The sequence below is a fragment of the Dermacentor variabilis genome, chromosome 3 (genome assembly GCF_050947875.1).
Source record: "Dermacentor variabilis isolate Ectoservices chromosome 3, ASM5094787v1, whole genome shotgun sequence".
Classification (NCBI taxonomy): Eukaryota; Metazoa; Arthropoda; class Arachnida; order Ixodida; family Ixodidae; genus Dermacentor; species Dermacentor variabilis.
The window spans coordinates 244,731,150-244,875,328 of NC_134570.1; positions in this window are offsets into that span (position 1 = coordinate 244,731,150).

A 144,179-nucleotide genomic window follows, 5' to 3' on the forward strand; every position below is an offset into this window, starting at 1 on the left:
ACGTCGTTTGGCAAAAATCTACGTGCGAGCTCTGCCAAAAGCAGCATGTGCATGCATAACTTGTGGTTTTGCAGAAAACAACGTCCGCGTCTACCAGAAGATGCATGTGCATGCTCAACAAGTGGTTTGGCACATATCCATGCGCGGATGCTAAAAAGAGCAGCATGGGCATGCTTTGCACGTCGTTTGGCAGAAATCCACGTGCGCGGTCTGCGAAAAGCACCATGTGCATGCATAACTTGTGGTTTTGCAGAAAACAACGTCGGCGTCTACCAAAAGATGCATGTGCATGCTTAACAAGTGGTTTGGCACAAATCCATGCGCAGGTGTTAAAAACAGCAGCATAGGCGGGCTTAGCACGTCGTTTGGCAGAAATCCACGTGCGCGCTCTGCCAAAAGCACCATGTGCATGCATAACTTGTAGTTTCGCAGAACACAACGTCCGCGTCTACCAAAAGATGCATGTGCATGCTCAACAAATGGTTTGACACAAATCCATGCTGGGGTGCTAAAAAAAGCAGCGTGGGCGTGCTTAGCACGTCGTTTGGCAGAAATCCACGAGCGCGCTCTGCCAGAAAGCTGCATGTGCATACATAACTTGTGGTTTTGCAGAAAACAACATCCGCGTCTACCAAAAGATGCATGTGCATGCTCAACAAGTGGTTTGGCACAAATCCGTGTGCGGGTGCTAAAAAGAACAGCATGGGCGTGCTTAGCACTTCGTTTGGTAGAAATCTACGTGCGCGCTCTCCCAAAAGCAGCACGTGCGTGCATAACTAGTGGTTTTGCATAAAACAACGTCCGCGTCTGCCAAAACATGCATATGCAACCTTAAGAAGTGATTTGGCACGAATCCATGCGCGGGTGCTAAAAAGAGCAGCATGGGCATGCTTAGCATGTCGTTTGGCAGAAATCCACGTGCGCGCTCTTCCAAAAGCAGCATGTGCATACATAACTCGTGGTTTTGCAGAAAACAATGTCCGCGTCTACCAAACGATTCATGTGCATGCTTAACAAGTGGTTTGGCACAAATCCATGCGCGGGTGCTAAAAAGAGCAATATAGGCGTGCTTAGCACGTCGTTTGGCAGAAATCCACGTGCGCGCTCTGCCAAAAGCCGCATGTGCATGGGTAACTTGTGGTTTGGCAGAAAAAAACGTCCGCCTCTGCCAAAACATGCATATGCATCCTTAACAAGTGGTTTGGCACGAATCCATGCGCGGGTGCTAAAAAGAGCAGCATGGGCATGCTTAGCGTGTCGTTTGGCAGAAATCCACGTGCGCGCTCTGCCAAAAGCAGCATGTGCATGCATAACTTGTGGTTTTGCAGAAAACAACGTCCGCGTCTACCAAAAGATGCATGTGCATGCTCAACAAGTGGTTTGGCACAAATCCATGCGCGGATGCTAAAAAGAGCAGCATGGGCGTGCTGAGCACGTCGTTTGGCAGAAATCCACGTGCGCGGTCTGCGAAAAGCACCATGTGCATGCATAACTTGTGGTTTTGCTGAAAACAACGTCCGCGTCTACAAAAAGATGCATGTGCATGCTTAACAAGTAGTTTGGCACAAATCCATGCGCGGGTGGTAAAAACAGCAGCATAGGCGTGCTTAGCACGTCGTTTGGCAGAAATCCACGTGCTCGCTCTGCCAAAAGCAGCATGTGCATGCATAACTTGTGGTTTCGCATAAAACAACGTCCGCGCCTACCAAAAGATGCATGTGCATGCTCAACAAGTGGTTTGGCACAAATCCATGTGCGGGTGCTAAAAAGAGCAGCATGGGCGTGCTTAGCACGTCGTTTGGCAGAAATCTACGCGCGCGCTCTCCCAAAAGGAGCACGTGCGTGCATAACTTGTGGTTTTATGGAAAACAACGTCCGCGTCTACTAAAATATACATGTGCATGCTTAACAAATGGTTAGACACAAATCCAGGCTGGGGTGCTAAAAAAAGCAGCGTGGGCGTGCTCAGCATGTCGTTTGGCAGAAATACAAGTGCGCGCTCTGCCAAAAGCAGCATGTGCATGCATAACTTGTTGTTTGGAAGAAAACAACGTCCGCGTCTGCCAAAACATGCATATGCATCCTTAAGAAGTGGTTTGGCACGAATCCATGCGCGGGGGCTAAAAAGAGTAGCATGGGCATGCTTAGCATGTCGTTTGGCAGAAATCCACGTGCGCGCTCTGCCAAAAGCAGCATGTGCATACATAACTCGTGGTTTTGCAGAAAACAACGTCCGCATCTACCAAACGATTCATGTGCATGCTTAACAAGTGGTTTGGCACAAATGCATGCGCGGGTGCTAAAAAGAGCAATATGGACGTGCTTAGCACGTCGTTTGGCAGAAATCCACGTGCGCGCACTGCCAAAAGCAGCATGTGCATGCATAACTTGTTGTTTGGAAGAAAACAACGTCCGCGTCTACCAAAAGATGCATGTGCATGCTCAACAAGTGGTTTGGCACAAATCCATGCGCGGATGCTGAAAAGAGCAGCATGGGCGTGCTGAGCACGTCGTTTGGCAGAAATCCACGTGCGCGGTCTGCGAAAAGCACCATGTGCATGCATAACTTGTGGTTTTGCAGAAAACAACGTCCGCGTCTACAAAAAGATGCATGTGCATGCTTAACAAGTAGTTTGGCACAAATCCATGCGCGGGTGGTAAAAACAGCAGCATAAGCGTGCTTAGCACGTCGTTTGGCAGAAATCCACGTGCTCGCTCTGCCAAAAGCAGCATGTGCATGCAAACTTGTGGTTTCGCATAAAACAACGTCCGCGCCTACCAAAAGATGCATGTGCATGCTCAACAAGTGGTTTGGCACAAATCCATGTGCGGGTGCTAAAAAGAGCAGCATGGGCGTGCTTAGCACGTCGTTTGGCAGAAATCTACGCGCGCGCTCTCCCAAAAGCAGCACGTGCGTGCATAACTTGTGGTTTTACGGAAAACAACGTCCGCGTCTACTAAAATATACATGTGCATGCTTAACAAATGGTTTGACATAAATCCAGGCTGGGGTGCTAAAAAAAGCAGCGTGGGCGTGCTCAGCATGTCGTTTGGCAGAAATCCACGTGCGCGCTCTGCCAAAAGCAGCATGTGCATGGGTAACTTGTGGTTTGGCAGAAAAAAACGTCCGCCTCTGCCAAAACATGCATATGCATCCTTAACAAGTGGTTTGGCACAAATCCATGTGCGGGTGCTAAAAAGAGCAGCATGGGCGTGCTTAGCACGTCGTTTGGCAGAAATCTACGTGCGCGCTCTGCCAAAAGCAGCATGTGCATGCATAACTTGTGGTTTTGCAGAAAACAACGTCCGCGTCTACCAAACGATTCATGTGCATGCTTAACAAGTGGTTTGGCACAAATCCATGCGCGGGTGCTAAAAAGAGCAATATAGGCGTGCTTAGCACGTCGTTTGGCAGAAATCCACGTGCGCGCTCTGCCAAAAGCCGCATGTGCATGGGTAACTTGTGGTTTGGCAGAAAAAACGTCCGCCTCTGCCAAAACATGCATATGCATCCTTAACAAGTGGTTTGGCACGAATCCATGCGCGGGTGCTAAAAAGAGCAGCATGGGCATGCTTAGCATGTCGTTTGGCAGAAATCCACGTGCGCGCTCTGCCAAAAGCAGCATGTGCATGCATAACTTGTGGTTTTGCAGAAAACAACGTCCGCGTCTACCAAAAGATGCATGTGCATGCTCAACAAGTGGTTTGGCACAAATCCATGCGCGGATGCTAAAAAGAGCAGCATGGGCGTGCTGAGCACGTCGTTTGGCAGAAATCCACGTGCGCGGTCTGCGAAAAGCACCATGTGCATGCATAACTTGTGGTTTTGCAGAAAACAACGTCCGCGTCTACAAAAAGATGCATGTGCATGCTTAACAAGTAGTTTGGCACAAATCCATGCGCGGGTGGTAAAAACAGCAGCATAGGCGTGCTTAGCACGTCGTTTGGCAGAAATCCACGTGCTCGCTCTGCCAAAAGCAGCATGTGCATGCATAGCTTGTGGTTTCGCATAAAACAACGTCCGCGCCTACCAAAAGATGCATGTGCATGCTCAACAAGTGGTTTGGCACAAATCCATGTGCGGGTGCTAAAAAGAGCAGCATGGGCGTGCTTAGCACGTCGTTTGGCAGAAATCTACGCGCGCGCTCTCCCAAAAGCAGCACGTGCGTGCATAACTTGTGGTTTTACGGAAAACAACGTCCGCGTCTACTAAAATATACATGTGCATGCTTAACAAATGGTTAGACACAAATCCAGGCTGGGGTGCTAAAAAAAGCAGCGTGGGCGTGCTCAGCATGTCGTTTGGGAGAAATCCAAGTGCGCGCTCTGCCAAAAGCAGCATGAGCATGCATAACTTGTTGTTTGGAAGAAAACAACGTCCGCGTCTGCCAAAACATGCATATGCATCCTTAAGAAGTGGTTTGGCACGAATCCATGCGCGGGGGCTAAAAAGAGTAGCATGGGCATGCTTAGCATGTCGTTTGGCAGAAATCCACGTGCGCGCTCTGCCAAAAGCAGCATGTGCATACATAACTCGTGGTTTTGCAGAAAACAACGTCCGTATCTACCAAACGATTCATGTGCATGCTTAACAAGTGGTTTGGCACAAATGCATGCGCGGGTGCTAAAAAGAGCAATATGGACGTGCTTAGCACGTCGTTTGGCAGAAATCCACGTGCGCGCACTGCCAAAAGCAGCATGTGCATGCATAACTTGTTGTTTGGAAGAAAACAACGTCCGCGTCTACCAAAAGATGCATGTGCATGCTCAACAAGTGGTTTGGCACAAATCCATGCGCGGATGCTGAAAAGAGCAGCATGGGCGTGCTGAGCGCGTCGTTTGGCAGAAATCCACGTGCGCGGTCTGCGAAAAGCACCATGTGCATGCATAACTTGTGGTTTTGCAGAAAACAACGTCCGCGTCTACAAAAAGATGCATGTGCATGCTTAACAAGTAGTTTGGCACAAATCCATGCGCGGGTGGTAAAAACAGCAGCATAGGCGTGCTTAGCACGTCGTTTGGCAGAAATCCACGTGCTCGCTCTGCCAAAAGCAGCATGTGCATGCATAACTTGTGGTTTCGCATAAAACAACGTCCGCGCCTACCAAAAGATGCATGTGCATGCTCAACAAGTGGTTTGGCACAAATCCATGTGCGGGTGCTAAAAAGAGCAGCATGGGCGTGCTTAGCACGTCGTTTGGCAGAAATCTACGCGCGCGCTCTCCCAAAAGCAGCACGTGCGTGCATAACTTGTGGTTTTACGGAAAACAACGTCCGCGTCTACTAAAATATACATGTGCATGCTTAACAAATGGTTTGACATAAATCCAGGCTGGGGTGCTAAAAAAAGCAGCGTGGGCGTGCTCAGCATGTCGTTTCGCAGAAATCCACGTGCGCGCTCTGCCAAAAGCAGCATGTGCATGGGTAACTTGTGGTTTGGCAGAAAAAAACGTCCGCCTCTGCCAAAACATGCATATGCATCCTTAACAAGTGGTTTGGCACAAATCCATGTGCGGGTGCTAAAAAGAGCAGCATGGGCGTGCTTAGCACGTCGTTTGGCAGAAATCTACGTGCGCGCTCTCCCAAAAGCAGCACGTGCGTGCATAACTTGTGGTTTTACAGAAAACAACGTCCGCGTCTACTAAAATAAGCATGTGCATGCTTAACAAATGGTTTGACACAAATCCATGCCGGGGTGCTAAAAAACGCAGCGTGGGCGTGCTTAGCACGTCGTTTGGCAGAAATCCACGTGCGCGCTCTGCCAAAAGCACCATGTGCATGCATAACTTGTAGTTTCGCAGAACACAACGTCCGCGTCTACCAAAAGATGCATGTGCATGCTCAACAAATGGTTTGACACAAATCCATGCTGGGGTGCTAAAAAAAGCAGCGTGGGCGTGCTTAGCACGTCGTTTGGCAAAAATCAAAGTGCGCGCTCTGCCAAAAGCAGCATATACATGCATAACTTGTCGTTTCGCAGAACACAACGTCCGCGTCTGCCAAAACATGCATCTGAATGATTAAGGAGTGGTTTGGCACAAATCCATGCGCGGGTGCTAAAAAGAGAAGCATGGGCGTGCTTAGCACGTCGTTTGGCAGAAATCCACGAGCGCGCTCTGCCAGAAAGCTGCATGTGCATACATAACTTGTGGTTTTGCAGAAAACAACATCCGCGTCTACCAAAAGATGCATGTGCATGCTCAACAAGTGGTTTGGCACAAATCCGTGTGCGGGTGCTAAAAAGAACAGCATGGGCGTGCTTAGCACTTCGTTTGGCAGAAATCTACGTGCGCGCTCTCCCAAAAGCAGCACGTGCGTGCATAACTAGTGGTTTTGCATAAAACATCGTCCGCGTCTACCAAAAGATGCATATGCATGCTTAACAAGTGGTTTATCGCAAATCCATGCGCGGGTGCTAAAAAGAGCAGTATGGGCGTGCTTAGCACGTCGTTTGGGAGAAATCCACGTGCGCGCTCTGCCAAAAGCAGCATGTGCATGCGTAACTTGTGGTTTGGCAGAAAAAAACGTCCGCGTCTGCCAAAACATGCATATGCATCCTTAAGAAGTGGTTTGGCACGAATCCATGCGCGGGTGCTAAAAAGAGCAGCATGGGCATGCTTAGCATGTCGTTTGGCAGAAATCCACGTGCGCGCTCTTCCAAAAGCAGCATGTGCATACATAACTCGTGGTTTTGCAGAAAACAACGTCCGCGTCTACCAAACGATTCATGTGCATACTTAACAAGTGGTTTGGCACAAATGCATGCGCGGGTGCTAAAAAGAGCAATATGGGCGTGCTTAGCACGTCGTTTGGCAGAAATCCACGTGCGCGCTCTGCCAAAAGCCGCATGTGCATGGGTAACTTGTGGTTTGGCAGAAAAAAACGTCCGCCTCTGCCAAAACATGCATATGCATCCTTAACAAGTGGTTTGGCACAAATCCATGTGCGGGTGCTAAAAAGAGCAGCATGGGCGTGCTTAGCACGTCGTTTGGCAGAAATCTACGTGCGCGCTCTCCCAAAAGCAGCACGTGCGTGCATAACTTGTGGTTTTACAGAAAACAACGTCCGCGTCTACTAAAATAAGCATGTGCATGCTTAACAAATGGTTTGACACAAATCCATGCCGGGGTGCTAAAAAAAGCAGCGTGGGCGTGCTTAGCACGTCGTTTGGCAGAAATCCAAGTGCGCGCTCTGCCAAAAGCAGCATGTGCATGCATAACTTGTTGTTTAGAAGAAAACAACGTCCGCGTCTGCCAAAACATGCATATGCATCCTTAAGAAGTGGTTTGGCACGAATCCATGCGCGGGTGCTAAAAAGAGCAGCATGGGCATGCTTAGCATGTCGTTTGCCAGAAATCCACGTGCGCGCTCTGCCAAAAGCAGCATGTGCATGCATAACTTGTGGTTTTGCAGAAAACAACGTCCGCGTCTACCAAAAGATGCATGTGCATGCTCAACAAGTGGTTTGGCACAAATCCATGCGCGGATGCTAAAAAGAGCAGCATGGGCGTGCTGAGCACGTCGTTTGGCAGAAATCCACGTGCGCGGTCTGCGAAAAGCACCATGTGCAGGCATAACTTGTGGTTTTGCAGAAAACAACGTCCACGTCTACTAAAAGATGCATGTGCATGCTTAACAAGTAGTTTGGCACAAATCCATGCGCGGGTGGTAAAAACAGCAGCATAGGCGAGCTTAGCACGTCGTTTGGCAGAAATCCACGTGCTCGCTCTGCCAAAAGCAGCATGTGCATACATAACTCGTGGTTTTGCAGAAAACAACGTCCGCATCTACCAAACGATTCATGTGCATGCTTAACAAGTGGTTTGGCACAAATGCATGCGCGGGTGCTAAAAAGAGCAATATGGACGTGCTTAGCACGTCGTTTGGCAGAAATCCACGTGCGCGCACTGCCAAAAGCAGCATGTGCATGCATAACTTGTTGTTTGGAAGAAAACAACGTCCGCGTCTACCAAAAGATGCATGTGCATGCTCAACAAGTGGTTTGGCACAAATCCATGCGCGGATGCTGAAAAGAGCAGCATGGGCGTGCTGAGCACGTCGTTTGGCAGAAATCCACGTGCGCGGTCTGCGAAAAGCACCATGTGCATGCATAACTTGTGGTTTTGCAGAAAACAACGTCCGCGTCTACAAAAAGATGCATGTGCATGCTTAACAAGTAGTTTGGCACAAATCCATGCGCGGGTGGTAAAAACAGCAGCATAGGCGTGCTTAGCACGTCGTTTGGCAGAAATCCACGTGCTCGCTCTGCCAAAAGCAGCATGTGCATGCATAACTTGTGGTTTCGCATAAAACAACGTCCGCGCCTACCAAAAGATGCATGTGCATGCTCAACAAGTGGTTTGGCACAAATCCATGTGCGGGTGCTAAAAAGAGCAGCATGGGCGTGCTTAGCACGTCGTTTGGCAGAAATCTACGCGCGCGCTCTCCCAAAAGCAGCACGTGCGTGCATAACTTGTGGTTTTACGGAAAACAACGTCCGCGTCTACTAAAATATACATGTGCATGCTTAACAAATGGTTTGACATAAATCCAGGCTGGGGTGCTAAAAAAAGCAGCGTGGGCGTGCTCAGCATGTCGTTTGGCAGAAATCCACGTGCGCGCTCTGCCAAAAGCAGCATGTGCATGGGTAACTTGTGGTTTGGCAGAAAAAAACGTCCGCCAATGCCAAAACATGCATATGCATCCTTAACAAGTGGTTTGGCACAAATCCATGTGCGGGTGCTAAAAAGAGCAGCATGGGCGTGCTTAGCACGTCGTTTGGCAGAAATCTACGTGCGCGCTCTCCCAAAAGCAGCACGTGCGTGCATAACTTGTGGTTTCACAGAAAACAACGTCCGCTTCTACTAAAATAAGCATGTGCATGCTTAACAAATGGTTTGACACAAATCCATGCCGGGGTGCTAAAAAAAGCAGCGTGGGCGTGCTTAGCACGTCGTTTGGCAGAAATCCAAGTGCGCGCTCTGCCAAAAGCAGCATGTGCATGCATAACTTGTTGTTTGGAAGAAAACAACGTCCGCGTCTGCCAAAACATGCATATGCATCCTTAAGAAGTGGTTTGGCACGAATCCATGCGCGGATGCTAAAAAGAGCAGCATGGGCATGCTTAGCACGTCGTTTGGCAGAAATCCACGTGCGCGCTCTGCCAAAAGCAGCATGTGCATGCATAACTTGTGGTTTTGCAGAAAACAACGTCCGCGTCTACCAAAAGATGCATGCGCATGCTCAACAAGTGGTTTGGCACAAATCCATGCGCGGATGCTAAAAAGAGCAGCATGGGCGTGCTGAGTGCGTCGTTTGGCAGAAATCCACGTGCGCGGTCTGCGAAAAGCACCATGTGCATGCATAACTTATGGATTTGCAGAAAACAACGTCCGCGTCTGCAAAAAGATGCATGTGCATGCTTAACAAGTAGTTTGGCACAAATCCATGCGCGGGTGGTAAAAACAGCAGCATAGGCGTGCTTAGCACGTCGTTTGGCAGAAATCCACGTGCGCGCTCTGCCAAAAGCAGCATGTGCATGCATAACTTGTGGTTTCGCAGAACACAACGTCCGCGTCTACCAAAAGATGCATGTGCATGCTCAACAAATGGTTTGACACAAATCCATGCTGGGGTGCTAAAGAGAGCAGCATGGGCGTGCTTAGGACGTCGTTTGGCAGAAATCCACGTGCGCGCTCTGCCAAAAGCAGCATGTGCATGCCCAACTTGTTGTTTGGCAGAAAACAACGTCCGCGTCTGCCAAAACATGCATTTGCATGCTTAACAAGTGGTTTGGCACAAATCCATGTGCGGGTGCTAAAAAGAACAGCATGGGCGTGCTTAGCACGTCGTTTGGCAGAAATCCACGTGCGCGCTCTGCCAAAAGCAGCATGTGCATGCATAACTTGTGGTTTTGCAGAAAACAACGTCCGCGTCTACCAAAAGATGCATGTGCATGCTGAACAAGTGGTTTGGCACAAATCCATGCGCGGATGCTAAAAAGAGCAGCATGGGCGTGCTGAGCACGTCGTTTGGCAGAAATCCACGTGCGCGGTCTGCGAAAAGCACCATGTGCATGCATAACTTGTAGTTTCGCAGAACACAACGTCCGCGTCTACCAAAAGATGCATGTGCATGCTCAACAAGTGGTTTGTCACAAATCCATGCGCGGATGCTAAAAAGAGCAGCATGGGCATGCTTAGCACGTCGTTTGGCAGAAATCCACGTGCCCGGTCTGCGAAAAGCACCATGTGCATGCATAACTTGTGGTTTTGCAGAAAACAACGTCGGCGTCTACCAAAAGATGCATGTGCATGCTTAACAAGTGGTTTGGCACAAATCCATGCGCGGCTGTTAAAAACAGCAGCATAGGCGTGCTTAGCACGTCGTTTGGCAGAAATCCACGTGCGCGCTCTGCCAAAAGCACCATGTGCATGCATAACTTGTAGTTTCGCAGAACACAACGTCCGCGTCTACCAAAAGATGCATGTGCATGCTCAACAAATGGTTTGACACAAATCCATGCTGGGGTGCTAAAAAAAGCAGCGTGGGCGTGCTTAGCACGTCGTTTGGCGAAAATCAAAGTGCGCGCTCTGCCAAAAGCAGCATATACATGCATAACTTGTGGTTTCGCAGAACACAACGTCCGCGTCTGCCAAAACATGCATCTGCATGATTATGAAGTGGTTTGGCACAAATCCATGCGCGGGTGCTAAAAAAAAGCAGCATGGGCGTGCTTAGGACGTCGTTAGGCAGAAATCCACGAGCGCGCTCCGACAGAAAGCTGCATGTGCATACATAACTTGTGGTTTTGCAGAAAACAACATCCGCGTCTACCAAAAGATGCATGTGCATGCTCAACAAGTGGTTTGGCACAAATCCGTGTGCGGGTGCTAAAAAGAACAGCATGGGCGTGCTTAGCACTTCGTTTGGCAGAAATCTACGTGCGCGCTCTCCCAAAAGCAGCACGTGCGTGCATAACTAGTGGTTTTGCATAAAACATCGTCCGCGTCTACCAAAAGATGCATGTGCATGCTCAACAAATGGTTTGACACAAATCCATGCTGGGGTGCTAAAGAGAGCAGCATGGGCGTGCTTAGGACGTCGTTTGGCAGAAATCCACGTGCGCGCTCTGCCAAAAGCAGCATGTGCATGCCCAACTTGTTGTTTGGCAGAAAACAACGTCCGCGTCTGCCAAAACATGCATTTGCATGCTTAACAAGTGGTTTGGCACAAATCCATGTGCGGGTGCTAAAAAGAACAGCATGGGCGTGCTTAGCACGTCGTTTGGCAGAAATCCACGTGCGCGCTCTGCCAAAAGCAGCATGTGCATGCATAACTTGTGGTTTTGCAGAAAACAACGTCCGCGTCTACCAAAAGATGCATGTGCATGCTGAACAAGTGGTTTGGCACAAATCCATGCGCGGATGCTAAAAAGAGCAGCATGGGCGTGCTGAGCACGTCGTTTGGCAGAAATCCACGTGCGCGGTCTGCGAAAAGCACCATGTGCATGCATAACTTGTAGTTTCGCAGAACACAACGTCCGCGTCTACCAAAAGATGCATGTGCATGCTCAACAAATGGTTTGACACAAATCCATGCTGGGGTGCTAAAAAAAGCAGCGTGGGCGTGCTTAGCACGTCGTTTGGCAAAAATCAAAGTGCGCGCTCTGCCAAAAGCAGCATATACATGCATAACTTGTGGTTTCGCAGAACACAACGTCCGCGTCTGCCAAAACATGCATCTGCATGATTAAGAAGTTGTTTGGCACAAATCCATGCGCCGGTGCTGAAAAAAGCAGCATGGGCGTGCTTAGCACGTCGTTTGGCAGAAATCCACGAGCGCGCTCTGCCAGAAAGCTGCATGTGCATACATAACTTGTGGTTTTGCAGAAAACAACATCCGCGTCTACCAAAAGATGCATGTGCATGCTCAACAAGTGGTTTGGCACAAATCCGTGTGCGGGTGCTAAAAAGAACACCATGGGCGTGCTTAGCACTTCGTTTGGCAGAAATCTACGTGCGCGCTCTCCCAAAAGCAGCACGTGCGTGCATAACTAGTGGTTTTGCATAAAACATCGTCCGCGTCTACCAAAAGATGCATATGCATGCTTAACAAGTGGTTTGGCACAAATCCATGCGCGGGTGTTAAAAACAGCAGCATAGGCGTGCTAAGCACGTCGTTTGGCAGAAATCCACGTGCGCGCTCTGCCAAAAGCACCATGTGCATGCATAACTTGTAGTTTCGCAGAACACAACGTCCGCGTCTACCAAAAGATGCATGTGCATGCTCAACAAATGGTTTGACACAAATCCATGCTGGGGTGCTAAAAAAAGCAGCGTGGGCGTGCTTAGCACGTCGTTTGGCAAAAATCAAAGTGCGCGCTCTGCCAAAAGCAGCATATACATGCATAACTTGTGGTTTCGCAGAACACAACGTCCGCGCCTGCCAAAACATGCATCTGCATGATTAGGAAGTGGTTTGGCACAAATCCTTGCGCGGGTGCTAAAAAAAGCAGGATGGGCGTGCTTAGCACGTCGTTTGGCAGAAATCCACGAGCGCGCTCTGCCAGAAAGCTGGATGTGCATACATAACTTGTGGTTTTGCAGAAAACAACATCCGCGTCTACCAAAAGATGCATGTGCATGCTCAACAAGTGGTTTGGCACAAATCAGTGTGCGGGTGCTAAAAAGAACAGCATGGGCGTGCTTAGCACTTCGTTTGGCAGAAATCTACGTGCGCGCTCTCCCAAAAGCAGCACGTGCGTGCATAACTAGTGGTTTTGCATAAAACATCGTCCGCGTCTACCAAAAGATGCATATGCATGCTTAACAAGTGGTTTGGCGCAAATCCATGCGCGGGTGCTAAAAAGAGCAGTATGGGCGTGCTTAGCACGTCGTTTGGGAGAAATCCACGTGCGCGCTCTGCCAAAAGCAGCATGTGCATGCGTAACTTGTGGTTTGGCAGAAAAAACGTCCGCGTCTGCCAAAACATGCATATGCATCCTTAAGAAGTGGTTTGGCACGAATCCATGCGCGGGTGCTAAAAAGAGCAGCATCGGCATGCTTAGCATGTCGTTTGGCAGAAATCCACGTGCGCGCTCTGCCAAAAGCAGCATGTGCATACATAACTCGTGGTTTTGCAGAAAACAACGTCCGCGTCTACTAAAATATGCATGTGCATGCTTAACAAATGGTTTGACACAAATCCAGGCTGGGGTGCTAAAAAAAGCAGCGTGGGCGTGCTTAGCATGTCGTTTGGCAGAAATCCAAGTGCGCGCTCTGCCAAAAGCAGCATGCGCATGCATAACTTGTTGTTTGGAAGAAAACAACGTCCGCGTCTGCCAAAACATGCATATGCATCCTTAAGAAGTGGTTTGGCACGAATCCATGCGCGGGGGCTAAAAAGAGCAGCATGGGCATGCTTAGCATGTCGTTTGGCAGAAATCCACGTGCGCGCTCTGCCAAAAGCAGCATGTGCATACATAACTCGTGGTTTTGCAGAAAACAACGTCCGCGTCTACCAAAAGATGGATGTGCATGCTCAACAAGTGGTTTGGCACAAATCCATGCGCGGATGCTAAAAAGAGCAGCATTGGCGTGCTTAGGACGTCCTTTGGCAGAAATGCACGTGCGCGCTCTGCGAAAAGCAGCATGTGCATGCACAACTTGTGGTTTGGCAGAAAACAACGTCCGCGTCTGCCAAAACATGAATATGCATGCTTAACAAGTGGTTTGGCGCAAATCCATGCGCGGGTGCTAAAAAGAGCAGTATGGGCGTGCTTAGCACGTCGTTTGGCAGAAATCCACGTGCGCGCTCTGCCAAAAGCAGGACGTGCATGCATAACTTGTGGTTTGGCAGAAAACAACGTCCACGTCTGCCGAAAGATGGATGTGCATGCTCAACAAGTGGTTTGGCACAAATCCATGCGCGGGTGCTAAAGAGAGCAGCATGGGCGTGCTTAGGACGTCGTTTGGCAGAAATCCACGTGCGCGCTCTGCCAAAAGCAGCATGTGCATGCCCAACTTGTGGTTTGGCAGAAAACAACGTCCGCGTCTGCCAAAACATGCATTTGCATGCTTAACAAGTGGTTTGGCACAAATCCATGTGCGGGTGCTAAAAAGAACAGCATGGGCGTGCTTAGCACGTCGTTTGGCAGAAATCTACGTGCGAGCTCTGCCAAAAGCAGCATGTGCATGCATAACTTGTGGTTTTGCAGAAAACAACGTCCGCGTCTACCAAAAGATGCATGTGCATGCTCAACAAGTGGTTTGGCACAAATCCATGCGCGGATGCTAAAAAGAGCAGCATGGGCATGCTTAGCACGTCGTTTGGCAGAAATCCACGTGCGCGCTCTGCCAAAAGCACCATGTGCATGCATAACTTGTAGTTTCGCAGAACACAACGTCCGCGTCTACCAAAAGATGCATGTGCATGCTCAACAAATGGTTTGACACAAATCCATGCTGGGGTGCTAAAAAAAGCAGCGTGGGCGTGCTTAGCACGTCGTTTGGCAAAAATCAAAGTGCGCGCTCTGCCAAAAGCAGCATATACATGCATAACTTGTGGTTTCGCAGAACACAACGTCCGCGTCTGCCAAAACATGCATCTGCATGATTAAGAAGTGGTTTGGCACAAATCCATGCGCCGGTGCTAAAAAAAGCAGCATGGGCGTGCTTAGCACGTCGTTTGGCAGAAATCCACGAGCGCGCTCTGCCAGAAAGCTGCATGTGCATACATAACTTGTGGTTTTGCAGAAAACAACATCCGCGTCTACCAAAAGATGCATGTGCATGCTCAACAAGTGGTTTGGCACAAATCCGTGTGCGGGTGCTAAAAAGAACACCATGGGCGTGCTTAGCACTTCGTTTGGCAGAAATCTACGTGCGCGCTCTCCCAAAAGCAGCACGTGCGTGCATAACTAGTGGTTTTGCATAAAACATCGTCCGCGTCTACCAAAAGATGCATATGCATGCTTAACAAGTGGTTTGGCGCAAATCCATGTGCGGGTGCTAAAAAGAGCAGTATGGGCGTGCTTAGCACGTCGTTTGGAGAAATCCACGTGCGCGCTCTGCCAAAAGCAGCATGTGCATGCGTAACTTGTGGTTTGGCAGAAAAAACGTCCGCGTCTGCCAAAACATGCATATGCATCCTTAAGAAGTGGTTTGGCACGAATCCATGCGCGGCTGCTAAAAAGAGCAGCATGGGCATGCTTAGCATGTCGTTTGGCAGAAATCCACGTGCGCGCTCTGCCAAAAGCAGCATGTGCATACATAACTCGTGGTTTTGCAGAAAACAACGTCCGCGTCTACTAAAATATGCATGTGCATGCTTAACAAATGGTTTGACACAAATCCAGGCTGGGTGCTAAAGAAAGCAGCGTGGGCGTGCTTAGCATGTCGTTTGGCAGAAATCCAAGTGCGCGCTCTGCCAAAAGCAGCATGTGCATGCATAACTTGTTGTTTGGAAGAAAACAACGTCCGCGTCTGCCAAAACATGCCTATGCATCCTTAAGAAGTGGTTTGGCACGAATCCATGCGCGGGGGCTAAAAAGAGCAGCATGGGCATGCTTAGCATGTCGTTTGGCAGAAATCCACGTGCGCGCTCTGCCAAAAGCAGCATGTGCATACATAACTCGTGGTTTTGCAGAAAACAACGTCCGCGTCTACCAAACGATTCATCTGCATGCTTAACAAGTGGTTTGGCACAAATGCATGCGCGGGTGCTAAAAAGAGCAATATGGACGTGCTTAGCACGTCGTTTGGCAGAAATCCACGTGCGCGCTCTGCCAAAAGCAGCATGTGCATGGGTAACTTGTGGTTTTGCAGAAAACAACGTCCGCGTCTACCAAAAGATGCATGTGCATGCTCAACAAGTGGTTTGGCACAAATCCATGCGCGGATGCTAAAAACAGCAGCATAGGCGTGCTTAGCACGTCGTTTGGCAGAAATCCACGTGCGCGCTCTGCCAAAAGCAGCATGTGCATGCATAACTTGTGGTTTCGCAGAAGACAACGTCCGCGTCTACCAAAAGATGCATGTGCATGCTCAACAAATGGTTTGACACAAATCCATGCTGGGGTGCTAAAGAGAGCAGCATGGGCGTGCTTAGGACGTCGTTTGGCAGAAATCCACGTGCGCGCTCTGCCAAAAGCAGCATGTGCATGCCCAACTTGTGGTTTGGCAGAAAACAACGTCCGCGTCTGCCAAAACATGCATTTGCATGCTTAACAAGTGGTTTGGCACAAATCCATGTGCGGGTGCTAAAAAGAACAGCATGGGCGTGCTTAGCACGTCGTTTGGCAGAAATCCACGTGCGCGGTCTGCGAAAAGCACCATGTGCATGCATAACTTATGGTTTTGCAGAAAACAACGTCCGCGTCTACAAAAAGATGCATGTGCATGCTTAACAAGTAGTTTGGCACAAATCCATGCGCGGATGCTAAAAAGAACAGCATGGGCATGCTTAGCACTTCGTTTGGCAGAAATCCAAGTGCGCGCTCTGCCAAAAGCAGCATGTGCATGCATAACTTGTTGTTTGGAAGAAAACAACGTCCGCGTCTACCAAAAGATGCATGTGCATGCTCAACAAATGGTTTGACACAAATCCATGCTGGGGTGCTAAAAAGAGCAGCGTGGGCGTGCTTAGCCCGTCGTTTGGCAAAAATCCAAGTGCGCGCTCTGCCAAAAGCAGCATGTGCATGCATAACTTGTGGTTTTGCATAAAACAACGTCCGCGCCTACCAAAAGATGCATGTGCATGCTCAACAAGTGGTTTGGCACAAATCCATGTGCGGGTGCTAAAAAGAGCAGCATGGGCGTGCTTAGCACGTCATTTGGCAGAAATCCAAGTGCGCGCTCTGCCAAAAGCAGCATGTGCATTCATAACTTGTGGTTTGGAAGAAAACAACGTCCGCGTCTGCCAAAACATGCATATGCATCCTTAAGAAGTGGTTTGGCACGAATCCATGCGCGGGTGCTAAAAAGAGTAGCATGGGCATGCTTAGCACGTCGTTTGGCAGAAATCCACGTGAGCGCTCTGCCAAAAGCAGCATGTGCATGCATAAATTGTGGTTTCGCAGAACACAACGTCCCCGTCTACCAAAAGATGCATGTGCATGCTCAACAAATGGTTTGACACACATCCAAGCTGGGGTGCTAAAAAGAGCAGCGTGGGCGTGCTTAGCACGTCGTTTGGCAAAAATCCAAGTGCGCGCTCTGCCAAAAGCAGCATGTGCATGCATAACTTGTGGTTTTGCAGAAAACAACATCCGCGTCTACCAAAAGATGCATGTGCATGCTCAACAAGTGCTTTGGCACAAATCCATGCGCGGGTGCTAAAAAGAGCAGCATGGGCGTGCTTAGGACGTCGCTTGGCAGAAATCCACGTGCGCGTTCTGCCAAAAGCAGCATGTGCATGCACAACTTGTGGTTTGGCACAAAACAACGTCCGCGTCTGCCAAAACATGCATATGCATGATTAACAAGTGGTTTGGCACAAATCCGTGTGCGGGTGCTAAAAAGAACAGCATGGGCGTGCTTAGCTCGTCGTTTGGCAGAAATCCACGTGCGCGCTCTCCCAAAGCAGCACGTGCGTGCATAACTTGTGGTTTTGCAGAAAACAATGTCCGCGTCTACCAAAAGATGCATGTGCATGCTTAACAAATGTTTTGACACAAATCCATGCTGGGATGCTAAAAAAAGCAGCGTGGGCGTGCTTAGCACGTCGTTTGGCAGAAATCCAAGTGCGCGCTCTGCCAAAAGCAGCATGTGCATGCATATCTTGTGGTTTTGCAGAAAACAACGTCCGCGTCTACCAAAAGATGCATCTGCATGCTTTACTAGTGGTTTGGCACAAATCCATGCGCGGGTGGTAAGAACAGCAGCATTGGCGTACTTAGCACGTCGTTTGGCAGAAATCCACGTTCGCGCTCTGGCAAAAGCAGCATGTGCATGCATAACTTGTGGTTTCGCAGAAAACAACGTCCGCGTCTACTAAAATATGCATGTGCATGCTTAACAAATGGTTTGACACAAATCCAGGCTGGGGTGCTAAAAAAAGCAGCGTGGGCGTGCTTAGCATGTCGTTTGGCAGAAATCCAAGTGCGCGCTCGGCCAAAAGCAGCATGTGCATGCATAACTTGTTGTTTGGAAGAAAACAACGTCCGCGTCTGCCAAAACATGCATATGCATGCTCAACAAATGGTTTGACACAAATCCATGCTGGGGTGCTAAAAAGAGCAGCGTGGGCGTGCTTAGCCCGTCGTTTGGCAAAAATCCAAGTGCGCGCTCTGCCAAAAGCAGCATGTGCATGCATAACTTGTTGTTTGGAAGAAAACAACGTCCGCGTCTACCAAAAGATGCATGTGCATGCTCAACAAATGGTTTGACACAAATCCATGCTGGGGTGCTAAAAAGAGCAGCGTGGGCGTGCTTAGCCCGTCGTTTGGCAAAAATCCAAGTGCGCGCTCTGCCAAAAGCAGCATGTGCATGCATAACTTGTGGTTTTGCATAAAACAACGTCCGCGCCTACCAAAAGATGCATGTGCATGCTCAACAAGTGGTTTGGCACAAATCCATGTGCGGGTGCTAAAAAGAGCAGCATGGGCGTGCTTAGCACGTCATTTGGCAGAAATCCAAGTGCGCGCTCTGCCAAAAGCAGCATGTGCATTCATAACTTGTGGTTTGGAAGAAAACAACGTCCGCGTCTGCCAAAACATGCATATGCATCCTTAAGAAGTGGTTTGGCACGAATCCATGCGCGGGTGCTAAAAAGAGTAGCATGGGCATGCTTAGCACGTCGTTTGGCAGAAATCCAAGTGCGCGCTCTGCCAAAAGCAGCATGTGCATGCATAACTTGTTGTTTGGAAGAAAACAACGTCCGCGTCTGCCAAAACATGCATATGCATCCTTAAGAAGTGGTTTGGCACGAATGCATGCGCGGGTGCTAAAAAGAGCAGCATGGGCATGCTTAGCATGTCGTTTGGCAGAAATCCACGTGCGCGCTCTGCCAAAAGCAGCATGTGCATGCATAACTTGTGGTTTTGCAGAAAACAACGTCCGCGTCTACCAAAAGATGCATGTGCATGCTCAACAAGTGGTTTGGCACAAATCCATGCGCGCATGCTAAAAAGAGCAGCATGGGCGTGCTGAGCACGTCGTTTGGAAGAAATCCACGTGCGCGGACTGCGAAAAGCACCATGTGCATGCATAACTTGTGGTTTTGCAGAAAACAACGTCCGCGTCTACAAAAACATGCATGTGCATGCTCAACAAGTGGTTTGGCACAAATCCATGCGCGGGTGCTAAAAAGAGCAGCATGGGCGTGCTTAGGACGTCGTTTGGCAGAAATCTACGTGCGCGCTCTGCCAAAAGCAGTATGTGCATGCACAACTTGTGGTTTGGAAGAAAACAACGTCCGCGTCTGCGAAAACATGCATATGCATGCTTAACAAGTGGTTTGGCACTAATCCATGTGCGGGTGCTAAAAAGAGCAGCATGGGCGTGCTTAGCACGTCGTTTGGCAGAAATCCATGTGCGTTCTCTGCCAAAAGCAGCATGTGCATGCATATCTTGTGGTTTTGCAGAAAACAACGTCCGCGTCTACCAAAAGATGCATCTGCATGCTTAACAAGTGGTTTCGCACAAATCCTTGCGCGGGTGGTAAGAACAGCAGCATAGGCGTACTTAGCACGTCGTTTGGCAGAAATCCACGTTCGCGCTCTGCCAAAAGCAGCATGTGCATGCATAACTTGTGGTTTCGCAGAAAACAACGTCCGCGTCTGCGAAAACATGCATATTCATGTTTAAGAAGTGGTATGGCACAAATCCATGTGCGGGTGCTAAAAAGAGCAGCATGGGCGTGCTTAGAACGTTGTTTCAAAGAAATCCACGTGCGCGCTCTGCCAAAAGCAGAATGTGCATGCATAACCTGTGGTTTTGCATAAAACAACGTCCGCGTCTACCAAAAGATGCATGTGCCTGCTCAACAAGTGGTTTGGCACAAATCCATGCGCGGGTGCTAAAAAGAGCAGCATGGGCGTGCTTAGGACGTCCTTTGGCAGAAATCCACGTGCGCGCTCTGCGAAAAGCAGCATGTGCATGCACAACTTGTGGTTTGGCAGAAAACAACGTCCACGTGTGCCAAAAGATGGATGTGCATGCTCAACAAGTGGTTTGGCACAAATCCATGCGCGGGTGCTAAAGAGAGCAGCATGGGCGTGCTTAGGACGTCGTTTGGCAGAAATCCACGTGCGCGCTCTGCCAAAAGCAGCATGTGCATGCCCAACTTGTGGTTTGGCAGAAAACAACGTCCGCGTCTGCCAAAACATGCATTTGCATGCTTAACAAGTGGTTTGGCACAAATCCATGTGCGGGTGCTAAAAAGAACACCATGGGCGTGCTTAGCACGTCGTTTGGCAGAAATCTACGTGCGAGCTCTGCCAAAAGCAGCATGTGCGTGCATAACTTGTGGTTTTGCAGAAAACAACGTCCGCGTCTACCAAAAGATGCATGTGCATGCTCAACAAGTGGTTTGGCACAAATCTATGCGCGGATGCTAAAAAGAGCAGCATGGGCATGCTTAGCACGTCGTTTGGCAGAAATCCACGTGCCCGGTCTGCGAAAAGCACCATGTGCATGCATAACTTGTGGTTTTGCGAGAAAACAACGTCGGCGTCTACCAAAAGATGCATGTGCATGCTTAACAAGTGGTTTGGCACAAATCCATGCGCGGCTGTTAAAAACAGCAGCATAGGCGTGCTTAGCACGTCGTTTGGCAGAAATCCACGTGCGCGCTCTGCCAAAAGCACCATGTGCATGCATAACTTGTAGTTTCGCAGAACACAACGTCCGCGTCTACCAAAAGATGCATGTGCATGCTCAACAAATGGTTTGACACAAATCCATGCTGGGGTGCTAAAAAAAGCAGCGTGGGTGTGCTTAGCACGTCGTTTGGCAAAAATCAAAGTGCGCGCTCTGCCAAAAGCAGCATATACATGCATAACTTGTGGTTTCGCAGAACACAACGTCCGCGTCTGCCAAAACATGCATCTGCATGATTAAGAAGTGGTTTGGCACAAATCCATGCGCGGGTGCTAAAAAAAGCAGCATGGGCGTGCTTAGCACGTCGTTTGGCAGAAACCCACGAGCGCGCTCTGACAGAAAGCTGCATGTGCATACATAACTTGTGGTTTTGCAGAAAACAACATCCGCGTCTACCAAAAGATGCATGTGCATGCTCAAGAAGTGGTTTGGCACAAATCCGTGTGCGGGTGCTAAAAAGAACAGCATGGGCGTGCTTAGCACTTCGTTTGGCAGAAATCTACGTGCGCGCTCTCCCAAAAGCAGCACGTGCGTGCATAACTAGTGGTTTTGCATAAAACATCGTCCGCGTCTACCAAAAGATGCATATGCACGCTTAACAAGTGGTTTGGCGCAAATCCATGCGCGGGTGCTCAAAAGAGCAGTATGGGCGTGCTTAGCACGTCGTTTGGGAGAAATCCACGTGCGCGCTCGGCCAAAAGCAGCATGTGCATGCGTAAGTTGTGGTTTGGCAGAAAAAAACGTCCGCGTCTGCCAAAACATGCATATGCATCCTTAAGAAGTGGTTTGGCACGAATCCATGTGCGGCTGCTAAAAAGAGCAGCATGGGCGTGCTTAGCACGTCGTTTGGCAGAAATCTACGTGCGCGCTCTCCCAAAAGCAGCACGTGCGTGCATAACTTGTGGTTTTACAGAAAACAACGTCCGCGTCTACTAAAATATGCATGTGCATGCTTAACAAATGGTTTGACACAAATCCATGCTGGGGTGCTAAAAAAAGCAGCGTGGGCGTGCTTAGCACGTCGTTTGGCAGAAATCCAAGTGCGCGCTCTGCCAAAAGCAGTATGTGAATGCATAACTTGTTGTTTGGAAGGAAACAACGTCCGCGTCTGCCAAAACATGCATATGCATTCTTAAGAAGTGGTTTGGCACGAATCCATGCGCGGGTGCTAAAAAGAGCAGCATGGGCATGCTTAGCATGTCGTTTGGCAGAAATCCACGTGCGCGCTCTGCCAAAAGCAGCATGTGCATGCATAACTTGTGGTTTTGCAGAAAACAACGTCCGCGTCTACCAAAAGATGCATGCGCATGCTCAACAAGTGGTTTGGACAAATCCATGCGCGGATGCTAGAAAGAGCAGCATGGGCGTGCTGAGCACGTCGTTTGGCAGAAATCCACGTGCGCGGTCTGCGAAAAGCACCATGTGCTTGCATAACTTATGGTTTTGCAGAAAACAACGTCCGCGTCTGCAAAAAGATGCATGTGGATGCTTAACAAGTAGTTTGGCACAAATCCATGCGCGGGTGGTAAAAACAGCAGCATAGGCGTGCTTAGCACGTCGTTTGGCAGAAATCCACGTGCGCGCTCTGCCAAAAGCAGCATGTGCATGCATAACTTGTGGTTTCGCAGAACACAACGTCCGCGTCTACCAAAAGATGCATGTGCATGCTCAACAAATGGTTTGACACAAATCCATGCTGGGGTGCTAAAGAGAGCAGCATGGGCGTGCTTAGGACGTCGTTTGGCAGAAATCCACGTGCGCGCTCTGCCAAAAGCAGCATGTGCATGCATAACTTGTGGTTTTGCAGAAAACAACGTCCGCGTCTACCAAAAGATGCATGTACATGCTGAACAAGTGGTTTGGCACAAATCCATGCGCGGATGCTAAAAAGAGCAGCATGGGCGTGCTGAGCACGTCGTTTGGCAGAAATCCACGTGCGCGGTCTGCGAAAAGCACCATGTGCATGCATAACTTATGGTTTTGCAGAAAACAACGTCCGCGTCTACTAAAAGATGCATGTGCATGCTTAACAAGTAGTTTGGCACAAATCCATGCGCGGATGCTAAAAAGAGCAGCATGGGCATGCTTAGCACGTCGTTTGGCAGAAATCCACGTGCGCGGTCTGCGAAAAGCACCATATGCATGCATAACTTGTGGTTTTGCAGAAAACAACGTCGGCGCCTACCAAAACATGCATCTGCATGATTAAGAAGTGGTTTGGCACAAATCCATGCGCGGGTGCTAAAAAAAGCAGCATGGGCGTGCTTAGCACGTCGTTTGGCAGAAATCCACGAGCGCGCTCTGCCAGAAAGCTGCATGTGCATACATAACTTGTGGTTTTGCAGAAAACAACATCCGCGTCTACCAAAAGATGCATGTGCATGCTCAACAAGTGGTTTGGCACAAATCAGTGTGCGGGTGCTAAAAAGAACAGCATGGGCGTGCTTAGCACTTCGTTTGGCAGAAATCTACGTGCGCGCTCTCCCAAAAGCAGCACGTGCGTGCATAACTAGTGGTTTTGCATAAAACATCGTCCGCGTCTACCAAAAGATGCATATGCATGCTTAACAAGTGGTTTGGCGCAAATCCATGCGCGGGTGCTAAAAAGAGCAGTATGGGCGTGCTTAGCACGTCGTTTGGGAGAAATCCACGTGCGCGCTCTGCCAAAAGCAGCATGTGCATGCGTAACTTGTGGTTTGGCAGAAAAAACGTCCGCGTCTGCCAAAACATCCATATGCATCCTTAAGAAGTGGTTTGGCACGAATCCATGCGCGGGTGCTAAAAAGAGCAGCATGGGCATGCTTAGCATGTCGTTTGGCAGAAATCCACGTGCGCGCTCTGCCAAAAGCAGCATGTGCATACATAACTCGTGGTTTTGCAGAAAACAACGTCCGCGTCTACTAAAATATGCATGTGCATGCTTAACAAATGGTTTGACACAAATCCAGGCTGGGGTGCTAAAAGAAGCAGCGTGGGCGTGCTTAGCATGGCGTTTGGCAGAAATCCAAGTGCGCGCTCTGCCAAAAGCAGCATGTGCATGCATAACTTGTTGTTTGGAAGAAAACAACGTCCGCGTCTGCCAAAACATGCATATGCTTCCTTAAGAAGTGGTTTGGCACGAATCCATGCGCGGGGGCTAAAAAGAGCAGCATGGGCATGCTTAGCATGTCGTTTGGCAGAAATCCACGTGCGCGCTCTGCCAAAAGCAGCATGTGCATACATAACTCGTGGTTCGGCAGAAAACAACGTCCGCGTCTGCCAAAACATGAATATGCATGCTTAACAAGTGGTTTGGCGCAAATCCATGCGCGGGTGCTAAAAAGAGCAGTATGGGCGTGCTTAGCACGTCGTTTGGCAGCAATCCACGTGCGCGCTCTGCCAAAAGCCGGACGTGCATGCATAACTTGTGGTTTGGCAGAAAACAACGTCCACGTCTGCCAAAAGATGGATGTGCATGCTCAACAAGTGGTTTGGCACAAATCCATGCGCGGGTGCTAAAGAGAGCAGCATGGGCGTGCTTAGGACGTCGTTTGGCAGAAATCCACGTGCGCACTCTGCCAAAAGCAGCATGTGCATGCTCAACTTGTGGTTTGGCAGAAAACAACGTCCGCGTCTGCCAAAACATGCATTTGCATGCTTAACAAGTTGTTTGGCACAAATCCATGTGCGGGTGCTAAAAAGAACAGCATGGGCGTGCTTAGCACGTCGTTTGGCAGAAATCTACGTGCGAGCTCTGCCAAAAGCAGCATGTGCATGCATAACTTGTGGTTTTGCAGAAAACAACGTCCGCGTCTGCCAAAACATGCATCTGCATGATTAAGAAGTGGTTTGGCACAAATCCATGCGTGGGTGCTAAAAAAAGCAGCATGGGCGTGCTTAGCACGTCGTTTGGCAGAAATCCACGAGCGCGCTCTGTCAGAAAGCTGCATGTGCATACATAACTTGTGGTTTTGCAGAAAACAACATCCGCGTCTACCAAAAGATGCATGTGCATGCTCAACAAGTGGTTTGGCACAAATCCGTGTGCGGGTGCTAAAAAGAACAGCATGGGCGTGCTTAGCACTTCGTTTGGCAGAAATCTACGTGCGCGCTCTCCCAAAAGCAGCACGTGCGTGCATAACTAGTGGTTTTGCATAAAACATCGTCCGCGTCTACCAAAAGATGCATATGCATGCTTAACAAGTGGTTTGGCGCAAATCCATGCGCGGGTGCTAAAAAGAGCAGTATGGGCGTGCTTAGCACGTCGTTTGGGAGAAATCCACGTGCGCGCTCTGCCAAAAGCAGCATGTGCATGCGTAACTTGTGGTTTGGCAGAAAAAACGTCCGCGTCTGCCAAAACATGCATATGCATCCTTAAGAAGTGGTTTGGCACGAATCCATGCGCGGCTGCTAAAAAGAGCAGCATGGGCATGCTTAGCATGTCGTTTGGCAGAAATCCACGTGCGCGCTCTGCCAAAAGCAGCATGTGCATACATAACTCGTGGTTTTGCAGAAAACAACGTCCGCGTCTACTCAAATATGCATGTGCATGCTTAACAAATGGTTTGACACAAATCCAGGCTGGGGTGCTAAAGAAAGCAGCGTGGGCGTGCTTAGCATGTCGTTTGGCAGAAATCCAAGTGCGCGCTCTGCCAAAAGCGGCATGTGCATGCATAACTTGTTGTTTGGAAGAAAACAACGTCCGCGTCTGCCAAAACATGCATATGCATCCTTAAGAAGTGGTTTGGCACGAATCCATGCGCGGGGGCTAAAAAGAGCAGCATGGGCATGCTTAGCATGTCGTTTGGCAGAAATCCACGTGCGCGCTCTGCCAAAAGCAGCATGTGCATACATAACTCGTGGTTTTGCAGAAAACAACGTCCGCGTCTACCAAACGATTCATGTGCATGCTTAACAAGTGGTTTGGCACTAATGCATGCGCGGGTGCTAAAAAGAGCAATATGGACGTGCTTAGAACGTCGTTTGGCAGAAATCCACGTGCGCGCTCTGCCAAAAGCAGCATGTGCATGGGTAACTTGTGGTTTTGCAGAAAACAACGTCCGCGTCTACCAAAAGATGCATGTGCATGCTCAACAAGTGGTTTGGCACAAATCCATGCGCGGATGCTAAAAACAGCAGCATAGGCGTGCTTAGCACGTCGTTTGGCAGAAATCCACGTGCGCGCTCTGCCAAAAGCAGCATGTGCATGCATAACTTGTGGTTTCGCAGAACACAACGTCCGCGTCTACCAAAAGATGCATGTGCATGCTCAACAAATGGTTTGACACAAATCCATGCTGGGGTGCTAAAGAGAGCAGCATGGGCGTGCTTAGGACGTCGTTTGGCAGAAATCCACGTGCGCGCTCTGCCAAAAGCAGCATGTGCATGCCCAACTTGGGGTTTGACAGAAAACAACGTCCGCGTCTGCCAAAACATGCATTTGCATGCTTAACAAGTGGTTTGGCACAAATCCAGGTGCGGGTGCTAAAAAGAACAGCATGGGCGTGCTTAGCACGTCGTTTGGCAGAAATCCACGTGAGCGCTCTGCCAAAAGCAGCATGTGCATGCATAACTTGTGGTTTTGCAGAAAACAACGTCCGCGTCTACCAAAAGATGCATGTGCATGCTGAACAAGTGGTTTGGCACAAATCCATGCGCGGATGCTAAAAAGAGCAGCATGGGCGTGCTGAGCACGTCGTTTGGCAGAAATCCACGTGCGCGGTCTGCGAAAAGCACCATGTGCATGCATAACTTATGGTTTTGCAGAAAACAACGTCCGCGTCTACAAAAAGATGCATGTGCATGCTTAACAAGTAGTTTGGCACAAATCCATGCGCGGATGCTAAAAAGAGCAGCATGGGCATGCTTAGCACGTCGTTTGGCAGAAATCCACGTGCGCGGTCTGCGAAAAGCACCATGTGCATGCATAACTTGTGGTTTTGCAGAAAACAACGTCGGCGTCTACCAAAAGATGCATGTGCATGCTTAACAAGTGGTTTGGCACAAATCCATGCGCGGGTGTTAAAAACAGCAGCATAGGCGTGCTTAGCACGTCGTTTGGCAGAAATCCACGTGCGCGCTCTGCCAAAAGCACCATGTGCATGCATAACTTGTAGTTTCGCAGAACACAACGTCCGCGTCTACCAAAAGATGCATGTGCATGCTCAACAAATGGTTTGACACAAATCCATGCTGGGGTGCTAAAAAAAGCAGCGTGGGCGTGCTTAGCACGTCGTTTGGCAAAAATCAAAGTGCGCGCTCTGCCAAAAGCAGCATATACATGCATAACTTGTGGTTTCGCAGAACACAACGTCCGCGTCTGCCAAAACATGCATCTGCATGATTAAGAAGTGGTTTGGCACAAATCCAGGCGCGGGTGCTAAAAAAAGCAGCATGGGCGTGCTTAGCACGTCGTTTGGCAGAAATCCACGAGCGCGCTCTGCCAGAAAGCTGAATGTGCATACATAACTTGTGGTTTTGCAGAAAACAACATCCGCGTCTACCAAAAGATGCATGTGCATGCTCAACAAGTGGTTTGGCAGAAATCAGTGTGCGGGTGCTAAAAAGAACAGCATGGGCGTGCTTAGCACTTCGTTTGGCAGAAATCCAAGTGCGCGCTCTGCGAAAAGCAGCATGTGCATGCATAACTTGTTGTTTGGAAGAAAACAACGTCCGCGTCTACCAAAAGATGCATGTGCATGCTCAACAAATGGTTTGACACAAATCCATGCTGGGGTGCTAAAAAGAGCAGCGTGGGCGTGCTTAGCACGTCGTTTGGCAAAAATCCAAGTGCGCGCTCTGCCAAAAGCAGCATGTGCATGCATAACTTGTGGTTTTGCATAAAACAACGTCCACGCCTACCAAAAGATGCATGTGCATGCTCAACAAGTGGTTTGGCACAAATCCATGTGCGGGTGCTAAAAAGAGCAGCATGGGCGTGCTTAGCACGTCATTTGGCAGAAATCCAAGTGCGCGCTCTGCCAAAAGCAGCATGTGCATTCATAACTTGTGGTTTGGAAGAAAACAACGTCCGCGTCTGCCAAAACATGCATATGCATCCTTAAGAAGTGGTTTGGCACGAATCCATGCGCGGGTGCTAAAAAGAGTAGCATGGGCATGCTTAGCACGTCGTTTGGCAGAAATCCACGTGAGCGCTCTGCCAAAAGCAGCATGTGCATGCATAAATTGTGGTTTCGCAGAACACAACGTCCGCGTCTACCAAAAGATGCATGTGCATGCTCAACAAATGGTTTGACACACATCCAAGCTGGGGTGCTAAAAAGAGCAGCGTGGGCGTGCTTAGCACGTCGTTTGGCAAAAATCCAAGTGCGCGCTCTGCCAAAAGCAGCATGTGCATGCATAACTTGTGGTTTTGCAGAAAACAACATCCGCGTCTACCAAAAGATGCATGTGCATGCTCAACAAGTGCTTTGGCACAAATCCATGCGCGGGTGCTAAAAAGAGCAGCATGGGCGTGCTTAGGACGTCGCTTGGCAGAAATCCACGTGCGCGTTCTGCCAAAAGCAGCATGTGCATGCACAACTTGTGGTTTGGCACAAAACAACGTCCGCGTCTGCCAAAACATGCATATGCATGATTAACAAGTGGTTTGGCACAAATCCGTGTGCGGGTGCTAAAAAGAACAGCATGGGCGTGCTTAGCTCGTCGTTTGGCAGAAATCCACGTGCGCGCTCTCCCAAAGCAGCACGTGCATGCATAACTTGTGGTTTTGCAGAAAACAATGTCCGCGTCTACCAAAAGATGCATGTGCATGCTTAACAAATGTTTTGACACAAATCCATGCTAGGGTGCTAAAAAAAGCAGCGTGGGCGTGCTTAGCACGTCGTTTGGCAGAAATCCAAGTGCGCGCTCTGCCAAAAGCAGCATGTGCATGCATATCTTGTGGTTTTGCAGAAAACAACGTCCGCGTCTACCAAAAGATGCATCTGCATGCTTAACTAGTGGTTTGGCACAAATCCATGCGCGGGTGGTAAGAACAGCAGCATTGGCGTACTTAGCACGTCGTTTGGCAGAAATCCACGTTCGCGCTCTGCCAAAAGCAGCATGTGCATGCATAACTTGTGGTTTCGCAGAAAACAACGTCCGCGTCTACTAAAATATGCATGTGCATGCTTAACAAATGGTTTGACACAAATCCAGGCTGGGGTGCTAAAAAAAGCAGCGTGGGCGTGCTTAGCATGTCGTTTGGCAGAAATCCAAGTGCGCGCTCGGCCAAAAGCAGCATGTGCATGCGTAACTTGTTGTTTGGAAGAAAACAACGTCCGCGTCTGCCAAAACATGCATATGCATCCTTATGAAGTGGTTTGGCACGAATCCATGTGCGTGGGCTAAAAAGAGCAGCATAGGCATGCTTAGCATGTCGTTTGGCAGGAATCCACGTGCGCGCTCTGCCAAAAGCAGCATGTGCATACATAACTCGTGGTTTTGCAGAAAACAACGTCCGCGTCTACCAAACGATTCATGTGCATGCTTAACAAGTGGTTTGGCACAAATGCATGCGCGGGTGCTAAAAAGAGCAATATGGGCGTGCCTAGCACGTCGTTTGGGAGAAATCCACGTGCGCGCTCTGCCAAAAGCAGCATGTGCATGCGTAACTTGGGGTTTGGCAGAAAAAACGTCCGCGTCTGCCAAAACATGCAAATGCATCCTTAAGAAGTGGTTTGGCACGAATCCATTCGCGGGTGCTAAAAAAAGCAGCGTGGGCGTGCTTAGCACGTCGTTTGGCAGAAATCCAAGTGCGCGCTCTGCCAAAAGCAGCATGTGCATGCATATCTTGTGGTTTTGCAGAAAACAACGTCCGCGTCTACCAAAAGATGCATCTGCATGCTTGACTAGTGGTTTGGCACAAATCCATGCGCGGGTGGTAAGAACAGCAGCATTGGCGTACTTAGCACGTCATTTGGCAGAAATCCAAGTGCGCGCTCTGCCAAAAGCAGCATGTGCATTCATAACTTGTGGTTTGGAAGAAAACAACGTCCGCGTCTGCCAAAACATGCATATGCATCCTTAAGAAGTGGTTTGGCACGAATCCATCCGCGGGTGCTAAAAAGAGTAGCATGGGCATGCTTAGCACGTCGTTTGGCAGAAATCCACGTGAGCGCTCTGCCAAAAGCAGCATTTGCATGCATAAATTGTGGTTTCGCAGAACACAACGTCCGCGTCTACCAAAAGATGCATGTGCATACTCAACAAATGGTTTGACACACATCCAAGCTGGGGTGCTAAAAAGAGCAGCGTTGGCGTGCTTAGCACGTCGTTTGGCAAAAATCCAAGTGCGCGCTCTGCCAAAAGCAGCATGTGCATGCTTAACTTGTGGTTTTGCAGAAAACAACATCCGCGTCTACCAAAAGATGCATGTGCATGCATATCTTGTGGTTTTGCAGAAAACAACGTCCGCGTCTACCAAAAGATGCATCTGCATGCTTAACTAGTGGTTTGGCACAAATCCATGCGCGGGTGGTAAGAACAGCAGCGTGGGCTTGCTTAGCATGTCGTTTGGCAGAAATCCAAGTGCGCGCTCGGCCAAAAGCAGCATGTGCATGCATAACTTGTTGTTTGGAAGAAAACAACGTCCGCGTCTGCCAAAACATGCATATGCATCCTTAAGAAGTGGTTTGGCACGAATCCATGCGCGGGGGCTAAAAAGAGCAGCATGGGCATGCTTAGCATGTCGTTTGGCAGAAATCCACGTGCGCGCTCTGCCAAAAGCAGCATGTGCTTACATAACTCGTGGTTTTGCAGAAAACAACGTCCGCGTCTACCAAACGATTCATGTGCATGCTTAACAAGTGGTTTGGCACAAATGCATGCGCAGGTGCTTAAAAGAGCAATATGGGCGTGCCTAGCACGTCGTTTGGGAGAAATCCACGTGCGCGCTCTGCCAAAAGCAGCATGTGCATGCGTAACTTGTGGTTTGGCAGAAAAAACGTCCGCGTCTGCCAAAACATGCAAATGCATCCTTAAGAAGTGGTTTGGCACGAATCCATGCGCGGGTGCTAAAAAAAGCAGCGTGGGCGTGCTTAGCACGTCGTTTGGCAGAAATCCAAGTGCGCGCTCTGCCAAAAGCAGCATGTGCATGCATATCTTGTGGTTTTGCAGAAAACAACGTCCGCGTCTACCAAAAGATGCATCTGCATGCTTGACTAGTGGTTTGGCACAAATCCATGCGCGGGTGGTAAGAACAGCAGCATTGGCGTACTTAGCACGTCGTTTGGCAGAAATCCACGTTCGCGCTCTGCCAAAAGCAGCATGTGCATGCATAACTTGTGGTTTCGCAGAAAACAACGTCCGCGTCTACTAAAATATGCATGTGCATGCTTAACAAATGGTTTGACACAAATCCAGGCTGGGGTGCTAAAGAAAGCAGCGTGGGCGTGCTTAGCATGTCGTTTGGCAGAAATCCACGAGCGCGCTCTGCCAGAAAGCTGCATGTGCATACATAACTTGTGGTTTTGCAGAAAACAACATCCGCGTCTACCAAAAGATGCATGTGCATGCTCAACAAGTGGTTGGCACAAATCCGTGTGCGGGTGCTAAAAAGAACAGCATGGGCGTGCTTAGCACTTCGTTTGGCAGAAATCTACGTGCGCGCTCTCCCAAATGCAGCACGTGCGTGCATAACTAGTGGTTTTGCATAAAACATCGTCCGCGTCTACCAAAAGATGCATATGCATGCTTAACAAGTGGTTTGGCGCAAATCCATGCGCGGGTGCTAAAAAGAGCAGTATGGGCGTGCCTAGCACGTCGTTTGGGAGAAATCCACGTGCGCGCTCTGCCAAAAGCAGCATGTGCATACATAACTCGTGGTTTTGCAGAAAACAACGTCCACGTCTACTAAAATATGCATGTGCATGCTTAACAAATGGTTTGACACAAATCCAAGCTGGGGTGCTAAAAAAAGCAGCGTGGGCGTGCTTAGCATGTCGTTTGGCAGAAATCCAAGTGCGCGCTCTGCCAAAAGCAGCATGTGCATGCATAACTTGTTGTTTGGAAGAAAACAACGTCCGCGTCTGCCAAAACATGCATATGCATCCTTAAGAAGTGGTTTGGCACGAATTCATGCGCGGGGGCTAAAAAGAGCAGCATGGGCATGCTTGGCATGTCGTTTGGCAGAAATCCACGTGCGCGCTCTGCCAAAAGCAGCATGTGCATACATAACTCGTGGTTTTGCAGAAAACAACGTCCGCGTCTACCAAACGATTCATGTGCATGCTTAACAAGTGGTTTGGCACAAATGCATGCGCGGGTGCTAAAAAGAGCAATATGGACGTGCTTAGCACGTCGTTTGGCAGAAATCCACGTGCGCGCTCTGCCAAAAGCAGCATGTGCATGGGTAACTTGTGGTTTGGCAGAAAAAAACGTCCGCCTCTGCCAAACATGCATATGCATCCTTAACAAGTGGTTTGGCACAAATCCATGTGCAGGTGCTAAAAAGAGCAGCATGGGCGTGCTTAGCACGTCGTTTGGCAGAAATCTACGTGCGCGCTCTCCCAAAAGCAGCACGTGCGTGCATAACTTGTGGTTTTACAGAAAACAACGTCCGCGTCTACTAAAATATGCATGTGCATGCTTAACAAATGGTTTGACACAAATCCATGCTGGGGTGCTAAAAAAAGCAGCGTGGGCGTGCTTAGCACGTCGTTTGGCAGAAATCCAAGTGCGCGCTCTGCCAAAAGCAGCATGTGCATGCATAACTTGTTGTTTGGAAGAAAACAACGTCCGCGTCTGCCAAAACATGCATATGCATTCTTAAGAAGTGGTTTGGCACGAATCCATGTGCGGGTGCTAAAAAGAGCAGCATGGGCATGCTTAGCATGTCGTTTGGCAGAAATCCACGTGCGCGCTCTGCCAAAAGCAGCATGTGCATGCATAACTTGTGGTTTTGCAGAAAACAACGTCCGCGTCTACCAAAAGATGCATGTGCATGCTCAACAAGTGGTTTGGCACAAATCCATGCGCTGATGCTAAAAAGAGCAGCATGGGCGTGCTGAGCACGTCGTTTGGCAGAAATCCACGTGCGCGGTCTGCGAAAAGCACCATGTGCATGCATAACTTATGGTTTTGCAGAAAACAACGTCCGCGTCTACCAAAAGATGCATGTGCATGCTCAACAAATGGTTTGACACAAATCCATGCTGGGGTGCTAAAGAGAGCAGCGTGGGCGTGCTTAGCACGTCGTTTGGCAAAAATCCAAGTGCGCGCTCTGCCAAAAGCAGCAAGTGCATGCATAACTTGTGGTTTCGCATAAAACAACGTCCGCGCCTACCAAAAGATGCATGTGCATGCTCAACAAGTGGTTTGGCACAAATCCATGCGCGGGTGCTAAAAAGAGCAGCATGGGCGTGCTTAGGACGTCGTTTGGCAGAAATTTACGTGCGCGCTCTGCCAAAAGCAGTATGTGCATGCACAACTTGTGGTTTGGCAGAAAACAACGTCCGCGTCTGCCAAAACATGCATATGCTTGCTTAACAAGTGGTTTGGCACTAATCCATGTGCGGGTGCTAAAAAGAGCAGCATGGGCGTGCTTAGAACGTCATTTGGCAGAAATCCACGTGCGCGCTCTGCAAAAAGCAGCATCTGCATGCATAACTTGTGGTTTTGCAGAAAACAACGTCCGCGTCCACCGAAAGATGCATGTGCATGCTTAACAAGTGGTTTGGCACAAATCCATGCGCGGATTCTAGAAAGAGCAGCATGGGCGTGCTTAGCACGTCGTTTGGCAGAAATCTACGTGCGCGCTCTCCCAAAAGCAGCACGTGCGTGCATAACTTGTGGTTTTGCAGAAAACAACGTCCGCGTCTACTAAAATATGCATGTGCATGCTTAACAAATGGTTTGACACAAATCCATGCTGGGGTGCTAAAATAAGCAGCGTGGGCGTGCTTAGCACGTCGTTTGGCAGAAATCCAAGTGCGCGCTCTGCCAAAAGCAGCATGTGCATTCATAACTTTTGGTTTGGAAGAAAACAACGTCCGCGTCTGCCAAAACATGCATATGCATCCTTAATAAGTGGTTTGGCACGAATCCATGCGCGGGTGCTAAAAAGAGTAGCATGGGCATGCTTAGCACGTCGTTTGGCAGAAATCCACGTGAGCGCTCTGCCAAAAGCAGCATGTGCATGCATAAATTGTGGTTTCGCAGAACACAACGTCCGCGTCTACCAAAAGATGCATGTGCATGCTCAACAAATGGTTTGACACACATCCAAGCTGGGGTGCTAAAAAGAGCAGCGTGGGCGTGCTTAGCACGTCGTTTGGCAAAAATCCAAGTGCGCGCTCTGCCAAAAGCAGCATGTACATGCATAACTTGTGGTTTTGCAGAAAACAACATCCGCGTCTACCAAAAGATGCATGTGCATGCTCAACAAGTGCTTTGGCACAAATGTATGCGCGGGTGCTAAAAAGAGCAATATGGACGTGCTTAGCACGTCGTTTGGCAGAAATCCACGTGCGCGCTCTGCCAAAAGCAGTATGTGCATGGGTAACTTGTGGTTTGGCAGAAAAAAACGTCCGCCTCTGCCAAAACATGCATATGCATCCTTAACAAGTGGTTTGGCACAAATCCATGTGCAGGTGCTAAAAAGAGCAGCATGGGCGTGCTTAGCACGTCGTTTGGAAGAAATCTACGTGCTCGCTCTCCCAAAAGCAGCACGTGCGTGCATAACTTGTGGTTTTACAGAAAACAACGTCCGCGTCTACTAAAATATGCATGTGCATGCTTAACAAATGGTTCGGCACAAATCCATGCTGGGGTGCTAAAAAAAGCAGCGTGGGCGTGCTTAGCACGTCGTTTGGCAGAAATCCAAGTGCGCGCTCTGCCAAAAGCAGCATGTGCATGCATAACTTGTTGTTTGGAAGAAAACAACGTCCGCGTCTGCCAAAACATGCATATGCATTCTTAAGAAGTGGTTTGGCACGAAGCCATGCGCGGGTGCTAAAAAGAGCAGCATGGGCATGCTTAGCATGTCGTTTGGCAGAAATCCACGTGCGCGCTCTGCCAAAAGCAGCATGGTCATGCATAACTTGTGGTTTTGCAGAAAACAACGTCCGCGTCTACCAAAAGATGCATGTGCATGCTCAACAAGTGGTTTGGCACAAATCCATTCGCGGATGCTAAAAAGAGCAGCATGGGCGTGCTGAGCACGTCGTTTGGCAGAAATCCACGTGCGCGGTCTGCGAAAAGCACCATGTGCATGCATAACTTATGGTTTTGCAGAAAACAACGTCCGCGTCTACAAAAAGATGCATGTGCATGCTCAACAAGTGGTTTGGCACAAATCCATGCGCGGGTGCTAGAAAGAGCAGCATGGGCGTGCTTAGGACGTCGTTTGGCAGAAATTTACGTGCGCGCTCTGCCAAAAGCAGTATGTGCATGCACAACTTGTGGTTTTGCAGAAAACAACGTCCGCGTCTACTAATATATGCATGTGCATGCTTAACAAATGGTTTGACACAAATCCATGCTCGGGTGCTAAAATAAGCAGCGTGGGCGTGCTTAGGACGTCGTTTGGCAGAAATCCAAGTGCGCGCTCTGCCAAAAGCAGCATGTGCATTCATACCTTGTGGTTTGGAAGAAAACAACGTCCGCGTCTGCCAAAACATACATATGCATCCTTAAGAAGTGGTTTGGCACGAATCCATGCGCGGGTGCTAAAAAGAGTAGCATGGGCATGCTTAGCACGTCGTTTGGCAGAAATCCACGTGAGCGCTCTGCCAAAAGCAGCATGTGCATGCATAAATTGTGGTTTCGCAGAACACAACGTCCGCGTCTACCAAAAGATGCATGTGCATGCTCAACAAATGGTTTGACACACATCCAAGCTGGGGTGCTAAAAAGAGCAGCGTGGGCGTGCTTAGCACGTTGTTTGGCAAAAATCCAAGTGCGCGCTCTGCCAAAAGCAGCATGTGCATGCATAACTTGTGGTTTTGCAGAAAACAACATCCGCGTCTACCAAAAGATGCATGTGCATGCTCAACAAGTGCTTTGGCACAAATCCATGCGCGGGTGCTAAAAAGAGCAGCATGGGCGTGCTTAGGACGTCGCTTGGCCGAAATCCACGTGCGCGTTCTGCCAAAAGCAGCATGTGCATGCACAACTTGTGGTTTGGCACAAAACAACGTCCGCGTCTGCCAAAACATGCATATGCATGATTAACAAGTAGTTTGGCACAAATCCGTGTGCGGGTGCTAAAAAGAACAGCATGGGCGTGCTTAGCTCGTCGTTTGGCAGAAATCCACGTGCGCGCTCTCCCAAAGCAGCACGTGAGTGCATAACTTGTGGTTTTGCAGAAAACAATGTCCGCGTCTACCAAAAGATGCATGTGCATGCTTAACAAATGTTTTGACACAAATCCATGCTGGGGTGCTTAAAAAAGCAGCGTGGGCGTGCTTAGCACGTCGTTTGGCAGAAATCCAAGTGCGCGCTCTGCCAAAAGCAGCATGTGCATGCATATCTTGTAGTTTTGCAGAAAACAACGTCCGCGTCTACCAAAAGATGCATCTGCATGCTTAAGTAGTGGTTTGGCACAAATCCATGCGCGGGTGGTAAGAACAGCAGCATTGGCGTACTTAGCACGTCGTTTGGCAGAAATCTACGTTCGCGCTCTGCCAAAAGCAGCATGTGCATGCATAACTTGTGGTTTTGCAGAAAACTACGTCCGCGTCTACTAAAATATGCATGTGCATGCTTAACAAATGGTTTGACACAAATCCATGCTGGGGTGCCAAAATAAGCAGCGTGGGCGTGCTTAGCAAGTCGTTTGGCAGAAATCCAAGTGCGCGCTCTGCCAAAAGCAGCATGTGCATGCATAACTTGTGGTTTGGAAGAAAACAACGTCCGCGTCTGCCAAAACATGCGTATGCATCCTTAAGAAGTGGTTTGGCACGAATCCATGCGCGGGTGCTAAAAGAGCAATATGGGCGTGCTTAGCACGTCGTTTGGCAGAAATCCACGTGCGCGGTCTTCGAAAAGCACCATGTGCATGCATAACTTGTGCTTTTGCAGAAAACAACGTCCGCGTCTACCAAAAGATGCATGTACATGCTTAACAAGTGGTTTGGCACAAATCCATGCGCGGGTGGTGAAAACAGCAGCATAGGCGTGCTTAGCACGTCGTTTGGAAGAAATGCACGTGAGCGCTCTGACAAAAGCAGCATCTGCATGCATAAATTGTGGTTTCGCAGAACACAACGTCCGCGTCTACCAAAAGATGCATGTGCATGCTCAACAAATGGTTTGACACAAATCCATGCTGGGGTGCTAAAAAGAGCAGCGTGGGCGTGCTTAGCACGTCGTTTGGCAAAAATCCAAGTGCGCGCTCTGCCAAAAGCTGTATGTGCATGCATAACTTGTGGTTTTGCAGAAAACAACATCCGCGTCTACCAAAAGATGCATGTGCATGCTCAACAAGTGCTTTGGCACAAATCCATGCGCGGGTGCTAAAAAGAGCAGCATGGGCGTGCTTAGGACGTCGCTTGGCAGAAATCCACGTGCGCGTTCTGCCAAAAGCAGCATGTGCATGAACAACTTGTGGTTTGGCAGAAAACAACGTCCGCGTCTGCCAAAACATGCATATGCATGATTAACAAGTGGTTTGGCACAAATCCGTGTGCGGGTGCTAAAAAGAACACCATGGGCATGCTTAGCTCGTCGTTTGGCAGAAATCCACGTGCGCGCTCTCCCAAAGCAGCACGTGCGTGCATAACTTGTGGTTTTGCAGAAAACAATGTCCGCGTCTACCAAAAGATGCATGTGCATGCTTAACAAATGGTTTGACACAAATCCATGCTGGGGTGCCAAAATAAGCAGCGTGGGCGTGCTTAGCAAGTCGTTTGGCAGAAATCCAAGTGCGCGCTCTGCCAAAAGCAGCATGTGCATGCATAACTTGTGGTTTGGAAGAAAACAACGTCCGCGTCTGCCAAAACATGCGTATGCATCCTTAAGAAGTGGTTTGGCACGAATCCATGCGCGGGTGCTAAAAGAGCAATATGGGCGTGCTTAGCACGTCGTTTGGCAGAAATCCACGTGCGCGGTCTTCGAAAAGCACCATGTGCATGCATAACTTGTGCTTTTGCAGAAAACAACGTCCGCGTCGAACAAAAGATGCATGTACATGCTTAACAAGTGGTTTGGCACAAATCCATGCGCGGGTGGTAAGAACAGCAGCATTGGCGTACTTAGCACGTCGTTTGGCAGAAATCCACGTTCGCGCTCTGCCAAAAGCAGCATGTGCATGCATAACTTGTGGTTTCGCAGAAAACAACGTCCGCGTCTGCGAAAACATGCATATGCATGTTTAAGATGTGGTTTGGCACAAATCCATGTGCGGGTGCTAAAAAGAGCAGCATGGGCGTGCTTAGAACGTTGTTTGAAAGAAATTCACGTGCGCGCTCTACCAAAAGCAGAATGTGCGTGCGTAACTTGTGGTTTGGCAGAAAAAAACGTCCGCGTCTGCCAAAACATGCATGTGCATGCTCAACAAGTGGTTTGGCACAAATTCATGCGCGGGTGCTAAAAAGAGCAGCATGGGCGTGCTTAGGACGTCGCTTGGCAGAAATCCACGTGCGCGTTCTGCCAAAAGCAGCATGTGCATGCACAACTTGTGGTTTGGCAGAAAACAACGTCCGCGTCTGCCAAAACATGCATGTGTATGCTTAACAAGTGGTTTGGCACAAATGCATGCGCGGGTGGTAAGAACAGCAGCATAGGCGTACTTAGCACGTCGTTTGGCAGAAATCCACGTTCGCGCTCTGCCAAAAGCAGCATGTGCATGCATAACTTGTGGTTTGGCAGAAAACAACGTCCGCGTCTGCCAAAACATGCATATGCTTGCTTAACAAGTGGTTTGGCACTAATCCATGTGCGGGTGCTAAAAAGAGCAGCATGGGCGTGCTTAGAACGTCATTTGGCAGAAATCCACGTGCGCGCTCTGCAAAAAGCAGCATCTGCATGCATAACTTGTGGTTTTGCAGAAAACAACGTCCGCGTCCACCGAAAGATGCATGTGCATGCTTAACAAGTGGTTTGGCACAAATCCATGCGCGGATTCTAGAAAGAGCAGCATGGGCGTGCTTAGCACGTCGTTTGGCAGAAATCTACGTGCGCGCTCTCCCAAAAGCAGCACGTGCGTGCATAACTTGTGGTTTTGCAGAAAACAACGTCCGCGTCTACTAAAATATGCATGTGCATGCTTAACAAATGGTTTGACACAAATCCATGCTGGGGTGCTAAAATAAGCAGCGTGGGCGTGCTTAGCACGTCGTTTGGCAGAAATCCAAGTGCGCGCTCTGCCAAAAGCAGCATGTGCATTCATAACTTTTGGTTTGGAAGAAAACAACGTCCGCGTCTGCCAAAACATGCATATGCATCCTTAATAAGTGGTTTGGCACGAATCCATGCGCGGGTGCTAAAAAGACTAGCATGGGCATGCTTAGCACGTCGTTTGGCAGAAATCCACGTGAGCGCTCTGCCAAAAGCAGCATGTGCATGCATAAATTGTGGTTTCGCAGAACACAACGTCCGCGTCTACCAAAAGATGCATGTGCATGCTCAACAAATGGTTTGACACACATCCAAGCTGGGGTGCTAAAAAGAGCAGCGTGGGCGTGCTTAGCACGTCGTTTGGCAAAAATCCAAGTGCGCGCTCTGCCAAAAGCAGCATGTACATGCATAACTTGTGGTTTTGCAGAAAACAACATCCGCGTCTACCAAAAGATGCATGTGCATGCTCAACAAGTGCTTTGGCACAAATGTATGCGCGGGTGCTAAAAAGAGCAATATGGACGTGCTTAGCACGTCGTTTGGCAGAAATCCACGTGCGCGCTCTGCCAAAAGCAGTATGTGCATGGGTAACTTGTGGTTTGGCAGAAAAAAACGTCCGCCTCTGCCAAAACATGCATATGCATCCTTAACAAGTGGTTTGGCACAAATCCATGTGCAGGTGCTAAAAAGAGCAGCATGGGCGTGCTTAGCACGTCGTTTGGAAGAAATCTACGTGCTCGCTCTCCCAAAAGCAGCACGTGCGTGCATAACTTGTGGTTTTACAGAAAACAACGTCCGCGTCTACTAAAATATGCATGTGCATGCTTAACAAATGGTTCGGCACAAATCCATGCTGGGGTGCTAAAAAAAGCAGCGTGGGCGTGCTTAGCACGTCGTTTGGCAGAAATCCAAGTGCGCGCTCTGCCAAAAGCAGCATGTGCATGCATAACTTGTTGTTTGGAAGAAAACAACGTCCGCGTCTGCCAAAACATGCATATGCATTCTTAAGAAGTGGTTTGGCACGAAGCCATGCGCGGGTGCTAAAAAGAGCAGCATGGGCATGCTTAGCATGTCGTTTGGCAGAAATCCACGTGCGCGCTCTGCCAAAAGCAGCATGGTCATGCATAACTTGTGGTTTTGCAGAAAACAACGTCCGCGTCTACCAAAAGATGCATGTGCATGCTCAACAAGTGGTTTGGCACAAATCCATTCGCGGATGCTAAAAAGAGCAGCATGGGCGTGCTGAGCACGTCGTTTGGCAGAAATCCACGTGCGCGGTCTGCGAAAAGCACCATGTGCATGCATAACTTATGGTTTTGCAGAAAACAACGTCCGCGTCTACAAAAAGATGCATGTGCATGCTCAACAAGTGGTTTGGCACAAATCCATGCGCGGGTGCTAGAAAGAGCAGCATGGGCGTGCTTAGGACGTCGTTTGGCAGAAATTTACGTGCGCGCTCTGCCAAAAGCAGTATGTGCATGCACAACTTGTGGTTTTGCAGAAAACAACGTCCGCGTCTACTAATATATGCATGTGCATGCTTAACAAATGGTTTGACACAAATCCATGCTCGGGTGCTAAAATAAGCAGCGTGGGCGTGCTTAGGACGTCGTTTGGCAGAAATCCAAGTGCGCGCTCTGCCAAAAGCAGCATGTGCATTCATACCTTGTGGTTTGGAAGAAAACAACGTCCGCGTCTGCCAAAACATACATATGCATCCTTAAGAAGTGGTTTGGCACGAATCCATGCGCGGGTGCTAAAAAGAGTAGCATGGGCATGCTTAGCACGTCGTTTGGCAGAAATCCACGTGAGCGCTCTGCCAAAAGCAGCATGTGCATGCATAAATTGTGGTTTCGCAGAACACAACGTCCGCGTCTACCAAAAGATGCATGTGCATGCTCAACAAATGGTTTGACACACATCCAAGCTGGGGTGCTAAAAAGAGCAGCGTGGGCGTGCTTAGCACGTTGTTTGGCAAAAATCCAAGTGCGCGCTCTGCCAAAAGCAGCATGTGCATGCATAACTTGTGGTTTTGCAGAAAACAACATCCGCGTCTACCAAAAGATGCATGTGCATGCTCAACAAGTGCTTTGGCACAAATCCATGCGCGGGTGCTAAAAAGAGCAGCATGGGCGTGCTTAGGACGTCGCTTGGCCGAAATCCACGTGCGCGTTCTGCCAAAAGCAGCATGTGCATGCACAACTTGTGGTTTGGCACAAAACAACGTCCGCGTCTGCCAAAACATGCATATGCATGATTAACAAGTAGTTTGGCACAAATCCGTGTGCGGGTGCTAAAAAGAACAGCATGGGCGTGCTTAGCTCGTCGTTTGGCAGAAATCCACGTGCGCGCTCTCCCAAAGCAGCACGTGAGTGCATAACTTGTGGTTTTGCAGAAAACAATGTCCGCGTCTACCAAAAGATGCATGTGCATGCTTAACAAATGTTTTGACACAAATCCATGCTGGGGTGCTTAAAAAAGCAGCGTGGGCGTGCTTAGCACGTCGTTTGGCAGAAATCCAAGTGCGCGCTCTGCCAAAAGCAGCATGTGCATGCATATCTTGTAGTTTTGCAGAAAACAACGTCCGCGTCTACCAAAAGATGCATCTGCATGCTTAAGTAGTGGTTTGGCACAAATCCATGCGCGGGTGGTAAGAACAGCAGCATTGGCGTACTTAGCACGTCGTTTGGCAGAAATCTACGTTCGCGCTCTGCCAAAAGCAGCATGTGCATGCATAACTTGTGGTTTTGCAGAAAACTACGTCCGCGTCTACTAAAATATGCATGTGCATGCTTAACAAATGGTTTGACACAAATCCATGCTGGGGTGCCAAAATAAGCAGCGTGGGCGTGCTTAGCAAGTCGTTTGGCAGAAATCCAAGTGCGCGCTCTGCCAAAAGCAGCATGTGCATGCATAACTTGTGGTTTGGAAGAAAACAACGTCCGCGTCTGCCAAAACATGCGTATGCATCCTTAAGAAGTGGTTTGGCACGAATCCATGCGCGGGTGCTAAAAGAGCAATATGGGCGTGCTTAGCACGTCGTTTGGCAGAAATCCACGTGCGCGGTCTTCGAAAAGCACCATGTGCATGCATAACTTGTGCTTTTGCAGAAAACAACGTCCGCGTCTACCAAAAGATGCATGTACATGCTTAACAAGTGGTTTGGCACAAATCCATGCGCGGGTGGTGAAAACAGCAGCATAGGCGTGCTTAGCACGTCGTTTGGAAGAAATGCACGTGAGCGCTCTGACAAAAGCAGCATCTGCATGCATAAATTGTGGTTTCGCAGAACACAACGTCCGCGTCTACCAAAAGATGCATGTGCATGCTCAACAAATGGTTTGACACAAATCCATGCTGGGGTGCTAAAAAGAGCAGCGTGGGCGTGCTTAGCACGTCGTTTGGCAAAAATCCAAGTGCGCGCTCTGCCAAAAGCTGTATGTGCATGCATAACTTGTGGTTTTGCAGAAAACAACATCCGCGTCTACCAAAAGATGCATGTGCATGCTCAACAAGTGCTTTGGCACAAATCCATGCGCGGGTGCTAAAAAGAGCAGCATGGGCGTGCTTAGGACGTCGCTTGGCAGACATCCACGTGCGCGTTCTGCCAAAAGCAGCATGTGCATGAACAACTTGTGGTTTGGCAGAAAACAACGTCCGCGTCTGCCAAAACATGCATATGCATGATTAACAAGTGGTTTGGCACAAATCCGTGTGCGGGTGCTAAAAAGAACACCATGGGCATGCTTAGCTCGTCGTTTGGCAGAAATCCACGTGCGCGCTCTCCCAAAGCAGCACGTGCGTGCATAACTTGTGGTTTTGCAGAAAACAATGTCCGCGTCTACCAAAAGATGCATGTGCATGCTTAACAAATGGTTTGACACAAATCCATGCTGGGGTGCCAAAATAAGCAGCGTGGGCGTGCTTAGCAAGTCGTTTGGCAGAAATCCAAGTGCGCGCTCTGCCAAAAGCAGCATGTGCATGCATAACTTGTGGTTTGGAAGAAAACAACGTCCGCGTCTGCCAAAACATGCGTATGCATCCTTAAGAAGTGGTTTGGCACGAATCCATGCGCGGGTGCTAAAAGAGCAATATGGGCGTGCTTAGCACGTCGTTTGGCAGAAATCCACGTGCGCGGTCTTCGAAAAGCACCATGTGCATGCATAACTTGTGCTTTTGCAGAAAACAACGTCCGCGTCGACCAAAAGATGCATGTACATGCTTAACAAGTGGTTTGGCACAAATCCATGCGCGGGTGGTAAGAACAGCAGCATTGGCGTACTTAGCACGTCGTTTGGCAGAAATCCACGTTCGCGCTCTGCCAAAAGCAGCATGTGCATGCATAACTTGTGGTTTCGCAGAAAACAACGTCCGCGTCTGCGAAAACATGCATATGCATGTTTAAGATGTGGTTTGGCACAAATCCATGTGCGGGTGCTAAAAAGAGCAGCATGGGCGTGCTTAGAACGTTGTTTGAAAGAAATTCACGTGCGCGCTCTACCAAAAGCAGAATGTGCGTGCGTAACTTGTGGTTTGGCAGAAAAAAACGTCCGCGTCTGCCAAAACATGCATGTGCATGCTCAACAAGTGGTTTGGCACAAATTCATGCGCGGGTGCTAAAAAGAGCAGCATGGGCGTGCTTAGGACGTCGCTTGGCAGAAATCCACGTGCGCGTTCTGCCAAAAGCAGCATGTGCATGCACAACTTGTGGTTTGGCAGAAAACAACGTCCGCGTCTGCCAAAACATGCATGTGCATGCTTAACAAGTGGTTTGGCACAAATGCATGCGCGGGTGGTAAGAACAGCAGCATAGGCGTACTTAGCACGTCGTTTGGCAGAAATCCACGTTCGCGCTCTGCCAAAAGCAGCATGTGCATGCATAACTTGTGGTTTCGCATAAAACAACGTCCGCGTCTACCAAAAGATCCATGTGCATGCTCAACAAGTGGTTTGGCACAAATCCATGCGCGGGTGCTTAAAAGCAGCATGGGCGTGCTTAGGACGTCGCTTGGCCGAAATCCACGTGCGCGTTCTGCCAAAAGCAGCATGTGCATGCACAACTTGTGGTTTGGCACAAAACAACGTCCGCGTCTGCCAAAACATGCATATGCATGATTAACAAGTAGTTTGGCACAAATCCGTGTGCGGGTGCTAAAAAGAACAGCATGGGCGTGCTTAGCTCGTCGTTTGGCAGAAATCCACGTGCGCGCTCTCCCAAAGCAGCACGTGAGTGCATAACTTGTGGTTTTGCAGAAAACAATGTCCGCGTCTACCAAAAGATGCATGTGCATGCTTAACAAATGTTTTGACACAAATCCATGCTGGGGTGCTTAAAAAAGCAGCGTGGGCGTGCTTAGCACGTCGTTTGGCAGAAATCCAAGTGCGCGCTCTGCCAAAAGCAGCATGTGCATGCATATCTTGTAGTTTTGCAGAAAACAACGTCCGCGTCTACCAAAAGATGCATCTGCATGCTTAAGTAGTGGTTTGGCACAAATCCATGCGCGGGTGGTAAGAACAGCAGCATTGGCGTACTTAGCACGTCGTTTGGCAGAAATCTACGTTCGCGCTCTGCCAAAAGCAGCATGTGCATGCATAACTTGTGGTTTTGCAGAAAACTACGTCCGCGTCTACTAAAATATGCATGTGCATGCTTAACAAATGGTTTGACACAAATCCATGCTGGGGTGCCAAAATAAGCAGCGTGGGCGTGCTTAGCAAGTCGTTTGGCAGAAATCCAAGTGCGCGCTCTGCCAAAAGCAGCATGTGCATGCATAACTTGTGGTTTGGAAGAAAACAACGTCCGCGTCTGCCAAAACATGCGTATGCATCCTTAAGAAGTGGTTTGGCACGAATCCATGCGCGGGTGCTAAAAGAGCAATATGGGCGTGCTTAGCACGTCGTTTGGCAGAAATCCACGTGCGCGGTCTTCGAAAAGCACCATGTGCATGCATAACTTGTGCTTTTGCAGAAAACAACGTCCGCGTCTACCAAAAGATGCATGTACATGCTTAACAAGTGGTTTGGCTCAAATCCATGCGCGGGTGGTGAAAACAGCAGCATAGGCGTGCTTAGCACGTCGTTTGGAAGAAATGCACGTGAGCGCTCTGACAAAAGCAGCATCTGCATGCATAAATTGTGGTTTCGCAGAACACAACGTCCGCGTCTACCAAAAGATGCATGTGCATGCTCAACAAATGGTTTGACACAAATCCATGCTGGGGTGCTAAAAAGAGCAGCGTGGGCGTGCTTAGCACGTCGTTTGGCAAAAATCCAAGTGCGCGCTCTGCCAAAAGCTGTATGTGCATGCATAACTTGTGGTTTTGCAGAAAACAACATCCGCGTCTACCAAAAGATGCATGTGCATGCTCAACAAGTGCTTTGGCACAAATCCATGCGCGGGTGCTAAAAAGAGCAGCATGGGCGTGCTTAGGACGTCGCTTGGCAGAAATCCACGTGCGCGTTCTGCCAAAAGCAGCATGTGCATGAACAACTTGTGGTTTGGCAGAAAACAACGTCCGCGTCTGCCAAAACATGCATATGCATGATTAACAAGTGGTTTGGCACAAATCCGTGTGCGGGTGCTAAAAAGAACACCATGGGCATGCTTAGCTCGTCGTTTGGCAGAAATCCACGTGCGCGCTCTCCCAAAGCAGCACGTGCGTGCATAACTTGTGGTTTGGCAGAAAAAAACGTCCGCGTCTGCCAAAACATGCATGTGCATGCTCAACAAGTGGTTTGGCACAAATTCATGCGCGGGTGCTAAAAAGAGCAGCATGGGCGTGCTTAGGACGTCGCTTGGCAGAAATCCACGTGCGCGTTCTGCCAAAAGCAGCATGTGCATGCACAACTTGTGGTTTGGCAGAAAACAACGTCCGCGTCTGCCAAAACATGCATGTGCATGCTTAACAAGTGGTTTGGCACAAATGCATGCGCGGGTGGTAAGAACAGCAGCATAGGCGTACTTAGCACGTCGTTTGGCAGAAATCCACGTTCGCGCTCTGCCAAAAGCAGCATGTGCATGCATAACTTGTGGTTTCGCATAAAACAACGTCCGCGTCTACCAAAAGATCCATGTGCATGCTCAACAAGTGGTTTGGCACAAATCCATGCGCGGGTGCTTAAAAGCAGCATGGGCGTGCTTAGGACGTCGTTTGGCAGAAATCCACGTGCGCGCTCTGCCAAAAGCAGCATGTGCATGCGTAACTTGTGGTTTGGCAGAAAAAAATGTCCGTGTCTGCCAAAACATGCATATGCATCCTTAAGAAGTGGGTTGGCACTAATCCATGTGCGGGTGCTAAAAAGAGCAGCATGGGCGTGCTTAGCACGTCGTTTGGCAGAAATCCACGTTCGCGCTCTGCAAAAAGCAGCATCTGCATGCATAACTTGTGGTTTTGCAGAAAACAACGTCCGCGTCCACCAAAAGATGCATGTGCATGCTTAACAAGTGGTTTGGCACAAATCCATGAGCGGGTGCTAGAAAGAGCAGCATGGGCGTGCTTAGCACGTCGTTTGGCAGAAATCCACGTGCGCGCTCTCCCAAAAGCAGCACGTGCGTGCATACCTTGTGGTTTTGCAGAAAACAACGTCCGCGTCTACTAAAATATGCATGTGAATGCTTAACAAATGGTTTGACAAAAATCCATGCTGGGGTGCTAAAAAAAGCAGCGTGGGCGTGCTTAGCACGTCGTTTGGCAGAAATCCAAGTGCGCGCTCTGCCAAAAGCAGCATGTGCATGCATATCTTGTGGTTTTGCAGAAAACAACGTCCGCGTCTACCAAAAGATGCATATGCATGATTGAGAAGTGGTTTGGCACAAATCCATGCACGGGTGCTAAAAAGAGCAGCATGGGCGTGCTTAGCACGTCGTTTGGCCGAAATCCACGTTCGCGCTCTGCCAAAAGCAGCATGTGCATGCATAACTTGTGGTTTCGTAGAACACAACGTCCGCGTCTGCCAAAACATGCATATGCATGATTGAGAAGTGGTTTGGCACAAATCCATGCGCGGCTGCTAAAAAGAGCAGCATGGGCGTGCTTAGCACGTCGTTTGGCCGAAATCCACGTGCGCGCTCTGCCAGAAAGCTGCATGTGCATATATAACTTCTGGTTTTGCAGAAAACAACATCCGCGTCTACCAAAAGATGCATGTGCATGCTCAACAAGTGGTTTGGCACAAATCCATGCGCGGGTGCTAAAAAGAGGAGCATGGGCGTGCTTAGGACGTCGCTTGGCAGAAATCCACGTGCGCGGTCTGCCAAAAGCAGCATGTGCATGCACAACTTGTGGTTTGGCAGAAAACAACGTCCGCGTCTGCCAAAACATGCATATGCATGATTAACAAGTGGTTTGGCACAAATCCGTGTGCGGGTGCTAAAAAGAACACCATGGGCGTGCTTAGCTCGTCGTTTGGCAGAAATCCACGTGCGCGCTCTCCCAAAGCAGCACGTGCGTGCATAACTTGTGGTTTTGCAGAAAACAATGTCCGCGTCTACCAAAAGATGCATGTGCATGCTTAACAAATGTTTTGACACAAATCCATGCTGGGGTGCTAAAAAAAGCAGCGTGGGCGTGCTTAGCACGTCGTTTGGCAGAAATCCAAGTGCGCGCTCTGCCAAAAGCAGCATGTGCATGCATATCTTGTGGTTTTGCAGAAAACAACGTCCGCGTCTACCAAAAGATGCATCTGCATGCTTAACTAGTGGTTTGGCACAAATCCATGCGCGGGTGGTAAGAACAGCAGCATTGGCGTACTTAGCACGTCGTTTGGCAGAAATCCACGTTCGCGCTCTGCCAAAAGCAGCATGTGCATGCATAACTTGTGGTTTCGCAGAAAACAACGTCCGCGTCTGAGAAAACATGCATATGCATGTTTAAGATGTGGTTTGGCACAAATCCATGCGCGGGTGCTAAAAAGAGCGGCATGGGCGTGCTTAGAACGTTGTTTGAAAGAAATTCACGTACGCGCTCTACCAAAAGCAGAATGTGCGTGCGTAACTTGTTGTTTGGCAGAAAAAAACGTCCGCGTCTGCGAAAACATGCATGTGCATGCTCAACAAGTGGTTTGGCACAAATTCATGCGCGGGTGCTAAAAAGAGCAGCATGGGCGTGCTTAGGACGTCGCTTGGCAGAAATCCACGTGCGCGTTCTGCCAAAAGCAGCATGTGCATGCACAACTTGTGGTTTGGCAGAAAACAACGTCCGCGTCTGCCAAAACATGCATGTGCATGCTTAACAAGTGGTTTGGCACAAATCCGTGTGCGGGTGCTAAAAAGAACACCATGGGCGTGCTTAGCTCGTCGTTTGGCAGAAATCCACGTGCGCGCTCTCCCAAAGCAGCACGTGCGTGCATAACTTGTGGTTTTGCAGAAAACAATGTCCGCGTCTACCAAAAGATGCATGTGCATGCTTAACAAATGTTTTGACACAAATCCATGCTGGGGTGCTAAAAAAAGCAGCGTGGGCGTGCTTAGCACGTCGTTTGGCAGAAATCCAAGTGCGCGCTCTGCCAAAAGCAGCATGTGCATGCATATCTTGTGGTTTTGCAGAAAACAACGTCCGCGTCTACCAAAAGATGCATCTGCATGCTTAACTAGTGGTTTGGCACAAATCCATGCGCGGGTGGTAAGAACAGCAGCATTGGCGTACTTAGCACGTCGTTTGGCAGAAATGCACGTTCGCGCTCTGCCAAAAGCAGCATGTGCATGCATAACTTGTGGTTTCGCAGAAAACAACGTCCGCGTCTGCGAAAACATGCATATGCATGTTTAAGATGTGGTTTGGCACAAATCCATGTGCGGGTGCTAAAAAGAGCAGCATAGGCGTACTTAGCACGTCGTTTGGCAGAAATCCACGTTCGCGCTCTGCCAAAAGCAGCATGTGCATGCATAACTTGTGGTTTCGCATAAAACAACGTCCGCGTCAACCAAAAGATGCATGTGCATGCTCAACAAGTGGTTTGGCACAAATCCATGCGCGGGTGCTTAAAAGCAGCATGGGCGTGCTTAGGACGTCGTTTGGCAGAAATCCACGTGCGCGCTCTGCCAAAAGCAGCATGTGCATGCGTAACTTGTGGTTTGGCAGAAAAAAACGTCCGTGTCTGCCAAAACATGCATATGCATCCTTAAGAAGTGGGTTGGCACTAATCCATGTGCGGGTGCTAAAAAGAGCAGCATGGGCGTGCTTAGCACGTCGTTTGGCAGAAATCCACGTTCGCGCTCTGCAAAAAGCAGCATCTGCATGCATAACTTGTGGTTTTGCAGAAAACAACGTCCGCGTCCACCAAAAGATGCATGTGCATGCTTAACAAGTGGTTTGGCACAAATCCATGAGCGGGTGCTAGAAAGAGCAGCATGGGCGTGCTTAGCACGTCGTTTGGCAGAAATCCACGTGCGCGCTCTCCCAAAAGCAGCACGTGCGTGCATACCTTGTGGTTTTGCAGAAAACAACGTCCGCGTCTACTAAAATATGCATGTGAATGCTTAACAAATGGTTTGACAAAAATCCATGCTGGGGTGCTAAAAAAAGCAGCGTGGGCGTGTTTAGCACGTCGTTTGGCAGAAATCCAAGTGCGCGCTCTGCCAAAAGCAGCATGTGCATGCATATCTTGTGGTTTTGCAGAAAACAACGTCCGCGTCTACCAAAAGATGCATATGCATGATTGAGAAGTGGTTTGGCACAAATCCATGCACGGGTGCTAAAAAGAGCAGCATGGGCGTGCTTAGCACGTCGTTTGGCCGAAATCCACGTTCGCGCTCTGCCAAAAGCAGCATGTGCATGCATAACTTGTGGTTTCGCAGAACACAACGTCCGCGTCTGCCAAAACATGCATATGCATGATTGAGAAGTGGTTTGGCACAAATCCATGCGCGGCTGCTAAAAAGAGCAGCATGGGCGTGCTTAGCACGTCGTTTGGCCGAAATCCACGTGCGCGCTCTGCCAGAAAGCTGCATGTGCATATATAACTTCTGGTTTTGCAGAAAACAACATCCGCGTCTACCAAAAGATGCATGTGCATGCGCAACAAGTGGTTTGGCACAAATTCATGCGCGGGTGCTAAAAAGAGGAGCATGGGCGTGCTTAGGACGTCGCTTGGCAGAAATCCACGTGCGCGGTCTGCCAAAAGCAGCATGTGCATGCACAACTTGTGGTTTGGCAGAAAACAACGTCCGCGTCTGCCAAAACATGCATATGCATGCTTAACACGTGGTTTGGCACAAATCCGTGTGCGGGGGCTAAAAAGAACAGCATGGGCGTGCTTAGCTCGTCGTTTGGCAGAAATCCAAGTGCGCGCTCTGCCAAAAGCAGCATGTGCATGCATATCTTGTGGTTTTGCAGAAAACAACGTCCGCGTCTACCAAAAGATGCATCTGCATGCTTAACAAGTGGTTTGGCACAAATGCATGCGCGGGTTGTAAGAACAGCAGCATAGGCGTACTTAGCACGTCGTTTGGCAGAAATGCACGTTCGCGCTCTGCCAAAAGCAGCATGTGCATGCATAACTTGTGGTTTCGCAGAAAACAACGTCCGCGTCTGCGAAAACATGCATATGTATGTTTAAGAAGTGGTTTGGCACAAATCAATGTGCGGGTGCTAAAAAGAGCAGCATGGGCGTGCTTAGAACGTTGTTTGAAAGAAATCCACGTGCACGCTCTGCCAAAAGCAGAATGTGCATGCATAACTTGTTGTTTTGCATAAAACAACGTCCGCGTCTACCAAAAGATGCATGTGCATGCTCAACAAGTGGTTTGGCACAAATAGATGCGCGGGTGCTAAAAAGAGCAGCATGGGCGTGCTTAGGACGTCGTTTGGCAGAAATCCACGTGCGCGCTCTGCCAAAAGAAGCATGTGCATGCACAACTTGTGGTTTGGCAGAAAACAACATCCGCTTCTTCCAAAACATGCATATGCATGCTTAACATGTCGTTTGGCACAAATCCATGCACGGGTGCTAAAAAGAGCAGTATGGGCGTGCTTAGCACGTCGTTTGGCAGAAATCCACGTTCGCACTCTGCAAAAAGCAGCATCATCATGCATATCTTGTGGTTTTGCAGAAAACATCCTCCGCGTCTACCAAAAGATGCATATGCATGATTGAGAAGTGGTTTGGCACAAATCCATGCGCGGGTGCTAAAAAGAGCAGCATGGGCGTGCTTAGCACGTCGTTTGGCCGAAATCCACGTGCGCGCTCTGCCAGAAAGCTGCATGTGCATACGTAACTTGTGGTTTTGCAGAAAACAACATCCGCGTCTACCAAAAGATGCATGTGCATGCTCAACAAGTGGTTTGGCACAAATCCATGCGCGGGTGCTAAAAAGAGCAGCATGGGCGTGCTTAGGACGTCGCTTGGCAGAAATCCACGTGCGCGTTCGGCCAAAAGCAGCATGTGCATGCACAACTTGTGGTTTGGCAGAAAACAACGTCCGCGTCTGCCAAAACATGCATATGCATGCTTAACAAGTGGTTTGGCACAAATCCGTGTGCGGGTGCTAAAAAGAAGAGCATGGGCGTGCTTAGCTCGTCGTTTGGCAGGAATCCACGTGCGCGCTCTCCCAAAAGCAGCACGTGCGTGCATAACTTGTGGTTTTGCAGAAAACAACGTCCGCGTCTAAAAAAAAATGCATGTGCATGCTTAACAAATGTTTTGACACAAATCCATGCTGGGGTGCTAAAAGAAGCAGCGTGGGCGTGCTTAGCACGTCGTTTGGCAGAAATCCAAGTGCGCGCTCTGCCAAAAGCAGCATGTGCATGCACAACTTGTGGTTTGGCAGAAAACAACGTCCGCGTCTACCAAAAGATGCATATGCATGATTGAGAAGTGGTTTGGCACAAATGCATGCGCGGGTGGTAAGAACAGCAGCATAGGCGTACTTAGCACGTCGTTTGGCAGAAATCCACGTTCGCGCTCTGCCAAAAGCAGCATGTGCATGCATAACTTGTGGTTTTGCAGAAAACAACGTCCGCGTCTACCAAAAAATGCATGTGCATGCTTAACAAATGTTTTGACACAAATCCATGCTGGGGTGCTAAAAAAAGCAGCGTGGGCGTACTTAGCACGTCGTTTGGCAGAAATCCGCGTGCGCGTTCGGCCAAAAGCAGCATGTGCATGCACAACTTGTGGTTTGGCAGAAAACAACGTCCGCGTCTGCCAAAACATGCATATGCCTGCTTAACAAGTGGTTTGGCACAAATCCGTGTGCGGGTGCTAAAAAGAACAGCATGGGCGTGCTTAGCTCGTCGTTTGGCAGAAATCCACGTGCGCGCTCTGCCAAAAGAAGCATGTGCATGCACAACTTGTGGTTTGGCAGAAAACAACATCCGCGTCTGCCAAAACATGCATATGCATCCTTAAGAAGTGGTTTGGCACGAATCCATGTGCGGGTGCTAAAAAGAGCAGCATGGGCGTGCTTAGGACGTCGCTTGGCAGAAATCCACGTGCGCGTTCGGCCAAAAGCAGCATGTGCATGCACAACTTGTGGTTTGGCAGAAAACAACGTCCGCGTCTGCCAAAACATGCATATGCATGCTTAACAAGTGGTTTGGCACAAATCCGTGTGCGGGTGCTAAAAAGAACAGCATGGGCGTGCTTAGCTCGTCGTTTGGCAGAAATCCACGTGCGCGCTCTCCCAAAAGCAGCACGTGCGTGCATAACTTGTGGTTTTGCAGAAAACAACGTCCGCGTCTACCAAAAAATGCATGTGCATGCTCAACAAGTGGTTTGGCACAAATCCATGCGCGGGTGCTAAAAAGAGCAGCATGGGCGTGCTTAGGACGTCGCTTGGCAGAAATCCACGTGCGCGTTCGGCCAAAAGCAGCATGTGCATGCACAACTTGTGGTTTGGCAGAAAACAACGTCCGCGTCTGCCAAAACATGCATATGCATGCTTAACAAGTGGTTTGGCACAAATCCGTGTGCGGGTGCTAAAAATAACAGCATGGGCGTGCTTAGCTCGTCGTTTGGCAGAAATCCACGTGCGCGCTCTCCCAAAAGCAGCACGTGCGTGCATAACTTGTGGTTTTGCAGAAAACAACGTCCGGGTCTACCAAAAAATGCATGCGCATGCTTAACAAATGTTTTGACACAAATCCATGCTGGGGTGCTAAAAAGAGCAGCATGGGCGTGCTTAGAACGTTGTTTGAAAGAAATCCACGTGCACGCTCTGCCAAAAGCAGAATGTGCATGCATAACTTGTTGTTTTGCATAAAACAACGTCCGCGTCTACCAAAAGATGCATGTGCATGCTCAACAAGTGGTTTGGTAGAAATCCATGCGCGGGTGCTAAAAAGAGCAATATGGGCGTGCTTAGCACGTCGTTTGGCAGAAATCCACGTGCGCGCTCTGCCAAAAGCAGCATGTGCATGGATAACTTGTGGTTTGGCAGAAAAAAACGTCCGCCTCTGCCAAAACATGCATATGCATCCTTAACAAGTGGTTTTGCACAAATCCATGTGCGGGTGCTAAAAAAAGCAGCATGGGCGTGCTTAGCACGTCGTTTGGCAGAAATGCACGTGCGTGCTCTGCCAAAAGCCGGACGGGCATGCATAACTTGTGCTTTGGCAGAAAACAACGTCCGCGTCTGCGAAAACATGCACATGCATGTTTAAGATGTGGTTTGGCACAAATCCATGTGCGGGTGCTAAAAAGAGCAGCATGGGCGTGCTTAGAACGTTGTTTGAAAGAAATCCACGTGCGCGCTCTACCAAAAGCAGAATGTGCATGCGTAACTTGTGGTTTGGCAGAAAACAACGTCCGCGTCTGCCAAAACATGCATATGCATCCTTAAGAAGTGGTTTGGCACTAATCCATGTGCGGGTGCTAAAAAGAGCAGCATGGGCGTGCTTAGCACGTCGTTTGGCAGAAATCCACGTTCGCGCTCTGCAAAAAGCAGGATCTGCATGCATAACTTGTGGTTTTGTAGAAAACAACGTCCGCGTCCACCAAAAGATGCATGTGCATGCTTAACAAGTGGTTTGGCACAAATCCATGCGCGGGCGCTAGAAAGAGCAGCATGGGCGTGCTTAGCATGTCGTTTGGCAGAAATCTACGTGCGCGCCCTCACAAAAACAGCACGTGCGTGCATAACTTGTGGTTTTGCAGAAAACTACGTCCGCGTCTACTAAAATATGCATGTGCATGCTTAACAAATGATTTGACACAAATCCATGCGCGGGTGCTAAAAAGAGCAGCATGGGCATGCTTAGCATGTCGTTTGGCAGAAATCCACGTGCGCGCTCTGCCAAAAGCAGCATGTGCATGCATATCTTGTGGTTTTGCAGAAAACAACGTCCGAGTCTACCAAACGATTCATGTGCATGCTTAACAAGTGGTTTGGCACAAATGCATGCGCGGGTGCCAAAAAGAGCAATATGGTCGTGCTTAGCGCGTCGTTTGGCAGAAATCCACGTGCGCGCTCTGCCAAAAGCAGCATGTGCATGGGTAACATGTGGTTTGGCAGAAAAAAACGTCCGCCTCTGCCAAAACATGCATATGCATCCTTAACAAGTGGTTTGGCACAAGTCTATGTGCGGGTGCTGAAAAAAGCAGCATGGGGGTGCTTAGCACATCGTTTGGCAGAAATCCACGTGAGCGCTCTGCCAAAAGCAGCATGTGCATGCATAACTTGTGGTTTCGCAGAACACATCCGCGTCTACCAAAAGATGCATGTACATGCTCAACAAATGGTTTGACACAAATCCATGCTGGGGTGCTAAAAAGAGCAGCATGGGCGTGCTTAGGACGTCGCTTGGCAGAAATCCACGTGCGCATTCTGCCAAAAGCAGCATGTGCATGCACAACTTTTGGTTTGGCAGAAAACAACGTCCGCGTCTGCCAAATCATGCATATGCATGCTTAACAAGTGGTTTGGCACAAATCCGTGTGCGGGTGCTAAAAAGAACAGCATGGGCGTGCTTAGCTCGTCGTTTGGCAGAAATCCACCTGCGCCCTCTCCCAAAAGCAGCACGTGCGTGCATAACTTGTGGTTTTGCAGAAAACAACGTCCGCGTCTACCAAAAGATGCATGTACATGCTCAACAAATAGTTTGACACAAATCCATGCTGGGGTGCTAAAAAGAGCAGCGTGGGCGTGCTTAGCACGTCGTTTGGCAAAAATCCAAGCGCGCGCTCTGCCAAAAGCAGCATGTGCATGCATAACTTGTGGTTTCCTAGAACACAACGTCCGCGTCTGCCAAAACATGCATATACATGCTTAACAAGTGGTTTGGCACAAATTCGTGCGCGGGTGCTAAAAAGAACAGCATGGGCGGGCTTAGCTCGTCGTTTGGAAGAAATCCACGTGCGCGCTTTTCCAAAAGCAGCACGTGCGTGCATAAGGTGTAATTTTGCAGAAAACAACGTCCGAGTCTACCAAAAGATGCTTGTGCATGCTTAAGAAATGTTTTGACACAAATCCACGCTGGGGTGCTAAAAAAGCAGCGTGGTCGTGCTTAGCACGTCGTTTGGCAGAAATCCAAGTGTGCGCTCTGCCAAAAGCAGCATGTGCATGCATATCTTGTGGTTTTGCAGAAAACAACGTCCGCGTCTACCAAAAGGTGCATCTGCATGCTTAACAAGTGGTTTGGCACAAATCCATGCGCGGGTGGTAAGAACAGCAGCATTAGCGTACTTAGCACGTCGTTTGGCAGAAATCCACGTTCGCGCTCTGCCAAAAGCAGTATGTGCATACATATCTTGTGGTTTCGCAGAAAACAACGTCCGCGTATGCGAAAACATGTATATGCATGTTTAAGAAGTGGTTTGGCACGAATCCATGCGCGGGTGCTAAAAAGAGCAGCATGGGCATGCTTAGCATGTCGTTTGGCAGAAATCCACGTGCGCGCTCTGCCAAAAGCAGCATGTGCATGCATAACTTGTGGTTTTGCAGAAAACAACGTCCGCGTCTACCAAACGATTCATGTGCATGCTTAACAAGTGGTTTGGCACAAATCCATGCGCGGGTGCTAAAAAGAGCAATATGGGCGTGCTTAGCGCGTCGTTTGGCTGAAGTCCACGTGCGCGCTCTGCCAAAAGCAGCATGTGCATGGGTAACTTGTGGTTTGGCAGTAAAAAACGTCCGCCTCTGCCAAAACATGCATATGCATCCTTAACAAGTGGTTTGGCACAAATCTATGAGCGGGTGCTAAAAAAAGCAGCATGGGGGTGCTTAGCATGTCGTTTGGCAGAAATGCACGTGCGCGCTCTGCCAAAAGCAGGACGGGCATGCATAACTTGTGGTTTGGTAGAAAACAACGTCCACGTCTGCCAAAAGATGGATGTGCATGCTCAACAAGTGGTTCGGCACAAATCCATGAGCGGATGCTAAAAAGAGCAGCATGGGCGGTCTTAGCACGTCGTTTAGCAGAAATCCACGTGCGCGGTCTTCGAAAAGCACCATGTGCATGCATAACTTGTGGTTTTGCAGAAAACAACGTCCGCGTCTACCAAAAGATGCATGTGCATGCTTAACAAGTGGTTTGGCACAAATCCATGCGCGGGTGGTAGAAACAGCAGCATAGGCGTGCTTAGCACGCCGTTTGGCAGAAATCCACGTGAGCGCTCTGCCAAAAGCAGCATGTGCATGCATAACTTGTGGTTTCGCAGAACACAACATCCGCGTCTACCAAAAGATGCATGTACATGCTCAACAAATGGTTTGACACAAATCCATGCTGGGGTGCTAAAAAGAGCAGCATGGGCGTGCTTAGGACGTCGCTTGGCAGAAATCCACGTGCGCGTTCTGCCAAAAGCAGCATGTGCATGCACAACTTGTGGTTTGGCAGAAAACAACGTCCGCGTCTGCCAAATCATGCATATGCATGCTTAACAAGTGGTTTGGCACAAATCCGTGTGCGGGTGCTAAAAAGAACAGCATGGGCGTGCTTAGCTCGTCGTTTGGCAGAAATCCACGTGCGCCCTCTCCCAAAAGGAGCACGTGCGTGCATAACTTATGGTTTTGCAGAAAACAACGTCCGCGTCTACCAAAAGATGCATGTGCATGCTCAACAAATGTTTTGACACAAATCCATGCTGGGGTGCTAAAAAAAGCAGCGTGGGCGTGCTTAGCACGTCGTTTGGCAGAAATCTAAGTGCGCGCTCTGCCAAAAGCAGCATGTGCATGCATATCTTGTGGTTTTGCAGAAAACAACGTCCGCGTCTACCAAAAGATGCATCTGCATGCTTAACCAGTGGTTTGGCCCAAATCCATGCGCGGGTGGTAAGAACAGCAGCATTGGCGTACTTAGCACGTCGTTTGGCAGAAATCTACGTGCGCGCTCTCCCAAAAGCAGCACGTGCGTGCATAACTTGTGGTTTTGCAGAAAACAACGTCCACGTCTACTAAAATATGCATGTGCATGCTTAACAAACGGTTTGACACAAATCCATGCTGGGGTGCTAATAAAAGCAGCGTGGGCGTGCTTAGCATGTCGTTTGGCAGAAATCCAAGTGCGCGCTCTGCCAAAAGCAGCATGTGCATGCATAACTTGTGGTTTGGAAGAAAACAACGTCCGCGTCTGCCAAAACATGCATATGCATCCTTAAGAAGTGGTTTGGCACGAATCCATGCGCGGGTGCTAAAAAGAGCAGCATGGGCATGCTTAGCATGTCGTTTGGCAGAAATCCACGTGCGCGCTCTGCCAAAAGCAGTATGTGCATGCATAACTTGTGGTTTTGCAGAAAACAACGTCCGCGTCTACCAAACGATTCATGTGCATGCTTAACAAGTGGTTTGGCACAAATCCATGCGCGGGTGCTAAAAAGAGCAATATGGGCGTGCTTAGCACGTCGTTTGGCAGAAATTCACGTGCGCGCTCTGCCAAAAGCAGCTTGTGCATGGGTAACTTGTGGTTTGGCAGAAAAAAACGTCCGGGTCTGCCAAAACATGCATATGCATCCTTAACAAGTGGTTTGGCACAAATACATGTGCGGGTGCTAAAAAAAGCAGCATGGGCGTGCTTAGCACGTCGTTTGGCAGAAATGCACGTTCGCGCTCTGCCAAAAGCAGGACGGGCATGCATAACTTGTGGTTTGGCAGAAAACAACGTCCACGTCTGCCAAAAGATGGATGTGCATGCTCAACAAGTAGTTTGGCACAAATCCATGCGCGGATGCTAAAAAGAGCAGCATGGGCGTGCTTAGCACGTCGTTTGGCAGAAATCCACGTGCGCGTTCTGCCAAAAGCAGCATGTGCATGCACAACTTGTGGTTTGGCAGAAAACAACGTCCGCGTCTACCAAAAGATGCTTGTGCATGCTTAAGAAATGTTTTGACACAAATCCATGCTGGGGTGCTAAAAAAGCAGCGTGGTCGTGCTTAGCACGTCGTTTGGCAGAAATCCAAGTGCGCGCTCTGCCAAAAGCAGTATGTGCATGCATAACTTGTGATTTCGCAGAACACAACGTCCGCGTCTGCCAAAACAAGCATATGCATGATTAAGAAGTGGTTTGGCACAAATCCATGCGCGGGTGCTAAAAAGAGCAGCATGGGCGTGCTTAGCACGTCGTTTGGCAGAAATCCACGTGCGCGCTCTGCCAAAAGGAGCATGTGCATGCACAACTTGTGGTTTGGCAGAAAACAACGTCCGCGTCTGCCAAAACATGCATATGGATGCTTAACAAGTGGTTTGGCACAAATTCGTGTGCGGGTGCTAAAAAGAAGAGCATGGGCGTGCTTAGCTCGTCGTTTGGCAGAAATCCACGTGCGCGCTCTCCCAAAAGCAGCATGTGCGTGCCTAACTTGTGGTTTTGCAGAAAACAACGTCCGCGTCTACCAAAAGATGCATCTGCATGCTTAACAAGTGGTTTGGCACAAAGCAATGCGCGGGTGGTAAGAACAGCAGCATGGGCGTGCTTAGCACGTCGTTTGGCAGAAATCCACGTGCGCTGTCTTCGAAAAGCACCATGTGCATGCATAACTTGTGGTTTTGCAGTAAATAACGTGCGCGCTCTGCCAAAAGCAGCATGTGCATGCATAAATTGTGCTTTTGCATAAAACAACGTCCGCGTCCACCAAAAGATGCATGTGCATGCTCAACAAGTGGTTTGGCACAAATCCATGCGTGGGTGCTAACAAGAGCAGCATGGGCGTGCTTAGCACGTCGTTTGGCAGAAATCTACGTGCGCGCTGTCCCCAAAAGCAGCACGTGCGTGCATAACTTGTGGTTTGGCAGAAAACAACGTCCGCGTCTGGCAAAAGATGCATATGCATGCTCAACAAGTGGTTTGGCACAAATCGATGCGCGGGTGCTAAAAAGAGCAGCATGGGCGTGCTTAGCACGTCGTTTGGCAGAAATCTACGTGCGCGCTGTCCCAAAAGCAGCACGTGCGTGCATAACTTGTGGTTTGGCAGAAAACAACGTCCGCGTCTGGCAAAAGATGCATATGCATGCTCAACAAGTGGTTTGGCACAAATCGATGCGCGGGTGCTAAAAAGAGCAGCATGGGCGTGCTTAGCACGTCGTTTGGCAGAAATCCACGTGCGCTGTCTTCGAAAAGCACCATGTGCATGCATAACTTGTGGTTTTGCAGTAAACAACGTGCGCGCTCTGCCAAAAGCAGCATGTGCATGGGTAACTTGTGGTTTGGCAGAAAACAACGTCCACGTCTACCAAAAGATAGATGTGCATGCTCAACAAGTGGTTTGGCACAAATCCATGCGCGGATGCTAAAAAGAGCAGCATGGGCGTGCTTAGCACGTCGTTTGGCAGAAATCCACGTGCGCTGTCTTCGAAAAGCACCATGTGCATGCATAACTTGTGGTTTTGCAGAAAACAACGTCCGCGTCTGCCAAAAGATGCATGTGCATGCTTAACAAGTGGTTTGGCACAAATCCATGCGCGGGTGGTAAAAACAGCAGCATAGGCGTGCTTAGCACGTCGTTTGGCAGAAATGCACGTGCGCGCTCTGCCAAAAGCAGCATGTGCATTCATAACTTGTGGTTTCGCAGAACACAACATCCGCGTCTACGAAAAGATGCATGTGCATGCTCAACAAATGGTTTGACACAAATCCATGCTGGGGTGCTAAAAAGAGCAGCGTGGGCGTGCTTAGCACGTCGTTTGGCAAACATCCAAGTGCGCGCTCTGCCAAAAGCAGCATGTGCATGCATAACTTGTGGTTTCGCAGAACACAACGTCCGCGTCTGCCAAAACATGCATATGCATGATTAAGAAGTGGTTTGGCACAAATCCATGCGCGGGTGCTAAAAAGAGCAGCATGGGCGTGCTTAGCAAGTCGTTTGGCATAAATCCACGTGCGCGCTCTGCCAGAAAGCTGCATGTGCATACATAACTTCTGGTTTGGAAGAAAACAACGTCCGCAGTCTGCCAAAACATACTTATGCATCCTTAATAAGTGGTTTGGCAGAAATCCATGTGCGGGTGCTAAAAAGAGCAGCATGGGCGTGCTTAGCACGTCCTTTGGCAGAAATCCACGTGCGCGCTCTGCCAAAAGCAGCATGTGCATGCAGAACTTGTGGTTCGGCAGAAAACAACGTCCGCGTCTGCCAAAAGATGCATATGCATGCTCAACAAGTGGTTTGGCACAAATCCATGCGCGGGTGGTAAAAACAGCAGCATAGGCGTACTTAGCACGTCGTTTGGCAGAAATCCACGTGCGCGCTCTGCCAAAAGCAGCATGTGCATGCATAACTTGTGGTTTCGCAGAACACAACGTCCGCGTCTACCAAAAGAAGTATGTGAATGCTCAACAAATCGTTTGACACAAATCCATGCTTGGGTGCTAAAAAAAGCAGCGTGGACGTGCTTAGCACGTCGTTTGGCGAAAATCCAAGTGCGCCGCTCTGCCAAAAGCAGCATGTGCATGCATAACTTGTGGTTTTGCAGAACACAACGTCCGCGTCTGCCAAAACATGCATATGCATGATTAAGAAGTGGTTTGGCACAAATCGATGCGCGGGTGCTAAAAAGAGCAGCATGGGCGTGCTTAGCACGTCGTTTGGCAAAAATCCACGTGCGCGCTCTGCCAAAAGCAGCATGTGCATGGGTAACTTGTGGTTTGGCAGAAAAAACGTCCGCCTCTGCCAAAACATGCATATGCATCCTTAACAAGTGGTTTGGCACAAATACATGTGCGGGTGCTAAATTAAGCAGCATGGGCGTGCTTAGCACGTCGTTTGGCAGAAATGCACGTTCGCGCTCTGCCAAAAGCAGGACGGGCATGCATAACTTGTGGTTTCGCAGAAAACAACGTCCACGTCTGCCAAAAGATGGATGTGCATGCTCAACAAGTGGTTTGGCACAAATCCATGCGCGGATGCTAAAAAGAGCAGCATGGGCGTGCTTAGCACGTCGTTTGGCAGAAATCCACGTGCGCTGTCTTCGAAAAGCACCACGTGCATTCATAACTTGTGCTTTTGCAGAATACAACGTCCGCGTCTACCAAAAGATGTATGTGAATGCTCAACAAATCGTTTGACACAAATCCATGCTTGGGTGCTAAAAAAAGCAGCGTGGACATGCTTAGCACGTCGTTTGGCGAAAATCCAAGTGCGCCGCTCTGCCAAAGGCAGCATGTGCATGCATAACTTGTGGTTTTGCAGAACACAACGTCCGCGTCTGCCAAAACATGCATATGCATGATTAAGAAGTGGTTTGGCACAAATTGATGCGCGGGTGCTAAAAAGAGCAGCATGGGCGTGCTTAGCACGTCGTTTGGCAAAAATCCACGTGCGCGCTCTGCCAAAAGCAGCATGTGCATGGGTAACTTGTGGTTTGGCAGAAAAAACGTCCGCCTCTGCCAAAACATGCATATGCATCCTTAACAAGTGGTTTGGCACAAATACATGTGCGGGTGCTAAATAAAGCAGCATGGGCGTGCTTAGCACGTCGTTTGGCAGAAATGCACGTGCGCGCTCTGCCAAAAGCAGCATGTGCATGCATAACTTGTGGTTTGGAAGAAAACAACGTCCGCAGTCTGCCAAAACATACATATGCATCCTTAATAAGTGGTTTGGCACAAATCCATGTGCGGGTGGTAAAAAGAGCAGCATGGGCGTGCTTAGCACGTCGTTTGACAAAAATCCACGTGCGCGCTCTGCCAAAAGCAGCATGTGCATGGGTAACTTGTGGTTTGGCAGAAAAAAACGTCCGCCTCTGCCAAAACATGCATATGCATCCTTAACAAGTGGTTTGGCACAAATACATGTGCGGGTGCCTAAAAAAGCAGCATGGGCGTGCTTAGCACGTCGTTTGGCAGAAATGCACGTTCGCGCTCTGCCAAAAGCAGGACGGGCATGCATAACTTGTGGTTTGGCAGAAAACAACGTCCACGTCTGCCAAAAGATGGATGTGCATGCTCAACAATTGGTTTGGCACAAATCCATGCGCGGATGCTAAAAAGAGCAGCATGGGCGTGCTTAGCACGTCGTTTGGCAGAAATCCACGTGCGCTGTCTTCGAAAAGCACCATGTGCATACATAACTTGTGCTTTTGCAGAAAACAACGTCCGCGTCTGCCAAAAGATGCATGTGCATGCTTTACAAGTGGTTTGGCACAAATCCATGCGCGGGTGGTAAAAGAAGCAGCGTGGGCGTGCTTAGCACGTCGTTTGGCAGAAATGCACGTGCGCGCTCTGCCAAAAGCAGCATGTGCATTCATAACTTGTGGTTTCGCAGAACACAACGTCCGCGTCTACGAAAAGATGCATGTGCATGCTCAACAAATGGTTTGACACAAATCCATGCTGGGGTGCTAAAAGAAGCAGCGTGGGCGTGCTTAGCACGTCGTTTGGCAGAAATCCAAGTGCGCGTTCTGCCAAAAGCAGCATGTGCATGCATAACTTGTGGTTTGGAAGAAAACAACGTCCGCAGTCTGCCAAAACATACATATGCATCCTTAATAAGTGGTTTGGCACAAATCCATGTGCGGGTGCTAAAAAGAGCAGCATGGGCGTGCTTAGCACGTCGTTTGGCAGAAATCCACGTGCGCGCTCTGCCAAAAGGAGCATGTGCATGCACAACTTGTGGTTTGGCAGAAAACAACGTCCGCGTCTGCCAAAACATGCATATGCATGCTTAACAAGTGGTTTGGCACAAATTCGTGTGCGGGTGCTAAAAAGAAGAGCATGGGCGTGCTTAGCTCGTCGTTTGGCAGAAATCCACGTGCGCGCTCTCCCAAAAGCAGCACGTGCGTGCCTAACTTGTGGTTTTGCAGAAAACAACGTCCCCGTCTACCAAAAGATGCATCTGCATGCTTAACAAGTGGTTTGGCACAAAGCAATGCGCGGGTGGTAAGAACAGCAGCATAGGCGTACTTAGCACGTCGTTTTTCAGAAATTCACGTTCGCGCTCGGCTAAAATCAGCATGTGCATGCAAAACTTGTGGTTTCGCAGAAAACAACGTCCGCGTCTGCGAAAACATGCATATGCATGTTTAAGAAGTGGTTTGGCACAAATTCATGTGCGGGTGCTAAAAAGAGCAGCATGGGCGTGCTTAGAACGTTGTTTGAAAGAAATCCACGTGCGCGCTCTGCCAAAAGCAGAATGTGCATGCATAAATTGTGCTTTTGCATAAAACAACGTCCGCGTCTACCAAAAGATGCATGTGCATGCTCAACAAGTGGTTTGGCACAAATCCATGCGTGGGTGCTAACAAGAGCAGTATGGGCGTGCTTAGCACGTCGTTTGGCAGAAATCCACGTGCGCGCTCTGCCAAAAGCAGCATGTGCACGCGTAACTTGTGGTTGGGCAGAAAAATACGTCCGCGTCTGCCAAAACATGCATATGCATCCTTAAGAAGTGGTTTGGCACTAATCCATGTGCGGGGGCTAAGAAGAGCAGCATGGGCGTGCTTAGCACGTCGTTTGGTAGAAATCCACGTGCGCACTCTGCAAAGAGCAGCATCTGGATGCATAACTTGTGCTTTTGCAGAAAACAACGTGCGCGTCCACCAAAAGATGCATGTGCATGCTTAACAAGTGGTTTGGCACAAATCCATGCGCGGGTGCTAAAAAGAGCAGCATGGGCGTGCTTAGCACGTCGTTTGGCAGAAATCTACGTGCGCGCTGTCCCAAAAGCAGCACGTGCGTGCATAACTTGTGGTTTGGCAGAAAACAACGTCCGCGTCTGGCAAAAGATGCATATGCATGCTCAACAAGTGGTTTGGCACAAATCGATGCGCGGGTGCTAAAAAGAGCAGCATGGGCGTGCTTAGCACGTCGTTTGGCAGAAATCCACGTGCGCTGTCTTCGAAAAGCACCATGTGCATGCATAACTTGTGGTTTTGCAGTAAATAACGTGCGCGCTCTGCCAAAAGCAGCATGTGCATGCATAAATTGTGCTTTTGCATAAAACAACGTCCGCGTCTACCAAAAGATGCATGTGCATGCTCAACAAGTGGTTTGGCACAAATCCATGCGTGGGTGCTAACAAGAGCAGCATGGGCGTGCTTAGCACGTCGTTTGGCAGAAATCTACGTGCGCGCTGTCCCCAAAAGCAGCACGTGCGTGCATAACTTGTGGTTTGGCAGAAAACAACGTCCGCGTCTGGCAAAAGATGCATATGCATGCTCAACAAGTGGTTTGGCACAAATCGATGCGCGGGTGCTAAAAAGAGCAGCATGGGCGTGCTTAGCACGTCGTTTGGCAGAAATCTACGTGCGCGCTGTCCCAAAAGCAGCACGTGCGTGCATAACTTGTGGTTTGGCAGAAAACAACGTCCGCGTCTGGCAAAAGATGCATATGCATGCTCAACAAGTGGTTTGGCACAAATCGATGCGCGGGTGCTAAAAAGAGCAGCATGGGCGTGCTTAGCACGTCGTTTGGCAGAAATCCACGTGCGCTGTCTTCGAAAAGCACCATGTGCATGCATAACCTGTGGTTTTGCAGTAAACAACGTGCGCGCTCTGCCAAAAGCAGCATGTGCATGGGTAACTTGTGGTTTGGCAGAAAACAACGTCCACGTCTGCCAAAAGATGGATGTGCATGCTCAACAAGTGGTTTGGCACAAATCCATGCGCGGATGCTAAAAAGAGCAGCATGGGCGTGCTTAGCACGTCGTTTGGCAGAAATCCACGTGCGCTGTCTTCGAAAAGCACCATGTGCATGCATAACTTGTGGTTTTGCAGAAAACAACGTCCGCGTCTGCCAAAAGATGCATGTGCATGCTTAACAAGTGGTTTGGCACAAATCCATGCGCGGGTGGTAAAAACAGCAGCATAGGCGTGCTTAGCACGTCGTTTGGCAGAAATGCACGTGCGCGCTCTGCCAAAAGCAGCATGTGCATTCATAACTTGTGGTTTCGCAGAACACAACATCCGCGTCTACGAAAAGATGCATGTGCATGCTCAACAAATGGTTTGACACAAATCCATGCTGGGGTGCTAAAAAGAGCAGCGTGGGCGTGCTTAGCACGTCGTTTGGCAAACATCCAAGTGCGCGCTCTGCCAAAAGCAGCATGTGCATGCATAACTTGTGGTTTCGCAGAACACAACGTCCGCGTCTGCCAAAACATGCATATGCATGATTAAGAAGTGGTTTGGCACAAATCCATGCGCGGGTGCTAAAAAGAGCAGCACGGGCGTGCTTAGCAAGTCGTTTGGCATAAATCCACGTGCGCGCTCTGCCAGAAAGCTGCATGTGCATACATAACTTCTGGTTTGGAAGAAAACAACGTCCGCAGTCTGCCAAAACATACATATGCATCCTTAATAAGTGGTTTGGCAGAAATCCATGTGCGGGTGCTAAAAAGAGCAGCATGGGCGTGCTTAGCACGTCCTTTGGCAGAAATCCACGTGCGCGCTCTGCCAAAAGCAGCATGTGCATGCAGAACTTGTGGTTCGGCAGAAAACAACGTCCGCGTCTGCCAAAAGATGCATATGCATGCTCAACAAGTGGTTTGGCACAAATCCATGCGCGGGTGGTAAAAACAGCAGCATAGGCGTACTTAGCACGTCGTTTGGCGAAAATCCAAGTGCGCCGCTCTGCCAAAAGCAGCATGTGCATGCATAACTTGTGGTTTTGCAGAACACAACGTCCGCGTCTGCCAAAACATGCATATGCATGATTAAGAAGTGGTTTGGCACAAATCGATGCGCGGGTGCTAAAAAGAGCAGCATGGGCGTGCTTAGCACGTCGTTTGGCAAAAATCCACGTGCGCGCTCTGCCAAAAGCAGCATGTGCATGGGTAACTTGTGGTTTGGCAGAAAAAACGTCCGCCTCTGCCAAAACATGCATATGCATCCTTAACAAGTGGTTTGGCACAAATACATGTGCGGGTGCTAAATTAAGCAGCATGGGCGTGCTTAGCACGTCGTTTGGCAGAAATGCACGTTCGCGCTCTGCCAAAAGCAGGACGGGCATGCATAACTTGTGGTTTCGCAGAAAACAACGTCCACGTCTGCCAAAAGATGGATGTGCATGCTCAACAAGTGGTTTGGCACAAATCCATGCGCGGATGCTAAAAAGAGCAGCATGGGCGTGCTTAGCACGTCGTTTGGCAGAAATCCACGTGCGCTGTCTTCGAAAAGCACCACGTGCATTCATAACTTGTGCTTTTGCAGAATACAACGTCCGCGTCTACCAAAAGATGTATGTGAATGCTCAACAAATCGTTTGACACAAATCCATGCTTGGGTGCTAAAAAAAGCAGCGTGGACATGCTTAGCACGTCGTTTGGCGAAAATCCAAGTGCGCCGCTCTGCCAAAAGCAGCATGTGCATGCATAACTTGTGGTTTTGCAGAACACAACGTCCGCGTCTGCCAAAACATGCACATGCATGATTAAGAAGTGGTTTGGCACAAATTGATGCGCGGGTGATAAAAAGAGCAGCATGGGCGTGCTTAGCACGTCGTTTGGCAAAAATCCACGTGCGCGCTCTGCCAAAAGCAGCATGTGCATGGGTAACTTGTGGTTTGGCAGAAAAAACGTCCGCCTCTGCCAAAACATGCATATGCATCCTTAACAAGTGGTTTGGCACAAATACATGTGCGGGTGCTAAATAAAGCAGCATGGGCGTGCTTAGCACGTCGTTTGGCAGAAATGCACGTGCGCGCTCTGCCAAAAGCAGCATGTGCATGCATAACTTGTGGTTTGGAAGAAAACAACGTCCGCAGTCTGCCAAAACATACATATGCATCCTTAATAAGTGGTTTGGCACAAATCCATGTGCGCGTGGTAAAAAGAGCAGCATGGGCGTGCTTAGCACGTCGTTTGACAAAAATCCACGTGCGCGCTCTGCCAAAAGCAGCATGTGCATGGGTAACTTGTGGTTTGGCAGAAAAAAACGTCCGCCTCTGCCAAAACATGCATATGCATCCTTAACAAGTGGTTTGGCACAAATACATGTGCGGGTGCCTAAAAAAGCAGCATGGGCGTGCTTAGCACGTCGTTTGGCAGAAATGCACGTTCGCGCTCTGCCAAAAGCAGGACGGGCATGCATAACTTGTGGTTTGGGAGAAAACAACGTCCACGTCTGCCAAAAGATGGATGTGCATGCTCAACAATTGGTTTGGCACAAATCCATGCGCGGATGCTAAAAAGAGCAGCATGGGCATGCTTAGCACGTCGTTTGGCAGAAATCCACGTGCGCTGTCTTCGAAAAGCACCATGTGCATACATAACTTGTGCTTTTGCAGAAAACAACGTCCGCGTCTGCCAAAAGATGCATGTGCATGCTTTACAAGTGGTTTGGCACAAATCCATGCGCGGGTGGTAAAAGAAGCAGCGTGGGCGTGCTTAGCACGTCGTTTGGCAGAAATGCACGTGCGCGCTCTGCCAAAAGCAGCATGTGCATTCATAACTTGTGGTTTCGCAGAACACAACGTCCGCGTCTACGAAAAGATGCATGTGCATGCTCAACAAATGGTTTGACACAAATCCATGCTGGGGTGCTAAAAGAAGCAGCGTGGGCGTGCTTAGCACGTCGTTTGGCAGAAATCCAAGTGCGCGTTCTGCCAAAAGCAGCATGTGCATGCATAACTTGTGGTTTGGAAGAAAACAACGTCCGCAGTCTGCCAAAACATACATATGCATCCTTAATAAGTGGTTTGGCACAAATCCATGTGCGGGTGCTAAAAAGAGCAGCATGGGCGTGCTTAGCACGTCGTTTGGCAGAAATCCACGTGCGCGCTCTGCCAAAAGCAGCATGTGCATGCAGAACTTGTGGTTTGGCAGAAAACAACGTCCGCGTCGGCCAAAAGATGCATATGCATGCTCAACAAGTGGTTTGGCACAAATCCATGCGCGGGTGGTAAAAAAAGCAGCATGGGCGTACTTATCACGTCGTTTGGCAGCAATCCACGTTTGCGCTCTGCCAAAAGCAGCATGTGCATGCATAACTCGTGGTTTCGCAGAAAACAACGTCCGCGTCTGCCAAAAGATGCATGTGCATACTCAACAAGTGGTTTGGCACAAATCCATGCGCGGGTGCTAAAAAGAGCAGCATGGGCGTGCTTAGCATGTCGTTTGGAAGAAATCCACGTGCGAGCTCTGCCAAAAGCAGCATGTGCACGCATAACTTGTGGTTTTGCAGAAAACAACGTCCGCGTCGGCCAAAAGATGCATATGCATGCTCAACAAGTGGTTTGGCACAAATCCATGCGCGGGTGGTAAAAACAGCAGCATAGGCGTACTTAGCACGTCGTTCGGCGAAAATCCAAGTGCGCCGCTCTGCCAAAAGCAGCATGTGCATGCATAACTTGTGGTTTTGCAGAACACAACGTCCGCGTCTGCCAAAACATGCATATGCATGATTAAGAATTGGTTTGGCACAAATCGATGCGCGGGTGCTAAAAAGAGCAGCATGGGCGTGCTTAGCACGTCGTTTGGCAAAAATCCAGGTGCGCGCTCTGCCAAAAGCAGCATATGCATGGGTAACTTGTGGTTTGGCAGAAAAAAACGTCCGCCTCTGCCAAAACATGCATATGCATCCTTAACAAGTGGTTTGGCACAAATACATGTGCGGGTGCTAAAAAAAGCAGCATGGGCGTGCTTAGCACGTCGTTTGGCAGAAATGCACGTTCGCGTTCTGCCAAAAGCAGGACGGGCATGTATAACTTGTGGTTTGGCAGAAAACAACGTCCACGTCTGCCAAAAGATGGATGTGCATGCTCAACAAGTGGTTTGGCACAAATCCATGCGCGGATGCTAAAAAGAGCAGCATGGGCGTGCTTAGCACGTCGTTTGGCAGAAATCCACGTGCGCTGTCTTCGAAAAGCACCATGTGCATGCATAACTTGTGGTTTAGCAGAAAACAACGTCCGCGTCTGCCAAAAGATGCATGTGCATGCTTAACAAGTGGTTTGGCACAAATCCATGCGCGGGTGGTAAAAACAGCAGCATAGGCGTGCTTAGCACGTCGTTTGGCAGAAATGCACGTGCACGCTCTGCCAAAAGCAGCATGTGCATTCATTCCTTGTGGTTTCGCAGAACACAACGTCCGCGTCTACGAAAAGATGCATGTGCATGCTCAACAAATGGTTTGACACAAATCCATGCTGGGGTGCTAAAAAGAGCAGCGTGGGCGTGCTTAGCACGTCGTTTGGCAAAAATCAAAGTGCGCGCTCTGCCAAAAACAGCATGTGCATGCATAACTTGTGGTTTCGCAGAACACAACGTCCGCGTCTGCCAAAACATGCATATGCATGATTAAGAAGTGGTTTGGCACAAATCCATGCGCGGGTGCTAAAAAGAGCAGCATGGGCGTGCTTAGCACGTCGTTTGGCAGAAATCCACGTGCGCGCTCTGCCAGAAAGCTGCATGTGCATACATAACTTGTGGTTTGGAAGAAAACAACGTCCGCAGTCTGCCAAAACATACATATGCATCCTTAATAAGTGGTTTGGCAGAAATCCATGTGCGGGTGCTAAAAACAGCAGCATAGGCGTACTTAGCTCGTCGTTTGGCAGAAATCGACGTGCGCGCTCTGCCAAAAGCAGCATGTGCATGCATAACTTGTGGTTTCGCAGAACACAACGTCCGCGTCTACCAAAAGATGTATGTGAATGCTCAACAAATGGTTTGACACAAATCCATGCTTGGGTGCTAAAAAAAGCAGCGTGGACGTGCTTAGCACGTCGTTTGGCAAAAATGCACGTGCGCGCTCTGCCAAAAGCAGCATGTGCATGGGTAACTTGTGGTTTGGCAGAAAAAAACGTCCGCCTCTGCCAAAACATGCATATGCATCCTTAACGAGTGGTTGGCACAAATACATGTGCGGGTGCTAAAAAAAGCAGCATGGGCGTGCTTAGCACGTCGTTTGGCAGAAATGCACGTTCGCGCTCTGCCAAAATCAGGACGGGCATGCATAACTTGTGGTTTGGCAGAAAACAACGTCCACGTCTGCCAAAAGATGGATGTGCATGCTCAACAAGTGGTTTGGCACAAATCCATGCGCGGATGCTAAAAAGAGCAGCATGGGCGTGCTTAGCACGTCGTTTGGCAGAAATCCACGTGCGCTGTCTTCGAAAAGCATCACGTGCATGCATAACTTGTGCTTTTGCAGAAAACAACGTCCGCGTCTGCCAAAAGATGCATGTGCATGCTTAACAAGTGGTTTGGCACAAATCCATGCGCGGGTGGTAAAAACAGCAGCATAGGCGTGCTTAGCAAGTCGTTTGGCAGAAATGCACGTGCGCGCTCTGCCAAAAGCAGCATGTGAATTCATAACTTGTGGTTTCGCAGTACAAAACGTCCGCGTCTACGAAAAGATGCATGTGCATGCTCAACAAATGGTTTGACACAAATCCATGCTGGGGTGCTAAAAAGAGCAGCGTGGGCGTGCTTAGCACGTCGTTTGGCAAAAATCCAAGTGCGCGCTCTGCCAAAAGCAGCATGTGCATGCATAACTTGTGGTTTCGCAGAACACAACGTCCGCGTCTGCCAAAACATGCATATGCATGATTAAGAAGTGGTGTGGCACAAATCCATGCGCGGGTGCTGAAAAGAGCAGCATGGGCGTGCTTAGCACGTCGTTTGGCAGAAATCCACGTGCGCGCTCTGCCAAAAGCAGCATGTGCATGCAGAACTTGTGGTTTGGCAGAAAACAAAGTCCGCGTCTGCCAAAAGATGCATATGCATGCTAAACAAGTGGTTTGGCACAAATCCATGCGCGGGTGGTAAAAAAAGCAGCATGGGCGTACTTATCACGTCGTTTGGCAGAAATCCACGTTTGCGCTCTGCCAAAAGCAGCATGTGCATGCATAACTCGTGGTTTCGCAGAAAACAACGTCCGCGTCTGCCAAAAGATGCATGTGCATACTCAACAAGTGGTTTGGCACAAATCCATGCGCGGGTGCTAAAAAGAGCAGCACGGGCGTGCTTAGCACGTCGTTTGGAAGAAATCTACGTGCGAGCTCTGCCAAAAGCAGCATGTGCATGCATAACTTGTGGTTTTGCAGAAAACAACGTCCGCGTCAACCAAAAGGTGCATGCGCATGCTCAACAAGTCGTTTGGCACAAATCCGTGCGCGGGTGCTAAAAAGAGCAGCATGGGCGTGCTTAGCACGTCGTTTGGCAGAAAGCCACGTGCGCGTTCTGCCAAAAGCAGCATGTGCATGCATAACTTGCGGTTTGGCAGAAAACAACGTCCGCGTCTGCCAAAAGATGCATATGCATGCTCAACAAGTGGTTTGGCACAAATCCATGCGCGGGTGGTAAAAACAGCAGCATAGGCGTACTTAGCACGTCGTTTGGCAGAAATCCACGTGCGCGCTCTGCCAAAAGCAGCATGTGCATGCATAACTTGTGGTTTCGCAGAACACAACGTCCGCGTCTACCAAAAGATGTATGTGAATGCTCAACAAATGGTTTGACACAAATCCATGCTTGGGTGCTAAAAAAAGCAGCGTGGACGTGCTTAGCACGTCGTTTGGCGAAAATCCAAGTGCGCCGCTCTGCCAAAAGCAGCATGTGCATGCATAACTTGTGCTTTTGCAGAACACAACGTCCGCGTCTGTCAAAACATGCATATGCATGATTAAGAAGTGGTTTGGCACAAATCGATGCGCGGGTGCTAAAAAGAGCAGCATGGGCGTGCTTAGCACGTCGTTTGGCAAAAATCCACGTGCGCGCTCTGCCAAAAGCAGCATGTGCATGTGTAACTTGTGGTTTGGCAGAAAAAAACGTCCGCCTCTGCCAAAACATGCATATGCATCCTTAACAAATGGTTTGGCACAAATACATGTGCGGGTGCTAAAAAAAGCAGCATGGGCGTGCTTAGCACGTCGTTTGGCAGAAATGCACGTTCGCGCTCTGCCAAAAGCAGGACGGGCATGCATAACTTGTGGTTTGGCAGAAAACAACGTCCACGTCTGCCAAAAGATGGATGTGCATGCTCAACAAGTGGTTTGGCACAAATCCATGCGCGGATGCTAAAAAGATCAGCATGGGCGTGCTTAGCACGTCGTTTGGCAGAAATCCACGTGCGCTGTCTTCGAAAAGCACCATGTGCATGCATAACTTGTGGTTTTGCAGAAAACAACGTCCGCGTCTGCCAAAAGATGCATGTGTATGCTTAACAAGTGGTTTGGCACAAATCCATGCGCGGGTGGTAAAAACAGCAGCATAGGCGTACTTAGCACGTCGTTTGGCAGAAATCCACGTTCGCGTTCTGCCAAAATCAGCATGTGCATGCAAAACTTGTGGTTTCGCAGAAAACAACGTCCGCGTCTGCGAAAACATGCATATGCATGTTTAAGAAGTGGTTTGGCACAAATCCATGTGCGGGTGCTAAAAAGAGCAGCATGGGCGTGCTTAGAACGTTGTTTGAAAGAAATCCACGTGCGCGCTCTGCCAAAAGGAGAATGTGCATGCATAACTTGTGGTTTTGCATAAAACAACGTCCGCGTCTACCAAAAGATGTATGTGAATGCTCAACAAATGGTTTGACACAAATCCATGCTTGGGTGCTAAAAAAAGCAGCGTGGACGTGCTTAGCACGTCGTTTGGCGAAAATCCAAGTGCGCCGCTCTGCCAAAAGCAGCATGTGCATGCATAACTTGTGCTTTTGCAGAACACAACGTCCGCGTCTGTCAAAACATGCATATGCATGATTAAGAAGTGGTTTGGCACAAATCGATGCGCGGGTGCTAAAAAGAGCAGCATGGGCGTGCTTAGCACGTCGTTTGGCAAAAATCCACGTGCGCGCTCTGCCAAAAGCAGCATGTGCATGTGTAACTTGTGGTTTGGCAGAAAAAAACGTCCGCCTCTGCCAAAACATGCATATGCATCCTTAACAAATGGTTTGGCACAAATACATGTGCGGGTGCTAAAAAAAGCAGCATGGGCGTGCTTAGCACGTCGTTTGGCAGAAATGCACGTTCGCGTTCTGCCAAAAGCAGGACGGGCATGCATACCTTGTGGTTTGGCAGAAAACAACGTCCACGTCTGCCAAAAGATGGATGTGCATGCTCAACAAGTGGTTTGGCACGAATCCATGCGCGGATGCTAAAAAGAGCAGCATGGGCGTGCTTAGCACGTCGTTTGGCAGAAATCCACGTGCGCTGTCTTCTAAAAGCACCATGTGCATGCATAACATGTGGTTTTGCAGAAAACAACGTCCGCGTCTGCCAAAAGATGCATGTGCATGCTTAACAAGTGGTTTGGCACAAATCCATGCGCGGGTGGTAAAAACAGCAGCATAGGCGTGCTTAGCACGTCGTTTGGCAGAAATGCACGTGCGCGCTCTGCCAAAAGCAGCATGTGCATTCATTCCTTGTGGTTTCGCAGAACACAACGTCCGCGTCTACGAAAAGATGCATGTGCATGCTCAACAAATGGTTTGACACAAATCCATGCTGGGGTGCTAAAAAGAGCAGCGTGGGCGTGCTTAGCACGTCGTTTGGCAAAAATCCAAGTGCGCGCTCTGCCAAAAGCAGCATGTGCATGCATAACTTGTGGTTTCGCAGAACACAACGTCCGCGTCTGCCAAAACATGCATATGCATGATTAAGAAGTGGTTTGGCAGAAATCCATGCGCGGGTGCTGAAAAGAGCAGCATGGGCGTGCTTAGCACGTCGTTTGGCAGAAATCCACGTGCGCGCTCTGCCAGAAAGCTGCATGTGCATACATAACTTGTGGTTTGGAAGAAAACAACGTCCGCAGTCTGCCAAAACATACATATGCATCCTTAATAAGTGGTTTAGCAGAAATCCATGTGCGGGTGCTAAAAACAGCAGCATAGGCGTACTTAGCACGTCGTTTGGCAGAAATCCACGTGCGCGCTCTGCCAAAAGCAGCATGTGCATGCTGCTTTTGGCAGAGCGCGGCAGAAAACAACGTCCGCGTCTGCCAAAAGATGCATATGCATGCTCAACAAGTGGTTTGGCACAAATCCATGCGCGGGTGGTAAAAAAAGCAGCATGGGCGTGCTTAGCACGTCGTTTGGCAGAAATCCACGTGCGCGCTCTGCCAAAAGCAGCATTTGCATGCAGAACTTGTGGTTTGGCAGAAGACAACGTCCGCGTCGGCCAAAAGATGCATATGCATGCTCAACAAGTGGTTTGGCACAAATCCATGCGCGGGTGGTAAAAAAAGCAGCTTGGGCGTACTTATCACGTCGTTTGGCAGAAATCCACGTTTGCGCTCTGCCAAAAGCAGCATGTGCATGCATAACTCGTGGTTTCGCAGAAAACAACGTCCGCGCCTGCCAAAAGATGCATGTGCATGCTGAACAAGTGGTTTGGCACAAATCCATGCGCGGGTGGTAAAAACAGCAGCATAGGCGTACTTAGCACGTCGTTTGGCAGAAATGCACGTGCGCGCTCTGCCAAAAGCAGCATGTGCATGCATAACTTGTGGTTTCGCAGAACACAACGTCCGCGTCGACCAAAAGATGTATGTGAATGCTCAACAAATGGTTTGACACAAATCCATGCTTGGGTGCTAAAAAAAGCAGCGTGGACGTGCTTAGCACGTCGTTTGGCGAAAATCCAAGTGCGCCGCTCTGCCAAAAGCAGCATGTGCATGCATAACTTGTGGTTTTGCAGAACACAACGTCCGCGTCTGCCAAAACATGCATATGCATGATTAAGAAGTGGTTTGGCACAAATCGATGCGCGGGTGCTAAAGAGAGCCGCATGGGCGTGCTTAGCACGTCGTTTGGCAAAAATCCACGTGCGCGCTCTGCCAAAAGCAGCATGTGCATGGGTAACTTGTGGTTCGGCAGAAAAAAACGTCCGCCTCTGCCAAAACACGCATATGCATCCTTAACAAGTGGTTTCGCACAAATCCATGCGCGGGTGGTAAAAACAGCAGCATAGGCGTACTTAGCACGTCGTTTGGCAGAAATCCACGTGCGCGCTCTGCCAAAAGCAGCAGGTGCATGCATAACTTGTGGTTTTGCAGAACACAACGTCCGCGTCTGCCAAAACATGCATATGCATGATTAAGAAGTGGTTTGGCACAAATTGATGCGCGGGTCCTAAAAAGAGCAGCATGGGCGTGCTTAGCACGTCGTTTGGCAAAAATCCACGTGCGCGCTCTGCCAAAAGCAGCATGTGCATGGGTAACTTGTGGTTTGGCAGAAAAAACGTCCGCCTCTGCTAAAACATGCATATGCATCCTTAACAAGTGGTTTGGCACAAATACATGTGCGGGTGCTAAATAAAGCAGCATGGGCGTGCTTAGCACGTCGTTTGGCAGAAATGCACGTGCGCGCTCTGCCAAAAGCAGCATGTGCATGCATAACTTGTGGTTTGGAAGAAAACAACGTCCGCAGTCTGCCAAAACATACATATGCATCCTTAATAAGTGGTTTGGCACAAATCCATGTGCGGGTGGTAAAAAGAGCAGCATGGGCGTGCTTAGCACGTCGTTTGGCAGAAATCCACGTGCGCGCTCTGCCAAAAGCAGCATGTGCATGCAGAACTTGTGGTTTGGCAGAAACAACGTCCGCGTCGGCCAAAAGATGCATATGCATGCTCAACAAGTGGTTTGGCACAAATCCATGCGCGGGTGGTAAAAAAAGCAGCATGGGCGTACTTATCACGTCGTTTGGCAGAAATCCACGTTTGTGCTCTGCCAAAAGCAGCATGTGCATGCATAACTTGTGGTTTCGCAGAACACAACGTCCGAGTCTACCAAAAGATGTATGTGAATGCTCAACAAATGGTTTGACACAAATCCATGCTTGGGTGCTAAAAAAAGCAGCGTGGACGTGCTTAGCACGTCGTTTGGCGAAAATCCAAGTGCGCCGCTCTGCCAAAAGCAGCATGTGCATGCATAACTTGTGCTTTTGCAGAACACAACGTCCGCGTCTGTCAAAACATGCATATGCATGATTAAGAAGTGGTTTGGCACAAATCGATGCGCGGGTGCTAAAAAGAGCAGCATGGGCGTGCTTAGCACGTCGTTTGGCAAAAATCCACGTGCGCGCTCTGCCAAAAGCAGCATGTGCATGGGTAACTTGTGGTTTGGCAGAAAAAAACGTCCGCCTCTGCCAAAACATGCATATGCATCCTTAACAAGTGGTTTGGCACAAATACATGTGCGGGTGCTAAAAAAAGCAGCATGGGCGTGCTTAGCACGTCGTTTGGCAGAAATGCACGTTCGCGTTCTGCCAAAAGCAGGACGGGCATGCATAACTTGTGGTTTGGCAGAAAACAACGTCCACGTCTGCCAAAAGATGGATGTGCATGCTCAACAAGTGGTTTGGCACAAATCCATGCGCGGATGCTAAAAAGAGCAGCATGGGCGTGCTTAGCACGTCGTTTGGCAGAAATCCACGTGCGCTGTCTTCGAAAAGCACCACGTGCATACATAACTTGTGCTTTTGCAGAACACAACGTCCGCGTCTACCAAAAGATGTATGTGAATGCTCAACAAATCGTTTGACACAAATCCATGCTTGGGTGCTAAAAAAAGCAGCGTGGACGTGCTTAGCACGTCGTTTGGCGAAAATCCAAGTGCGCCGCTCTGCCAAAAGCCGCAGGTGCATGCATAACTTGTGGTTTTGCAGAACACAACGTCCGCGTCTGCCAAAACATGCATATGCATGATTAAGAAGTGGTTTGGCACAAATTGATGCGCGGGTGCTAAAAAGAGCAGCATGGGCGTGCTTAGCACGTCGTTTGGCAAAAATCCACGTGCGCGCTCTGCCAAAAGCAGCATGTGCATGGGTAACTTGTGGTTTGGCAGAAAAAACGTCCGCCTCTGCCAAAACATGCATATGCATCCTTAACAAGTGGTTTGGCACAAATGCATGTGCGGGTGCTAAATAAAGCAGCATGGGCGTGCTTAGCACGTCGTTTGGCAGAAATGCACGTGCGCGCTCTGCCAAAAGCAGCATGTGCATGCATAACTTGTGGTTTGGAAGAAAACAACGTCCGCAGTCTGCCAAAACATACATATGCATCCTTAATAAGTGGTTTGGCACAAATCCATGTGCGGGTGGTAAAAAGAGCAGCATGGGCGTGCTTAGCACTTCGTTTGGCAGAAATCCACGTGCGCGCTCTGCCAAAAGCAGCATGTGCATGCAGAACTTGTGGTTTGGCAGAAAACAACGTCCGCGTCGGCCAAAAGATGCATATGCATGCTCAACAAGTGGTTTGGCACAAATCCATGCGCGGGTGGTAAAAAAAGCAGCATGGGCGTACTTATCAAGACGTTTGGCAGAAATCCACGTTTGCGCTCTGCCAAAAGCAGCATGTGCATGCATAACTTGTGGTTTCGCAGAACACAACGTCCGAGTCTACCAAAAGATGTATGTGAATGCTCAACAAATGGTTTGACACAAATCCATGCTTGGGTGCTAAAAAAAGCAGCGTGGACGTGCTTAGCACGTCGTTTGGCGAAAATCCAAGTGCGCCGCTCTGCCAAAAGCAGCATGTGCATGCATAACTTGTGCTTTTGCAGAACACAACGTCCGCGTCTGTCAAAACATGCATATGCATGATTAAGAAGTGGTTTGGCACAAATCTATGCGCGGGTGCTAAGAAGAGTAGCTTGGGCGTGCTTAGCACGTCGTTTGGCAAAAATCCACGTGCGCGCTCTGCCAAAAGCAGCATGTGCATGGGTAACTTGTGGTTTGGCAGAAAAAAACGTCCGCCTCTGCCAAAACATGCATATGCATCCTTAACAAGTGGTTTGGCACAAATACATGTGCGGGTGCTAAAAAAAGCAGCATGGGCGTGCTTAGCACGTCGTTTGGCAGAAATGCACGTTCGCGTTCTGCCAAAAGCAGGACGGGCATGCATAACTTGTGGTTTGGCAGAAAACAACGTCCACGTCTGCCAAAAGATGGATGTGCATGCTCAACAAGTGGTTTGGCCCGAATCCATGCGCGGATGCTAAAAAGAGCAGCATGGGCGTGCTTAGCACGTCGTTTGGCAGAAATCCACGTGCGCTGTCTTCGAAAAGCACCATGTGCATGCATAACATGTGGTTTTGCAGAAAACAACGTCCGCGTCTGCCAAAAGATGCATGTGCATGCTTAACAAGTGGTTTGGCACAAATCCATGCGCGGGTGGTAAAAACAGCAGCATAGGCGTGCTTAGCACGTCGTTTGGCAGAAATGCACGTGCGCGCTCTGCCAAAAGCAGCATGTGCATTCATTCCTTGTGGTTTCGCAGAACACAACGTCCGCGTCTACGAAAAGATGCATGTGCATGCTCAACAAATGGTTTGACACAAATCCATGCTGGGGTGCTAAAAAGAGCAGCGTGGGCGTGCTTAGCATGTCGTTTGGCAAAAATCCAAGTGCGCGCTCTGCCAAAAGCAGCATGTGCATGCATAACTTGTGGTTTCGCAGAACACAACGTCCGCGTCTGCCAAAACATGCATATGCATGATTAAGAAGTGGTTTGGCACAAATCCATGCGCGGGTGCTGAAAAGAGCAGCATGGGCGTGCTTAGCACGTCGTTTGGCAGAAATCCACGTGCGCGCTCTGCCAGAAAGCTGCATGTGCATGCTGCTTTTGGCAGAGCGCGTCAGAAAACAACGTCCGCGTCTGCCAAAAGATGCATATGCATGCTCAACAAGTGGTTTGGCACAAATCCATGCGCGGGTGTTAAAAAAAGCAGCATGGGCGTGCTTAGCACGTCGTTTGGCAGAAATCCACGTGCGCGCTCTGCCAAAAGCAGCATGTGCATGCAGAACTTGTGGTTTGGCAGAAGACAACGTCCGCGTCGGCCAAAAGATGCATATGCATGCTCAACAAGTGGTTTGGCACAAATCCATGCGCGGGTGGTAAAAAAAGCAGCATGGGCGTACTTATCACGTCGTTTGGCAGAAATCCACGTTTGCGCTCTGCCAAAAGCAGCATGTGCATGCATAACTCGTGGTTTCGCAGAAAACAACGTCCGCGCCTGCCAAAAGATGCATGTGCATGCTGAACAAGTGGTTTGGCACAAATCCATGCGCGGGTGGTAAAAACAGCAGCATAGGCGTACTTAGCACGTCGTTTGGCAGAAATGCACGTGCGCGCTCTGCCAAAAGCAGCATGTGCATGCAGAACTTGTGGTTTCGCAGAACACAACGTCCGCGTCGACCAAAAGATGTATGTGAATGCTCGACAAATGGTTTGACACAAATCCATGCTTGGGTGCTAAAAAAAGCAGCGTGGACGTGCTTAGCACGTCGTTTGGCGAAAATCCAAGTGCGCCGCTCTGCCAAAAGCAGCATGTGCATGCATAACTTGTGGTTTTGCAGAACACAACGTCCGCGTCTGCCAAAACATGCATATGCATGATTAAGAAGTGGTTTGGCACAAATCGATGCGCGGGTGCTAAAAAGAGCCGCATGGGCGTGCTTAGCACGTCGTTTGGCAAAAATCCACGTGCGCGCTCTGCCAAAAGCAGCATGTGCATGGGTAACTTGTGGTTCGGTAGAAAAAAACGTCCGCCTCTGCCAAAACACGCATATGCATCCTTAACAAGTGGTTTGGCACAAATCCATGCGCGGGTGGTAAAAACAGCAGCATAGGCGTATTAGCACGTCGTTTGGCAGAAATCCACGTGCGCGCTCTGCCAAAAGCAGCAGGTGCATGCATAACTTGTGGTTTGGAAGAAAACAACGTCCGCAGTCTGCCAAAACATACATATGCATCCTTAATAAGTGGTTTGGCACAAATCCATGTGCGGGTGGTAAAAAGAGCAGCATGGGCGTGCTTAGCACGTCGTTTGGCAGAAATCCACGTGCGCGCTCTGCCAAAAGCAGCATGTGCATGCAGAACTTGTGGTTTGGCAGAAAACAACGTCCGCGTCGGCCAAAAGATGCATATGCATGCTCAACAAGTGGTTTGGCACAAATCCATGCGCGGGTGGTAAAAAAAGCAGCATGGGCGTACTTAACACGTCGTTTGGCAGAAATCCACGTTTGCGCTCTGCCAAAAGCAGCATGTGCATGCATAACTTGTGGTTTCGCAGAACACAACGTCCGAGTCTACCAAAAGATGTATGTGAATGCTCAGCAAATGGTTTGACACAAATCCATGCTTGGGTGCTAAAAAAAGCAGCGTGGACGTGCTTAGCACGTCGTTTGGCGAAAATCCAAGTGCGCCGCTCTGCCAAAAGCAGCATGTGCATGCATAACTTGTGCTTTTGCAGAACACAACGTCCGCGTCTGTCAAAACATGCATATGCATGATTAAGAAATGGTTTGGCACAAATCGATGCGCGGGTGCTAAAAAGAGCAGCATGGGCGTGCTTAGCACGTCGTTTGGCAAAAATCCACGTGCGCGCTCTGCCAAAAGCAGCATGTGCATGGGTAACTTGTGGTTTGGCAGAAAAAAACGTCCGCCTCTGCCAAAACATGCATATGCATCCTTAACAAGTGGTTTGGCACAAATACATGTGCGGGTGCTAAAAAAAGCAGCATGGGCGTGCTTAGCACGTCGTTTGGCAGAAATGCACGTTCGCGTTCTGCCAAAAGCAGGACGGGCATGCATAACTTGTGGTTTGGCAGAAAACAACGTCCACGTCTGCCAAAAGATGGATGTGCATGCTCAACAAGTGGTTTGGCACGAATCCATGCGCGGATGCTAAAAAGAGCAGCATGGGCGTGCTTAGCACGTCGTTTGGCAGAAATCCACGTGCGCTGTCTTCGAAAAGCACCATGTGCATGCATAACATGTGGTTTTGCAGAAAACAACGTCCGCGTCTGCCAAAAGATGCATGTGCATGCTTAACAAGTGGTTTGGCACAAATCCATGCGCGGGTGGTAAAAACAGCAGCATAGGCGTGCTTAGCACGTCGTTTGGCAGAAATGCACGTGCGCGCTCTGCCAAAAGCAGCATGTGCATTCATTTCTTGTGGTTTCGCAGAACAAAACGTCCGCGTCTACGAAAAGATGCATGTGCATGCTCAACAAATGGTTTGACACAAATCCATGCTGGGGTGCTAAAAAGAGCAGCGTGGGCGTGCTTAGCACGTCGTTTGGCAAAAATCCAAGTGCGCGCTTTGCCAAAAGCAGCATGTGCATGCATAACTTGTGGTTTCGCAGAACACAACGTCCGCGTCTGCCAAAACATGCATATGCATGATTAAGAAGTGGTGTGGCACAAATCCATGCGCGGGTGCTGAAAAGAGCAGCATGGGCGTGCTTAGCACGTCGTTTGGCAGAAATCCACGTGCGCGCTCTGCCAGAAAGCTGCATGTGCATACATAACTTGTGGTTTGGAAGAAAACAACGTCCGCAGTCTGCCAAAACATACATATGCATCCTTAATAAGTTGTTTAGCAGAAATCCATGTGCGGGTGCTAAAAACAGCAGCATAGGCGTACTTAGCACGTCGTTTGGCAGAAATCCACGTGCGCGCTCTGCCAAAAGCAGCATGTGCATGCTGCTTTTGGCAGAGCGCGGCAGAAAACAACGTCCGCGTCTGCCAAAAGATGCATATGCATGCTCAACAAGTGGTTTGGCACAAATCCATGCGCGGGTGGTAAAAAAAGCAGCATGGGCGTGCTTAGCACGTCGTTTGGCAGAAATCCACGTGCGCGCTCTGCCAAAAGCAGCATGTGCATGCATAACTCGTGGTTTCGCAGAAAACAACGTCCGCGTCTGTCAAAACATGCATATGCATGATTAAGAAGTGGTTTGGCACAAATCAATGCGCGGGTGCTAAAAAGAGCAGCATGGGCGTGCTTAGCACGTCGTTTGGCAAAAATCCACGTGCGCGCTCTGCCAAAAGCAGCATGTGCATGGGTAACTTGTGGTTTGGCAGAAAAAAACGTCCGCCTCTGCCAAAACATGCATATGCATCCTTAACAAGTGGTTTGGCACAAATACATGTGCGGGTGCTAAAAAAAGCAGCATGGGCGTGCTTAGCACGTCGTTTGGCAGAAATGCACGTTCGCGTTCTGCCAAAAGCAGGACGGGCATGCATAACTTGTGGTTTGGCAGAAAACAACGTCCACGTCTGCCAAAAGATGGATGTGCATGCGCAACAAGTGGTTTGGCACGAATCCATGCGCGGATGCTAAAAAGAGCAGCATGGGCGTGCTTAGCACGTCGTTTGGCAGAAATCCACGTGCGCTGTCTTCGAAAAGCACCATGTGCATGCATAACATGTGGTTTTGCAGAAAACAACGTCCGCGTCTGCCAAAAGATGCATGTGCATGCTTAACAAGTGGTTTGACACAAATCCATGCTGGGGTGCTAAAAAGAGCAGCGTGGGCGTGCTTAGCACGTCGTTTGGCAGAAATCCACGTGCCCGCTCTGCCAGAAAGCTGCATGTGCATACATAACTTGTGGTTTGGAAGAAAACAACGTCCGCAGTCTGCCAAAACATACATATGCATCCTTAATAAGTGGTTTAGCAGAAATCCATGTGCGGGTGCTAAAAACAGCAGCATAGGCGTACTTAGCACGTCGTTTGGCAGAAATCCACGTGCGCGCTCTGCCAAAAGCAGCATGTGCATGCTGCTTTTGGCAGAGCGCGGCAGAAAACAACGTCCGCGTCTGCCAAAAGATGCATTTGCATGCTCAACAAGTGGTTTGGCACAAATCCATGCGCGGGTGGTAAAAAAAGCAGCATGGGCGTGCTTAGCACGTCGTTTGGCAGAAATCCACGTGCGCGCTCTGCCAAAAGCAGCATGTGCATGCATAACTCGTGGTTTCGCAGAAAACAACGTCCGCGCCTGCCAAAAGATGCATGTGCATGCTGAACAAGTGGTTTGGCACAAATCCATGCGCGGGTGGTAAAAACAGCAGCATAGGCGTACTTAGCACGTCGTTTGGCAGAAATGCACGTGCGCGCTCTGCCAAAAGCAGCATGTGCATGCATAACTTGTGGTTTCGCAGAACACAACGTCCGCGTCGACCAAAAGATATATGTGAATGCTCAACAAATGGTTTGACACAAATCCATGCTTGGGTGCTAAAAAAAGCAGCGTGGACGTGCTTAGCACGTCGTTTGGCGAAAATCCAAATGCGCCGCTCTGCCAAAAGCAGCATATGCATGCATAACTTGTGGTTTTGCAGAACACAACGTCCGCGTCTGCCAAAACATGCATATGCATGATTAAGAAGTGGTTTGGCACAAATCGATGCGCGGGTGCTAAAAAGAGCCGCATGGGCGTGCTTAGCACGTCGTTTGGCAAAAATCCACGTGCGCGCTCTGCCAAAAGCAGCATGTGCATGGGTAACTTGTGGTTCGGCAGAAAAAAACGTCAGCCTCTGCCAAAACACGCATATGCATCCATAACAAGTGGTTTGGCACAAATCCATGCGCGGGTGGTAAAAACAGCAGCATAGGCGTACTTAGCACGTCGTTTGGCAGAAATCCACGTGCGCGCCCTGCCAAAAGCAGCATGTGCATGCATAACTTGTGGTTTCGCAGAACACAACGTCCGCGTCTACCAAAAGATGTATGTGAATGCTCAACAAATGGTTTGACACAAATCCATTGTTGGGTGCTAAAAGAAGCAGCGTGGACGTGCTTAGCACGTCGTTTGGCGAAAATCCAAGTGCGCCGCTCTGCCAAAAGCAGCATGTGCATGCATAACTTGTGGTTTTGCAGAACACAACGTCCGCGTCTGCCAAAACATGCATATGCATGATTAAGAATTGGTTTGGCACAAATCGATGAGCGGGTGCTAAAAAGAGCAGCATGGGCGTGCTTAGCACGTCGTTTGGCAAAAATCCACGTGCGCGCTCTGCCAAAAGCAGCATATGCATGGGTAACTTGTGGTTTGGCAGAAAAAAACGTCCGCCTCTGCCAAAACATGCATATGCATCCTTAACAAGTGGTTTGGCACAAATACATGTGCGGGTGCTAAAAAAAGCAGCATGGGCGTGCTTAGCACGTCGTTTGGCAGAAATGCACGTTCGCGTTCTGCCAAAAGCAGGACGGGCATGCATAACTTGTGGTTTGGCAGAAAACAACGTCCACGTCTGCCAAAAGATGGATGTGCATGCTCAACAAGTGGTTTGGCGCGAATCCATGCGCGGATGCTAAAAAGAGCAGCATGGACGTGCTTAGCACGTCGTTTGGCAGAAATCCACGTGCGCTGTCTTCGAAAAGCACCATGTGCATGCATAACATGTGGTTTTGCAGAAAACAACGTCCGCGTCTGCCAAAAGATGCATGTGCATGCTTAACAAGTGGTTTGGCACAAATCCATGCGCGGGTGGTAAAAACAGCAGCATAGGCGTGCTTAGCACGTCGTTTGGCAGAAATGCACGTGCGCGCTCTGCCAAAAGCAGCATGTGCATTCATTTCTTGTGGTTTCGCAGAACAAAACGTCCGCGTCTACGAAAAGATGCATGTGCATGCTCAACAAATGGTTTGACACAAATCCATGCTGGGGTGCTAAAAAGAGCAGCGTGGGCGTGCTTAGCACGTCGTTTGGCAAAAATCCAAGTGCGCGCTCTGCCAAAAGCAGCATGTGCATGCATAACTTGTGGTTTCGCAGAACACAACGTCCGCGTCTGCCAAAACATGCATATGCATGATTAAGAAGTGGTGTGGCACAAATCCATGCGCGGGTGCTGAAAAGAGCAGCATGGGCGTGCTTAGCACGTCGTTTGGCAGAAATCCACGTGCGCGCTCTGCCAGAAAGTTGCATGTGCATACATAACTTGTGGTTTGGAAGAAAACAACGTCCGCGTCTGCCAAAAGATGCATATGCATGCTCAACAAGTGGTTTGGCACAAATCCATGCGCGGGTGGTAAAAAAAGCAGCATGGGCGTGCTTAGCACGTCGTTTGGCAGAAATCCACGTGCGCGCTCTGCCAAAAGCAGCATGTGCATGCATAACTCGTGGTTTCGCAGAAAACAACGTCCGCGTCTGTCAAAACATGCATATGCATGATTAAGAAGTGGTTTGGCACAAATCGATGCGCGGGTGCTAAAAAGAGCAGCATGGGCGTGCTTAGCACGTCGTTTGGCAAAAATCCACGTGCGCGCTCTGCCAAAAGCAGCATGTGCATGGGTAACTTGTGGTTTGGCAGAAAAAAACGTCCGCCTCTGCCAAAACATGCATATGCATCCTTAACAAGTGGTTTGGCACAAATACATGTGCGGGTGCTAAAAAAAGCAGCATGGGCGTGCTTAGCACGTCGTTTGGCAGAAATGCACGTTCGCGTTCTGCCAAAAGCAGGACGGGCATGCATAACTTGTGGTTTGGCAGAAAACAACGTCCACGTCTGCCAAAAGATGGATGTGCATGCGCAACAAGTGGTTTGGCACGAATCCATGCGCGGATGCTAAAAAGAGCAGCATGGGCGTGCTTAGCACGTCGTTTGGCAGAAATCCACGTGCGCTGTCTTCGAAAAGCACCATGTGCATGCATAACATGTGGTTTTGCAGAAAACAACGTCCGCGTCTGCCAAAAGATGCATGTGCATGCTTAACAAGTGGTTTGGCACAAATCCATGCGCGGGTGGTAAAAACAGCAGCTAAGGCGTGCTTAGCACGTCTTTTGGCAGAAATGCACGTGCGCGCTCTGCCAAAAGCAGCATGTGCATTCATTCCTTGTGGTTTCGCAGAACACAACGTCCGCGTCTACGAAAAGATGCATGTGCATGCTCAACAAATGGTTTGACACAAATCCATGCTGGGGTGCTAAAAAGAGCAGCGTGGGCGTGCTTAGCACGTCGTTTGGCAGAAATCCAAGTGCGCGCTCTGCCAGAAAGCTGCATGTGCATACATAACTTGTGGTTTGGAAGAAAACAACGTCCGCAGTCTGCCAAAACATACATATGCATCCTTAATAAGTGGTTTAGCAGAAATCCATGTGCGGGTGCTAAAAACAGCAGCATAGGCGTACTTAGCACGTCGTTTGGCAGAAATCCACGTGCGCGCTCTGCCAAAAGCAGCATGTGCATGCTGCTTTTGGCAGAGCGCGGCAGAAAACAACGTCCGCGTCTGCCAAAAGATGCATTTGCATGCTCAACAAGTGGTTTGGCACAAATCCATGCGCGGGTGGTAAAAAAAGCAGCATGGGCGTGCTTAGCACGTCGTTTGGCAGAAATCCACGTGCGCGCTCTGCCAAAAGCAGCATGTGCATGCATAACTCGTGGTTTCGCAGAAAACAACGTCCGCGCCTGCCAAAAGATGCATGTGCATGCTGAACAAGTGGTTTGGCACAAATCCATGCGCGGGTGGTAAAAACAGCAGCATAGGCGTACTTAGCACGTCGTTTGGCAGAAATGCACGTGCGCGCTCTGCCAAAAGCAGCATGTGCATGCATAACTTGTGGTTTCGCAGAACACAACGTCCGCGTCGACCAAAAGATATATGTGAATGCTCAACAAATGGTTTGACACAAATCCATGCTTGGGTGCTAAAAAAAGCAGCGTGGACGTGCTTAGCACGTCGTTTGGCGAAAATCCAAGTGCGCCGCTCTGCCAAAAGCAGCATGTGCATGCATAACTTGTGGTTTTGCAGAACACAACGTCCGCGTCTGCCAAAACATGCATATGCATGATTAAGAAGTGGTTTGGCACAAATCGATGCGCGGGTGCTAAAAAGAGCCGCATGGGCGTGCTTAGCACGTCGTTTGGCAAAAATCCACGTGCGCGCTCTGCCAAAAGCAGCATATGCATGGGTAACTTGTGGTTCGGCAGAAAAAAACGTCCGCCTCTGCCAAAACACGCATATGCATCCATAACAAGTGGTTTGGCACAAATCCATGCGCGGGTGGTAAAAACAGCAGCATAGGCGTACTTAGCACGTCGTTTGGCAGAAATCCACGTGCGCGCACTGCCAAAAGCAGCATGTGCATGCATAACTTGTGGTTTCGCAGAACACAACGTCCGCGTCTACCAAAAGATGTATGTGAATGCTCAACAAATGGTTTGACACAAATCCATTGTTGGGTGCTAAAAGAAGCAGCGTGGACGTGCTTAGCACGTCGTTTGGCGAAAATCCAAGTGCGCCGCTCTGCCAAAAGCAGCATGTGCATGCATAACTTGTGGTTTTGCAGAACACAACGTCCGCGTCTGCCAAAACATGCATATGCATGATTAAGAATTGGTTTGGCACAAATCGATGCGCGGGTGCTAAAACGAGCAGCATGGGCGTGCTTAGCACGTCGTTTGGCAAAAATCCACGTGCGCGCTCTGCCAAAAGCAGCATATGCATGGGTAACTTGTGGTTTGGCAGAAAAAAACGTCCGCCTCTGCCAAAACATGCATATGCATCCTTAACAAGTGGTTTGGCACAAATACATGTGCGGGTGCTAAAAAAAGCAGCATGGGCGTGCTTAGCACGTCGTTTGGCAGAAATGCACGTTCGCGTTCTGCCAAAAGCAGGATGGGCATGCATAACTTGTGGTTTGGCAGAAAACAACGTCCACGTCTGCCAAAAGATGGATGTGCATGCTCAACAAGTGGTTTGGCACAAATCCATGCGCGGATGCTAAAAAGAGCAGCATGGGCGTGCTTAGCACGTCGTTTGGCATAAATCCACGTGCGCTGTCTTCGAAAACCACCATGTGCATGCATAACTTGTGGTTTAGCAGAAAACAACGTCCGCGCCTGCCAAAAGATGCATGTGCATGCTTAACAAGTGGTTTGGCACAAATCCATGCGCGGGTGGTAAAAACCGCAGCATAGGCGTGCTTAGCACGTCGTTTGGCAGAAATGCACGTGCGCGCTCTGCCAAAAGCAGCATGTGCATTCATTCCTTGTGGTTTCGCAGAACACAACGTCCGCGTCTACGAAAAGATGCATGTGCATGCTCAACAAATGGTTTGACACAAATCCATGCTGGGGTGCTAAAAAGAGCAGCGTGGGTGTGCTTAGCACGTCGTTTGGCAAAAATCCAAGTGCGCGCTCTGCCAAAAACAGCATGTGCATGCGTAACTTGTGGTTTCGCAGAACACAACGTCCGCGTCTGCCAAAACATGCATATGCATGATTAAGAAGTGGTTTGGCACAAATCCATGCGCGGGTGCTAAAAAGAGCAGCATGGGCGTGCTTAGCACGTCGTTTGGCAGAAATCCACGTGCGCGCTCTGCCAGAAAGCTGCATATGCATACATAACTTGTGGTTTGGAAGAAAACAACGTCCGCGTCTGCGAAAACATGCATATGCATGTTTAAGAAGTGGTTTGGCACAAATCCATGTGCGGGTGCTAAAAAGAGCAGCATGGGCGTGCTTAGAACGTTGTTTGAAAGAAATCCACGTGCGCGCTCTGCCAAAAGCAGAATGTGCATGCATAACTTGTGGTTTTGCATAAAACAACGTCCGCGTCTACCAAAAGATGCATGTGCATGCTTAACAAGTGGTTTGGCACAAATCCATGCGTGGGTGCTAACAAGAGCAGTATGGGCGTGCTTAACACGTCGTTTGGCAGAAATCCACGTGCGCGCTTTGCCAAAAGCAGCATGTGCACGTGTAACTTGTGGTTGGGCAGAAAAATACGTCCGCGTCTGCCAAAACATGCATATGCATCCTTAAGAAGTGGTTTGGCACTAATCCATGTGCGGGTGCTAAAAAGAGCAGCATGGGCGCGCTTAGTTCGTCGTTTGGTAGAAATCCATGTGCGCACTCTGCAAAAAGCAGCATCTGGATGCATAACTCGTGCTTTTGCAGAAAACAACGTGCGCGTCCACCAAAAGATGCATGTGCATGCTTAACAAGTGGTTTGGCACAAATCCATGCGCGGGCGCTAAAAAGAGCAGCATGGGCGTGCTTAGCACGTCGTTTGGCAGAAATCTACGTGCGCGCTGTGCCAAAAGCAGCACGTGCGTGCATAACTTGTGGTTTTGCAGAAAACAACGTCCGCGTCTACCAAAAGATGCATCTGCATGCTTAACAAGTGGTTTGGCACAAATCCATGCACGGGTGGTAAGAACAGCAGCATAGGCGTACTTAGCACGTCCCTTGGCAGAAATCCACGTTCGCGCTCTGCCAAAATCAGCATGTGCATGAAAAACTTGTGGTTTCGCAGAAAACAACGTCCGCGTCTGCGAAAACATGCATATGCATGTTTAAGAAGTGGTTTGGCACAAATCCATGTGCGGGTGCCAAAAAGAGCAGCATGGGCTTGCTTAGAACGTTGTTTGAAAGAAATCCACGTGCGCGCTCTGCCAAAAGCAGAATGTGCATGCATAACTTGTGGTTTTGCATAAAACAACGTCCGCGTCTACCAAAAGATGCATGTGCATGCTCAACAAGTGGTTTGGCACAAATCCATGCGTGGGTGCTAACAAGAGCAGTATGGGCGTGCTTAGCACGTCGTTTGGCAGAAATCCACGTGCGCGCTCCTGCAAAAGCAGCATGTGCACGCGTAACTTGTGGTTGGGCAGAAAAATACGTCCGCGTCTGCCAAAACATGCATATGCATCCTTAAGAAGTGGTTTGGCACTAATCCATGTGCGGGTGCTAAAAAGAGCAGCATGGGCGTGCTTAGCACGTCGTTTGGTAGAAATCCACGTGCGCACTCTGCAAAAAGCAGCATCTGGATGCATGACTTGTGCTTTTGCAGAAAACTACGTGCGCGTCCACCAAAAGATGCATGTGCATGCTTAACAAGTGGTTTGGCACAAATCCATGCGCGGGCGCTAAAAAGAGCAGCATGGGCGTGCTTAGCACGTCGTTTGGCAGAAATCTACGTGCGCGCTGTGCCAAAAGCAGCACGTGCGTCCATAACTTGTGGTTTTGCAGAAAACAACGTCCGCGTCTACCAAAAGATGCATGTGCATGCTTAACAAATGGTTTGACACAAATCCATGCTGGGGTGCTAAAAGAAGCAGCGTGGGCGTGCTTAGCACGTCGTTTGGCAGAAATCCACGTGCGCGCTCTGCCAAAAGCAGCATGTGCATGCATAACTCGTGGTTTCGCAGAAAACAACGTCCGCGTCTGTCAAAACATGCATATGCATGATTAAGAAGTGGTTTGGCACAAATCGATGCGCGGGTGCTAAAAAGAGCCGCATGGGCGTGCTTAGCACGTCGTTTGGCAAAAATCCACGTGCGCGCTCTGCCAAAAGCAGCATGTGCATGGGTAACTTGTGGTTCGGCAGAAAAAAACGTCAGCCTCTGCCAAAACACGCATATGCATCCATAACAAGTGGTTTGGCACAAATCCATGCGCGGGTGGTAAAAACAGCAGCATAGGCGTACTTAGCACGTCGTTTGGCAGAAATCCACGTGCGCGCCCTGCCAAAAGCAGCATGTGCATGCATAACTTGTGGTTTCGCAGAACACAACGTCCGCGTCTACCAAAAGATGTATGTGAATGCTCAACAAATGGTTTGACACAAATCCATTGTTGGGTGCTAAAAGAAGCAGCGTGGACGTGCTTAGCACGTCGTTTGGCGAAAATCCAAGTGCGCCGCTCTGCCAAAAGCAGCATGTGCATGCATAACTTGTGGTTTTGCAGAACACAACGTCCGCGTCTGCCAAAACATGCATATGCATGATTAAGAATTGGTTTGGCACAAATCGATGAGCGGGTGCTAAAAAGAGCAGCATGGGCGTGCTTAGCACGTCGTTTGGCAAAAATCCACGTGCGCGCTCTGCCAAAAGCAGCATATGCATGGGTAACTTGTGGTTTGGCAGAAAAAAACGTCCGCCTCTGCCAAAACATGCATATGCATCCTTAACAAGTGGTTTGGCACAAATACATGTGCGGGTGCTAAAAAAAGCAGCATGGGCGTGCTTAGCACGTCGTTTGGCAGAAATGCACGTTCGCGTTCTGCCAAAAGCAGGACGGGCATGCATAACTTGTGGTTTGGCAGAAAACAACGTCCACGTCTGCCAAAAGATGGATGTGCATGCTCAACAAGTGGTTTGGCGCGAATCCATGCGCGGATGCTAAAAAGAGCAGCATGGACGTGCTTAGCACGTCGTTTGGCAGAAATCCACGTGCGCTGTCTTCGAAAAGCACCATGTGCATGCATAACATGTGGTTTTGCAGAAAACAACGTCCGCGTCTGCCAAAAGATGCATGTGCATGCTTAACAAGTGGTTTGGCACAAATCCATGCGCGGGTGGTAAAAACAGCAGCTAAGGCGTGCTTAGCACGTCTTTTGGCAGAAATGCACGTGCGCGCTCTGCCAAAAGCAGCATGTGCATTCATTCCTTGTGGTTTCGCAGAACACAACGTCCGCGTCTACGAAAAGATGCATGTGCATGCTCAACAAATGGTTTGACACAAATCCATGCTGGGGTGCTAAAAAGAGCAGCGTGGGCGTGCTTAGCACGTCGTTTGGCAAAAATCCAAGTGCGCGCTCTGCCAAAAGCAGCATGTGCATGCATAACTTGTGGTTTCGCAGAACACAACGTCCGCGTCTGCCAAAACATGCATATGCATGATTAAGAAGTGGTGTGGCACAAATCCATGCGCGGGTGCTGAAAAGAGCAGCATGGGCGTGCTTAGCACGTCGTTTGGCAGAAATCCACGTGCGCGCTCTGCCAGAAAGCTGCATGTGCATACATAACTTGTGGTTTGGAAGAAAACAACGTCCGCGTCTGCCAAAAGATGCATATGCATGCTCAACAAGTGGTTTGGCACAAATCCATGCGCGGGTGGTAAAAAAAGCAGCATGGGCGTGCTTAGCACGTCGTTTGGCAGAAATCCACGTGCGCGCTCTGCCAAAAGCAGCATGTGCATGCATAACTCGTGGTTTCGCAGAAAACAACGTCCGCGTCTGTCAAAACATGCATATGCATGATTAAGAAGTGGTTTGGCACAAATCGATGCGCGGGTGCTAAAAAGAGCAGCATGGGCGTGCTTAGCACGTCGTTTGGCAAAAATCCACGTGCGCGCTCTGCCAAAAGCAGCATGTGCATGGGTAACTTGTGGTTTGGCAGAAAAAAACGTCCGCCTCTGCCAAAACATGCATATGCATCCTTAACAAGTGGTTTGGCACAAATACATGTGCGGGTGCTAAAAAAAGCAGCATGGGCGTGCTTAGCACGTCGTTTGGCAGAAATCCACGTGCGCTGTCTTCGAAAAGCACCATGTGCATGCATAACATGTGGTTTTGCAGAAAACAACGTCCGCGTCTGCCAAAAGATGCATGTGCATGCTTAACAAGTGGTTTGGCACAAATCCATGCGCGGGTGGTAAAAACAGCAGCTAAGGCGTGCTTAGCACGTCTTTTGGCAGAAATGCACGTGCGCGCTCTGCCAAAAGCAGCATGTGCATTCATTCCTTGTGGTTTCGCAGAACACAACGTCCGCGTCTACGAAAAGATGCATGTGCATGCTCAACAAATGGTTTGACACAAATCCATGCTGGGGTGCTAAAAAGAGCAGCGTGGGCGTGCTTAGCACGTCGTTTGGCAGAAATCCAAGTGCGCGCTCTGCCAGAAAGCTGCATGTGCATACATAACTTGTGGTTTGGAAGAAAACAACGTCCGCAGTCTGCCAAAACATACATATGCATCCTTAATAAGTGGTTTAGCAGAAATCCATGTGCGGGTGCTAAAAACAGCAGCATAGGCGTACTTAGCACGTCGTTTGGCAGAAATCCACGTGCGCGCTCTGCCAAAAGCAGCATGTGCATGCTGCTTTTGGCAGAGCGCGGCAGAAAACAACGTCCGCGTCTGCCAAAAGATGCATTTGCATGCTCAACAAGTGGTTTGGCACAAATCCATGCGCGGGTGGTAAAAAAAGCAGCATGGGCGTGCTTAGCACGTCGTTTGGCAGAAATCCACGTGCGCGCTCTGCCAAAAGCAGCATGTGCATGCATAACTCGTGGTTTCGCAGAAAACAACGTCCGCGCCTGCCAAAAGATGCATGTGCATGCTGAACAAGTGGTTTGGCACAAATCCATGCGCGGGTGGTAAAAACAGCAGCATAGGCGTACTTAGCACGTCGTTTGGCAGAAATGCACGTGCGCGCTCTGCCAAAAGCAGCATGTGCATGCATAACTTGTGGTTTCGCAGAACACAACGTCCGCGTCGACCAAAAGATATATGTGAATGCTCAACAAATGGTTTGACACAAATCCATGCTTGGGTGCTAAAAAAAGCAGCGTGGACGTGCTTAGCACGTCGTTTGGCGAAAATCCAAGTGCGCCGCTCTGCCAAAAGCAGCATGTGCATGCATAACTTGTGGTTTTGCAGAACACAACGTCCGCGTCTGCCAAAACATGCATATGCATGATTAAGAAGTGGTTTGGCACAAATCGATGCGCGGGTGCTAAAAAGAGCCGCATGGGCGTGCTTAGCACGTCGTTTGGCAAAAATCCACGTGCGCGCTCTGCCAAAAGCAGCATATGCATGGGTAACTTGTGGTTCGGCAGAAAAAAACGTCCGCCTCTGCCAAAACACGCATATGCATCCATAACAAGTGGTTTGGCACAAATCCATGCGCGGGTGGTAAAAACAGCAGCATAGGCGTACTTAGCACGTCGTTTGGCAGAAATCCACGTGCGCGCACTGCCAAAAGCAGCATGTGCATGCATAACTTGTGGTTTCGCAGAACACAACGTCCGCGTCTACCAAAAGATGTATGTGAATGCTCAACAAATGGTTTGACACAAATCCATTGTTGGGTGCTAAAAGAAGCAGCGTGGACGTGCTTAGCACGTCGTTTGGCGAAAATCCAAGTGCGCCGCTCTGCCAAAAGCAGCATGTGCATGCATAACTTGTGGTTTTGCAGAACACAACGTCCGCGTCTGCCAAAACATGCATATGCATGATTAAGAATTGGTTTGGCACAAATCGATGCGCGGGTGCTAAAACGAGCAGCATGGGCGTGCTTAGCACGTCGTTTGGCAAAAATCCACGTGCGCGCTCTGCCAAAAGCAGCATATGCATGGGTAACTTGTGGTTTGGCAGAAAAAAACGTCCGCCTCTGCCAAAACATGCATATGCATCCTTAACAAGTGGTTTGGCACAAATACATGTGCGGGTGCTAAAAAAAGCAGCATGGGCGTGCTTAGCACGTCGTTTGGCAGAAATGCACGTTCGCGTTCTGCCAAAAGCAGGATGGGCATGCATAACTTGTGGTTTGGCAGAAAACAACGTCCACGTCTGCCAAAAGATGGATGTGCATGCTCAACAAGTGGTTTGGCACAAATCCATGCGCGGATGCTAAAAAGAGCAGCATGGGCGTGCTTAGCACGTCGTTTGGCATAAATCCACGTGCGCTGTCTTCGAAAACCACCATGTGCATGCATAACTTGTGGTTTAGCAGAAAACAACGTCCGCGCCTGCCAAAAGATGCATGTGCATGCTTAACAAGTGGTTTGGCACAAATCCATGCGCGGGTGGTAAAAACCGCAGCATAGGCGTGCTTAGCACGTCGTTTGGCAGAAATGCACGTGCGCGCTCTGCCAAAAGCAGCATGTGCATTCATTCCTTGTGGTTTCGCAGAACACAACGTCCGCGTCTACGAAAAGATGCATGTGCATGCTCAACAAATGGTTTGACACAAATCCATGCTGGGGTGCTAAAAAGAGCAGCGTGGGTGTGCTTAGCACGTCGTTTGGCAAAAATCCAAGTGCGCGCTCTGCCAAAAACAGCATGTGCATGCGTAACTTGTGGTTTCGCAGAACACAACGTCCGCGTCTGCCAAAACATGCATATGCATGATTAAGAAGTGGTTTGGCACAAATCCATGCGCGGGTGCTAAAAAGAGCAGCATGGGCGTGCTTAGCACGTCGTTTGGCAGAAATCCACGTGCGCGCTCTGCCAGAAAGCTGCATGTGCATACATAACTTGTGGTTTGGAAGAAAACAACGTCCGCGTCTGCGAAAACATGCATATGCATGTTTAAGAAGTGGTTTGGCACAAATCCATGTGCGGGTGCTAAAAAGAGCAGCATGGGCGTGCTTAGAACGTTGTTTGAAAGAAATCCACGTGCGCGCTCTGCCAAAAGCAGAATGTGCATGCATAACTTGTGGTTTTGCATAAAACAACGTCCGCGTCTACCAAAAGATGCATGTGCATGCTTAACAAGTGGTTTGGCACAAATCCATGCGTGGGTGCTAACAAGAGCAGTATGGGCGTGCTTAACACGTCGTTTGGCAGAAATCCACGTGCGCGCTTTGCCAAAAGCAGCATGTGCACGTGTAACTTGTGGTTGGGCAGAAAAATACGTCCGCGTCTGCCAAAACATGCATATGCATCCTTAAGAAGTGGTTTGGCACTAATCCATGTGCGGGTGCTAAAAAGAGCAGCATGGGCGCGCTTAGTTCGTCGTTTGGTAGAAATCCATGTGCGCACTCTGCAAAAAGCAGCATCTGGATGCATAACTCGTGCTTTTGCAGAAAACAACGTGCGCGTCCACCAAAAGATGCATGTGCATGCTTAACAAGTGGTTTGGCACAAATCCATGCGCGGGCGCTAAAAAGAGCAGCATGGGCGTGCTTAGCACGTCGTTTGGCAGAAATCTACGTGCGCGCTGTGCCAAAAGCAGCACGTGCGTGCATAACTTGTGGTTTTGCAGAAAACAACGTCCGCGTCTACCAAAAGATGCATCTGCATGCTTAACAAGTGGTTTGGCACAAATCCATGCACGGGTGGTAAGAACAGCAGCATAGGCGTACTTAGCACGTCCCTTGGCAGAAATCCACGTTCGCGCTCTGCCAAAATCAGCATGTGCATGAAAAACTTGTGGTTTCGCAGAAAACAACGTCCGCGTCTGCGAAAACATGCATATGCATGTTTAAGAAGTGGTTTGGCACAAATCCATGTGCGGGTGCCAAAAAGAGCAGCATGGGCTTGCTTAGAACGTTGTTTGAAAGAAATCCACGTGCGCGCTCTGCCAAAAGCAGAATGTGCATGCATAACTTGTGGTTTTGCATAAAACAACGTCCGCGTCTACCAAAAGATGCATGTGCATGCTCAACAAGTGGTTTGGCACAAATCCATGCGTGGGTGCTAACAAGAGCAGTATGGGCGTGCTTAGCACGTCGTTTGGCAGAAATCCACGTGCGCGCTCCTGCAAAAGCAGCATGTGCACGCGTAACTTGTGGTTGGGCAGAAAAATACGTCCGCGTCTGCCAAAACATGCATATGCATCCTTAAGAAGTGGTTTGGCACTAATCCATGTGCGGGTGCTAAAAAGAGCAGCATGGGCGTGCTTAGCACGTCGTTTGGTAGAAATCCACGTGCGCACTCTGCAAAAAGCAGCATCTGGATGCATGACTTGTGCTTTTGCAGAAAACTACGTGCGCGTCCACCAAAAGATGCATGTGCATGCTTAACAAGTGGTTTGGCACAAATCCATGCGCGGGCGCTAAAAAGAGCAGCATGGGCGTGCTTAGCACGTCGTTTGGCAGAAATCTACGTGCGCGCTGTGCCAAAAGCAGCACGTGCGTCCATAACTTGTGGTTTTGCAGAAAACAACGTCCGCGTCTACCAAAAGATGCATGTGCATGCTTAACAAATGGTTTGACACAAATCCATGCTGGGGTGCTAAAAGAAGCAGCGTGGGCGTGCTTAGCACGTCGTTTGGCAGAAATCCAAGTGCGCGTTCTGCCAAAAGCAGCATGTGCATGCAGAACTTGTGGTTTGGCAGAAAACAACGTCCGCGTCGGCCAAAAGATGCATATGCATGCTCAACAAGTGGTTTGGCACAAATCCATGCGCGGGTGGTAAAAAAAGCAGCATGGGCGTACTTAACACGTCGTTTGGCAGAAATCCACGTTTGCGCTCTGCCAAAAGCAGCATGTGCATGCATAACTTGTGGTTTCGCAGAACACAACGTCCGAGTCTACCAAAAGATGTATGTGAATGCTCAACAAATGGTTTGACACAAATCCATGCTTGGGTGCTAAAAAAAGCAGCGTGGACGTGCTTAGCACGTCGTTTGGCGAAAATCCAAGTGCGCCGCTCTGCCAAAAGCAGCATGTGCATGCATAACTTGTGCTTTTGCAGAACACAACGTCCGCGTCTGTCAAAACATGCATATGCATGATTAAGAAATGGTTTGGCACAAATCGATGCGCGGGTGCTAAAAAGAGCAGCATGGGCGTGCTTAGCACGTCGTTTGGCAAAAATCCACGTGCGCGCTCTGCCAAAAGCAGCATGTGCATGGGTAACTTGTGGTTTGGCAGAAAAAAACGTCCGCCTCTGCGAAAACATGCATATGCATCCTTAATAAGTGGTTTGGCACAAATACATGTGCGGGTGCTAAAAAAAGCAGCATGGGCGTGCTTAGCACGTCGTTTGGCAGAAATGCACGTTCGCGTTCTGCCAAAAGCAGGACGGGCATGCATAACTTGTGGTTTGGCAGAAAACAACGTCCACGTCTGCCAAAAGATGGATGTGCATGCTCAACAAGTGGTTTGGCACGAATCCATGCGCGGATGCTAAAAAGAGCAGCATGGGCGTGCTTAGCACGTCGTTTGGCAGAAATCCACGTGCGCTGTCATCGAAAAGCACCATGTGCATGCATAACATGTGGTTTTGCAGAAAACAACGTCCGCGTCTGCCAAAAGATGCATGTGCATGCTTAACAAGTGGTTTGGCACAAATCCATGCGCGGGTGGTAAAAACAGCAGCATAGGCGTGCTTAGCACGTCGTTTGGCAGAAATGCACGTGCGCGCTCTGCCAAAAGCAGCATGTGCATTCATTTCTTGTGGTTTCGCAGAACAAAACGTCCGCGTCTACGAAAAGATGCATGTGCATGCTCAACAAATGGTTTGACACAAATCCATGCTGGGGTGCTAAAAAGAGCAGCGTGGGCGTGCTTAGCACGTCGTTTGGCAAAAATCCAAGTGCGCGCTCTGCCAAAAGCAGCATGTGCATGCATAACTTGTGGTTTCGCAGAACACAACGTCCGCGTCTGCCAAAACATGCATATGCATGATTAAGAAGTGGTGTGGCACAAATCCATGCGCGGGTGCTGAAAAGAGCAGCATGGGCGTGCTTAGCACGTCGTTTGGCAGAAATCCACGTGCGCGCTCTGCCAGAAAGCTGCATGTGCATACATAACTTGTGGTTTGGAAGAAAACAACGTCCGCAGTCTGCCAAAACATACATATGCATCCTTAATAAGTTGTTTAGCAGAAATCCATGTGCGGGTGCTAAAAACAGCAGCATAGGCGTACTTAGCACGTCGTTTGGCAGAAATCCACGTGCGCGCTCTGCCAAAAGCAGCATGTGCATGCTGCTTTTGGCAGAGCGCGGCAGAAAACAACGTCCGCGTCTGCCAAAAGATGCATATGCATGCTCAACAAGTGGTTTGGCACAAATCCATGCGCGGGTGGTAAAAAAAGCAGCATGGGCGTGCTTAGCACGTCGTTTGGCAGAAATCCACGTGCGCGCTCTGCCAAAAGCAGCATGTGCATGCATAACTCGTGGTTTCGCAGAAAACAACGTCCGCGTCTGTCAAAACATGCATATGCATGATTAAGAAGTGGTTTGGCACAAATCGATGCGCGGGTGCTAAAAAGAGCAGCATGGGCGTGCTTAGCACGTCGTTTGGCAAAAATCCACGTGCGCGCTCTGCCAAAAGCAGCATGTGCATGGGTAACTTGTGGTTTGGCAGAAAAAAACGTCCGCCTCTGCCAAAACATGCATATGCATCCTTAACAAGTGGTTTGGCACAAATACATGTGCGGGTGCTAAAAAAAGCAGCATGGGCGTGCTTAGCACGTCGTTTGGCAGAAATGCACGTTCGCGTTCTGCCAAAAGCAGGACGGGCATGCATAACTTGTGGTTTGGCAGAAAACAACGTCCACGTCTGCCAAAAGATGGATGTGCATGCGCAACAAGTGGTTTGGCACGAATCCATGCGCGGATGCTAAAAAGAGCAGCATGGGCGTGCTTAGCACGTCGTTTGGCAGAAATCCACGTGCGCTGTCTTCGAAAAGCACCATGTGCATGCATAACATGTGGTTTTGCAGAAAACAACGTCCGCGTCTGCCAAAAGATGCATGTGCATGCTTAACAAGTGGTTTGGCACAAATCCATGCGCGGGTGGTAAAAACAGCAGCATAGGCGTGCTTAGCACGTCTTTTGGCAGAAATGCACGTGCGCGCTCTGCCAAAAGCAGCATGTGCATTCATTCCTTGTGGTTTCGCAGAACACAACGTCCGCGTCTACGAAAAGATGCATGTGCATGCTCAACAAATGGTTTGACACAAATCCATGCTGGGGTGCTAAAAAGAGCAGCGTTGGCGTGCTTAGCACGTCGTTTGGCAGAAATCCACGTGCGCGCTCTGCCAGAAAGCTGCATGTGCATACACAACTTGTGGTTTGGAAGAAAACAACGTCCGCAGTCTGCCAAAACATACATATGCATCCTTAATAAGTGGTTTAGCAGAAATCCATGTGCGGGTGCTAAAAACAGCAGCATAGGCGTACTTAGCACGTCGTTTGGCAGAAATCCACGTGCGCGCTCTGCCAAAAGCAGCATGTGCATGCTGCTTTTGGCAGAGCGCGGCAGAAAACAACGTCCGCGTCTGCCAAAAGATCCATTTGCATGCTCAACAAGTGGTTTGGCACAAATCCCTGCGCGGGTGGTAAAAAAAGCAGCATGGGCGTGCTTAGCACGTCGTTTGGCAGAAATCCACGTGCGCGCTCTGCCAAAAGCAGCATGTGCATGCATAACTCGTGGTTTCGCAGAAAACAACGTCCGCGCCTGCCAAAAGATGCATGTGCATGCTGAACAAGTGGTTTGGCACAAATCCATGCGCGGGTGGTAAAAACAGCAGCATAGGCGTACTTAGCACGTCGTTTGGCAGAAATTCACGTGCGCGCTCTGCCAAAAGCAGCATGTGCATGCATAACTTGTGGTTTCGCAGAACACAACGTCCGCGTCGACCAAAAGATATATGTGAATGCTCAACAAATGGTTTGACACAAATCCATGCTTGGGTGCTAAAAAAAGCAGCGTGGACGTGCTTAGCACGTCGTTTGGCGAAAATCCAAATGCGCCGCTCTGCCAAAAGCAGCATGTGCATGCATAACTTGTGGTTTTGCAGAACACAACGTCCGCGTCTGCCAAAACATGCATATGCATGATTAAGAAGTGGTTTGGCACAAATCGATGCGCGGGTGCTAAAAAGAGCCGCATGGGCGTGCTTAGCACGTCGTTTGGCAAAAATCCACGTGCGCGCTCTGCCAAAAGCAGCATGTGCATGGGTAACTTGTGGTTCGGCAGAAAAAAACGTCCGCCTCTGCCAAAACACGCATATGCATCCATAACAAGTGGTTTGGCACAAATCCATGCGCGGGTGGTAAAAACAGCAGCATAGGCGTACTTAGCACGTCGTTTGGCAGAAATCCACGTGCGCGCCCTGCCAAAAGCAGCATGTGCATGCATAACTTGTGGTTTCGCAGAACACAAGGTCCGCGTCTACCAAAAGATGTATGTGAATGCTCAACAAATGGTTTGACACAAATCCATTGTTGGGTGCTAAAAGAAGCAGCGTGGACGTGCTTAGCACGTCGTTTGGCGAAAATCCAAGTGCGCCGCTCTGCCAAAAGCAGCATGTGCATGCATAACTTGTGGTTTTGCAGAACACAACGTCCGCGTCTGCCAAAACATGCATATGCATGATTAAGAATTGGTTTGGCACAAATCGATGCGCGGGTGCTAAAAAGAGCAGCATGGGCGTGCTTAGCACGTCGTTTGGCAAAAATCCACGTGCGCGCTCTGCCAAAAGCAGCATATGCATGGGTAACTTGTGGTTTGGCAGAAAAAAACGTCCGCCTCTGCCAAAACATGCATATGCATCCTTAACAAGTGGTTTGGCACAAATACATGTGCGGGTGCTAAAAAAAGCAGCATGGGCGTGCTTAGCACGTCGTTTGGCAGAAATGCACGTTCGCGTTCTGCCAAAAGCAGGACGGGCATGCATAACTTGTGGTTTGGCAGAAAACAACGTCCACGTCTGCCAAAAGATGGATGTGCATGCTCAACAAGTGGTTTGGCGCGAATCCATGCGCGGATGCTAAAAAGAGCAGCATGGGCGTGCTTAGCACGTCGTTTGGCAGAAATCCACGTGCGCTGTCTTCGAAAAGCACCATGTGCATGCATAACATGTGGTTTTGCAGAAAACAACGTCCGCGTCTGCCAAAAGATGCATGTGCATGCTTAACAAGTGGTTTGGCACAAATCCATGCGCGGGTGGTAAAAACAGCAGCATAGGCGTGCTTAGCACGTCGTTTGGCAGAAATGCACGTGCGCGCTCTGCCAAAAGCAGCATGTGCATTCATTTCTTGTGGTTTCGCAGAACAAAACGTCCGCGTCTACGAAAAGATGCATGTGCATGCTCAACAAATGGTTTGACACAAATCCATGCTGGGGTGCTAAAAAGAGCAGCGTGGGCGTGCTTAGCACGTCGTTTGGCAAAAATCCAAGTGCGCGCTCTGCCAAAAGCAGCATGTGCATGCATAACTTGTGGTTTCGCAGAACACAACGTCCGCGTCTGCCAAAACATGCATATGCATGATTAAGAAGTGGTGTGGCACAAATCCATGCGCGGGTGCTGAAAAGAGCAGCATGGGCGTGCTTAGCACGTCGTTTGGCAGAAATCCACGTGCGCGCTCTGCCAGAAAGCTGCATGTGCATACATAACTTGTGGTTTGGAAGAAAACAACGTCCGCAGTCTGCCAAAACATACATATGCATCCTTAATAAGTGGTTTAGCAGAAATCCATGTGCGGGTGCTAAAAACAGCAGCATAGGCGTACTTAGCACGTCGTTTGGCAGAAATCCACGTGCGCGCTCTGCCAAAAGCAGCATGTGCATGCTGCTTTTGGCAGAGCGCGGCAGAAAACAACGTCCGCGTCTGCCAAAAGATGCATATGCATGCTCAACAAGTGGTTTGGCACAAATCCATGCGCGGGTGGTAAAAAAAGCAGCATGGGCGTGCTTAGCACGTCGTTTGGCAGAAATCCACGTGCGCGCTCTGCCAAAAGCAGCATGTGCATGCATAACTCGTGGTTTCGCAGAAAACAACGTCTGCGTCTGTCAAAACATGCATATGCATGATTAAGAAGTGGTTTGGCACAAATCGATGCGCGGGTGCTAAAAAGAGCAGCATGGGCGTGCTTAGCACGTCGTTTGGCAAAACTCCACGTGCGCGCTCTGCCAAAAGCAGCATGTGCATGGGTAACTTGTGGTTTGGCAGAAAAAAACGTCCGCCTCTGCCAAAACATGCATATGCATCCTTAACAAGTGGTTTGGCACAAATACATGTGCGGGTGTTAAAAAAAGCAGCATGGGCGTGCTTAGCACGTCGTTTGGCAGAAATGCACGTTCGCGTTCTGCCAAAAGCAGGACGGGCATGCATAACTTGTGGTTTGGCAGAAAACAACGTCCACGTCTGCCAAAAGATGGATGTGCATGCGCAACAAGTGGTTTGGCACGAATCCATGCGCGGATGCTAAAAAGAGCAGCATGGGCGTGCTTAGCACGTCGTTTGGCAGAAATCCACGTGCGCTGTCTTCGAAAAGCACCATGTGCATGCATAACATGTGGTTTTGCAGAAAACAACGTCCGCGTCTGCCAAAAGATGCATGTGCATGCTTAACAAGTGGTTTGGCACAAATCCATGCGCGGGTGGTAAAAACAGCAGCTAAGGCGTGCTTAGCACGTCTTTTGGCAGAAATGCACGTGCGCGCTCTGCCAAAAGCAGCATGTGCATTCATTCCTTGTGGTTTCGCAGAACACAACGTCCGCGTCTACGAAAAGATGCATGTGCATGCTCAACAAATGGTTTGACACAAATCCATGCTGGGGTGCTAAAAAGAGCAGCATAGGCGTACTTAGCACGTCGTTTGGCAGAAATGCACGTGCGCGCTCTGCCAAAAGCAGCATGTGCATGCATAACTTGTGGTTTCGCAGAACACAACGTCCGCGTCGACCAAAAGATATATGTGAATGCTCAACAAATGGTTTGACACAAATCCATGCTTGGGTGCTAAAAAAAGCAGCGTGGACGTGCTTAGCACGTCGTTTGGCGAAAATCCAAGTGCGCCGCTCTGCCAAAAGCAGCATGTGCATGCATAACTTGTGGTTTTGCAGAACACAACGTCCGCGTCTGCCAAAACATGCATATGCATGATTAAGAAGTGGTTTGGCACAAATCGATGCGCGGGTGCTAAAAAGAGCCGCATGGGCGTGCTTAGCACGTCGTTTGGCAAAAATCCACGTGCGCGCTCTGCCAAAAGCAGCATATGCATGGGTAACTTGTGGTTCGGCAGAAAAAAACGTCCGCCTCTGCCAAAACACGCATATGCATCCATAACAAGTGGTTTGGCACAAATCCATGCGCGGGTGGTAAAAACAGCAGCATAGGCGTACTTAGCACGTCGTTTGGCAGAAATCCACGTGCGCGCACTGCCAAAAGCAGCATGTGCATGCATAACTTGTGGTTTCGCAGAACACAACGTCCGCGTCTACCAAAAGATGTATGTGAATGCTCAACAAATGGTTTGACACAAATCCATTGTTGGGTGCTAAAAGAAGCAGCGTGGACGTGCTTAGCACGTCGTTTGGCGAAAATCCAAGTGCGCCGCTCTGCCAAAAGCAGCATGTGCATGCATAACTTGTGGTTTTGCAGAACACAACGTCCGCGTCTGCCAAAACATGCATATGCATGATTAAGAATTGGTTTGGCACAAATCGATGCGCGGGTGCTAAAACGAGCAGCATGGGCGTGCTTAGCACGTCGTTTGGCAAAAATCCACGTGCGCGCTCTGCCAAAAGCAGCATATGCATGGGTAACTTGTGGTTTGGCAGAAAAAAACGTCCGCCTCTGCCAAAACATGCATATGCATCCTTAACAAGTGGTTTGGCACAAATACATGTGCGGGTGCTAAAAAAAGCAGCATGGGCGTGCTTAGCACGTCGTTTGGCAGAAATGCACGTTCGCGTTCTGCCAAAAGCAGGACGGGCATGCATAACTTGTGGTTTGGCAGAAAACAACGTCCACGTCTGCCAAAAGATGGATGTGCATGCTCAACAAGTGGTTTGGCACAAATCCATGCACGGATGCTAAAAAGAGCAGCATGGGCGTGCTTAGCACGTCGTTTGGCATAAATCCACGTGCGCTGTCTTCGAAAACCACCATGTGCATGCATAACTTGTGGTTTAGCAGAAAACAACGTCCGCGCCTGCCAAAAGATGCATGTGCATGCTTAACAAGTGGTTTGGCACAAATCCATGCGCGGGTGGTAAAAACCGCAGCATAGGCGTGCTTAGCACGTCGTTTGGCAGAAATGCACGTGCGCGCTCTGCCAAAAGCAGCATGTGCATTCATTCCTTGTGGTTTCGCAGAACACAACGTCCGCGTCTACGAAAAGATGCATGTGCATGCTCAACAAATGGTTTGACACAAATCCATGCTGGGGTGCTAAAAAGAGCAGCGTGGGTGTGCTTAGCACGTCGTTTGGCAAAAATCCAAGTGCGCGCTCTGCCAAAAACAGCATGTGCATGCGTAACTTGTGGTTTCGCAGAACACAACGTCCGCGTCTGCCAAAACATGCATATGCATGATTAAGAAGTGGTTTGGCACAAATCCATGCGCGGGTGCTAAAAAGAGCAGCATGGGCGTGCTTAGCACGTCGTTTGGCAGAAATCCACGTGCGCGCTCTGCCAGAAAGCTGCATGTGCATACATAACTTGTGGTTTGGAAGAAAACAACGTCCGCGTCTGCGAAAACATGCATATGCATGTTTAAGAAGTGGTTTGGCACAAATCCATGTGCGGGTGCTAAAAAGAGCAGCATGGGCGTGCTTAGAACGTTGTTTGAAAGAAATCCACGTGCGCGCTCTGCCAAAAGCAGAATGTGCATGCATAACTTGTGGTTTTGCATAAAACAACGTCCGCGTCTACCAAAAGATGCATGTGCATGCTTAACAAGTGGTTTGGCACAAATCCATGCGTGGGTGCTAACAAGAGCAGTATGGGCGTGCTTAGCACGTCGTTTGGCAGAAATCCACGTGCGCGCTTTGCCAAAAGCAGCATGTGCACGTGTAACTTGTGGTTGGGCAGAAAAATACGTCCGCGTCTGCCAAAACATGCATATGCATCCTTAAGAAGTGGTTTGGCACTAATCCATGTGCGGGTGCTAAAAAGAGCAGCATGGGCGCGCTTAGTTCGTCGTTTGGTAGAAATCCATGTGCGCACTCTGCAAAAAGCAGCATCTGGATGCATAACTCGTGCTTTTGCAGAAAACAACGTGCGCGTCCACCAAAAGATGCATGTGCATGATTAACAAGTGGTTCGGCACAAATCCATGCGCGGGCGCTAAAAAGAGCAGCATGGGCGTGCTTAGCACGTCGTTTGGCAGAAATCTACGTGCGCGCTGTGCCAAAAGCAGCACGTGCGTGCATAACTTGTGGTTTTGCAGAAAACAACGTCCGCGTCTACCAAAAGATGCATCTGCATGCTTAACAAGTGGTTTGGCACAAATCCATGCACGGGTGGTAAGAGCAGCAGCATAGGCGTACTTAGCACGTCCCTTGGCAGAAATCCACGTTCGCGCTCTGCCAAAATCAGCATGTGCATGAAAAACTTGTGGTTTCGCAGAAAACAACGTCCGCGTCTGCGAAAACATGCATATGCATGTTTAAGAAGTGGTTTGGCACAAATCCATGTGCGGGTGCCAAAAAGAGCAGCATGGGCTTGCTTAGAACGTTGTTTGAAAGAAATCCACGTGCGCGCTCTGCCAAAAGCAGAATGTGCATGCATAACTTGTGGTTTTGCATAAAACAACGTCCGCGTCTACCAAAAGATGCATGTGCATGCTCAACAAGTGGTTTGGCACAAATCCATGCGTGGGTGCTAACAAGAGCAGTATGGGCGTGCTTAGCACGTCGTTTGGCAGAAATCCACGTGCGCGCTCCTGCAAAAGCAGCATGTGCACGCGTAACTTGTGGTTGGGCAGAAAAATACGTCCGCGTCTGCCAAAACATGCATATGCATCCTTAAGAAGTGGTTTGGCACTAATCCATGTGCGGGTGCTAAAAAGAGCAGCATGGGCGTGCTTAGCACGTCGTTTGGTAGAAATCCACGTGCGCACTCTGCAAAAAGCAGCATCTGGATGCATGACTTGTGCTTTTGCAGAAAACTACGTGCGCGTCCACCAAAAGATGCATGTGCATGCTTAACAAGTGGTTTGGCACAAATCCATGCGCGGGCGCTAAAAAGAGCAGCATGGGCGTGCTTAGCACGTCGTTTGGCAGAAATCTACGTGCGCGCTGTGCCAAAAGCAGCACGTGCGTCCATAACTTGTGGTTTTGCAGAAAACAACGTCCGCGTCTACCAAAAGATGCATGTGCATGCTTAACAAATGGTTTGACACAAATCCATGCTGGGGTGCTAAAAGAAGCAGCGTGGGCGTGCTTAGCACGTCGTTTGGCAGAAATCCAAGTGCGCGTTCTGCCAAAAGCAGCATGTGCATGCATAACTTGTGGTTTGGAAGAAAACAACGTCCGCAGTCTGCCAAAACATACATATGCATCCTTAATAAGTGGTTTGGCACAAATCCAGGTGCGGGTGCTAAAAAGAGCAGCATGGGCGTGCTTAGAACGTCGTTTGGCAGAAATCCACGTGCGCGCTCTGCCAAAAGCAGCATGTGCATGCAGAACTTGTGGTTTGGCAGAAAACAACGTCCGCGTCTGCCAAAAGATGCATATGCATGCTCAACAAGTGGTTTGGCACAAATCCATGCGCGGGTGGTAAAAAAAGCAGCATGGGCGTACTTATCACGTCGTTTGGCAGAAATCCACGTTTGCGCTCTGCCAAAAGCAGCATGTGCATGCATAACTCGTGGTTTCGCAGAAAACAACGTCCGCGCCTGCCAAAAGATGCATGTGCATACTCAACAAGTGGTTTGGCACAAATCCATGGCGGGTGCTAAAAAGAGCAGCATGGGCGTGCTTAGCACGTCGTTTTGAAGAAATCCACGTGCGAGCTCTGCCAAAAGCAGCATGTGCATGCATAACTTGTGGTTTTGTAGAAAACAACGTCCGCGTCTACCAAAAGATGCATGTGCATGCTTAACAAATGGTTTGACACAAATCCATGCTGGGGTGCTAAAAGAAGCAGCGTGGGCGTGCTTAGCACGTCGTTTGGCAGAAATCCAAGTGCGCGTTCTGCCAAAAGCAGCATGTGCATGCATAACTTGTGGTTTGGAAGAAAACAACGTCCGCGTCTACCAAAAGGTGCGTGTGCATGCCGAACAAGTCGTTTGGCACAAATCCGTAGGCGAGTGCTAAAAAGGGCAGCACGGGCGTGCTTAGCACGTCGTTTGGCAGAAAGCCACGTGCGCGTTCTGCCAAAAGCAGCATGTGCATGCATAACTTGTGGTTTGGCAGAAAACAACGTCCGCGTCTGCCAAAAGATGCATATGCATGCTCAACAAGTGGTTTGGCACAAATCCATGCGCGGTAGTAAAAACAGCAGCATAGGCGTACTTAGCACGTCGTTTGGCACAAATCCACGTGCGCGCTCTGCCAAAAGCCGCATGTGCATGCATAACTTGTGGTTTCGCAGAACACAACGTCCGCGTCTACCAAAAGATGTATGTGAATGCTCAACAAATGGTTTGACACAAATCCATGCTTGGGTGCTAAAAAGAGCAGCATGGGCGTGCTTAGCACGTCGTTTGTCAAAAATCCACGTGCGCACTCTGCAAAAAGCAGCATCTGCATACATATCTTGTGCTTTTGCAGAAAACAACGTGCGCGTCCACCAAAAGATGCATGTGCATGCTTAACAAATGGTTTGACACAAATCCATGCTGGGGTGCTAAAAGAAGCAGCGTGGGCGTGCTTAGTACGTCGTTTGGCAGAAATACAAGTGCGCGTTCTGCCAAAAGCAGCATGTGCATGCATAACTTGTGGTTTGGAAGAAAACAACGTCCGCAGTCTGCCAAAACATACATATGCATCCTTAATAAGTGGTTTGGCACAAATCCATGTGCGGGTGCTAAAAAGAGCAGCATGGGCGTGCTTAGCACGTCGTTTGGCAGAAATCCACGTGCGCGCTCTGCCAAAAGCAGCATGTGCATGCAGAACTTGTGGTTTGGCAGAAAACAACGTCCGCGTCTGTCAAAAGATGCATATGCATGCTCAACAAGTGGTTTGGCACAAATCCATGCGCGGGTGGTAAACAAAAGCAGCATGGGCGTACTTATCACGTCGTTTGACAGAAATCCACGTTTGCGCTCTGCCAAAAGCAGCATGTGCATGCATAACTTGTGGTTTCGCAGAACACAACGTCCGCGTCTACCAAAAGATGTATGTGAATGCTCAACAAATGGTTTGACACAAATCCATGCTTGGGTGCTAAAAAGAGCAGCATGGGCGTGCTTAGCACGTCGTTTGTCAAAAATCCACGTGCGCACTCTGCAAAAAGCAGCATCTGCATACATATCTTGTGCTTTTGCAGAAAACAACGTGCGCGTCCACCAAAAGATGCATGTGCATGCTTAACAAGTGGTTTGGCACAAATCCATGCGCGGGCGCTAAAAAGAGCAGCATGGGCGTGCTTAGCACGTCGTTTGGCAGAAATCTACGTGCGCGCTGTGCCTAAAGCAGCACGTGCGTGCATAACTTGTGGTTTTGCAGAAAACAACGTCCGCGTCTACCAAAAGATGCATCTGCATGCTTAACAAGTGGTTTGGCACAAATCCATGCACGGGTGGTAAGAACAGCAGCATAGGCGTACTTAGCACGTCCCTTGGCAGAAATCCACGTTCGCGCTCTGCCAAAATCAGCATGTGCATGAAAAACTTGTGGTTTCGCAGAAAACAACGTCCGCGTCTGCGAAAACATGCATATGCATGTTTAAGAAGTGGTTTGGCACAAATCCATGTGCGGGTGCCAAAAAGAGCAGCATGGGCTTGCTTAGAACGTTGTTTGAAAGAAATCCACGTGCGCGCTCTGCCAAAAGCAGAATGTGCATGCATAACTTGTGGTTTTGCATAAAACAACGTCCGCGTCTACCAAAAGATGCATGTGCATGCTCAACAAGTGGTTTGGCACAAATCCATGCGTGGGTGCTAACAAGAGCAGTATGGGCGTGCTTAGCACGTCGTTTGGCAGAAATCCACGTGCGCGCTCCTGCAAAAGCAGCATGTGCACGCGTAACTTGTGGTTGGGCAGAAAAATACGTCCGCGTCTGCCAAAACATGCATATGCATCCTTAAGAAGTGGTTTGGCACTAATCCATGTGCGGGTGCTAAAAAGAGCAGCATGGGCGTGCTTAGCACGTCGTTTGGTAGAAATCCACGTGCGCACTCTGCAAAAAGCAGCATCTGGATGCATGACTTGTGCTTTTGCAGAAAACTACGTGCGCGTCCACCAAAAGATGCATGTGCATGCTTAACAAGTGGTTTGGCACAAATCCATGCGCGGGCGCTAAAAAGAGCAGCATGGGCGTGCTTAGCACGTCGTTTGGCAGAAATCTACGTGCGCGCTGTGCCAAAAGCAGCACGTGCGTCCATAACTTGTGGTTTTGCAGAAAACAACGTCCGCGTCTACCAAAAGATGCATGTGCATGCTTAACAAATGGTTTGACACAAATCCATGCTGGGGTGCTAAAAGAAGCAGCGTGGGCGTGCTTAGCACGTCGTTTGGCAGAAATCCAAGTGCGCGTTCTGCCAAAAGCAGCATGTGCATGCATAACTTGTGGTTTGGAAGAAAACAACGTCCGCAGTCAGCCAAAACATACATATGCATCCTTAATAAGTGGTTTGGCACAAATCCAGGTGCGGGTGCTAAAAAGAGCAGCATGGGCGTGCTTAGAACGTCGTTTGGCAGAAATCCACGTGCGCGCTCTGCCAAAAGCAGCATGTGCATGCAGAACTTGTGGTTTGGCAGAAAACAACGTCCGCGTCTGCCAAAAGATGCATATGCATGCTCAACAAGTGGTTTGGCACAAATCCATGCGCGGGTGGTAAAAAAAGCAGCATGGGCGTACTTATCACGTCGTTTGGCAGAAATCCACGTTTGCGCTCTGCCAAAAGCAGCATGTGCATGCATAACTCGTGGTTTGGCAGAAAACAACGTCCGCGTCTGCCAAAAGATGCATATGCATGCTCAACAAGTGGTTTGGCACAAATCCATGCGCGGTAGTAAAAACAGCAGCATAGGCGTACTTAGCACGTCGTTTGGCACAAATCCACGTGCGCGCTCTGCCAAAAGCCGCATGTGCATGCATAACTTGTGGTTTCGCAGAACACAACGTCCGCGTCTACCAAAAGATGTATGTGAATGCTCAACAAATGGTTTGACACAAATCCATGCTTGGGTGCTAAAAAGAGCAGCATGGGCGTGCTTAGCACGTCGTTTGTCAAAAATCCACGTGCGCACTCTGCAAAAAGCAGCATCTGCATACATATCTTGTGCTTTTGCAGAAAACAACGTGCGCGTCCACCAAAAGATGCATGTGCATGCTTAACAAATGGTTTGACACAAATCCATGCTGGGGTGCTAAAAGAAGCAGCGTGGGCGTGCTTAGTACGTCGTTTGGCAGAAATACAAGTGCGCGTTCTGCCAAAAGCAGCATGTGCATGCATAACTTGTGGTTTGGAAGAAAACAACGTCCGCAGTCTGCCAAAACATACATATGCATCCTTAATAAGTGGTTTGGCACAAATCCATGTGCGGGTGCTAAAAAGAGCAGCATGGGCGTGCTTAGCACGTCGTTTGGCAGAAATCCACGTGCGCGCTCTGCCAAAAGCAGCATGTGCATGCAGAACTTGTGGTTTGGCAGAAAACAACGTCCGCGTCTGTCAAAAGATGCATATGCATGCTCAACAAGTGGTTTGGCACAAATCCATGCGCGGGTGGTAAACAAAAGCAGCATGGGCGTACTTATCACGTCGTTTGACAGAAATCCACGTTTGCGCTCTGCCAAAAGCAGCATGTGCATGCATAACTTGTGGTTTCGCAGAACACAACGTCCGCGTCTACCAAAAGATGTATGTGAATGCTCAACAAATGGTTTGACACAAATCCATGCTTGGGTGCTAAAAAGAGCAGCATGGGCGTGCTTAGCACGTCGTTTGTCAAAAATCCACGTGCGCACTCTGCAAAAAGCAGCATCTGCATACATATCTTGTGCTTTTGCAGAAAACAACGTGCGCGTCCACCAAAAGATGCATGTGCATGCTTAACAAGTGGTTTGGCACAAATCGATGCGCGGGTGCTAAAAAGAGCAGCATGGGCGTGCTTAGCACGTCGTTTGGCAAAAATCCACGTGCGCGCTCTGCCAAAAGCAGCATGTGCATGGGTAACTTGTGGTTTGGCAGAAAAAAACGTCCGCCTCTGCCAAAACATGCATATGCATCCTTAACAAGTGGTTTGGCACAAATACATGTGCGGGTGCTAAAAAAAGCAGCATGGGCGTGCTTAGCGCGTCGTTTGGCAGAAATGCACGTTCGCGCTCTGCCAAAAGCAGGACGGGCATGCATAACTTGTGGTTTGGCAGAAAACAACGTCCACGTCTGCCAAAAGATGGATGTGCATGCTCAACAAGTGGTTTGGCACAAATTCATGCGCGGATGCTAAAAAGAGCAGCGTGGGCGTGCTTAGCACGTCGTTTGGCAAAAATCCAAGTGCGCGCTCTGCCAAAAGCAGCATGTGCATGCATAACTTGTGGTTTCGCATAACACAACGTCCGCGTCTGCCAAAACATGCATATGCATGATTAAGAAGTGGTTTGGCACAAATCCATGCGCGGGTGCTAAAAAGAGCAGCATGGGCGTGCTTAGCACGTCGTTTGGCATAAATCCACGTGCGCGCTCTGCCAGAAAGCTGCATGTGCATACATAACTTGTGGTTTTGCAGAAAACAACATCCGCGTCTACCAAAAGATGCATGTGCATGCTTAACAAGTGGTTTGGCACAAATCCATGTGCGGGTGCTAAAAAGAGCAGCATGGGCGGGCTTAGCACGTCGTTTGGCTGAAATCCACGTGCGCGCTCTGCCAAAAGCAGCATGTGCATGCAGAACTTGTGGTTTGGCAGAAAACAACGTCCGCGTCTGCCAAAAGATGCATATGCATGCTCAACAAGTGGTTTGGCACAAATCCATGCGCGGGTGGTAAAAAAAGCAGCATGGGCGTACTTATCACGTCGTTTGGCAGAAATCCACGTTTGCGCTCTGCCAAAAGCAGCATGTGCATGCATAACTCGTGGTTTCGCAGAAAACAACGTCCGCGCCTGCCAAAAGATGCATGTGCATACTCAACAAGTGGTTTGGCACAAATCCATGGCGGGTGCTAAAAAGAGCAGCATGGGCGTGCTTAGCACGTCGTTTTGAAGAAATCCACGTGCGAGCTCTGCCAAAAGCAGCATGTGCATGGATAACTTGTGGTTTTGCAGAAAACAACGTCCGCGTCTACCAAAAGATGCATGTGCATGCTTAACAAATGGTTTGACACAAATTCATGCTGGGGTGCTAAAAGAAGCAGCGTGGGCGTGCTTAGCACGTCGTTTGGCAGAAATCCAAGTGCGTGTTCTGCCAAAAGCAGCATGTGCATGCATAACTTGTGGTTTGGAAGAAAACAACGTCCGCGTCTACCAAAAGGTGCATGTGCATGCTCAACAAGTCGTTTGGCACAAATCCATGCGCGGGTGCTAAAAAGAGCAATATGGGCGTGCTTAGCACGTCGTTTGGCAGAAATTCACGTGCGCGCTCTGCCAAAAGCAGCATGTGCATGGGTAACTTGTGGTTTGGCAGAAAAAAACGTCCGCCTCTGCCAAAACATGCATATGCATCCTTACCAAGTGGTTTGGCCCAAATTCATGCGCGGGTGGTAAGAACAGCAGCATTGGCGTACTTATCACATCGTTTGGCAGAAATCCACGTTCGCGCTCTGCCAAAAGCAGTTTGTGCATGCATATCTTGTGGTTTGGCAGAAAACAACGTCCGCGTCTGCCAAAACATGCATATGCATGCTTAACAAGTGGTTTGGCACAAATTCATGCGCGGGTGCTAAAAAGAGCAGCATGGGCGTGCTTAGCACGTCGTTTGGCAGAAATCCACGTGCGCGCTCTGCCAAAAGCAGTATGTGCATGCATAACTTGTGGTTTGGAAGAAAACAACGTCCGCGTCTGCCAAAACATGCATATGCATCCTTAAGAAGTGGATTGGCACGAATACATGCGCGGGTGCTAAAAAGAGCAGCATAGACATGCTTAGCATGTCGTTTGGCAGAAATCCACGTGCGCGCTCTGCCAAAAGCAGCATGTGCATGCATAACTTGTGGTTTAGCAGAAAACAACGTCCGCGTCTACCAAACGATTCATGTGCATGCTTAACAAGTGGTTTGGCACAAATCCATGCGCGGGTGCTAAAAAGAGCAATATGGGCGTGCTTAGCACTTCGTTTGGCAGAAATTCACGTGCGCGCTCTGCCAAAAGCAGCATGTGCATGGATAACTTGTGGTTTGGCAGAAAAAAACGTCCGCCTCTGCCAAAACATGCATATGCATCCTTAACAAGTGGTTTGGCACAAATACATGTGCGGGTGCTAAAAACAGCAGCATAGGCGTGCTTAGCACGTCGTTTGGCAGAAATCCACGTGCGCGCTCTGCCAAAAAGCAGCATGTGCATTCATAACTTGTGGTTTCGCAGAACACAACGTCCGCGTCTACGAAAAGATGCATGTGCATGCTCAACAAATGGTTTGACACAAATCCATGCTGGGGTGCTAAAAAGAGCAGCGTGGGCGTGCTTAGCATGTCGTTTGGCAGAAATCCACGTGCGCGCTCTGCCAAAATCAGCATGTGCATGCATAACTTGTGGTTTCGCAGAACACAACGTCCGCGTCTGCCAAAACATGCATATGCATGATTAAGAAGTGGTTTGGCACAAATCCATGCGCGGGTGCTAAAAAGAGCAGCATGGGGGTGCTTAGCACGTCGTTTGGCAGAAATCCACGTGCGCGCTCTGCCAGAAAGCTGCATGTGCATACATAACTTGTGGTTTTGCAGAAAACAACATCCGCGTCTACCAAAAGATGCATGTGCATGCTCAACAAGTGGTTTGGCACAAATCCATGCGCGGGTGCTAAAAAGAGCAGCATGGGCGTGCTTAGGACGTCGTTTGGCCGAAATCCACGTGCGCGTTCTGCCAAAAGCAGCATGTGCATGCACAACTTGTAGTTTGGCAGAAAACAACGTCCGCGTCTGCCAAAACATGCATATGCATGCTTAACAAGTGGTTTGGCACAAATTCGTGTGCGGGTGCTAAAAAGAACAGCGTGGGCGTGCTTAGCACGTCGTTTGGCAGAAATCCAAGTGCGCGCTCTGCCAAAAGCAGCATGTGCATGCATATCTTGTGGTTTTGCAGAAAACAACGTCCGCGTCTACCAAAAGATGCATCTGCATGCTTAAGAAGTGGTTTGGCACCAATCCATGCGCGGGTGGTAAGAACAGCAGCATAGGCGTACTTAGCACGTCGTTTGGCAGAAATCCACGTTCGCGCTCGGCCAAAATCAGCATGTGCATGCAAAACTTGTGGTTTCGCAGAAAACAACGTCCGCGTCTGCAAAAACATGCATATGCATGTTTAAGAAGTGGTTTGGCACAAATCCATGTGCGGGTGCTAAAAAGAGCCGCATGGGCGTGCTTAGAACGTCGTTTGGCAGAAATCCACGTGCGCGCTCTGACAAAAGCAGCATGTGCACGCCTAACTTGTGGTTGGGCAGAAAAATACGTCCGCGTCTGCCAAAACATGCATATGCATCCTTAAGAAGTGGTTTGGCACTAATCCATGTGCGGGTGCTAAAAAGAGCAGCATGGGCGTGCTTTGCACGTCGTTTGGCAGAAATCCACGTGCGCACTCTGCAAAAAGCAGCATCTGGATGCATAACTTGTGCTTTTGCAGAAAACAACGTGCGCGTCCACCAAAAGATGCATGTGCATGCTTAACAAGTGGTTTGGCACAAATCCATGCGCGGGTGCTAAAAAGAGCAGCATGGGCGTGCTTAGCACGTCGTTTGGCAGAAATCTACGTGCGCGCTGTCCCAAAAGCAGCACGTGCGTGCATAACTTGTGGTTTTGCAGAAAACAACGTCCGCGTCTACCAAAAGATGCACGTGCATGGTTAACAAATGGTTTGACACAAATCCATGCTGGGGTGCTAAAAGAAGCAGCGTGGGCGTGCTTAGCACGTCGTTTGGCAGCAATCCGAGTGCGCGTTCTGCCAAAAGCAGCATGTGCATGCATAATTCGTGGTTTGGAAGAAAACAACGTCCGCAGTCTGCCAAAACATACATATGCATCCTTAATAAGTGGTTTGGCACAAATGTATGTGCGGGTGCTAAAAAGAGCAGCATGGGCGTGCTTAGCACGTCGTTTGGCAGAAATCCACGTGCGCGCTCTGCCAAAAGCAGCAGGTGCATGCAGAACTTGTGGTTTGGCAGAAAACAACGTCCGCGTCTGCCAAAAGATGCATAAGCATGCTCAACAAGTGGTTTGGCACAAATCCATGCGCGGGTGGTAAAAAAAGCAGCATGGGCGTACTTATCACGTCGTTTGGCAGAAATCCACGTTTGCGCTCTGCCAAAAGCAGCATGTGCATGCATAACTCGTGGTTTCGCAGAAAACAACGTCCGCGTCTACCAAAAGGTGCATGTGCATGCTCAACAAGTCGTTTGGCACAAATCCGTGCGCGGGTGCTAAAAAGAGCAGCATGGGCGTGCTTAGCACGTCGTTTGGCAGAAAGCCACGTGCGCGTTCTGCCAAAAGCAGCATCTGCATGCATAGCTTGTGGTTTGGCAGAAAACAACGTCCGCGTCTGCCAAACGATGCATATGCATGCTCAACAAGTGGTTTGGCACAAATCCATGCGCGGGTGGTAAAAACAGCAGCATAGGCGTACTTAGCACGTCGTTTGACAGAAATCCACGTGCGCGCTCTGCCAAAAGCAGCATGTGCATGCATAACTTGTGGTTTCGCAGAACAGAACGTCCGCGTCTACCAAAAGATGCATGTGAATGCTCAACAACTGGTTTGACACAAATCCATGCTTGGGTGCTCAAAAAAGCAGCGTGGACGTGCTTGGCATGTCGTTTGGCAAAAATCCAAGTGCGCCGCTCTGCCAAAAGCAGCATGTGCATGCATAACTTGTGGTTTGGCAGAACACAACGTCCGCGTCTGCCGAAACATGCATATGCATGATTAAGAAGTGGTTTGGCACAAATCGATGCGCGGGTGCTAGAAAGAGCAGAGTGGGCGTGCTTAGCACGTCGTTTGGCAAAAATCCACGTGCGCACTCTGCAAAATGCAGCATCTGCATACATATCTTGTGCTTTTGCAGAAAACAACGTGCGCGTCCACCAAAAAATGCATGTGCATGCTTAACAAGTGGTTTCGCACATATCCATGCGCGGGTGCTAAAAAGAGCCGCATGGGCGTGCTTAGCACGTCGTTTGGCAGAAATCTACGTGCGCGCTCTCCCAAAAGCAGCACGCGCGTGCATAACTTGTGGTTTTGCAGAAAACAACGTCCGCGTCTTCCAAAAGATGCATGTGCATGCTCAACAAATGGTTTGACACAAATCCATGCTGGGGTGCTAAAAAGAGCAGCGTGGGCGTGCTTAGCACGTCGTTTGGCAAAAATCCAAGCGCGCCCTCTGCCAAAAGCAGCATGTGCATGCATAACTTGTGGTTTTGCAGAAAACAACATCCGCGTCTACCAAAAGATGCATGTGCATGCTCAACAAGTGCTTTGGCACAAATCCATGCGCGGGTGCTAAAAAGAGCAGCATGGGCGTGCTTAGGACGTCGCTTGGCAGAAATCCACGTGCGCGTTCTGCCAAAAGCAGCATGTGCATGCACAACTTGTGCTTTGGCAGAAACCAACGTCCGCGTCTGCCAAAACATGCATATGCATGCTTAACAAGTGGTTTGGCACAAATCCGTGTGCGGGTGCTAAAAAGAACAGCATGGGCGTGCTTAGCTCGTCGTTTGGCAGAAATCCACGTGCGCGCTCTCCCAAAAGCAGCACGTGCGTGCATAACTTGTGGTTTTGCAGAAAACAACGTCCGCGTCTACCAAAAGATGCATGTGCATGCTTAACAAATGTTTTGACACAAATCCATGCTGGGGTGCTAAAGAAAGCAGCGTGGGCGTGCTTAGCACGTCGTTTGGCAGAAATCCAAGTGCGCGCTCTGCCAAAAGCAGCATGTGCATGCATATCTTGTGGTTTTGCAGAAAACAACGTCCGCGTCTACCAAAAGATGCATGTGCATGATTAAGAAGTGGTTTGGCACAAATCCATGCGCGGGTGCTAAAAAGAGCAGCATGGGCGTGCTTAGCACGTCGTTTGGCATAAATCCACGTGCGCGCTCTGCCAGAAAGCTGCATGTGCATACATAACTTGTGGTTTTGCAGAAAACAACATCCGCGTCTACCAAAAGATGCATGTGCATGCTTAACAAGTGGTTTGGCACAAATCCATGCGCGGGTGCTAAAAAGAGAAGCATGGGCGTGCTTAGGACGTCGTTTGGCAGAAATCCACGTGCGCGTTCTGCATAAAGCAGCATGTGCATGCACAACTTGTGGTTTGGCAGAAAACAACGTCCGCGTCTGCCAAAACATGCATATGCATGCTTAACAAGTGGTTTGGCACAAATTCGTGTGCGGGTGCTAAAAAGAAGAGCATGGGCGTGCTTAGCTCGTCGTTTGGCAGAAATCCACGTGCGCGCTATGCCAAAAGCAGCATGTGCATGCATAACTTGTGGTTTTGCAGAAAACAACGTCCGCGTCTACCAAAAGATGCATGTGCATGCTTAACAAATGGTTTGACACAAATCCATGCTGGGGTGCTAAAGGAAGCAGCGTGGGCGTGCTTAGCACGTCGTTTGGCAGAAATCCGAGTGCGCCCTCTGCCAAAAGCAGCATGTGCATGCATAACTTGTGGTTTTGCAGAAAACAACATCCGCGTCTACCAAAAGATGCATGTGCATGCTCAACAAATGTTTTGACACAAATCCATGCTGCGGTGCTAAAAAAAGCAGCGTGGGCGTGCTTAGCACGTCGTCTGGCAGAAATCCAAGTGCGCGCTCTGCCAAAAGCAGCATGCACATGCATATCTTGTGCTTTTGCAGAAAAGAACGTCCGCGTCTACCAAAAGATGCATCTGCATGCTTAACAAGTGGTTTGGCACAAATCCATGCGCGGATGCTAAAAAGAGCAATATGGGCGTGCTTAGCACGTCGTTTGGCAGAAATTCACGTGCGCGCTCTGCCAAAAGCAGCATGTGCATGGGTAACTTGTGGTTTGGCAGAAAAAAACGTCCGCCTCTGCCAAAACATGCATATGCATCCTTACCAAGTGGTTTGGCCCAAATTCATGCGCGGGTGGTAAGAACAGCAGCATTGGCGTACTTATCACGTCGTTTGGCAGAATTCCACGTTCGCGCTCTGCCAAAAGCAGTTTGTGCATGCATATCTTGTGGTTTCGCAGAACGCAACGTCCGCGTGTACCAAAAGATGCATGTGCATGCTCAACAAATGGTTTGGCATAAATCCATGCGCGGGTGCTAAAAGGAGCAGCATGGGCGTGCTTAGGACGTCGTTTGGCAGAAATCTACGTGCGCGCTCTGCCAAAAGCAGCATGTGCATGCACAACTTGTGGTTTGGCAGAAAACAACGTCCGCGTCTGCCAAAACATGCATATGCATGCTTAACAAGTGGTTTGGCACAAATTCATGCGCGGGTGCTAAAAAGAGCAGCATGGGCGTGCTTAGCACGTCGTTTGGCAGAAATCCACGTGCGCGCTCTGCCAAAAGCAGTATGTGCATGCATAACTTGTGGTTTGGAAGAAAACAACGTCCGCGTCTGCCAAAACATGCATATGCATCCTTAAGAAGTGGATTGGCACGAATCCATGCGCGGGTGCTAAAACGAGCAGCATAGACATGCTTAGCATGTCGTTTGGCAGAAATCCACGTGCGCGCTCTGCCAAAAGCAGCATGTGCATGCATAACTTGTGGTTTAGCAGAAAACAACGTCCGCGTCTACCAAACGATTCATGTGCATGCTTAACAAGTGGTTTGGCACAAATCCATGCGCGGGTGCTAAAAAGAGCAATATGGGCGTGCTTAGCACTTCGTTTGGCAGAAATTCACGTGCGCGCTCTGCCAAAAGCAGCATGTGCACGGATAACTTGTGGTTTGGCAGAAAAAAACGTCCGCCTCTGCCAAAACATGCATATGCATCCTTAACAAGTGGTTTGGCACAAATACATGTGCGGGTGCTAAAAAAAGCAGCATGGGCGTGCTTAGCACGTCGTTTGGCAGAAATGCACGTTCGCGCTCTGCCAAAAGCAGGACGGGCATGCATAACTTGTGGTTTGGCAGAAAACAACGTCCACGTCTGCCAAAAGATGGATGTGCATGCTCAACAAGTGGTTTGGCGCATATCCATGCGCGGATGCTAAAAAGAGCAGCATGGGTGTGCTTAGCAGGTCGTTTGGCAGAAATCCACGTGCGCGGTCTTCGAAAAGCACCATGTGCATGCATAACTTGTGGTTTTGCAGAAAACAACGTCCGCGTCTTCCAAAAGATGCATGTGCATGCTTAACAAGTGGTTTGGCACAAATCCATGCGCGGGTGCTAAAAAGAGCAATATGGGCGTGCTTAGCACGTCGTTTGGCAGAAATTCACGTGCGCGCTCTGCCAAAAGCAGCATGTGCATGGGTAACTTGTGGTTTGGCAGAAAAAAACGTCCGCCTCTGCCAAAACATGCATATGCATCCTTACCAAGTGGTTTGGCCCAAATTCATGCGCGGGTGGTAAGAACAGCAGCATTGGCGTACTTATCACGTCGTTTGGCAGAATTCCACGTTCGCGCTCTGCCAAAAGCAGTTTGTGCATGCATATCGTGTGGTTTCGCAGAACGCAACGTCCGCGTCTACCAAAAGATGCATGTGCATGCTCAACAAATGGTTTGGCACAAATCCATGCGCGGGTGCTAAAAGGAGCAGCATGGGCGTGCTTAGGATGTCGTTTGGCAGAAATCCACGTGCGCGCTCTGCCAAAAAGCAGCATGTGCATGCATAACTTGTGGTTTCGCAGAACACAACGTCCGCGTCTGCCAAAACATGCATTTGCATGATTAAGAAGTGGTTTGGCACAAATCCATGCGCGGGTGCTAAAAAGAGCAGCATGGGGGTGCTTAGCACGTCGTTTGGCAGAAATCCACGTGCGCGCTCTGCCAGAAAGCTGCATGTGCATACATAACTTGTGGTTTTGCAGAAAACAACATCCGCGTCTACCAAAAGATGCATGTGCATGCTCAACAAGTGGTTTGGCACAAATCCATGCGCGGGTGCTAAAAAGAGCAGCATGGGCGTGCTTAGGACGTCGTTTGGCCGAAATCCACGTGCGCGTTCTGCCAAAAGCAGCATGTGCATGCACAACTTGTAGTTTGGCAGAAAACAACGTCCGCGTCTGCCAAAACATGCATATGCATGCTTAACAAGTGGTTTGGCACAAATTCGTGTGCGGGTGCTAAAAAGAACAGCGTGGGCGTGCTTAGCACGTCGTTTGGCAGAAATCCAAGTGCGCGCTCTGCCAAAAGCAGCATGTGCATGCATATCTTGTGGTTTTGCAGAAAACAACGTCCGCGTCTACCAAAAGATGCATCTGCATGCTTAAGAAGTGGTTTGGCACTAATCCATGCGCGGGTGGTAAGAACAGCAGCATAGGCGTACTTAGCACGTCGTTTGGCAGAAATCCACGTTCGCGCTCGGCCAAAATCAGCATGTGCATGCAAAACTTGTGGTTTCGCAGAAAACAACGTCCGCGTCTGCAAAAACATGCATATGCATGTTTAAGAAGTGGTTTGGCACAAATCCATGTGCGGGTGCTAAAAAGAGCCGCATGGGCGTGCTTAGAACGTCGTTTGGAAGAAATCCACGTGCGCGCTCTGCGAAAAGCAGCATGTGCATGCACAACTTGTGGTTTGGCAGAAAACAACGTCCGCGTCTGCCAAAACATGCATATGCATGCTTAACAAGTGGTTTGGGACAAATCCATGCGTGGGTGCTAACAAGAGCAGTATGGGCGTGCTTAGCACGTCGTTTGGCAGAAATCCACGTGCGCGCTCTGCCAAAAGCAGCATGTGCACGCCTAACTTGTGGTTGGGCAGAAAAATACGTCCGCGTCTGCCAAAACATGCATATGCATCCTTAAGAAGTGGTTTGGCACTAATCCATGTGCGGGTGCTAAAAAGAGCAGCATGGGCGTGCTTAGCACGTCGTTTGGCAGAAATCCACGTGCGCACTCTGCAAAAAGTAGCATCTGGATGCATAACTTGTGCTTTTGCAGAAAACAACGTGCGCGTCCACCAAAAGATGCATGTGCATGCTTAACAAGTGGTTTGGCACAAATCCATGCGCGGGTGCTAAAAAGAGCAGCATGGGCGTGCTTAGCACGTCGTTTGGCAGAAATCTACGTGCGCGCTGTCCCAAAAGCAGCACGTGCGTGCATAACTTGTGGTTTTGCAGAAAACAACGTCCGCGTCTACCAAAAGATGCATGTGCATGGTTAACAAATGGTTTGACACAAATCCATGCTGGGGTGCTAAAAGAAGCAGCGTGGGCGTGCTTAGCACGTCGTTTGGCAGCAATCCGAGTGCGCGTTCTGCCAAAAGCAGCATGTGCATGCATAACTCGTGGTTTGGAAGAAAACAACGTCCGCAGTCTGCCAAAACATACATATGCATCCTTAATAAGTGGTTTGGCACAAATTTATGTGCGGGTGCTAAAAAGAGCAGCATGGGCGTGCTTAGCACGTCGTTTGGCAGAAATCCACGTGCGCGCTCTGCCAAAAGCAGCAGGTGCATGCCGAACTTGTGGTTTGGCAGAAAACAACGTCCGCGTCTGCCAAAAGATGCATATGCATGCTCAACAAGTGGTTTGGCACAAATCCATGCGCGGGTGGTAAAAAAAGCAGCATGGGCGTACTTATCACGTCGTTTGGCAGAAATCCACGTTTGCGCTCTGCCAAAAGCAGCATGTGCATGCATAACTCGTGGTTTCGCAGAACACAACGTCCGCGTCTGCCAAAACATGCATTTGCATGATTAAGAAGTGGTTTGGCACAAATCCATGCGCGGGTGCTAAAAAGAGCAGCATGGGGGTGCTTAGCACGTCGTTTGGCAGAAATCCACGTGCGCGCTCTGCCAGAAAGCTGCATGTGCATACATAACTTGTGGTTTTGCAGAAAACAACATCCGCGTCTACCAAAAGATGCATGTGCATGCTCAACAAGTGGTTTGGCACAAATCCATGCGCGGGTGCTAAAAAGAGCAGCATGGGCGTGCTTAGGACGTCGTTTGGCCGAAATCCACGTGCGCGTTCTGCCAAAAGCAGCATGTGCATGCACAACTTGTAGTTTGGCAGAAAACAACGTCCGCGTCTGCCAAAACATGCATATGCATGCTTAACAAGTGGTTTGGCACAAATTCGTGTGCGGGTGCTAAAAAGAACAGCGTGGGCGTGCTTAGCACGTCGTTTGGCAGAAATCCAAGTGCGCGCTCTGCCAAAAGCAGCATGTGCATGCATATCTTGTGGTTTTGCAGAAAACAACGTCCGCGTCTACCAAAAGATGCATCTGCATGCTTAAGAAGTGGTTTGGCACTAATCCATGCGCGGGTGGTAAGAACAGCAGCATAGGCGTACTTAGCACGTCGTTTGGCAGAAATCCACGTTCGCGCTCGGCCAAAATCAGCATGTGCATGCAAAACTTGTGGTTTCGCAGAAAACAACGTCCGCGTCTGCAAAAACATGCATATGCATGTTTAAGAAGTGGTTTGGCACAAATCCATGTGCGGGTGCTAAAAAGAGCCGCATGGGCGTGCTTAGAACGTCGTTTGGAAGAAATCCACGTGCGCGCTCTGCGAAAAGCAGCATGTGCATGCACAACTTGTGGTTTGGCAGAAAACAACGTCCGCGTCTGCCAAAACATGCATATGCATGCTTAACAAGTGGTTTGGGACAAATCCATGCGTGGGTGCTAACAAGAGCAGTATGGGCGTGCTTAGCACGTCGTTTGGCAGAAATCCACGTGCGCGCTCTGCCAAAAGCAGCATGTGCACGCCTAACTTGTGGTTGGGCAGAAAAATACGTCCGCGTCTGCCAAAACATGCATATGCATCCTTAAGAAGTGGTTTGGCACTAATCCATGTGCGGGTGCTAAAAAGAGCAGCATGGGCGTGCTTAGCACGTCGTTTGGCAGAAATCCACGTGCGCACTCTGCAAAAAGTAGCATCTGGATGCATAACTTGTGCTTTTGCAGAAAACAACGTGCGCGTCCACCAAAAGATGCATGTGCATGCTTAACAAGTGGTTTGGCACAAATCCATGCGCGGGTGCTAAAAAGAGCAGCATGGGCGTGCTTAGCACGTCGTTTGGCAGAAATCTACGTGCGCGCTGTCCCAAAAGCAGCACGTGCGTGCATAACTTGTGGTTTTGCAGAAAACAACGTCCGCGTCTACCAAAAGATGCATGTGCATGGTTAACAAATGGTTTGACACAAATCCATGCTGGGGTGCTAAAAGAAGCAGCGTGGGCGTGCTTAGCACGTCGTTTGGCAGCAATCCGAGTGCGCGTTCTGCCAAAAGCAGCATGTGCATGCATAACTCGTGGTTTGGAAGAAAACAACGTCCGCAGTCTGCCAAAACATACATATGCATCCTTAATAAGTGGTTTGGCACAAATTTATGTGCGGGTGCTAAAAAGAGCAGCATGGGCGTGCTTAGCACGTCGTTTGGCAGAAATCCACGTGCGCGCTCTGCCAAAAGCAGCAGGTGCATGCCGAACTTGTGGTTTGGCAGAAAACAACGTCCGCGTCTGCCAAAAGATGCATATGCATGCTCAACAAGTGGTTTGGCACAAATCCATGCGCGGGTGGTAAAAAAAGCAGCATGGGCGTACTTATCACGTCGTTTGGCAGAAATCCACGTTTGCGCTCTGCCAAAAGCAGCATGTGCATGCATAACTCGTGGTTTCGCAGAAAACAACGTCCGCGTCTGCCAAAAGATGCATGTGCATACTCAACAAGTGGTTTGGCACAAATCCATGCGCGGGCGCTAAAAAGAGCAGCATGGGCGTGCTTAGCACGTCGTTTGGAAGAAATCCACGTGCGACCTCTGGCAAAAGCAGCATGTGCATGCATAACTTGTGGTTTGGCAGAAAACAACGTCCGCGTCTACCAAAAGGTGCATGTGCATGCTCAACAAGTCGTTTGGCACAAATCCGTGCGCGGGTGCTAAAAAGAGCAGCATGGGCGTGCTTAGCACGTCGTTTGGCAGAAAGCCACGTGCGCGTTCTGCCAAAAGCAGCATCTGCATGCATAGCTTGTGGTTTGGCAGAAAACAACGTCCGCGTCTGCCAAACGATGCATATGCATGCTCAACAAGTGGTTTGGCACAAATCCATGCGCGGGTGGTAAAAACAGCAGCAGAGGCGTACTTAGCACGTGGTTTGACAGAAATCCACGTACGCGCTCTGCCAAAAGCAGCATGTGCATGCATAACTTGTGGTTTCGCAGAACAGAACGTCCGCGTCTACCAAAAGATGCATGTGAATGCTCAACAACTGGTTTGACACAAATCCATGCTTGGGTGCTCAAAAAAGCAGCGTGGACGTGCTTGGCATGTCGTTTAGCAAAAATCCAAGTGCGCCGCTCTGGCAAAAGCAGCATGTGCATGCATAACTTGTGGTTTGGCAGAACACAACGTCCGCGTCTGCCGAAACATGCATATGCATGATTAAGAAGTGGTTTGGCACAAATCGATGCGCGGGTGCTAGAAAGACCAGAATGGGCGTGCTTAGCACGTCGTTTGGCAAAATTCCACGTGCGCACTCTGCAAAAAGCAGCATCTGCATACATATCTTGTGCTTTTGCAGAAAACAACGTGCGCGTCCACCAAAAGATGCATGTGCATGCTTAACAAGTGGTTTCGCACAAATCCATGCGCGGGTGCTAAAAAGAGCAGCATGGGCGTGCTTAGCACGTGGTTTGGCAGAAATCTACGTGCGCGCTCTCCCAAAAGCAGCACGCGCGTGCATAACTTGTGGTTTTGCAGAAAACAACGTCCGCGTCTTCCAAAAGATGCATGTGCATGCTCAACAAATGGTTTGACACAAATCCATGCTGGGGTGCTAAAAAGAGCAGCGTGGGCGTGCTTAGCACGTCGTTTGGCAAAAATCCAAGCGCGCCCTCTGCCAAAAGCAGCATGTGCATGCATAACTTGTGGTTTTGCAGAAAACAACATCCGCGTCTACCAAAAGATGCATGTGCATGCTCAACAAGTGCTTTGGCACAAATCCATGCGCGGGTGCTAAAAAGAGCAGCATGGGCGTGCTTAGGACGTCGCTTGGCAGAAATCCACGTGCGCGTTCTGCCAAAAGCAGCATGTGCATGCACAACTTGTGGTTTGGCAGAAACCAACGTCCGCGTCTGCCAAAACATGCATATGCATGCTTAACAAGTGGTTTGGCACAAATCCGTGTGCGGGTGCTAAAAAGAACAGCATGGGCGTGCTTAGCTCGTCGTTTGGCAGAAATCCACGTGCGCGCTCTCCCAAAAGCAGCACGTGCGTGCATAACTTGTGGTTTTGCAGAAAACAACGTCCGCGTCTACCAAAAGATGCATGTGCATGCTTAACAAATGTTTTGACACAAATCCATGCTGGGGTGCTAAAGAAAGCAGCGTGGGCGTGCTTAGCACGTCGTTTGGCAGAAATCCAAGTGCGCGCTCTGCCAAAAGCAGCATGTGCATGCATATCTTGTGGTTTTGCAGAAAACAACGTCCGCGTCTACCAAAAGATGCATGTGCATGCTTAACAAATGTTTTGACACAAATCCATGCTGGGGTGCTAAAAAAAGCAGCATGGGCGTGCTTAGCACGTCGTTTGGCAGAAATCCACGTGCGCTGTCTTCGAAAAGCACCATGTGCATGCATAACTTGTGGTTTTGCAGAAAACAACGTCCGCGTCTACCAAAAGATGCATGTGTATGCTTAACAAGTGGTTTGGCACAAATAGATGCGCGGGTGGTAAAAACAGCAGCATAGGCGTGCTTAGCACGTCGTTTGGCAGAAATGCGCGTGCGCGCTCTGCCAAAAGCAGCATGTACATTCATCACTTGTGGTTTCGAAGAACACAACGTCCGCGTCTACGAAAAGATGCATGTGCATGCTCAACAAATGGTTTGACAAAAATTCGTGCTGGGGTGCTAAAAAGAGCAGCGTGGGCGTGCTTAGCACGTCGTTTGGCAAAAATCCAAGTGCGCGCTCTGCCAAAAGCAGCATGTGCATGCATAACTTGTGGTTTCGCATAACACAACGTCCGCGTCTGCCAAAACATGCATATGCATGATTAAGAAGTGGTTTGGCACAAATCCATGCGCGGGTGCTAAAAAGAGCAGCATGGGCGTGCTTAGCACGTCGTTTGGCATAAATCCACGTGCGCGCTCTGCCAGAAAGCTGCATGTGCATACATAACTTGTGGTTTTGCAGAAAACAACATCCGCGTCTACCAAAAGATGCATGTGGATGCTTAACAAGTGGTTTGGCACAAATCCATGCGCGGGTGCTAAAAAGAGAAGCATGGGCGTGCTTAGGACGTCGTTTGGCAGAAATCCACGTGCGCGTTCTGCATAAAGCAGCATGTGCATGCACAACTTGTGGTTTGGCAGAAAACATCGTCCGCGTCTGCCAAAACATGCATATGCATGCTTAACAAGTGGTTTGGCACAAATTCGTGTGGGGGTGCTAAAAAGAAGAGCATGGGCGTGCTTAGCTCGTCGTTTGGCAGAAATCCACGTGCGCGCTCTGCCAAAAGCAGCATCTGCATGCATAACTTGTGGTTTTGCAGAAAACAACGTCCGCGTCTACCAAAAGATGCATGTGCATGCTTAACAAATGGTTTGACACAAATCCATGCTGGGGTGCTAAAGGAAGCAGCGTGGGCGTGCTTAGCACGTCGTTTGGCAGAAATCCGAGTGCGCGTTCGGCCAAAAGCAGCATGTGCATGCATAACTTGTGGTTTGGAAGAAAACAACGTCCGCAGTCTGCCAAAACATACATATGCATCCTTAATAAGTGGTTTGGCACAAATCCATGTGCGGGTGCTAAAAAGAGCAGCATGGGCGGGCTTAGCACGTCGTTTGGCTGAAATCCACGTGAGCGCTCTGCCAAAAGCAGCATGTGCATGCAGAACTTGTGGTTTGGCAGAAAACAACGTCCGCGTCTGCCAAAAGATGCATATGCATGCTCAACAAGTGGTTTGGCACAAATCCATGCGCGGGTGGTAAAAAAAGCAGCATGGGCGTACTTATCACGTCGTTTGGCAGAAATCCACGTTTGCGCTCTGCCAAAAGCAGCATGTGCATCCATAACTCGTGGTTTCGCAGAAAACAACGTCCGCGCCTGCCAAAAGATGCATGTGCATACTCAACAAGTGGTTTGGCACAAATCCATGGCGGGTGCTAAAAAGAGCAGCATGGGCGTGCTTAGCACGTCGTTTTGAAGAAATCCACGTGCGAGCTCTGCCAAAAGCAGCATGTGCATGCATAACTTGTGGTTTTGCAGAAAACAACGTCCGCGTCTACCAAAAGATGCATGTGCATGCTTAACAAATGGTTTGACACAAATCCATGCTGGGGTGCTAAAAGAAGCAGCGTGGGCGTGCTTAGCACGTCGTTTGGCAGAAATCCAAGTGCGCGTTCTGCCAAAAGCAGCATGTGCATGCATAACTTGTGGTTTGGAAGAAAACAACGTCCGCGTCTACCAAAAGGTGCATGTGCATGCTCAACAAGTCGTTTGGCACAAATCCGTAGGCGAGTGCTAAAAAGGGCAGCACGGGCGTGCTTAGCACGTCGTTTGGCAGAAAGCCACGTGCGCGTTCTGCCAAAAGCAGCATGTGCATGCATAACTTGTGGTTTGGCAGAAAACAACGTCCGCGTCTGCCAAAAGCTGCATATGCATGCTCAAGAAGTGGTTTGGCACAAATCCACGCGCGGTAGTAAAAACAGCAGCATAGGCGTACTTAGCACGTCGTTTGGCACAAATCCACGTGCGCGCTCTGCCAAAAGCAGCATGTGCATGCATAACTTGTGGTTTCGCAGAACACAACGTCCGCGTCTACCAAAAGATGTACGTGAATGCTCAACAAATGGTTTGACACAAATCCATGCTTGGGTGCTAAAAAGAGCAGCATGGGCGTGCTTAGCACGTCGTTTGTCAAAAATCCACTTGCGCACTCTGCAAAAAGCAGCATCTGCATACATATCTTGTGTTTTGCAGAAAACAACGTGCGCGTCCACCAAAAGATGCATGTGCATGCTTAACAAGTGGTTTGGCACAAATCCATGCGCGGATGCTAAAAAGAGCAGCATGGGCGTACTTATCACGTCGTTTGGCAGAAATCCACGTTCGCGCTCTGCCAAAAGCAGTTTGTGCATGCATATCTTGTGGTTTCGCAGAACGCAACGTCCGCGTCTACGAAAAGATGCATGTGCATGCTCAACAAATGTTTTGACACAAATCCATGCTGCGGTGCTAAAAAAAGCAGCGTGGGCGTGCTTAGCACGTCGTCTGGCAGAAATCCAAGTGCGCGCTCTGCCAAAAGTAGCATGCACATGCATATCTTGTGCTTTTGCAGAAAAGAACGTCCGCGTCTACCAAAAGATGCATCTGCATGCTTAACAAGTGGTTTGGCACAAATCCATGCGCGGGTGCTAAAAAGAGCAATATGGGCGTGCTTAGCACGTCGTTTGGCAGAAATTCACGTGCGCGCTCTGCCAAAAGCAGCATGTGCATGGGTAACTTGTGGTTTGGCAGAAAAAAACGTCCGCCTCTGCCAAAACATGCATATGCATCCTTACCAAGTCGTTTGGCCCAAATTCATGCGCGGGTGGTAAGAACAGCAGCATTGGCGTACTTATCACGTCGTTTGGCAGAAATCCACGTTCGCGCTCTGCCAAAAGCAGTTTGTGCATGCATATCTTGTGGTTTCGCAGAACGCAACGTCCGCGTCTACCAAAAGATGCATGTGCATGCTCAACAAATGGTTTGGCACAAATCCATGCGCGGGTGCTAAAAGGAGCAGCATGGGCGTGCTTAGGACGTCGTTTGGCAGAAATCTACGTGCGCGCTCTGCCAAAAGCAGCATGTGCATGCACAACATGTGGTTTGGCAGAAAACAACGTCCGCGTCTGCCAAAACATGCATATGCATGCTTAACAAGTGGTTTGGCACAAATTCATGCGCGGGTGCTAAAAAGAGCAGCATGGGTGTGCTTAGCACGTCGTTTGGCAGAAATCCACGTGCGCGCTCTGCCAAAAGCAGTATGTGCATGCATAACTTGTGGTTTGGAAGAAAACAACGTCCGCGTCTGCCAAAACATGCATATGCATCCTTAAGAAGTGGATTGGCACGAATCCATGCGCGGGTGCTAAAAAGAGCAGCATAGACATGCTTAGCATGTCGTTTGGCAGAAATCCACGTGCGCGCTCTGCCAAAAGCAGCATGTGCATGCATAACTTGTGGTTTAGCAGAAAACAACGTCCGCGTCTACCAAACGATTCATGTGCATGCTTAACAAGTGGTTTGGCACAAATCCATGCGCGGGTGCTAAAAAGAGCAATATGGGCGTGCTTAGCACTTCGTTTGGCAGAAATTCACGTGCGCGCTCTGCCAAAAGCAGCATGTGCATGGATAACTTGTGGTTTGGCAGAAAAAAACGTCCGCCTCTGCCAAAACATGCATATGCATCCTTAACAAGTGGTTTGGCACAAATACATGTGCGGGTGCTAAAAAAAGCAGCATGGGCGTGCTTAGCACGTCGTTTGGCAGAAATGCACGTTCGCGCTCTGCCAAAAGCAGGACGGGCATGCATAACTTGTGGTTTGGCAGAAAACAACGTCCACGTCTGCCAAAAGATGGATGTGCATGCTCAACAAGCGGTTTGGCGCATATCCATGCGCGGATGCTAAAAAGAGCAGCATGGGTGTGCTTAGCAGGTCGTTTGGCAGAAATCCACGTGCGCGGTCTTCGAAAAGCACCATGTGCATGCATAACTTGTGGTTTTCAGAAAACAACGTCCGCGTCTTCCAAAAGAGGCATGTGCATGCTTAACAAGTGGTTTGGCACAAATCCATGCGCGGGTGGTAAAAACAGCAGCATAGGCGTGCTTAGCACGTCGTTTGGCAGAAATCCACGTGCGCGCTCTGCCAAAAAGCTGCATGTGCATACATAACTTGTGGTTTTGCAGAAAACAACATCCGCGTCTACCAAAAGATGCATGTGCATGCTCAACAAGTGGTTTGGCATAAATCCATGCGCGGGTGCTAAAAAGAGCTGCATGGGCGTGCTTAGGACGTCGTTTGGCAGAAATCCACGTGCGTGTTCTGCCAAAAGCAGCATGTGCATGCACAACTTGTAGTTTGGCAGAAAACAACGTCCGCGTCTGCCAAAACATGCATATGCATGCTTAACAAGTGGTTTGGCACAAATTCGTGTGCGGGTGCTAAAAAGAACAGCGTGGGCGTGCTTAGCACGTCGTTTGGCAGAAATCCAAGTGCGCGCTCTGCCAAAAGCAGCATGTGCATGCATATCTTGTGGTTTTGCAGAAAACAACGTCCGCGTCTACCAAAAGATGCATCTGCATGCTTAAGAAGTGGTTTGGCACCAATCCATGCGCGGGTGGTAAGAACAGCAGCATAGGCGTACTTAGCACGTCGTTTGGCAGAAATCCACGTTCGCGCTCGGCCAAAATCAGCATGTGCATGCAAAACTTGTGGTTTCGCAGAAAACAACGTCCGCGTCTGCAAAAACATGCATATGCATGCTTAACAAGTGGTTTGGCACAAATTTATGTGCGGGTGCTAAAAAGAGCAGCATGGGCGTGCTTAGCACGTCGTTTGGCAGAAATCCACGTGCGCGCTCTGCCAAAAGCAGCAGGTGCATGCAGAACTTGTGGTTTGGCCGAAAACAACGTCCGCGTCTGCCAAAAGATGCATATGCATGCTCAACAAGTGGTTTGGCACAAATCCATGCGCGGGTGGTAAAAAAAGCAGCATGGGCGTACTTATCACGTCGTTTGGCAGAAATCCACGTTTGCGCTCTGCCAAAAGCAGCATGTGCATGCATAACTCGTGGTTTCGCAGAAAACAACGTCCGCGTCTGCCAAAAGATGCATGTACATACTCAACAAGTGGTTTGGCACAAATCCATGCGCGGGTGCTAAAAAGAGCAGCATGGGCGTGCTTAGCACGTCGTTTGGAAGAAATCCACGTGCGACCTCTGGCAAAAGCAGCATGTGCATGCATAACTTGTGGTTTGGCAGAAAACAACGTCCGCGTCTACCAAAAGGTGCATGTGCATGCTCAACAAGTCGTTTGGCACAAATCCGTGCGCGGGTGCTAAAAAGAGCAGCATGGGCGTGCTTAGCACGTCGTTTGGCAGAAAGCCACGTGCGCGTTCTGCCAAAAGCAGCATCTGCATGCATAGCTTGTGGTTTGGCAGAAAACAACGTCCGCGTCTGCCAAACGATGCATATGCATGCTCAACAAGTGGTTTGGCACAAATCCATGCGCGGGTGGTAAAAACAGCAGCATAGGCGTACTTAGCACGTCGTTTGACAGAAATCCACGTGCGCGCTCTGCCAAAAGCAGCATGTGCATGCATAACTTATGGTTTCGCAGAACAGAACGTCCGCGTCTACCAAAAGATGCATGTGAATGCTCAACAACTGGTTTGACACAAATCCATGCTTGGGTGCTCAAAAAAGCAGCGTGGACGTGCTTGGCATGTCGTTTGGCAAAAATCCAAGTGCGCCGCTCTGCCAAAAGCAGCATGGGCATGCATAACTTGTGGTTTGGCAGAACACAACGTCCGCGTCTGCCGAAACATGCATATGCATGATTAAGAAGTGGTTTGGCACAAATCGATGCGCGGGTGCTAGAAAGAGCAGAATGGGCGTGCTTAGCACGTCGTTTGGCAAAAATCCACGTGCGCACTCTGCAAAAAGCAGCATCTGCATACATATCTTGTGCTTTTGCAGAAAACAACGTGCGCGTCCACCAAAAGATGCATGTGCATGCTTAACAAGTGGTTTCGCACAAATCCATGCGCGGGTGCTAAAAAGAGCAGCATGGGCGTGCTTAGCACGTCGTTTGGCAGAAATCTACGTGCGCGCTCTCCCAAAAGCAGCACCCGCGTGCATAACTTGTGGTTTTGCAGAAAACAACGTCCGCGTCTTCCAAAAGATGCATGTGCATGCTCAACAAATGGTTTGACACAAATCCATGCTGGGGTGCTAAAAAGAGCAGCGTGGGCGTGCTTAGCACGTCGTTTGGCAAAAATTCAAGCGCGCCCTCTGCCAAAAGCAGCATGTGCATGCATAACTTGTGGTTTTGCAGAAAACAACATCCGCGTCTACCAAAAGATGCATGTGCATGCTCAACAAGTGCTTTGGCACAAATCCATGCGCGGGTGCTAAAAAGAGCAGCATGGGCGTGCTTAGGACGTCGCTTGGCAGAAATCCACGTGCGCGTTCTGCGAAAAGCAGCATGTGCATGTACAACTTGGGGTTTGGCAGAAACCAACGTCCGCGTCTGCCAAAACATGCATATGCATGCTTAACAAGTGGTTTGGCACAAATCCGTGTGCGGGTGCTAAAAAGAACAGCATGGGCGTGCTTAGCTCGTCGTTTGGCAGAAATCCACGTGCGCGCTCTCCCAAAAGCAGCACGTGCGTGCATAACTAGTGGTTTTGCAGAAAACAACGTCCGCGTCTACCAAAAGATGCATGTGCATGCTTAACAAATGTTTTGACACAAATCCATGCTGGGGTGCTAAAGAAAGCAGCGTGGGCGTGCTTAGCACGTCGTTTGGCAGAAATCCAAGTGCGCGCTCTGCCAAAAGCAGCATGTGCATGCATATCTTGTGGTTTTGCAGAAAACAACGTCCGCGTCTACCAAAAGATGCATGTGCATGCTTAACAAATGTTTTGACACAAATCCATGCTGGGGTGCTAAAAAAAGCAGCATGGGCGTGCTTAGCACGTCGTTTGGCAGAAATCCACGTGCGGTGTCTTCGAAAAGCACCATGTGCATGCATAACTTGTGGTTTTGCAGAAAACAACGTCCGCGTCTACCAAAAGATGCATGTGTATGCTTAACAAGTGGTTTGGCACAAATAGATGCGCGGGTGGTAAAAACAGCAGCATAGGCGTGCTTAGCACGTCGTGTGGCAGAAATGCGCGCGCGCGCTCTGCCAAAAGCAGCATGTACATTCATCACTTGTGGTTTCGAAGAACACAACGTCCGCGTCTACGAAAAGATGCATGTGCATGCTCAACAAATGGTTTGACAAAAATTCGTGCTGGGGTGCTAAAAAGAGCAGCGTGGGCGTGCTTAGCACGTCGTTTGGCAAAAATCCAAGTGCGCGCTCTGCCAAAAGCAGCATGTGCATGCATAACTTGTGGTTTCGCATAACACAACGTCCGCGTCTGCCAAAACATGCATATGCATGATTAAGAAGTGGTTTGGCACAAATCCATGCGCGGGTGCTAAAAAGAGCAGCATGGGCGTGCTTAGCACGTCGTTTGGCATAAATCCACGTGCGCGCTCTGCCAGAAAGCTGCATGTGCATACATAACTTGTGGTTTTGCAGAAAACAACATCCGCGTCTACCAAAAGATGCATGTGCATGCTTAACAAGTGGTTTGGCACAAATCCATGCGCGGGTGCTAAAAAGAGAAGCATGGGCGTGCTTAGGACGTCGTTTGGCAGAAATCCACGTGCGCGTTCTGCATAAAGCAGCATGTGCATGCACAACTTGTGGTTTGGCAGAAAACAACGTCCGCGTCTGCCAAAACATACATATGCATGCTTAACAAGTGGTTTGGCACAAATTCGTGTGCGGGTGCTAAAAAGAAGAGCATGGGCGTGCTTAGCTCGTCGTTTGGCAGAAATCCACGTGCGCGCTCTGCCAAAAGCAGCATGTGCATGCATAACTTGTGGTTTTGCAGAAAACAACGTCCGCGTCTACCAAAAGATGCATGTGCATGCTTAACAAATGGTTTGACACAAATCCATGCTGGGGTGCTAAAGGAAGCAGCGTGGGCGTGCTTAGCACGTCGTTATGCAGAAATCCGAGTGCGCGTTCTGCCAAAAGCAGCATGTGCATGCATAACTTGTGGTTTGGAAGAAAACAACGTCCGCAGTCTGCCAAAACATACATATGCATCCTTAATAAGTGGTTTGGCACAAATCCATGTGCGGGTGCTAAAAAGAGTAGCATGGGCGGGCTTAGCACGTCGTTTGGCTGAAATCCACGTGCGCGCTCTGCCAAAAGCAGCATGTGCATGCAGAACTTGTGGTTTGGCAGAAAACAACGTCCGCGTCTGCCAAAAGATGCATATGCATGCTCAACAAGTGGTTTGGCACAAATCCATGCGCGGGTGGTAAAAAAAGCAGCATGGGCGTACTTATCACGTCGTTTGGCAGAAATCCACGTTTGCGCTCTGCCAAAAGCAGCATGTGCATCCATAACTCGTGGTTTCGCAGAAAACAACGTCCGCGCCTGCCAAAAGATGCATGTGCATACTCAACAAGTGGTTTGGCACAAATCCATGGCGGGTGCTAAAAAGAGCAGCATGGGCGTGCTTAGCACGTCATTTTGAAGAAATCCACGTGCGAGCTCTGCCAAAAGCAGCATGTGCATGCATAACTTGTGGTTTTGCAGAAAACAACGTCCGCGTCTACCAAAAGATGCATGTGCATGCTTAACAAATGGTTTGACACAAATCCATGCTGGGGTGCTAAAAGAAGCAGCGTGGACGTGCTTAGCACGTCGTTTGGCAGAAATCCAAGTGCGCGTTCTGCCAAAAGCAGCATGTGCATGCATAACTTGTGGTTTGGAAGAAAACAACGTCCGCGTCTACCAAAAGGTGCATGTGCATGCTCAACAAGTCGTTTGGCACAAATCCGTAGGCGAGTGCTAAAAAGGGCAGCACGGGCGTGCTTAGCACGTCGTTTGGCAGAAAGCCACGTGCGCGTTCTGCCAAAAGCAGCATGTGCATGCATAACTTGTGGTTTGGCAGAAAACAACGTCCGCGTCTGCCAAAAGCTGCATATGCATGCTCAACAAGTGGTTTGGCACAAATCCATGCGCGGTAGTAAAAACAGCAGCATAGGCGTACTTAGCACGTCGTTTGGCACAAATCCACGTGCGCGCTCTGCCAAAAGCAGCATGTGCATGCATAACTTGTGGTTTCGCAGAACACAACGTCCGCGTCTACCAAAAGATGTATGTGAATGCTCAACAAATGCTTTGACACAAATCCATGCTTGGGTGCTAAAAAGAGCAGCATGGGCGTGCTTAGCACGTCGTTTGTCAAAAATCCACGTGCGCACTCTGCAAAAAGCAGCATCTGCATACATATCTTGTGTTTTGCAGAAAACAACGTGCGCGTCCACCAAAAGATGCATGTGCATGCTTAACAAGTGGTTTGGCACAAATCCATGCGCGGATGCTAAAAAGAGCAGCATGGGCGTGCATAACTTGTGGTTTTGCAGAAAACAACGTCCGCGTCTACCAAAAGATGCATGTGCATGCTCAACAAATGGTTTGACACAAATCCATGCTGGGGTGCTAAAAAGAGCAGCGTGGGCGTGCTTAGCACGTCGTTTGGCAAAAATCCAAGCGCGCCCTCTGCCAAAAGCAGCATGTGCATGCATAACTTGTGGTTTTGCAGAAAACAACATCCGCGTCTACCAAAAGATGCATGTGCATGCTCAACAAATGTTTTGACACAAATCCATGCTGCGGTGTTAAAAAAAGCAGCGTGGGCGTGCTTAGCACGTCGTCTGGCAGAAATCCAAGTGCGCGCTCTGCCAAAAGCAGCATGCACATGCATATCTTGTGCTTTTGCAGAAAAGAACGTCCGCGTCTACCAAAAGATGCATCTGCATGCTTAACAAGTGGTTTGGCACAAATCCATGCGCGGGTGCTAAAAAGAGCAATATGGGCGTGCTTAGCACGACGTTTGGCAGAAATTCACGTGCGCGCTCTGCCAAAAGCAGCATGTGCATGGGTAACTTGTGGTTTGGCAGAAAAAAACGTCCGCCTCTGCCAAAACATGCATATGCATCCTTACCAAGTGGTTTGGCCCAAATTCATGCGCGGGTGGTAAGAACAGCAGCATTGGCGTACTTATCACGTCGTTTGGCAGAAATCCACGTTCGCGCTCTGCCAAAAGCAGTTTGTGCATGCATATCTTGTGGTTTCGCAGAACGCAACGTCCGCGTCTACCAAAAGATGCATGTGCATGCTCAACAAATGGTTTGGCACAAATCCATGCGCGGGTGCTAAAAGGAGCAGCATGGGCGTGCTTAGGACGTCGTTTGGCAGAAATCTACGTGCGCGCTCTGCCAAAAGCAGCATGTGCATGCACAACTTGTGGTTTGGCAGAAAACAACGTCCGCGTCTGCCAAAACATGCATATGCATGCTTAACAAGTGGTTTGGCACAAATTCATGCGCGGGTGCTAAAAAGAGCAGCATGGGCGTGCTTAGCACGTCGTTTGGCAGAAATCCACGTGCGCGCTCTGCCAAAAGCAGTATGTGCATGCATAACTTGTGGTTTGGAAGAAAACAACGTCCGCGTCTGCCAAAACATGCATATGCATCCTTAAGAAGTGGATTGGCACGAATCCATGCGCGGGTGCTAAAAAGAGCAGCATAGACATGCTTAGCATGTCGTTTGGCAGAAATCCACGTGCGCGCTCTGCCAAAAGCAGCATGTGCATGCATAACTTGTGGTTTAGCAGAAAACAACGTCCGCGTCTACCAAACGATTCATGTGCATGCTTAACAAGTGGTTTGGCACAAATCCATGCGCGGGTGCTAAAAAGAGCAATATGGGCGTGCTTAGCACTTCGTTTGGCAGAAATTCACGTGCGCGCTCTGCCAAAAGCAGCATGTGCATGGATAACTTGTGGTTTGGCAGAAAAAAACGTCCGCCTCTGCCAAAACATGCATATGCATCCTTAACAAGTGGTTTGGCACAAATACATGTGCGGGTGCTAAAAAAAGCAGCATGGGCGTGCTTAGCGCGTCGTTTGGCAGAAATGCACGTTCGCGCTCTGCCAAAAGCAGGACGGGCATGCATAACTTGTGGTTTGGCAGAAAACAACGTCTACGTCTGCCAAAAGATGCATGTGCATGCTTAACAAGTGGTTTGGCACAAATCCATGCGCGGGTGGTAAAAACAGCAGCATAGGCGTGCTTAGCACGTCGTTTGGCAGAAATCCACGTGCGCGCTCTGCCAAAAAACAGCATGTGCATTCATAACTTGTGGTTTCGCAGAACACAACGTCCGCGTCTACGAAAAGATGCATGTGCATGCTCAACAAATGGTTTGACACAAATCCATGCTGGGGTGCTAAAAAGAGCAGCGTGGGCGTGCTTTGCACGTCGTTTGGCAAAAATCCAAGTGCGCGCTCTGCCAAAATCAGCATGTGCATGCATAACTTGTGGTTTCGCAGAACACAACGTCCGCGTCTGCCAAAACATGCATATGCATGATTAAGAAGTGGTTTGGCACAAATCCATCCGCGGGTGCTAAAAAGAGCAGCATGGGGGTGCTTAGCACGTCGTTTGGCAGAAATCCACGTGCGCGCTCTGCCAGAAAGCTGCATGTGCATACATAACTTGTGGTTTTGCAGAAAACAACATCCGCGTCTACCAAAAGATGCATGTGCATGCTCAACAAGTGGTTTGGCACAAATCCATGCGCGGGTGCTAAAAAGAGCAGCATGGGCGTGCTTAGGACGTCGTTTGGCAGAAATCCACGTGCGCGTTCTGCCAAAAGCAGCATGTGCATGCACAACTTGTAGTTTGGCAGAAAACAACGTCCGCGTCTGCCAAAACATGCATATGCATGCTTAACAAGTGGTTTGGCACAAATTCGTGTGCGGGTGCTAAAAAGAACAGCGTGGGCGTGCTTAGCACGTCGTTTGGCAGAAATCCAAGTGCGCGCTCTGCCAAAAGCAGCATGTGCATGCATATCTTGTGGTTTTGCAGAAAACAACGTCCGCGTCTACCAAAAGATGCATCTGCATGCTTAAGAAGTGGTTTGGCACCAATCCATGCGCGGGTGGTAAGAACAGCAGCATAGGCGTACTTAGCACGTCGTTTGGCAGAAATCCACGTTCGCGCTCGGCCAAAATCAGCATGTGCATGCAAAACTTGTGGTTTCGCAGAAAACAACGTCCGCGTCTGCAAAAACATGCATATGCATGTTTAAGAAGTGGTTTGGCACAAATCCATGTGCGGGTGCTAAAAAGAGCCGCATGGGCGTGCTTAGAACGTCGTTTGGAAGAAATCCACGTGCGCGCTCTGCGAAAAGCAGCATGTGCATGCACAACTTGTGGTTTGGCAGAAAACAACGTCCGCGTCTGCCAAAACATGCATATGCATGCTTAACAAGTGGTTTGGGACAAATCCATGCGTGGGTGCTAACAAGAGCAGTATGGGCGTGCTTAGCACGTTGTTTGGCAGAAATCCACGTGCGCGCTCTGCCAAAAGCAGCATGTGCACGCCTAACTTGTGGTTGGGCAGAAAAATGCGTCCGCGTCTGCCAAAACATGCATATGCATCCTTAAGAAGTGGTTTGGCACTAATCCATGTGCGGGTGCTAAAAAGAGCAGCATGGGCGTGCTTATTACGTCGTTTGGCAGAAATCCACGTGCGCACTCTGCAAAAAACAGCATCTGGATGCATAACTTGTGCTTTTGCAGAAAACAACGTGCGCGTCCACCAAAAGATGCATGTGCATGCTTAACAAGTGGTTTGGCACAAATCCATGCGCGGGTGCTAAAAAGAGCAGCATGGGCGTGCTTAGCACGTCGTTTGGCAGAAATCTACGTGCGCGCTGTCCCAAAAGCAGCACGTGCGTGCATAACTTGTGGTTTTGCAGAAAACAACGTCCGCGTCTACCAAAAGATGCATGTGCATGGTTAACAAATGGTTTGACACAAATCCATGCTGGGGTGCTAAAAGAAGCAGCGTGGGCGCACTTATCACGTCGTTTGGCAGAAATCCACGTTTGCGCTCTGCCAAAAGCAGCATGTGCATGCATAACTCGTGGTTTCGCAGAAAACAACGTCCGCGTCTGCCAAAAGATGCATGTGCATACTCATCAAGTGGTTTGGCACAAATCCATGCGCTGGTGCTAAAAAGAGCAGCATGGGCGTGCTTAGCACGTCGTTTGGAAGAAATCCACGTGCGACCTCTGGCAAAAGCAGCATGTGCATGCATAACTTGTGGTTTGGCAGAAAACAACGTCCGCGTCTACCAAAAGGTGCATGTGCATGCTCAACAAGTCGTTTGGCACAAATCCGTGCGCGGGTGCTAAAAAGAGCAGCATGGGCGTGCTTAGCACGTCGTTTGGCAGAAAGCCACGTGCGCGTTCTGCCAAAAGCAGCATCTGCATGCATAGCTTGTGGTTTGGCAGAAAACAACGTCCGCGTCTGCCAAACGATGCATATGCATGCTCAACAAGTGGTTTGGCACAAATCCATGCGCGGGTGGTAAAAACAGCAGCATAGGCGTACTTAGCACGTCGTTTGACAGAAATCCACGTGCGCGCTCTGCCAAAAGCAGCATGTGCATGCATAACTTGTGGTTTCGCAGAACAGAACGTCCGCGTCTACCAAAAGATGCATGTGAATGCTCAACAACTGGTTTGACACAAATCCATGCTTGGGTGCTCAAAAAAGCAGCGTGGACGTGCTTGGCATGTCGTTTGGCAAAAATCCAAGTGCGCCGCTCTGCCAAAAGCAGCATGTGCATGCATAACTTGTGGTTTGGCAGAACACAACGTCCGCGTCTGCCGAAACATGCATATGCATGATTAAGAAGTGGTTTGGCACAAATCGATGCGCGGGTGCTAGAAAGAGCAGAATGGGCGTGCTTAGCACGTCGTTTGGCAAAAATCCACGTGCGCACTCTGCAAAAAGCAGCATCTGCATACATATCTTGTGCTTTTGCAGAAAACAACGTGCGCGTCCACCAAAAGATGCATGTGCATGCTTAACAAGTGGTTTCGCACAAATCCATGCGCGGGTGCTAAAAAGAGCAGCATGGGCGTGCTTAGCACGTCGTTTGGCAGAAATCTACGTGCGCGCTCTCCCAAAAGCAGCACGCGCGTGCATAACTTGTGGTTTTGCAGAAAACAACGTCCGCGTCTTCCAAAAGATGCATGTGCATGCTCAACAAATGGTTTGACACAAATCCATGGTGGGGTGCTAAAAAGAGCAGCGTGGGCGTGCTTAGCACGTCGTTTGGCAAAAATCCAAGCGCGCCCTCTGCCAAAAGCAGCATGTGCATGCATAACTTGTGGTTTTGCAGAAAACAACATCCGCGTCTACCAAAAGATGCATGTGCATGCTCAACAAGTGCTTTGGCACAAATCCATGCGCGGGTGCTAAAAAGAGCAGCATGGGCGTGCTTAGGACGTCGCTTGGCAGAAATCCACGTGCGCGTTCTGCCAAAAGCAGCATGTGCATGCACAACTTGTGGTTTGGCAGAAAACAACGTCCGCGTCTGCCAAAACATGCATATGCATGCTTAACAAGTGGTTTGGGACAAATCCGTGTGCGGGTGCTAAAAAGAACAGCATGGGCGTGCTTAGCTCGTCGTTTGGCAGAAATCCACGTGCGCGCTCTCCCAAAAGCAGCACGTGCGTGCATAACTTGTGGTTTTGCAGAAAACAACGTCCGCGTCTACCAAAAGATGCATGTGCATGCTTAACAAATGTTTTGACACAAATCCATGCTGGGGTGCTAAAGAAAGCAGCGTGGGCGTGCTTAGCACGTCGTTTGGCAGAAATCCAAGTGCGCGCTCTGCCAAAAGCAGCATGTGCATGCATATCTTGTGGTTTTGCAGGAAACGACGTCCGCGTCTACCAAAAGATGCATGTGCATGCTTAACAAATGTTTTGACACAAATCCATGCTGGGGTGCTAAAAAAAGCAGCATGGGCGTGCTTAGTACGTCGTTTGGCAGAAATCCAAGTGCGCGCTCTGCCAAAAGCAGCATGTGCATGCATATCTTGTGGTTTTGCAGAAAACAACGTCCGCGTCTACCAAAAGATGCATGTGCATGGTTAACAAATGGTTTGACACAAATCCATGCTGGGGTGCTAAAAGAAGCAGCGTGGGCGTGCTTAGCACGTCGTTTGGCAGCAATCCGAGTGCGCGTTCTGCCAAAAGCAGCATGTGCATGCATAACTCGTGGTTTGGAAGAAAACAACGTCCGCAGTCTGCCAAAACATACATATGCATCCTTAATAAGTGGTTTGGCACAAATTTATGTGCGGGTGCTAAAAAGAGCAGCATGGGCATGCTTAGCACGTCGTTTGGCAGAAATCCACGTGCGCGCTCTGCCAAAAGCAGCAGGTGCATGCAAAACTTGTGGTTTGGCAGAAAACAACGTCCGCGTCTGCCAAAAGATGCATATGCATGCTCAACAAGTGGTTTGGCACAAATCCATGCGCGGGTGGTAAAAAAAGCAGCATGGGCGTACTTATCACGTCGTTTGGCAGAAATCCACGTTTGCGCTCTGCCAAAAGCAGCATGTGCATGCATAACTCGTGGTTTCGCAGAAAACAACGTCCGCGTCTGCCAAAAGATGCATGTGCATACTCAACAAGTGGTTTGGCACAAATCCATGCGCGGGTGCTAAAAAGAGCAGCATGGGCGTGCTTAGCACGTTGTTTTTAAGAAATCCACGTGCGACCTCTGGCAAAAGCAGCATGTGCATGCATAACTTGTGGTTTGGCAGAAAACAACGTCCGCGTCTACCAAAAGGTGCATGTGCATGCTCAACAAGTCGTTTGGCACAAATCCGTGCGCGGGTGCTAAAAAGAGCAGCATGGGCGTGCTTAGCACGTCGTTTGGCAGAAAGCCACGTGCGCGTTCTGCCAAAAGCAGCATCTGCATGCATAGCTTGTGGTTTGGCAGAAAACAACGTCCGCGTCTGCCAAACGATGCATATGCATGCTCAACAAGTGGTTTGGCACAAATCCATGCGCGGGTGGTAAAAACAGCAGCATAGGCGTACTTAGCACGTCGTTTGACAGAAATCCACGTGCGCGCTCTGCCAAAAGCAGCATGTGCATGCATAACTTGTGGTTTCGCAGAACAGAACGTCCGCGTCTACCAAAAGATGCATGTGAATGCTCAACAACTGGTTTGACACAAATCCATGCTTGGGTGCTCAAAAAAGCAGCGTGGACGTGCTTGGCATGTCGTTTGGCAAAAATCCAAGTGCGCGTTCTGCCAAAAGCAGCATGTGCATGCATAACTTGTGGTTTGGCAGAACACAACGTCCGCGTCTGCCGAAACATGCATATGCATCCTTAATAAGTGGTTTGGCACAAATCCATGTGCGGGTGCTAAAAAGAGCAGCATGGGCGTGCTTAGCACGTCGTTTGGCAGAAACCCACGTGCGCGCTCTGCCAGAAGCAGCATGTGCATGCAGAACTTGTAGTTTGGCAGAAAACAACGTCAGCGTCTGATAAAAGATGCATATGCATGCTCAACAAGCGGTTTGGCACAAATCCATGCGCGGGTGGTAAAAAAGCAGCATGGGCGTACTTATCACGTCGTTTGGCAGAAATCCACGTTTGCGCTCTGCCAAAAGCAGCATGTGCATGCATAACTCGTGGTTTCGCAGAAAACAACGTCCGCGTCTGCCAAAAGATGCATGTGCATACTCAACAAGTGGTTTGGCACAAATCCATGCGCGGGTGCCAAAAAGAGCAGCATGGGCGTGCTTAGCACGTCGTTTGGCAGAAATCCACGTGCGAGCTCTGCCAAAAGCAGCTGGTGCATGCATAACTTGTGGTTTTGCAGAAAACAACGTCCGCGTCTACGAAAAGGTGCATGTGCATGTTCAACAAGTCGTTTGGCACAAATCCGTGCGCGGGTGCTAAAAAGAGCAGCATGGGCGTGCTTAGGACGTCGCTTGGCAGAAATCCACGTGCGCGTTCTGCCAAAAGCAGCATGTGCATGCACAACTTGTGGTTTGGCAGAAAACAACGTCCGCGTCTGCCAAAACATGCATATGCATGCTTAACAAGTGGTTTGGCACAAATCCGTGTGCGGGTGCTAAAAAGAACAGCATGGGCGTGCTTAGCTCGTCGTTTGGCAGAAATCCACGTGCGCGCTCTCCCAAAAGCAGCACGTGCGTGCATAACTTGTGGTTTTGCAGAAAACAACGTCCGCGTCTACCAAAAGATGCATGTGCATGCTTAACAAATGTTTTGACACAAATCCATGCTGGGGTGCTAAAGAAAGCAGCGTGGGCGTGCTTAGCACGTCGTTTGGCAGAAATCCAAGTGCGCGCTCTGCCAAAAGCAGCATGTGCATGCATATCTTGTGGTTTTGCAGAAAACAACGTCCGCGTCTACCAAAAGATGCATGTGCATGCTTAACAAATGTTTTGACACAAATCCATGCTGGGGTGCTAAAAAAAGCAGCATGGGCGTGCTTAGTACGTCGTTTGGCAGAAATCCAAGTGCGCGCTCTGCCAAAAGCAGCATCTGCATGCATATCTTGTGGTTTTGCAGAAAACAACGTCCGCGTCTACCAAAAGATGCTTGTGCATGCTTAACAAGTGGTTTGGCACAAACCGATGCGCGGGTGGTAAGAACAGCAGCATAGGCGTACTTAGCACGTCGTTTGGCAGAAATCCACGTTGGCGCTAGGCCAAAATCAGCATGTGCATGCAAAACTTGTGGTTTCGCAGAAAAAGACGTCCGCGTCTGCGAAAACATGCATATGCATGTTTAAGAAGTGGTTTGG